The sequence below is a fragment of the Mauremys reevesii genome, linkage group 1, assembly GCF_016161935.1.
Source record: "Mauremys reevesii isolate NIE-2019 linkage group 1, ASM1616193v1, whole genome shotgun sequence".
Classification (NCBI taxonomy): domain Eukaryota; kingdom Metazoa; phylum Chordata; order Testudines; family Geoemydidae; genus Mauremys; species Mauremys reevesii.
The window spans coordinates 115214466-115358644 of record NC_052623.1 but is presented as its reverse complement, the minus strand read 5'-3'; the positions used below and the strand labels follow the sequence as shown (position 1 = coordinate 115358644).

The 144179-nt window shown below is 43.9% G+C and overlaps 4 protein-coding genes across 20 annotated transcripts; 1 reads left to right on the top strand and 3 right to left on the bottom strand.

Annotated features, from left to right (window-relative positions):
• Positions 1 to 3835: 3835 nt before the first annotated feature.
• Positions 3836 to 15640, bottom strand: LOC120393485. Of its 4 annotated transcripts, none has more exons than XM_039518095.1 (5): positions 15362 to 15640; positions 15177 to 15236; positions 13518 to 13637; positions 13221 to 13382; positions 3836 to 3921 (listed from the first exon to the last, which is right to left on the bottom strand). In XM_039518095.1, exons 1-5 carry the CDS (start codon positions 15414 to 15416, stop codon positions 3914 to 3916), a joined length of 405 nt encoding a protein of 134 aa, XP_039374029.1. In that variant the 5' UTR covers positions 15417 to 15640; the 3' UTR covers positions 3836 to 3913. The 4 variants fall into 4 exon arrangements, with proteins under 4 accessions (XP_039374029.1, XP_039374021.1, XP_039374016.1 ...); XM_039518087.1 differs by lacking the exon at positions 3836 to 3921 and adding an exon at positions 7478 to 7608; XM_039518082.1 differs by lacking the exon at positions 3836 to 3921 and having other exon boundaries at positions 12410 to 13382; positions 15362 to 15394; positions 15484 to 15640.
• A 25677-nt stretch (positions 15641 to 41317) lies between these two features.
• Positions 41318 to 51119, bottom strand: CHAMP1 (chromosome alignment maintaining phosphoprotein 1). 4 transcript variants are annotated; one of them, XM_039517993.1, is made up of 3 exons: positions 50836 to 51119; positions 46026 to 46104; positions 41318 to 44449 (listed from the first exon to the last, which is right to left on the bottom strand). In XM_039517993.1, the coding sequence occupies exon 3, from the start codon at positions 44383 to 44385 to the stop codon at positions 41545 to 41547; it is 2841 nt and encodes a 946-aa protein (XP_039373927.1). In that variant the 5' UTR covers positions 44386 to 44449; positions 46026 to 46104; positions 50836 to 51119; the 3' UTR covers positions 41318 to 41544. The 4 variants fall into 4 exon arrangements, with proteins under 4 accessions (XP_039373927.1, XP_039373907.1, XP_039373917.1 ...); XM_039517973.1 differs by lacking the exon at positions 46026 to 46104; XM_039517983.1 differs by lacking the exons at positions 46026 to 46104; positions 50836 to 51119 and adding an exon at positions 50339 to 50525.
• A 22319-nt stretch (positions 51120 to 73438) lies between these two features.
• Positions 73439 to 86722, top strand: LOC120375042 (F-box only protein 36-like). 2 transcript variants are annotated; one of them, XM_039495620.1, is made up of 4 exons: positions 73439 to 73534; positions 75447 to 75555; positions 81565 to 81737; positions 86315 to 86722. In XM_039495620.1, exons 1-4 carry the CDS (start codon positions 73439 to 73441, stop codon positions 86477 to 86479), a joined length of 543 nt encoding a protein of 180 aa, XP_039351554.1. In that variant the 3' UTR covers positions 86480 to 86722. The 2 variants fall into 2 exon arrangements, 1 of the variants encoding a protein (XP_039351554.1); XR_005586411.1 differs by lacking the exons at positions 73439 to 73534; positions 75447 to 75555; positions 81565 to 81737 and adding an exon at positions 81982 to 82251 and having other exon boundaries at positions 86315 to 86451.
• On the bottom strand, positions 75984 to 139367 carry UPF3A (UPF3A regulator of nonsense mediated mRNA decay). Of its 10 annotated transcripts, none has more exons than XM_039495562.1 (11): positions 139161 to 139367; positions 137711 to 137817; positions 122264 to 122370; positions 118268 to 118366; positions 118043 to 118153; positions 112801 to 112856; positions 112548 to 112706; positions 107862 to 108022; positions 102178 to 102472; positions 94481 to 94603; positions 75984 to 76260 (listed from the first exon to the last, which is right to left on the bottom strand). In XM_039495562.1, exons 1-11 carry the CDS (start codon positions 139359 to 139361, stop codon positions 76120 to 76122), a joined length of 1560 nt encoding a protein of 519 aa, XP_039351496.1. In that variant the 5' UTR covers positions 139362 to 139367; the 3' UTR covers positions 75984 to 76119. The 10 variants fall into 10 exon arrangements, 7 of the variants coding, with proteins under 7 accessions (XP_039351496.1, XP_039351478.1, XP_039351486.1 ...); XM_039495544.1 differs by lacking the exon at positions 75984 to 76260 and adding an exon at positions 79952 to 80299; XM_039495552.1 differs by lacking the exon at positions 75984 to 76260 and adding an exon at positions 79952 to 80290.
• Positions 139368 to 144179: the final 4812 nt, after the last annotated feature.

The following is a 144179-nucleotide window of genomic DNA, read 5'->3' as shown; positions in this document are numbered from 1 at the left end:
TAAATATATTTAATAGATCAAGTATGTCTATCAAATGTTAATATTCAAAAATATTGGAGAGGTATGCTGGGGGCGGGGGTTGAGGGTGAATGTCCTTTGTCTGAGTACTGAATAAAAGGTAACCAAATATCTAAGTATCTATCTTTCCTGTCTATTTTGCTGAGTACATAATTGGTGTGTTAATTTTTCCATAACTACAACCTGCCATATTTTTTGAATCATTCCTTAATGGTTGGGCTAATTTTCTTTTTACAAGTAGAGGCTACCAATAGCAGAGCAACTACTAGTAGATGAAAGATTAATTCTTCATTTCCTTGTGAGGTCACCTAATATTTTAATTGTACTATTTTTCACAAAGGATACAAAGGTTCTGTGAAATATTTACCTTTTATTTTTTTACTCTAAACAGAGCAGTAAAGTTCCATGTTCACCAAACCAAATCAATGTGCTCCTGTTTTACAATTTCAGCTCTAGCCACATAACATGTGAAGACCAAACAGGTCATATAACTCTCCAAAATTCATTTTTGTCTTGAATGAGCACAATGAGAAAATAATGGAGCAATCCCAAAAGTAGTATAAGGGCCCTACCATCAATCAAACCCTAACCCCGCCCCTAACCCCGCCCCTTGACCCCTGTAGCCCCTCCCACCTGTCACCGGAAATCCCACCCTCTGGGGGTATTACTTCCGGGGTCAAGATGGCCACATGACCGGAAGTGAGGTGGGTCATGTGACCCCTCTAAGAACTCCTCCCACCCCCCTCTACCAATCAGGAGGGGTTTCGTCCCGGAAGGACCACCCCGAGAAGAGATTTGCCCAATCAGGGTGACTTCCGGGGGTGGCCACGTGACCGGAAGCGAGGTGTGTCATGTGACCCCTCTAAGAACTCCTCCCACCCCCCTCTACCAATCAGGAGGGGTTTCGTCCCGGAAGGACCACCCCGAGAGGAAATTTTGCCCAATGAGGGTGACTTCTGGGTTGGGGTGAGCGGGCCGGAAGTGGGTCGTGTGACCTCTAAGAACTCCTCCCACCCGCTCCCACTCAGGAGGCGTTTTGTCCCGACAGGACCACCCCGAGAGGAGATTTTGACCAATCGGGGTGACCCCTCTAAGAGCTCCTCCCAAGGCCCTCCGCCAATCCGAGTGCAGCACCATTACCCCATAAGTCCCAGCGCCGGACAGAGGAGGCCATTTCTTACCAAGCACACGTGTTTTAGAAAAGCGTGGAAAGGCTGCCGAGAGGAAACATGGACTCCTTCACCACCCCCGTCAGAACTTCGGACTTTGTTTTAGACCCAAGCACCATACTTATGTGGCGCAGGCGCTACGTCAGCGACAGTTCTGAGGAGGAGGAGGGAGTGACCGAGGGGAGCCCTTTGGCCCAGCCGTTGATGGATACGTCGGAACCCAAACCCGACACCCTCGTGAGGCACCCCGAGGAGCCTGATGGCCTCTCTTTGTCCACCCCCTCAGAGCCTGATCGCCGCTCGGAGGAGTCACCGGTGGACAAGGCAAACGGAAAAGACAGCGCTCAGGTAAATGAATGATTAAGAAACGACAGTAGAAGAGGAGGTAATGAGGCTAGGAATGGGGTTTGTGTAAAAAATTAAAGAAAACCAACCAAGCAGTTGGTGTACTTATACTGTTTCTTTTTCTGAAAATCTCTCAACAGCTCGACGATGCCTTTCTAGACGCCTTAAAGAACCTGCGTATCAGTAACCCGGTGGGAGTAAATAGATCGAACATCAGCTGTTTTTGCTCATGTCCTTTTCACAGATTTTAAGCCAAAAAAAAAAAAAAAGGACAAAATGGAAGAATGAACCAGCTCAGACTTACCAGGGGTGATGGCGTCCATTTTACAGCCGTCTGTAAAAACAAAACAAAACAAAAAGATTATGTTAAACCAGGCAATTAATAAAATTTTTATTTAAATGTGTCAATATGAGCATGCGTGTCCATTTTTCATACTTGTGGTAGTAAAAGAATGAACCAGCTCAGACTTACCAGGGGGGTGATGGTGGCCATTTTACAGGCGTCTGTAAAAACAAAATGGAAGAATCAATCAGCTCAGACTTACCAGGGGTGATGGCGTCCATTTTACAGGCGTCTGTAAAAACAAAATGGAAGAATCAATCAGCTCAGACTTACCAGGGGTGATGGCGTCCATTTTACAGCCGTCTGTAAAAACAAAATGGAAGAATCAACTAGCTCAGACTTACCAGGGGGTGATGGCGTCCATTTTACAGCCGTCTGTAAAAACAAAATGGAAGAATCAACCAGCTCAGACTTACCGTGGGGGTTATGGCGTCCATTTTACAGCTGTCTGTAAAAACAAAACAAACAAACAAAAAAAAGATTATGTTAAACCAAGCAATTAATAAAATTTATTTAAATGTGTCAATATGAGCGTGTCCATTTCCATACTTGTGGTAGTAAAAGACGGTACCAGTAGCAGTCATGTCTACGCTGACGGCTCTTTTAAAGAAAATATATTACAATCCCAGGGAAGTTGGGAGCTTTGGCGGAGTGAACCCTCTTTTTCGAGAGGCTAGAAAGCATAGTAAAACTTTAAATAGAAGACAAGTAACAGCTTGGCTTTCAGACCAGGATGCTTACACTTTACACAAACCGGCTCGAATACATTTTAAAAGAAACAAGACCATTGTTTCAGATGTGGATGCGCAGTGGCAGGCAGATTTGGTGGATATGCACCGGTTCTCCAAACACAACGGCGGTTTTAAGTACATCTTAACAGTGATAGACATTCTATCCAAATATGCCTGGGCCTTAGGCCTAAAAGACAAGACTGGTGGTGAAGTATCCAAGGCCTTTAAAGCTATTTTCAGCGAAGGTCGCGTGCCTCAAAATTACAAACCGATCGGGGGAAAGAATTTTTAAACAAACCTTTAAGTGGATTGTTAAAGCGGCATGGGGTTCACCATTTTGTTACTAATAATGAAGTCAAAGCAGGGGTTGTGGAGCGATTTAACAGAACTTTAAAAACTAGGATGTGGAGATATTTTACAGCCCATAACACCTTTCGCTACATTGACGTCTTACCTGACTTTATAAAGAGTTACAACCAGAGCTTTCACAGAACTATACGCACCAGACCCCTTGATGTTAACCCTTCAAATTCTCTGAAGGTATGGAAAACGGTTTACGGAGATGGTTTTAAAATAAAACGGGTTGTTGCCCCTTTTAGAAAAGGTGACCACGTGAGACTATCTAAAACCAAAGGCGCTTTTGAAAAAGGTTATGAACAGATGTTTACCGATGAGATATTCATAGTGGATGAAGCCTTAACCAGGAGCCAAAGACCTGTCTACCGATTAAAAGATTATGAGGGTGAGGTAGTGACTGGATCTTTTTACCCTGAAGAATTACAAAAAGTAAACCCCAAACGAGACAGGATTTACAGGATTGAAAAAATTCTAGCGGAGAAAGGAAAAGGGAGAAAAAAACAGCTACTGGTGAAATGGTTGGGTTGGCCTGATAAGTTTAACAGCTGGGTGGAAGCTTCTCAGCTCTGTGACATTTAGACACGAAACAGAAAAAAAATCCTCCTGCAAAAGACAGAGAAGAAAAAAATTAATAATGAGCGATGGCGGGTTTTACATCACTTTGCCCAGCAATGCCAGCTCTGCAGTTTTTCCCCAAAACACCATCTCGAACTTTACAATACGGCTAATTAAGCCCTTGGATCTCCCTGGTGCCTGGGAGGTGGGGTTAGTGGAAATACAATACCACAGCTGGAATACTATCAATGAAGACACCCTTTTGAAATCACCTTTGGAGATACGACGTGGAATTTTATCCTCTGACGAGGTTATTACTCGACCATACCTGAATTACTGGAGCATATGAACAGCGCCGTGGCTCGTCACCCCGGACCACCTGAGGTGGTCATGAACTACGACCCTGTGGGCAGAAAAGTGAGACTTAAATCTACCAATGTTATGTACGGGTTTTCTACTGGCGGGGAGCTAGCTAACATTCTGGGTTTGGGCCCCAAACGCAACGTCCAAAAATTTTCCTTCTCGGCAGACATCACAGGGGGTTTTAACTCCTTGTATCTGTACACGGATATCGTAGAGTACCAGTTTGTGGGGGACTTTTCTGTTCCCCTGTTACGCTGCGTCCCTGTCCGAGGAAGGAACAATGAGTTTGTTACCATCACCTACGATAAACCTCATTACGTCCCTGTCAGTAAACACCACATCGACACCATTACCATTGAAATAAAGACAGATCAGAACAGAGGCGTTTCATTTCGCTTTGGCAAGGTGATCGTCAAGCTGCATTTGCGACCGCGGAGAGAGCGAGGTTTCTAAAAAGAAAAAAGCAAAACACTATTATGGCGATCGTAAAAAATTATGGTGACCCCACCATCTACAGGAACTATTACAAAGCCCAGGCTGGATATGCCCTTCCTGGATATCATGGGGCCCCCGTGATGTACGGGGCTGGTGTGGGTGGAATATTTCGTAGCCTCTTTCGAAAAGCTGTACCGCTTTTGAGGAGAGGGCTAGAGATTATTAAACCCCACGTAAAAACTGCCGCTCAAAACATAGCTAAAGACGTGGTAGGTCATGTCTCCCGGGCTGTTCTGGAGAAGGTGGGGAATACAGCTTCACAGGAAGGAGCGGGGCTGATGTACATTAAAAGGAGGAAGAGAAAGAGAAATACGTCATACCCGCGACGCACAGGTCCCCCGAAACCCTTTAAAAGAAGGGCTTTGACACGCAGGGCCAGCCATAAACGAAAGTCCAAGAGGAAGCCTGGGCAAAAGAGGAGACGCGCGCTGCCTGCTAAAAGAGACATATTTTAATCGATATGGCTTTTGTTCACTGCGGGTCTGAAGAGTGCGCCAAATCTGAACTAGACTTGTTTCAAATAGCCCCTACGCAGACCAGCATCGAAAAAAGCATTTACATTGAGGTGCCACCTCTATCGGCCGTTACGGAGTCTGCCCCCATTGACTTTTTTATAGCAGGGAATGGCATAGATTATATGGATTTAAACAACACGCTGCTTTACCTGTGTTGCAAGATTGTAAAAGGAGACGGAACCGAACTTGCCGCGGACGCCAAGTGGGCCTGGTGAATTACCCTGTGGCCTCTATTTTCAGCCAGTTGGATGTTACTCTGGGAGACCGCCTTGTAAGCCAAAGCAACAATTGTTATCCTTACAGGGCCTTTATAGAATCAGTGCTCAATTACAGCGATGACACCCTCGCCACGCAATTTTCTGCCGGTCTGTTTTACAAAGACACTGCTGGACAACATGAAAAAACAGAGTTGGATGGAAGGAATCTAGGGTTTGTGAGGCGTGCAAAGCTGACGGCTGAAAGCAGAACGGTAGAGCTGCTGGGCCATCTACACAGTGACCTGTTTTTTCAAGAAAAACTTTTGTTAAACGGAGTGGATGTGAAAATTAAACTGACGCGCAGTAAAGACGCTTTCTGTTTAATGGGCAGCGCGGCTGAAGGCTTTAAACTGCGCATTGTATCAGCGTCCCTTTTTGTGAAGAAAGTACGGGTGGCCCCGGGTGTCCGTCTGGGGCACGCGGAGGCCCTGCTTGCCTCTAATGCTAAATACCCCGTGGACCGTGTGGGAATGAAAGTGTTTAGCATCCCTGCGGGCAGCAGGGTCAGTAACCAGGAGAACCTGTTTTTGGGACAGTTACCCAAAATGCTCGTCCTAGGGTTTGTGGATAACGATGCCTTTAGCGGAAGTTACACTAAAAATCCCTTTCATTTTAAACATTACGATATAAATTTTGTGGCCTTGTATGTGGATGGTGAACAGGTACCGACCAAGCCTCTGCAACCGGACTTCGAGGCAGGACGCTGCGTGAGAGAATACATGAATCTGGTACAGACAGCTGGTAAACACATGAAAGATCGTTCTTTGTTAATTGACCGGGAGGAGTTTGCACAGGGTTACACCTTGTTTGCCTTTGACCTGTCTCCCGACCAGGAATGTGCAGATCATTATTCCCTAATTAAAACTGGGAACCTGAGAGCAGAAATACGTTTTGGAAAGGCTTTGACAGTCACCGTTAATATGATCGTGTATGGGGTTTTTGACAATGTCATAGAGATAAATCAGAGAAGAAACGTTCTGTTTGACTACATGTGAACATGGACACCGTGCAGCTCTCACGTGTCTTATCAACGGATCCTTACGAAAAAGAATTTCTTAGATGTGTTCCCTTGTGATTGGCTCCTGGAGGCAAGCTGTCTCAGAGACCCTAGGTTTGGTGGTGAACACGCATCCGCACAACCAACCGGGTGAACATTGGCTCGCCCTGTATCTGGCGGAGCGTAACCGTGGAGAGTTTTTGACTCATATGGGCAACCCCCGAACAGCGTGTTGTTTCCTAAAAGCATTATGAAATTTTTAAACAAAAATGCCACAGACCTGGTGTTTCACAATAGACAATTACAAGACCCCCGCTCCGTCGCCTGTGGCTATCACTGCGTGTTTTTCTTACATCATCGTAGCAAGGGTTTATCTTTTGAACGGCTTTTAAAATTGTATTCTAATGACTTAGTGCAAAATGACCGGATGGTAATGAATTTTGTAAAGAGTAAATTTAAATTCTTGGGCATGCCTAGCCTTGCTCAAAACATGTTTCAACAAGCCCAGACGTGTGTATCTTGTAATGATTTTTATAGCCGTGTTACCCAATAAAACACCCCAAGTGTGGGGTTTAAAAAAATTGATGTTTGGTGGGTTTTTTTTTTTGTTTTTTTAAATGACCAATTGAGAAAAATTACACAGATTTTTTTTAAAAAGTATAGAAATGTTTTATTTAAAGCAAAACATTACAAATTTTAAAAATTTTAGAATGTGAAAAAAACATTACACACTGAGCCACTGGGCTCTTTTAGCCAATTTTTTTTTTTTTTTATAGGGCAAAAAAGGGGTCACGGATTCTTGATCCGCCCCGGTGTCAGCGGTCGAGGCCTTGAGGCGTTCCAAAAGGTCTCTGTTGGCCGCATTGCCCATGACGGAAGAGGGTACGTTCAGTTCCGCCATGGCATTCATAAACACATCCCATCCTTTAGGTACACGTTTGCTAGGTACAGAGCGCGTTTGGGTGGCCCTGACTAAGTCAAGCATGTTAGAACCATTAACCACAGAGCCTTTGTACACAAAAGACCCTTTATCGTCCCATGAAGAGAGATTTTTATCCTGGCCCAGTTTATTTAGCAATACTATTGCATTTTTTTTAAAACGCTTATTCACGTTATCCAGCACCTCCTGAGCAACAGAGTCTGAGTTCTTTGGTGTTTCTGGGGGTTTGGCAGTTACGCTTTGTTCCTGTTCCGGTAGAAACAGACTTATTTTCCCTTTATCCGCATCGCTTTGCTTCACGTACGTTAGGTACCTTTGAAGCACGGCGCTGTAAAGTTTAGCCTTTTCAGATTCGGCCAGGTCAGTTCTTTGAAGAACAGACTTCATTTCAGCGTCCAGTAAGCGAGTCGCTGTTGTTCTGATATTTTCCTCTGCCGGAGGGGGAGCCCTTAATTGCTCCAACTGGTGGCTGGGCACCAGGTACATTTTTTCTGCATACTCCATTATCGATTAGTTAAAAGCCCTGTTATCAGAGGGATAGCAAAACTTAACAGAGGCCCGATAAACCCCCCAGACTGCTTTACCAGAAGCTTTTTTCTTTTAAGCGAAACGCTCTTATTACACAAAGTTTTTATAAGCGTGCGTTTCTTTTTTAACACACGCACTTGATTCTGTGTCAAAGGTACGTTTCCTTTTAAGGTATTGAGCGCTATTTCTGAAATGGCCGCTACTAGATCGTCAGAGGCCGAACACAGTATAGCCCTCCTTTGCTGCGGGGACGATTTGCTAAGTAATTTTAAAAGGCCCAGGTTTCTCTTCACGCAGCTAGACATGTTTTCAGTCAGCAGCCCCAGCTGTTAAAAAGGGGCCTGCCGATAAGTCATCTCTTTTTATACCCAGCTGCTGTTTTTTTTAAAGTATAAACCACCGGCCAGTCTGGAGGGAAAAGACCGGTTCTTAGTCTATAAGCTTCTGGTGTGGAAGCATTTAAATCCACCACCAGGTAGCCATAAGGTCTTTTGGTAGCATCCTCAAAAGCTTCTAGAAAGAATTGAGCTTTGCCGGGGTACATTTGCCGAGCGAGCGTGGTGATTTGTAATTTGTCCCTGGGGTTTTTGAACAGAACCATGTACTTTGTGTTTAGGTTAATCGTGCGACTCTTTTTTCCCTGACAAAATACGTTCTGAACTATATACATAATGCTCAGGTTTCTGTGATGCACGTACTTGGTAAAAGCTTTTTCAATTTCATCGCTTTCACAAGCAGAGTTCATCAGATCGTCTATGATAATCATATTTACTTTATTAGTAGGAAACAAACCATCATCATCCAAAGCATCAGGCAACCCCTCCACAAAATTGATAAAGGGATATTTACAGAGCAGTTCTTTATACAGAGGTTGCCAACAACTGTAACACCACACGATATTCTCAGGCATAACAGACAGTGTTTGTTTGGCATTATCCAACACATTTTTTATAAAGTAACTTTTTCCGCAGTTGCTAGGCCCCGCTAGAATTGCAGAAAAGGGGTGTTTCCACCTCGTATCCATTTTTTTTTCAAAAGCCGTAGGGTAGGGTTTTAAAATCTTTTCCTAGTACCCTCTTGTTATAAACCACTTTTTGAGTTTTTTTAAGGGTTTTTGTTTCTATTTGCCACTGTTTTTTGTTTCTTACAATAGAGGGCTGCTGCACCTCTATTTTTTTCGAGGTGTTTTCTTGCAGACCCGTGCAGTAGTCCAGAACTAGATCTTTCAAACTGCCAAAGTTGATCTTTTCACAATTTGCTACGTTTAGGGTAATACCTTTGACTTTCATACAGGCCTTTCCTCCAGACAGCTTATACCCGTATGTTTTTGGGCCTGCCGACACAAACTCGGTGATGTGTTGATCTGGTGGAATCTCGCCAGAGGTCCCTAAATAATCCCCAGAGGGATTCCAGGCACCCTCCCTTTTCACAAAAATCACCGAGTCTGTGTCGTGGTACAGGCACCGCTCTTGCAAACCGTCTAGGAGGCTGTATAATTCTAAGCGGGCATAAGCGGTGGTAAAACAGGCTATGAAAACATTGGTATTGCCAGAGACCGTGTACCGTTCTTTTGCATGCTTCCAAGACACGCACGCTGTTTCATCATCGATAAACTCGCAGGATGAAACCTCGTAATTGGGGGAAAATAGGTACTGCCAGAGTTCATCAGGGTCTCTCACGATGCTGGTGTTGGGTAGGTTGGTTCTTTGGCCGAATTTACCCCACAGAGAATTTAAAAACAGTTTAGCGATTTGGCGTTTAGCAGGGTTTGATCTGATTTCGTGTTGGCGTAAATGCACGCCTTCTTTCTGGTAGAAATCGCTAATGTACTTATTTTGTTTTTCCTCATTTGTGCACCAGCTGGGATACCCTGAAGCCTCTTGTTTCTGGCGGAGGTGTAATTTTATGTACTCTGAAAAGAGTTTATCAGATTTTTTATTAAAATGCCAGATTTCGTAGATTTTAGCCACCACGTACCCCTTTGCTATAGCCGCGTTCAATTCCACCGTGCACCAAGTCCCCAGGATGGCCCGCTCCTCGTCAGTATGGGTGCATGTCTCCCGTTGCTCGGTTTCAGCACAGGTTTGGCATAGCGGGAACATAAGCTTGCCACCCACTCTGACAGGTAACAATGGGAAAAAGAGGCCTCGTGGGGGGTAAACTTTAACTTTTGCAATTCCAAAATAATTTGCCAGGGGTCCAAATTTGTCATAAACTATATCGGGGTGTCCGATAGGGTATTCTTTGGTTTTGTTTACAAAAGGGTACAGGCTGGTAAAATCATAATAGTGAATTTCTTCTCCGGGGTTAGGCTTGTAATACAGACGGATAGCGTTTGTCCTCCCCCCAAAAAGAGCATCCCTAGGCACAAGAGGCTGTGGTAACTGGGCTCGGTTTAAAAAGTCTGCCAACTCCCTGTCTGTTTCTTTCATTACCTCCCACTCATGCTCCCAAAGAGTCCTCACTACAAAACCCTGTTGTTTTAGAAAGTCAGCCTTGAGCTGCGTCTTGTAATAAAGAAACCCAAAAGATGTCCCTGTCATAGGATTTTGTGTTTTTTCACAATAACAGGTGACACAGCCGTGGAAAAAACATCCATTAAACTCAAAGGCTGTGCGTACCCCATCAACATCGGCATAACCGTCTAAAAAGTAGGGGCCTACCTGTAGTTCCCCACCCTGTAAAGCATGCCGTATCTGTATATTTTCTTTGTGAGAGGTATACAACAGCCACTGAATAGATGGGGTTGAATATCTCTTTTTCTGCCTGTGATAGTTGTCTGGAGGGAGAAGAGCTACCGTCTTAGGCTCCAAAAACATAAACCTGTACATAGCCATGCAAACGGATGCCAGTGTTATGTACTGGAATGGATCTATGCACAGTTTTATCTCGGTGAATTTACCAGGTTCTCTCTCTACTACATTTCCCTTCTCCGTCATTTTCATAATCTCTCCTCTGTATAGGATACAAGCCTGTCTCAAAATTTTGACATCCTGCTGACAGTAATACGAGCTCTTTCTGCAAGTCAAACACCTCAGAACTGTGGTCCTGATACCAGTCGAGAAACTCTGCTTTTTCTCCGGGCATCATGCTTTCTACACCATAGTGTGCCACACCGGGCATAGGCCCCACATAATTTTGATTTTCTAAAGTGTTAAAAAAATGGGGAAAATACCCTTTGCACCCTTCAAACCCCATTGCCTGCGGTAGCTTGCTAAGCTTCATGGGCAAGAAGTTTAAAGAGTCTATAAAACGAATCCCCAGGGCCTTCACTTCCACGCACATTAGTTTACTACCCTGAGTAATCAGTTCTATGCACATCTTTTCCTTCAGTAACTGCCTAACGATGAAATACGCATCATAACCTTTGGAATTGTGCGCTAGGAACGTGTAGTCCCGAAACTCTTTGCCGATAAAGGTCTTAACAAAGACAGACAGACACTCATCGCCCTTAAATTCCCAGGATTTTTGGGCTTTAAGGACGTAGCAAAAATGTAATTGGGAGTGTGCACCCCAGTCTCCTGCATGCATTCGAAATCATAAAAGATATACTTTTCTGAGGATTCAGGCTTTCTAAGGCTATCCATAAAGCAAAAGTGACTGTCTACATCACCAACGATCGAACCCTGACACTGCTTACATCGTCTCCCTTTACACTTATGCCGCTTGTTCACGTAAGACTGACACTTATCACATAAAGTTTTAGACAGGCATTCAACTTGGTTTTTGGCACAGTCGACATGTCTGTCTAAACACTCTTTGGATCGACAATACAGTCTACAGCTAGGACACCGCAGCTGCACGCCCACGCTGTCTGAGCACGTTACACTCAAGCAGAGGCGCAACGATACCTGCAAGAGTGGTCGTGACTGTACACCGTATGGCAAAACTCACAATAATTTTTCGCTCCGAACAACTTTTTCACATCCAGAACTCCATAGTAATGCTCATCGTGCAACAGGATGAAATAAGTCTTGGGTACGCTAGGCCTCCTGTTTTGAAAAAGCCCCAGCCACCTTTTTCCGTATACAGCACCACCTGTATGTTCACTCCTAAATGCTGTTCAAACTTTGCTCGTCACTCAACAGAACCTTTTTTGATCTGACCACCCCAGTTGCTCATGCAACTTTCTCGCCTCCGCTAACAATTTCGCGTCCGTAGGTTTACGATCGGACATGACGGCCAAAGGCCACCCGCAAACACAGATTGGTACCGGCGTAAGTCAGGTCTACCAAACACTGTCTTTTTATGAATAATTTGACTACTCAGAATAGAATTTAAAACTCTACGAGCACCCCCACCCTGTTTTTACAACTGTCACAACAAGGCGCAATGTCCCATCGAGATGCAACTCTCTATTGCTCTGTAGCAGCTTTGAGGTGTGATTTAAGAAATCCTCAGCAGATAGCTCATCCCTAGTTCTTCTGACTGAAAACAAAGCGTTAGCTAAATTACGGCTCTCTAAACGTAACTGAACGTAATCATCAGGGCCTACCCTACCATTAATGTCATCGAGGACCGACTGTATTCCCCGGTGTATGGCTTCAACAACCTGCTGAGCTGAATTTATTTGCTCAAGGTTGACAAAACGAAATTCCTCACAATATACCGACCCCCCGAATCTAAGTAATTCACGTTGCCAACTTCTCACTCTTTCCATATACACCTCTGCATTTTCGGTTACTTGGGGTTCCTCTACAGGATCGTTAGCGACATCTTCTACATCAGATGCTATTTGAGGGTCATTGGGAGAGGCAGGGCCCATCTAGAGAGCCCTCTGGGAATTTACTAAACCAGAGTCTGATTCCATCTCCCCATTTTCAGAGAAGCCAGTCTGAGAGCCTCCAGTAGGAGGCATCTCTTTTTGTTTTTTTTTCCTCATGAACTCTTTAGCCCTTTTTAAAAGTTTTACAACCACCCTGGCCTGGAACTTTTTGGCAGCCATCTGTTTATCCCCCAAGCGCTGTCCCCCCTTTTGTTTACACATGAGCTGGTGTGAACCCTGGAGGGTGCCCCTTTTACCCAGGCCCCTTTCCACGACTAGTCATGCCTGCTTAGAGACACCCTTTCCAACCCTCCTGTCTTTCAGCATTGCTCTGAACAAAGAATCATATTTTTCCCAAGTCTTTCTAGAAGGCCGTTCTTTTAGACTCCCCAAGGATACAGCATCCATCACTTTTCTGATGGAAGCATCAAACTCTTCCCAAACACTAGAACTCGGGGGAGCTGCGGCGAGCTTATGGTTTTGGGAGAATGTTTTGTCAGTGCTCGGTGTTTTATTCACAACCCCTAGAGCGCATGCTCCGGGTTTGTGAACGTGGGCATTTTCACTCACAGTTTTCTCAGGGCTTGGTGTGGCTGTGGCCGCTGAGGAACTGGAATCGTGTTTGTGTGGTTGCAGCACCTCGGCATTGCAGAAGCTTCTAGTCCATGGTTTTTTATATGGAGCCCATACACTACATGCTCCAGGTCTGCGCACCTTCAGAACCCCTAGAGTGCGTGCTCTGGGGTTGTGAACGTGGGCATTTTCGCTCACAGTTTCCTCAGGGCTTGGTGTGGCGGTGACCGCTGAGGAACTGGAGTTGTGTTTGTGTGGTGGTTTTTTACCAGAGTCTTTTGTTTTGTCCTTGGGTTTCACGTATATGAGATCTGGGCTGTTTTGCGTTGTTAAAGGTCTCAAAGCAGATTCCTGGTTCTTTAGTGGTTCTGGAGGAGGTGTCCTTGTCCTTGTAGCGCTGACAACAGCATTTTCAGAAAGGTTGCCCCTGCCTATGAGGGAGAAAAAAACCATAACATTTTACAAAAAACTGAACTTTACCATCTACTCTCTCACCCATACCTATGTATTTACTTAAAATACAAAAGCTCATAGAACAACTAAACCAATAAGCAAAGTATATTTACAGGGCTTCATGCATCCTTCAGTCACTGATGCTGGTGAATTTTCCTTTTCAGCCGTCTCCTTCCTTTTTCTTTTGAGTTTGTTTTCCCTCTGGTCTAAGGATTTCTCATGTTTTGACTGTACTGTGAGCAAACACATAAAACCATCTTGTAAAACTTAAAAATTATATATTTCATTCAGTAGGGTGTTTTTCTATTTTAAAAAAATCATAGCTTTACCACAAAATAATCCATTTTTGGCCCTACAACAAACAATTTTTAAAAACATCTTATTTTGCAAAATAAAAACCAAAACTGCTTTTTAAAAAAAAATCCATTATGTACAGTAAAAAACCAAATACTTTTTTAAAAAACCTATGCCCCAGCTTTATAACACACACACCAAATCATGCTTGCAGCCACACACACTTTTTTCAAAAAGCCACATGTTACTTTTCAAACAAACAAGAAAAAAAAAAAACCATGCATTTAAAAACCCATGTGTGTTTGGGCCTTCCCCCTCCTCAAACCCCACATTATGTACAGTAAAAACCAAATACTTTTAAAAAAACCTATGCCCCAGCTTTATAACACACCAAATCATGCTTGCAGCCACACACACTTTTTCAAAAAGCCACATGTTACTTTTCAAACAAACAAGAAAAAAAAAACCATGCATTTAAAAACCCATGTGTGTTTGGGCCTTCCCCATAAACCCCCCACATTATGTACAGTAAAAACCAAATACTTTTAAAAAAACCTATGCCCCAGCTTTATAACACACACACACACCAAATCATGCTTGCAGCCACACACACTTTTTTCAAAAAGCCACATGTTACTTTTCAAACAAACAAGAAAAAAAAACAAACCATGCATTTAAAAACCCATGTGTGTTTGGGCCTTCCCCATAAACCCCCCACATTATGTACAGTAAAAAACCAAATACTTTTAAAAAAACCTATGCCCCAGCTTTATAACACACACACACACCAAATCATGCTTGCAGCCACACACACTTTTTCAAAAAGCCACATGTTACTTTTCAAACAAACAAGAAAAAAAAAAAACCATGCATTTAAAAACCCATGTGTGTTTGGGCCTTCCCCATAAACCCCCCACATTATGTACAGTAAAAAACCAAATACTTTTTAAAAAACCTATGCCCCAGCTTTATAACACACCAAATCATGCTTGCAGCCACACACACTTTTTTCAAAAAGCCACATGTTACTTTTCAAACAAACAAGAAAAAAAAAAAAACCATGCATTTAAAAACCCATGTGTGTTTGGGCCTTCCCATAAACCCCACATTATGTACAGTAAAACCAAATACTTTAAAAAACCTATGCCCCAGCTTTATAACACACCAAATCATGCTTGCAGCCACACACACTTTTTCAAAAAGCCACATGTTACTTTTCAAACAAACAAGAAAAAAAAAAAAACCATGCATTTAAAAACCCATGTGTGTTTGGGCCTTCCCCCCCACATTATGTACAGTAAAAACCAAATACTTTTAAAAAAACCTATGCCCCAGCTTTATAACACACACACACACACACCAAATCATGCTTGCAGCCACACACACTTTTTTCAAAAAGCCACATGTTACTTTTCAAACAAACAAGAAAAAAGCCCCAAACCATGCATTTAAAAGGCAGTTGCAAAAAAAAAAGTTACCTTTTACTATGGGATAAAGTGTTGCAGGGACATGATTGTTCTGTTCCCCCCCATGTGTGCCTTCAGGTTATAGAGCAAGCAGAAACATGTTAGTATTACCACCAAATCCCTATACAACCTGGGTAATACTTTTCTTTTTTTTTTTTAACAGTATTAAGCACAACTATAGTTAAAATGGTTTTTACCTTGGCCTGGTTCCATGCTAAACAGATCCACCCCTGAAATACATACAGGCACCATTATTTACTAAGACAGCCTGGGCAAAAAGTGGCTTTATAGTTTCAGAGTTAAAGGCACAAGGTCTTACCTCTTTTTGAGTCCAGCAGCTCTCCAAGAAGGTTTTCTGTTAAAAAGGACAAACTCCAGCACAGCTAAGATTTTTATAGCCTCTCATGCCCATTGTTTTTCAAATAGTTGCTAAAAGGTTAATTTAATCACCACAGGTAAACTGCAACACACCCTTTTGTGAGCTGGGTTGTGGGGGTGAGGGTTGTGTATGCTTAAATCCATTCATTTCAACAGAGCCTGGATAGCTCAGTGGTTTGAGTAATGGTTTGGTAAACCCAGGGTTGTAAGTTCAATCCTTGATCTGGGGTAAAAATGAATATTTGGTCCTGCTAGTAAAAAGGCAGGTCTTATGAGATAAGTATATCTCCATATTAACTGTATTATACTCAAACATGTCTGAACTAGTCCTGGCTCTATTTTTTTTTTTTATTGTAAGCACATTTTTTTTTTTTTTTTTTTTTAAGGATATTTCCCCCCCTCCCACAACATACATTTCACACACAAGCACAAAAACACAAAAGCTAATTCTCACAAACTATTTTATTTTAAAAAGACATACAACTCCTTCAAAACAAACCAAGATGCTTCATTAAAACTTAAGGGCAAAAGGCCTTCTAACAAAACACAATAATCACAACCCCCTTTTTTTTTAAATTTACAGCTACCAAGTTTTATATCGCATGTTTGCCTCCTCACCATTCTCTAACTTAAGCCTTTTAGATTTCTTACAAATAGTCTTTTTCTTAAGCAGGGTTCTGTAACTTTTTGTGCGAACTAGACGATCAATATAACGTTGTAAGCAGGCATCTTCCGGCTTGGTCATTTTCTTTAAAACACGGTCAGGGTCTTCACTGAATTGCACAGCATTTATCAAAGTCACCCCTTGTGCTAAATGTTCTTGGGTTAGGTACAGACATTGCATAGCATAACCTGTGGCAATAACAGTGTTTAATAAGCTTTCCAAACACAGCTCAGCACACAGGGCCCGGAGCTTGCAGTTTATATCCACTGAAGTCCAAGTCACACAGTCATGGTGTCGTTGGGCTGGCGCATCTATGACACAGCCCTCACAATCTTCAAAAAGCTTTTCCCTAAGGCAATGTTTAAGAACAGCATAAACAGCAACGCTGCATAATAGTCCGCATAACTTTTTTACGCTCATGACGTGGCACTGGCTCGGATAGTTCTATGCCAAGCCTCCTCCTAAATTCCTCAAACCCATCATCCTCGGAGCCCTCTTCAACAATTTGTATTGGTGTTGAGCAAAAACATGGTGGGCCCGGTTCATCTTCGCTGCTTGATGCAACGCTGTCCAGGGGCTCTGGGTCCTCTAGAAAGGCATCGTCGAGCTGCTAAAAATTTTCAAAAAAAAGAAGAAACAGTGTAAGTACTCCAGCTGCTTGGTTGGTTTTCTTTAATTTTTTACACAAACCCCATTCCTAGCCTCATTACCCCCTCTTCTACTGTCGTTTCTTAATCATTCATTTACCTGAGCGCTGTCTTTTCCGTTTGCCTTGTCCACCGGTGACTCTCCCGAGTGGCAATCTGAGGGGGTGGACAAAGAGAGACCATCAGGCTCCTCGGGGTGTCTCACGAGGGTTTTGGGGTCGGGGTCCGGCGTATCCAACAACGGCTGGGCCAAAGGGCTCCCCAAAGTCACACCCTCCTCCTCAGAACTGTCGCTGATGTAACGTCTTTTCCGTGGACGGTCAAAGACCCTCGGGGCTAAAACAAAGTCCGAAGTTCTGACGGGGGTGGTGAAGGAGTCCATGTTTCCTCTCGGCAGCCTTTCCACGCTTTTCTAAAACACGTGTGCTTGGTAAGAAATGGCCTCCTCTGTCCGGCGCTGGGACTTATGGGGTAATGGTGCTGCACTCGGATTGGCGGAGGGCCTTGGGAGGAGCTCTTAGAGGGGTCACCCCGATTGGTCAAAATCTCCTCTCGGGGTGGTCCTGTCGGGACAAAACGCCTCCTGATTGGTAGAGGGTGGTGGGAGGAGTTCTTAGAGGGGTCACACGACCCACTTCCGGCCCGCTCACCCCAACCCAGAAGTCACCCTCATTGGGCAAAATTTCCTCTCGGGGTGGTCCTTCCGGGACGAAACCCCTCCTGATTGGTAGAGGGGGGTGGGAGGAGTTCTTAGAGGGGTCACATGACACACCTCGCTTCCGGTCACGTGGCCACCCCCGGAAGTCACCCTGATTGGGCAAATCTCTTCTCGGGGTGGTCCTTCCGGGACGAAACCCCTCCTGATTGGTAGAGGGGGGTGGGAGGAGTTCTTAGAGGGGTCACATGACCCACTTCGCTTCCGGTCACCCGCCCCGGAAGTCACCCTGATTGGGCAAATCTCTTCTGGGGGGTGGTCCTTCCGGGACGAAACCCCTCCTGATTGGTAGAGGGGGTGGGAGTTCTTAGAGGGTCACATGACCCACCTCACTTCCGGTCATGTGGCCATCTTGACCCCGGAAGTAATACCCCCAGAGGGTGGGATTTCCGGTGACAGGTGGGAGGGGCTACAGGGGTCAAGGGGCGGGGTTAGGGGCGGGGTTAGGGTTTGATTGATGGTAGGGCCCTTATACTACTCCCAAACCACAGCTAAAATATGTAAAAGAATACAAGGGCAAAGCTTGCAGAGTTCATTACTATTGTATATCTGCACATAAACTTTCCTTTCAATAAGCCAAATTTTGAAATCCTTATTCAAACAAAACTCCCATTGATTTCAAAGGGAAATTTGCGAGAATAAGGACTAGGCCTTATACTTGTATAATACTTGGACTACCATAATTTCATTGCACTAATAACCACAAGGTCATTTAAGTGCAGTTTGCCTGTAACCAAGGAAAACACTGTTAAGTAATAGCAATGGGACCAAATCAGAACCTTGCCACAGCCCGGCAGGGCCGGTGCAACCATTTAGGCGGGGCGCTAGGATTTGGGGGGTGCCATTTTCTTTGGCAGTGACCACGGCGGCCGGATCTTCGGCCGCCCTGTTCGCTGCCGGCATTTAGGCGGAGGGAGCTGAGGCAGGGGAGTGTGGGGAGGGCTGCCTGCAGCAAGTAAGGGGGGGCAGCATGCAGGGGAACTCCCTGCCCCAGCTCACCCCTGCCCCACCTTCTCCCCGAGCACGCCGTGGCCGCTTCACTTCTCCCGCCTCCCAGGCTTGCGGTGCCTAAGCTGATTGGTAAGCTGCCGCAAGGGAGGTGCCTCAGGACGGAGGAGGGGAGCTGCCGCAGGGCGGGTGTGCCTCAGGGCGGAAGGGGGGAGCTGCCGCGGTGGGGGCGCCTCAGGGCAGGGGCGCGGGGAGGGGAGCGCGCAAGGTGGAAGTTTCACCTAGGGCGCGAAACATCCTTGCACCGGCCCTGCAGCCCAGACATTACTTAAGGGCCTGTTTCTCCATTGCCTTGCATCTTGTGTAGTTATTTACATTTGTGCAAATTATATATGTATTATATAAGTACAAAGGATCTGTACTTTGTGTCTGGTCTCACCTCTATATCATCATCTAATAATGGTCACAGTTTTGTCCCCCTCCCACCGAACTTTGAGGAAGTTTGGATATGGACCTGAACTTTGCCCTTCAGGCTCACCTCTAAAATATTATCTTCCCCAGATAAACTTCTGTGTGGTTCTGGATCCCTCATTAAACAACACTGGAAATACAAACAAGAAGTTCAGTACTGTCTCATTATGAAATATACACTTAAGTTAAATCCTGATCCTAGCTCTCTCCCTCAGACCAGAGCCACTCAACAGCCATGACAGAAGATCAGGGATGGAGTATCTTCTGTGGCATTTGCCCCTTCCACTGCACGGGTTGAAGAGTTTTGAATGGTGATGGAGTCGCTAAATAGTGAGTGCACCAACCTTACAGTGTTTCCTGCTTTGAGCCATACCAACATTTCTGATGCATATCCCAAATCTAGGGTGACCAGATGTCTCGATTTTATAGGGACAGTCCCGACTTTTGGGTCTTTTTCTTATATAAGCTCCTATTGCCCCCCTCCCCCGTCCCGATTTTTCACACTTGCTGTCTGGTCACCCTACCCAAAAATCCCACCCTGTCTATGCCACAGAGCTGCCCTAGTTTGGTTGCCGTCCCTGTCCACTCCATGCAAGCAGAGTAGAGGGCAGGATTTGTCCCTAATTGTTCAGCATTTTATTAATTTATTATTATAATGCAGGGGAGAGAAAAATTTAGGGAACATGAGCATGTGTATTTTTGAAAATTATTTCAAATGTTATTTAAAATGCTATTGTAATTAATAAACTCGTTATTTAAAGGAGATAGTAGTCCAAGAAAGAGAGCATCCCCAAATAAAATAAGCCGGAAATTCTGTAATACTGAGTTCTATGGAGTAGGTGGTAAAGAGTTCACAGTCTTACTGGGCTTCCTGCCCACAGCTAACTCCCCATAATTAAGGATCTAACTTTTGAACAAGCACAGAATGCATTTGTATGTAACTTGGATTCACAATTATCACAACTGCATGGTTTAAAAACTATGTTCTCATTTGAAATACCTTTACCATACTCTACCTGGCAACAAATTGCTCTCCAGCTCTCTCTAGTGGACAATTGCACTACATGGGGTGGGGGAGCTGCAAACAACAGAAATATTAATTAATACATAAATTTGGTTTAGAAATAATGAAGATACTTTTTAAGAAATTGTACAGGCTCAGGACCCTATTTTCCATTCCATGTTAACATGCAAAGGTGTCATGCATGAATATATCTGGAGCTGTGTATTGCAATAATGTCAGACTCCAACGAGAAACTGCTGAGCTGGAATTGATATGCAAACTAGATACAATCAATTTAGGCTTGAATAGGGACTGGAAATGACTGAGCCATTACAAACATTGAATCTATTTCCCCTTGTAAGTATTCTCACACTTCTTATCAAACTGTCTGTACTGGGCTATCTTGATTATCACTTCAAAAGTTTTTTTCTCTTACTTAATTGGCCTCTCAGAGTTGGTAAGACAACTCCCACCTTTTCATGCTCTCTGTATGTGTGTGTATATATATATATATATATATATGTTCCATTCTATGCATCCGAAGAAGTGGGCTGCAGCCCACGAAAGCTTATGCTCAAATAAATTTGTTAGTCTCTAAGGTGCCACAAGTACTCCTGTTCTTTTAATGATTATATTGGATAAACATTTGCTTATATATAAAATTATTTTAAAATATATACAAGTATTTTTCTTTGATCCAGAGCTAAATTTAAGATTTTAAACTCACAACATTCAAGTAAATAAAAATTATGACTTTTCCATTTTAATGCACGTTTTCATTATAAATATACATGTGCATTGTAAATGGTTTTAAAATGTTAATTGTTCATCATTTGTTTAATTTAATGCACAAAATAAAGATGGTGCATTTAAAAGAATATTCTCTGTATTATGAGATACACAATACAATCTTCACATAGTATCGACAATTGTTCTCTGCCTTTATCTCTGCAACTGTTATTACACTTCTTAAAGCTGTTAAAATAAAACAAAATAATATACAATAAAATAAAAAGGTTAAAGCACAGAGAAATGGGGTCTGATCCTGCAGTTCACACTTAGGGTGAAATTTGCTCAGGTTGCAGAAGGCCTCCAGTGCAATGGAACCACCAGGGTTATGCTGTGCAGGTGGTAGGCAGCTTCAGAGTGGGTACAAAGAGGTATGCAACATCTCATGTGCAAAGTGGAGCTAAATTCTACATAGGTTCTGTAAAGGACACACTGACATCAGGGGGTTTTGAAGCAAGATAAAGGAAGCCAGGTTGTAGCCATTAGGGCCACGATTATGTGGATTCAGGAAGAGTCCACAAAGCCCTCTATAAGGGATGAGAATGGTTTATGATCCCTACCCTAGCACTATCTGCAGTGAGGCTCCCTCCCATTCCCTGGCACGCTCCCCCATTCAAACTCATTTACTTGGCCTTCATGCAAGCTAGGTGATTAATTTCACCTCCAACTGAACTCTTATAATTTGCAGTGAGAGTATTGGCTACTTAAGAAATGTATAACTGAGCCCAGAGCAGGTAACAAAGGTAGGGTATTAAAATAGTAAAAATGTTAGTCACCTCAGACAGGGGTAAGGATTTATAAACATTTAACATAAAAACTGCATCCATACTGAACTGAAATGTAAAATAATTGTAACTTCCTTCCAGTGCAATTCTAAAAGGACCCATACATCTTCATGTAACAAAGTGAAATGGTGGGCTATAAATGGAATCATAGAGATTCCCCCACTAATCTTTTCTAACCTCTACATCTCTATAGTTGCAGCCAGCTCCACAGAACTTTGCACAATAATGATGCAGTGTGGTCTGTCTGACTGACAGTTTTGAAAATTATTTCTAGCTCATATGAGTTTATGGAAATTGAATAGGTGTGAGAAAGCTGTAGAGCGACAATTCTTCAGCTGTGAATAAATGATTACAAGGAATGCCAAGTTTTATTTTAATCCCACAAATTTAGCTATTTATTTTCATCAAGTTACACTTCTCTTATTTCCTGTATTTATACATTAGGAGCAAGTAATATGTATTATATTAAAGAGGTTTTGATATTAATCCCGAGACCTGGGATTGAACACAATGAAACTATTTTTGGAAGAATGTAATGTTTTGTCATGTAATTTAGTGTTAAAGCCGCTTTCAAAACCAAGATGCTGTTTTAAAAGTGGAGGAAGAAGACACTAACATGCATCCGTTCTGTGGCTGGAGTACTCATTGCCAAGGAGCCAGTGGAAGAGGAAAGCTGGGCTGTGGTACATGGTAATACAAGTAAATAATGATTATCTTTAGTTAGTGAATTGAACTTTCTGTTTCTGATCAACATCCATCAAGATTTTTTAGAATTGGTAGATCTCATCCTCTCACACCTAGTTTTTATTTAGATTGGAAGAGGAAAACAAGCTTTCCTACTTTTTAAACTCCCAATCAGTTTCTTCACTTTGATTGAACTAATTATTGAACTGAACTAACAGAATAAACTAAAATGAAGAAAATATTCTCTCTGTACCTACAGAAAAAGCTGCTACTGTGAAAAGCTGGTTTAGCACATCAACAAACTCTAGTTCCAGGTGCTTTGTCAGACTTCCACCAGTTCAGTGGCTTGACTTTAAAACTTTGCTGGCAAGCATGTACTGTTTGAATTTTTTTAATATAAATGATTTTAATAGATTATAGTTAAGGCTGCGAGTTTGTCACAGAGGTCATGGATTCTGTGACTTTCAGTGACTTCTGTGACTTTAGCAGCAGCCAGCTGTACCAGCTGCTGCTGGGGTAGTCTCAGGCCACTCCCCCCCCAGCAGCAGCAGGAGTTTGGGTGGGGGTTGGAGTTCAGGCATGGGAGAGGGTGAGGGCTATGGGCAGTGCTTACCTCAGGGGGAGTCCCCGGAAGTGGCAACATCCCTCAGGTCCTAGGGGGAGGTGCAGCCAGGGGTCTCTGCGCATGGCTTCCACCTGCAGGCATAGTACCTGCAGCTCCCATTGGCTGCAGTTCCCAGGCAATGGGAGCTGCGGAGCCAGCATTTGGAGAGGAGGCAGTGTGCAGGGCTGCGTGGCCACTCCTCCACCTTGGAGCTGAGAGATGCCACCACTTCTGGGGAGGCGCAGAGTGGGGTAGGGAGCCTGCCAGCCCCACCGATTTAGGTCATGATTATCTGGTGTTATACAGAAGACATGAAGTGACATTTGCTTATTTCTTAAGCTTTTTTTCACTTGTTAGGAGAGCACTTCTGTGACTGTGAACATGGCCTGTTACCAACTAGCTATACATAATGTGCATGCTCTTGCTAATGAATTATTAGCTTTATGAAAGCTCAGATTACTTGGGAAGAAATTCACTCTAAAAAGTAAATTTTCAGGTCAGTACCTGAATCTGTTTATTTCCAATAATATTTTATAGGGATTTAGTTTTCTTTTTAAAGTTGAAGGCAGAGCATTTAATTTAAATTTGAAAGTGACTTACTATGGAACGTTTTATTTCAGTATGTTTCAGATAATGCCACCATGCATGGGGGAGGAAAGGAGAATGGAGGTAACAGCTGAGTATCCATTCCCTCCCATGACCAGCAAGCATTGATTTCCACTCCCTTTACAAAGGAAAGAAAGAGAAATGCCTAAAGATATGTCTACACTACGAAATTAGTTTGATTTAATAGAAGTTGTAAAGATACTGTAAAAATAGATTTGATACTGTTGTTTGTGTGTGTCCCCACTAAGCGCATTAAGTCGGTGGTGTGCGTCCACAGTATCGAGGTTAGCGTCGACTTTCAGAGCGTTGCACTGTGGTAGCTATCCCACAGTTCCTGCAGTCTCCGCCTCCCATTGGACGTCTGGGTTGCATTCCCAACGTCTGATGGGGCAAAAACATTGTCGTGGGTGATTCTGGGTACATGTCATCAAGCCCCACCTCTGTGAAAGCAACGGCAAAAAATCGTTTCTCACCTTTTTTTCCTGGGCTACCCGTGCAGACGACATACCACGGCAAGCATGGAGCCCGCTCAGCTCACTGTCACCATATGTCTCCTAGGTGCTGCTGACAGATGCGGTACTGCAGTGCTACACAGAGCAGTTCCTTGCCTTTGCAAGTTGGCAAAGATCATACTGTACAATATGGTACAAAGGGCCCCTTAAGTGGTTTAACAAGAGCCATTGCCCTTCTCAAAGGGATGGCCACTTGTGCTAAGTGGGACCACTGCCCTGTTCAAAGGGTTAGTCCTGTTATCACCTTGTTAAAACCTGGGCTTGGTGTAGGGTGGGCACTGTCCAGAGCTGCAAGACGTATTGTGTTTTTAAGATCCTGGGCATGAGTCATACCTCTGGGCTCAGGGCTAGTCCAAACATGCCTCTGTGGCTGCCTGCAGTTTTTTCTCTGCCTTCTCTCCTCCCTGTAAGAGGGGGAGCCAATCAGAGTTACTGGCGGGAAGCTGCCAGGGTTTGCCTTTAAAAACAGACATTTTCTGAACAGACTTCAGAAAGGTTCTTGCATTGCTGCCTGGTCTGATCAACCAGGGATTCTGGGGGTTCTTTCTCCTCTCTCGTTTTATTTTTGAGCGTACCCCCATTTTTAACACCCCCCACCCCCCACAAAGAACGAATTGCTGCCTGAGAGATCTCCTGATTATCAAGACTGTACCGAGCCTTCTGATGTGCTTGCTGTTTCTGCCTCTGCTGCTGCCTTGGGGGATGGTAAGAATCCCTCTGTGAAACTTTCTATACTTTTATTTTATTATTTTAGCTGCTGGCTCTGTCTCCCCAGCACACAGACTCAAGCTAAACCTTAGTCTGTGTCTTAAAACCTCTCTTACAACCCCCCCCCCCGTCCTGGCTGCTGGCTCTGTCTCCCCAGCACACAGACTCAAGCTAAACCTTAGTCTGTGTCTTAAAACCTCTCTTAAACTCCCCGTCTTGGCTGCTGGCTTTCTTTCCCCAACAGACAGACCCAAGCTAACTCCTTGGTCTGTATCTGTAATCTGTTTCTAGTTCTGCAGTGCCTTTGCTGCTAGAAATGCCTGCTTGCAACCTCCCCACTGCTGCAGTCACCCCCACCCCCCTCTTTGGAGCTGTGTCCTGGACACACACCACTCAGCCCTCTGGAACTATCCTTAGCATAAGGTGCACCCATTAAGTTAAGTTTAGCATTATACTTTGTAAGTTAGGCTTAGAGAATTGTTGCATTGTGTTTTAATTTGTGTAGTCTTGGTTAAGTTAGCTCATAGATAAGATTTTGCTGTGTTCTGTATAACTGTAATTGTCTGTCTTCCCACTGCAACCCCCCCCCCCCCCAGCTTCTCTGTGTCTTTCTACCTTGTTACACTCTCTCTGCTGCTTAAGCTTGCAGCCTGTTTGTTCTGTCTCACTAAGTTTAAATCTCTAGCATAAAACCCCATTGATTACTTTCTTCCTTTCTGATACCCCTCACATTCTACATTTACACCACTGTGACACATTTTTACCTAAAACTGTTTGTTATTTAACACATTTTATCCATAACTGTTAGTTGGTTATATGCTGCTGTGACACACCTTTTTACATAGAAATCGCTAGCTACCTGTTACATTTATACCTCAGTGTTAACTGATTACCCACTGTATTGTATCCTACTGTGTTGTACCCCACTATTGAAACCCCCTTACTGTTCACCAAAAAGAAACCCCTCCCCAATTGTCTACCTTAACAACCCCATACCCCTCACTATTGAATTTTCCCTGTTTTTGTATTTTCTTAATAAAGTTTATTTTGCACCCCACCCGTGTGGTAATTGCTCCCCAAGATCCCATATACCTGCTGGCAGGGACAGGTTAGACCTCAGTGAAACCAATATTCCCATTGTTATTAGTGCTTGCTGTGTGCTCCACAATATCTGTGAGAGTAAGGGGGAAGATGTTTACGGCAGGGTGGGAGGTTGAGACAAATCGCCTGGCTGCTGATTACACGCAGCCAGACACCAGGGCGATTAGAAGAGCACAGCAGTGCGTGGTGCGCATCAGAGAAGCTTTGAAAACCAGTTTCATGACTGGTCAGGGGGCTACGGTGTGAAAGTTGTTTGTTTCTCCTTGATAAAAACCTGCCCCCTTGGTTCACTCTACTTCCCTTTAAATAAACCACCCTCCGCTCCTCCCTTTCATCACCGCTTGCAGAGGCAATAAAGTCACTGTTGTTCAAAATTTATGCATTCTTTATTACTTTGTCACACAAATGGGGGGTAAGTGCCAAGGTAGCCCGGGAGGGGTGGAGGAGGAGAGAAGGACAAGGCCACACTGCACTTCAAAACTGATTGAATGCCAGCTTTCTGCTGCTTGGGCAGTCCTTTGGGGTGGAGTGGTTGGGTGGCTGGAGGCCCCCACCGCGTTCTTGGGTGTCTGGGTGAGGAGAATATGGAACTTGGAGAGGAGGGCGGTTGGTCACACAGGGGCTGCAGCGGCGGTCTGTGTTCCTCCTGCTGCCTGTCCTGCTCAACAATACGCCAGAGAATATGTGTTTGATCCTGGAGTAGCCTGAGTATTGCTTCCTGCCTCCTTTCATCACTCTGATGCCACATCTCTCGCTGGTCCCTCCTGTGCTCGTGTTCATTTTGGGCTTTCCTGCATTCTGACATTGTCCGCCTCCATGCATTCCGCTGGGCTCTTTCACTGTGGGAGGACTTCATGAGCTCAGAGAACATGTCATTGAGAGTGCGTTTTTTTTCACCTTCTAATCTTCGCTAGCTTCTGGGATGGAGACGATACAGTGAGCGTTGAAACATTTGCAGCTGTGGGAGGAAAAAAAGAGAGAGTAGTATTTAAAAAGACACATTTTAGAGAACAATGGGTAGACTCTTCCACGGTGAGCCAAGCTGTTAACATTACATAGCACGTGTGCTTTCTTAACAAGGTAGCATTTTGACTCATATTGAGGGCCTGCCGGTTTGGTGTGAGAGATCACACATGCAGGCAACAGAATTCGGTTTGCAGGCAGCCATGGTAAGACACAGTCTTTTGGCTTCTTTAACCTTCATAACATGTGGGAATGGTGTCAAACAGCAGCGCCCTCATGTCCCATACCAAGCACCCGTTGGGTTGGCCATTTAAAATGGGTTGGCCATTTAAAAGGAGGGGCTGCAGTTTTGGGGTTAAAGCGCAGCACAAACACAACTAAAGCCCTCCACCCCACCCTATTCTCTGGGATGATCACTTCACCCCTTCCCTCACTGCGTGGTGCACAGCGGGGATGATTTCTGTTCAGCCACAGGCAAACAGCCCAGCAGGAACAGCCACCTCTGAATGTCCCCTTAATAAAATTCCCCTATTTCAACCAGGTGACCATGAACGATATCACTCTCCTGAGAATAACACAGAGAGATAAAGAACGGATGTTGCTTGAATGCCAGCAAACACTGGGACCATACGCTGCCATGCTTTGTTATACAATGATTCCAGACTATATGCTACTGGCTTAGCATGGTAATTGAGGACAGAATAAGGCTGCCCTCCCCAGAAACCTTTTGCAAAGGCTTTGGGAGTACATCCAGGAGAGCTTCACTGAGATGTCCCTGGAGGATTTCCACTCCATCCCCATACACGTTAACAGACTTTTCCAGTCGCTGTACTGGCCACGAATGCATCCCAAGTCTTCAGGGCAAATTAATCATTAAACACGCTTGCTTTTAAACCATGTAAAATATTTACAAAGGTAAACTCACCAGAGGTGCCTTCGCTGCCTTCAAGGTCCGTGAGCCCAACTTGGGTGGGTTGGGAGGGTACTGGGTCCAGGGTGTTCCTGGCTGTCGGGGACAACATTTTCTCTGCTTCCTTGCTGTGCACTAACTTCAATGTCCTCCTCCTCCTCCTCCTCTTCCTCATTCCCTAAATCCACATCTCTGTTGCATGAGAGTCCATTGACGGAATCAAAGCACGGGGTGTGGTAGTTGTAGGGGCACCCCCTAGAATGGCATGCAGCTCATAATAGAAGCGGTGTGTCTGGGGCTCTGCCCCAGAGTGGCCGTTTGCCTCTGGTTTTTTGGTAGGCTTGCCTCAGCTCCTTAAGTTTCATGCAGCACTGCTGCGGGTCCCTGTTATGGCCTCTGTCCTTCATGCCCTTTGAGATTTTTTTCAAATATTCCGGCATTTTGACTTTTGGAACGGAGTTCGGATAGCACGGATTCGTCTCCCCATATAGTGATCAGATCCAGTATCTCCCTTTCGGTCCATGCTGGAACTCTTTTGCGATTCTGGGACTCCATGGTCACCTGTGCTGATCAGTTCTCCACGCTGGGCAAACAAGAAATTAAATTCAAAAGTTTGCGGGGCTTTTCCTGTCTACCTCGCCAGTGCATCGGAGTTGAGAGTGCTGTCCAGGGCGGTCACAATGGAGCACTCTGGGATAGCTCCCGGAGGCTAATACCGTCAAATTGCATCCACACTATCCCAAATTCGACCCAGCAAGGTCAATTTCAGCGCTAATCCCCTCATCGGGTAGGAGTACCAAAATCGATTTTAAGAGCCCTTTAATTCGACAGAAATGGCTTCGTCATGTGGACGGGTGCAGGGTAAAATCGATCTAATGCTGCTAAATTTGACCTAAACTCGTAGTGTAGACCAAGGCTAAGAGAAATCTCTCCCTCCAGCGGTGGTGGAATTGAGTACAGACAGTCTCTCTACTAGATGCCATTACTGGAGTTCCACTGACATTCCCAATCACACTGGAGCTTTTCTGAGGTTTGGCTCCAGGGATTCAGAAGTATGAATAATCGGTATCAATGTAAGCACCTAGGGTGGGAACCACAAAAGTACTTAAGCGCCCAAACCCCAGACTTAGGTGCCTAAATCCCAGTTTTAGGCTCCATTGCAATCCTCAAAACTCCTGCTGGATCCAGTGCCTAAACTCACTCACTGCCTAAATTTTCAGGGTAAAAGTTCCCTCGACACCTATGTTTCTGCCTCTAGGCATATGCACTGCTGCCTCCATGTGACCAAATGCTTATCTCACGTGTAAGCCCCACAGCAATCTACGAACTGAGGGGAAGACAGGCATTTGCTCACCTATCTTGCACATGGGGCCTGATCCTGTAGGCATACTCAGAGGCCACCTATCCAGCGTGGGTCCCTTTCCAAATCAGGAGCAGGAGAGGAGGAGCAACCACTAACCACCTTATAACTTTTATCCCAGTGGTTAGAGCACTAGCCTGGGATGTGGGAGGCCCAGGTTCAATTTACTGCTCTCTGCCAGAGGAAGAGAAAGGATTTGAACAGCAGCAGCAGTTCTCGAACTGTGGGTTACGATCCCAACAGATGGACTGTGGGTCCAACAGGCTAGATTTGGCACATGAGATGATGTGGTCCACCCCTAATATGTCTGGATCTGCTCCACAAATGCTACGCCAGAAGACTGCCATTTTGATCTACAAAATGATGGCCTGCACCTGGTGTGACCTTTGCTTGAAAGGTCACATTGTGCAGAGGCCGCCTTCCTGGCTCAACACTTGTGGAGCAGGTCCAGACACTTTGGCTGTGTGGAGGGGGCTATGCAGACAATGCTTTGCCATTTGCACCCCCCAAATGTGCAAGCATCCAGCTGAGAGACTTGAATCTAGAAGATCCTTATTTGCTGGCAGTAGCCTTATCAACAGAGCATCCTCTCTGCTTGAGCTGGTATGAGCCTATAACATAAGAATGGCCCTACTGGGTCAGACCAAAGGTCCATCTAGCCCAGTATACCGTCTTCCGACAGTGGCCAGTGCCAGGTGCCCCAGAGGGAATGAACAGAACAGGTAATCATCAAGTGATGCATCCCCTAGTTGCTCATTCCCAGCTTCTGGCAAACAGAGGCTAGGGACACCATTCCTGCCCATATTGGCTAAAAGCCATTGATGGACCTATCCTCCATGAATTTATCTAGTTCTTTTTTTTTAACCCTGTTATGGTCTTGGCCTTCACAACATCCTCTGTCAAGGAGTTCCACAGATTGACTGTGTGTTGTATGAAGAAATACTTCCTTTTGTTTTAAACCTGCTGCCTATTAATTTCATTGGTGACACCTAGTTCTTGTGTTCTGAGAAGTAGTAAACAACACTTCCTTATCTACTTTCTCTACACCAATCATGATTTTATAGACCTCAACCATATCTCCCCTTAGCTGTCTCTTTTCCAAGTTAAAAAGTTCCAGTCTTATTAATCTCTCCTCATACGGAAGCCGTTCCATACTCCTAATAATTTTTGTTGCTCTTTTCTGAACCTTTTCCAATTCCAATATATATTTTTTGAGATGGGGCAACCACATCTGCACACAGTATTCAAGATGTGGGCATACCATGGATTTATATAGAGGCAACATGATATTTTCTGTCCTATTATCTATCCCTTTCTTAATTATTCCCAGCATTCTGTTCACTTTTTTCACTGCCACTGCACATATGCTAGCCTTTTCTGAGATAGAAATCTGCAGACACTTGTAATCACCTTATGGCAGAGCCTCTATCTTCTTTTATGCAACCCTGAATACCCTGTTGGCACGAGAGGATAAAGAATCATTGTAAGTCACTGTCTCTGTTCTGCCCTAGCATCACCACACAGAGCCTTCTTAAGTCCTGGCCTCATTTGCTTAACAGTGAATTCCTCCTTATTTGTGAGAAGAGGTGCAATGGATTTGGCCTGCTTTGAGCAAGGGGTTGGACTAGATGACCTCCTGAGGTCCCTTCCAACCCTGATATTCTATGATTCTATGATTTTTGCATCAACAAGTGCAATGCAAAGAGCCACGTCCATCTCTGACCACACTCACAAGGCATCATTTGAGGTGAATTACCACATCACATCACACAGGCCAAAAAGCCTCACACAATTGGAGAGGCTTTGATTTTGTCAGCTGCAAATATGATGAAGATAATGGGTGGGGAAACCAAGGCAAACAAATTCAAAGCCATACAACTCTCCAACAACACAGTGAAGCGAGGGATTGAGGTGATAGCAGCTGATCAGGAACACACACTGGTGGAGCATCTGAAAAACACAGATGCTTTTACTCTTCAAGTTGATGTGAGCACTGAGAGCTGTGATGCACATTTCTTGGCTTTTATGAAATACATATGGGAGAGTGCAATTCTTGAAGACCTTCTGTTCTGTCTCCCTCTTCCTGGACACAAGACAGCACGAGGAATGTTCAACGTGCTACATGTAAGATTACAATATCCTGTGTGATCGCATGGTGGGCTTTTGCACAAATTGAGCTCCATCTATGGAAGGCAACAAAGCAGGTCTGCATGCCTTGGTAAAGAAAGTTGCTCTGTCTGCTGTGTGGACTGAGAACTGGCCACTAAAGCTCTAAGTCTAGAGGTCGGTGAAGTTTTGCAGCAAGTATTGTCTACCGTGAACTACATCAAGTTTCAGCCTCTTCATGCACATCTGTTTGAAAAACCATGTGAAGACATGGGGTCCAATCATGATGTGGTGTTGTTCCACACTGAACCTCGTTGGCTCTTGAAAGGAAAAATACTGGGATGATTCTTAGAACTGAGACAAGCTGCGTGCCTATGGAATGGACTGCAAAGAGTGAATTTGATTTTCTGTGGCCAGAGGAAGATATGCCTTCTTACTTATGTCACAGACATATTTGGGAAACTGAACGAACTGAAAACAGGTCTGCAAGGAAAGAATACCTACCTCCTTCAACTGAGTGATCGAATGATAGGATTCATGAAGAAAATTGTTTTCTGGAAGAATAATCTATTGAAGACAAACTGTAAATCCTTCTTGCAGCTCTACAAGTTCCTGGCTGACAATGAAATTATTGAGCCACCCACTCAGATGACAAAGAGCATCTCAGCTAGAGGAAAGAACAGTCTGCATCCTTTCTTCCCCCAAGTTGGACATGACAAAGTATGATTGGGTGCGAACCCCCCTACAGTGCAAGCCAGATGCCATGAATTTGCCAGCAGCTGAAACTGAACAGCTCATCCAAATTTCCTGTGATTGATTCATGCAACCAACATATGCCTAACTTTCTCTTCCGGAGTTCTGGCTCACTGTCAAGAACGAATATCCTGCACTCTCAACATGCGCCTTGAAACTGATGGTGCCATTCACAAACACATATTTGTGTGAAGCTGGATTCAGCGCACTTGTGTCTGAAACATCTTGCCAACAATCTACCGTTGATGTCACACTGGAGATTAGATGTCCAGTTTCTACCATGCCACCAGATTATGAGAAGCTATATTATAACATGCAAGCCCATGTGTAACATTAGAGTGCATTAAATAATGTACTTAATGTGCAAATTACTTGGATTCCTCAGTGGCTGGGTTACTGTCTGGTGTCACAGGAAACAGTAAGTCTCAAAATGGGGTCATGCAGGCAAAAAGTTTGGGAACCTCTGGTCTACAGGATATTCTGATATGAGACTCCCCAATCTCTCCTGTCAAAGCTGTTCCACTGTGGATTATATAACAGAAGAGTGACTGGACCAGAGTTATAGCCCAGACCTGAAGACGAGCTCTATGTAGCTCAAAAGGTTGTACCTTCCAACAAGTTGGCCCAATAAAAGATATTACCTCACCTACCTTGTCTCACTTATACTGGGACCAACATGGCCACAACACTTCAAAAAACTATGGTTCCTTCCCATTATGTATGGTATGTAAAGAGCAAAAGACAGCTTAACTATTGGGACTTTGTGTATTACAGTTAGGGTGAGCCCAGCACCCAAACAGAAATTCACTGACTGCAACATCTTGGTGGGGACAAAGTGAGAACATGTGTATTCCCAAACACAGAAAGAGAAGACTGTCTTAAAAGAAAATTCAAAGGCACATTTCCCAAAGAGGGGTGTCAGATAGTACCCTCAAAACGTAGACATTAGACAAAATGTAGACATTAGATGCAGCAATGGCAGGCACTGGACTCTAGCTTCTGCTGTGTAGGGGGTAGGTAGCACAGAAATCCAGCTGGCAGCCACAGTTGGGGAGAGGGGCAAGGATGGTCAAGTGGCTAGGGTGTTGTGAGCTGGAAGATCCATGTTTGATTACCATCACAGATGCCTGTGTGACTTTAGACAAGTCATTTAGTCTCTCTATGCCTCAGTTCCCCATTTGTAAAATAGGGATAGTAGGACTTATCTACCTCCAGTGATGTTGTGAGGATAAATACATTAAAGACTATGAGGTATGCAAATACTATGGTAATGCAGCCCTTAGATGTACTCTCCTATAGCCTTCAGGTGATGGTGGCTATGCTTTCTGCCATAAAAAAATATTGATGAAAGAGTAGAAAATAAAATTGATACTCCGGCTCTAAAGCTAGGAAAAATGTCTGTTCAGTTGTCAAGAGAAAAAACACAAACTGAGCAGAGATTACTTTATGTAGAAACCTTTAATTCATTAAAAAAGATTTTTGAGTTTAAAGATATTTTCCCTGGGAACAGAAAGGAGAACTACATGTGGCTGCTAATTTAGAAAAAATATGAACTGCTGTTGACTCAAAGAGTTGTCAGGTTTTGATTTATTTTTACATTTTATGTGAATTAAATTAGAAGAAAGCATGGTTAAGATTACATAAGATTTCACTGTCTATGCTGAAATATTCCAGGCTTGATTTCTGCTTGAAGGTTAAATTTGTTTTTAAAGCTAGAGTAAGTGTGGTTTAAGATATTTTGGAGTATGGGGAACGTGGAAAAATACTTTCCTCATTATTAAAACAGCAATTTTAGCAACTTTTTTCTTCTATTAGAGGAGGGTAGAGAGTTGAAATCTGGCACAGAAGAGGTCCTCATCGATATGCCTTTGAGTGTTGCTCTTCTAGAATCCTTTCTAGATTGCTAAAGTATGGGTGGAACTTTGAAAGCAGAAACATTCCACAGCAGTCAGCAACTTATCCTTCACACTTAAGGTGAAGTGTCTCTGGGATGGTAAGCAGAATTCTGCTTTGCTGTTGAGACAGGAGGTAGAGAGACGGAGGTAGAGTATATGGCGCTTCTCCAGCCAGCTGCAGATCTGGACACCAGGCCACTTTGAGGTTATTATGGTTGCTCTGTTCAGCCTTATCTTCCTTATGAGCCTGGTTATCAAGGGAATGGGAGGGGGAAGGGACTTAGGTTACAGCTTTAGTCCAGCAGAAATGCAACTGAGAGAGCACTTCTGTGTACTCTTGTGCAAAACACTTGGCATTTGGTGTTTTGTTTGGAAGCAAAGAGGTCTAATATTACTGGGTGACTCATCTGTGAAATAGTCATCTGCCTGCTACTGGTTTCAAGGACTACTCATGTTGATCCTGAGACCTCCTGCTAAGCAAGTGCCCCGCTACATTCTTCTTCCCTGTAAGGTGAAGAGCTATTGGGAGGATTTGTTTTTGATGCACTACAGCCAAAGTTTTCTTGTCTCCAAAGACAAGATCTGGGAATGCATTCCTCTCTATTTATTGATGAAGTACATAGCCATGGTGGTGTTGGTAAGCACCTGTATTACACAATGCTGCAGGGAGGGTGAAAGGTCTTGAGGGACCATTGTATTACTATCAGAGAAAACTCTCCAGTCTCTACTTGAATAGAAGATTGTTGGGGGTGGAATAGATCTGGACAAGGAGAAGTCTGGAGATAAATGTGAGAAGGGAGGGACAGGCAGTAGAAACAAAAGTGAAACTGTTTGAACAGCATATTCCAGAAGTCTTGAGGTCTTTCTGAGTGTAGCCTTCATTGATTTGAGATCTACCATACCATTCTCTCACTAGAAGGGAAAACCTATCATGGCAGCAGGCCGTAAAAGAGACCCCGTTTGAGAATATCTTAATGAAGTTCCTCTACTTGTGGGTAAGAGAGGCATGCATGCAAAATGCAAAGAGCACAACAAAGAAATGCAAGGCCTGGTTGCCCTGAATGAAACAACATCATGAGAAGTGTTCCTTCTCAGGAGAAAGCTGCGTTGAAGATGATGAAAGGAATATGTCTGAACATGCAGGATCTTCAGGTTGGTAAACTTTTTTATTTCATACTTCTTTCTTAAGGACTGCCTGTCTTCCTTCTGGACTATTCTTGAATTCTCATGTTTGAGCAAAAAGTATAGTAGTTCTCTATGGTACTATCATTTTAGATGCAGTTATGATAAAAATAAATAGCTGAAATATGCATATCTTCCTTTTACAATTTCACCTTTAAAATAGTACTGAATGTCAATGAATGCAATAAGTTATACTAAATGAGCAGTGTGGTGGTAATAATTAAATAACTGCATTGACTTATTTTGTTTAGGAGAATCCATCCTCAACATACAGGATTCTGAAGACTATCCACCTTCAAGATCACCATCATTTTCTATAGTTTCAGAGTTATCTGCCAATGATAGTTTCAGTCACATCATGTATGTCACATAGCCACAGTATGTGACCTGTATCAAAAAGAAAAAAAAATCTCCATCATCCAGAAACATCCATAGATAAGTTTGTGCTAGGAACCACCAGATTACAAAAAGAGGTAATTAAAGAAAAAGTTGCCTAGTTTGTTTATGCAACAAACTCTCCTTTCCGTATGATTGAAAACCCACACTTCATTAACACGGTTCAGTCATTAAGACCAGGATACAGTCCACCCAACAGAGCAGATATCGCAGGCAATTGCTGGAGAAAGTATATGAAAGAGAAATTGAGCAGTGTGCAAAATGTCTAGAGGGTGAAATTGTTAATCTGTCTTGATAGGTGGAGCAATGTCCACAATGATCCTGTTGTATGTGCTTGTGTGACAACAGAAGAAAGGAATGTTTTCCTTACAGAAACAATTGATACATCAGGAATAATCACACGCAGCAGAATACTTACAAATAGCAGCAGTAAAAGCTGTAACAAACTGTGAAAAAAATTTCAAATGTCTAGTATGCAGCTTGGTCACAGACAATGCTGCAAATGTATCCAAGATGAGAAGAAATTTAGAAGAGTCCCAAGCTAATAACATACGATTGCAGTGCTTATTTGATGCACCTCCTAGCCAAAGACTTCAGTGTTCCAGAAATAAAGGCAAATGTTGTTGAAATTGCAAAATACTTCCATAACAACCACTTTGCAGCAGCTGCTCTGAAAAAAGTGGGAGGAACCAAGCTCACTCTCCCACAAGATGTGTGATGGAACTCAGTAGTGGACTGTTTTGAGCAATATATCAAGAACTGGCCTAATCTGATGACCATTTGGGAATAAAATCGTGAAAAAATAGATGGCACTGTGACAGTTCTCAACACTGGGCTTAAGAGAAATGTTGAACACATGCTGAGTACTCTGAAGCCTATTTCTGTAGCCTTGAACAAAATGCAGAGAAATAGCTGTTTTATTGCTGACACTGTTGAAATTTGGAAGGAAATGAGTGAGATCTTAAAAAGAGAAATATGCAATGACAGAGTTAAATTACATGCATTAAAAAAACAAATGGGACAAGCACCATCTCTAGCTCATTTTCTTGCAAATATTCTCAATACTCGGTACCAGGGTCAAACCTTAACTGCTGAAAAAGAGTTGGCTATGACATGGACATCCAGCAATCATACCTCCATAATGCCAATTATAAGAAACTTCAGAGCTAAGGGCAAACCATTCAAGAAATATATGTTTGCTGATGATGTTTTAAAGAAAGTCAGACCAGTGAACTGGTGGAAGTCACTTAAGCACTTAGATTCAGAGACTGTTGAAGTGATAGTCTCACTTTTAACAGCAGTAGCGTCTTCTGCCGGTACAGAAAGAATATTCTCTTCCTTTGGACTAATTCATTCCAAATTGAGAAATCGTTTGGACTCGAAAAAGCAGGAAAGCTTGTTTTTCTTTTCCAGGTTATGAACAAACAGGAAAATGAAGATGAAGACGACTTAATTAACTGCAGATGCCAATATTTTAAGTTTCTCACCTTGACCTGGCTGACCTAGTCAATTTAATTTTGGGTTGGTTTTTTTTTTTTAACTATTTCATTTAACTATTTTAGTGAAACAATTTTAACAAAAACAAACCTAATTTTAAAAAACTTGGAGTGTTTAAATTTAAAAATTCATATGCTTGTTTTGTTAAAATATTGTTTGCTGTTGAAGAAAAGATCCAGAATACATAACGTTGTTGTTTTAGTTAAATAAAACAATTTAAATATCTGTCTGGTGATGTTCTCCTTTTAATACAGCATGGCAAGAAAATCCTCCAAATATTAATGATTAACCTGTTGAACTGGAGATAATTTACCTTCCAATGACTTCATAAATATCTGCTTCAATTACCTTTGGTAAATGAAATAACCAATCATCCATTTTCTGATATAGCCGTAAAATTAATCTGAAAAGTTTTCAAAATAAATCACTTTAAAAATGTATAGTGTGTACCTTCTAAAAATGAAACCTATCTCTGAGTTGTGAATATGTATTAAGGTTATAACAACCAACAAGAATGCACTTTTATGTAGAAATCCATGATTAAATCAAGTCTTCCTGACTAACTATTTAAATGATAATTTAAATCAATTTGATTTAAATCAAATCCACCCTGACTAGAGACGTCATCCCTGCCCATCCTGGCTAATAGCCATTGATGGACCTATCCTCCATTAACTTATCTAGCTTTTTTTTTTTAATGCTGTTATAGTCTCGTCCTTCACAACATCCTCTGGCAAGGAATTCCACAGGTTGACACTGCATTGTGTGAAAAAATACTTCCTTTTGTTTGTTTTAAACCTGCTACCTATTAATTTCATTTGGTGACCCCTAGTTCTTGTGTTATGAGCCCATGAAAGTGAACTTAAAAACCTCATGTGATTATGAGAAAACTAGAAGCATATTGCCCTCCTTGCAATGCAGGACTATTGTCTACAGTACAGCCTAGAGCAGGGGTAGGCAACCTATGGCACGCGTGCCAAAGGTGGCATGTGAGCTGATTTTCAGTGGCACTCACTGCCTGGGTCCTGGCCACCAGTCCAAGGAGCTCTGCATTTTAATTTAATTTTAAATGCTTCTTAAACATTTTAAAAACCTTATTTACTTTACATATAACAATAGTTTAGTTATATATTATAGACTTATAGAAAGAGACCTTCTAAAAATGTTAAAATGTATTACTGGGACGCAAAACCTTAAATTAGAGTGAATAAATGCAGACTCAGCACACTTCTGAAAGGTTGCCGACCCCTGGGCCTAGAGTATATTGCTTTCATTGGAAGTAACAGGTTGACTTCCCACCATTGAAAAGTGCAATGAAAATACACAGTCCGTTACTAATATTTATTCCAGTGTAAGTGCATTAATATATGGCCAAAGCAGATAAGCATAACTTACTGTATCTGTTGGAAAACAGCAATGTTAAGTAACATCCAAAAATAATTAAAACAAAAGGATCCTGACAAAAGGAAGAAAGGAGAGTAGCAAAATACAGATCCTGGACTTCAGAAAAGCAGACAGACTCTCTTAGGGAACTGATGGGCAGGAGCCCCTGGGAGGCTAATATGACGGGGAAAGCAGTCCAGGAGAGCTCGCTGTATTTTAAAGAAGCCTTATTGAGGGCGCAGGAACAAACCATCCCGATGTGCAGAAAGAATAGCAAATATGGCAGGCGACCAGCTTGGCTTAACAGTGAAATCTTCAGTGAGCTTAAACTCAAAAAGGGAGCTTACAAAAAATGGAAATTTGAACAGACGACTAGGGAGGAGTATAAAAATATTGCTAGAGCATGCAGGGGTGTAATTAGGAAGGCCCAGGCACAACTGGAGTTGCAGCAAGGTATGTGAAGGGTAACAGGAAGGGCTTCTACAGGTATGTTAGCAACAAGGTGGTGGTCAGGGAAAGTGTGAGAACCTTACTTAATGGGGGAGGCAACATAGTGACAGATGATGTGGAAAAAGCTGAAGTACTAAATGCTTTTTTTTGCCTTCGTCTTCACAAACATCAGCTCCCAGGCTGCTGCACTGGGCAACACAGTTTGGGGAGGAGGTGAGCAGCCCTCAGGGGTGAAAGAACAGGTTAAGGACTATTTAGAAAAGCTGAACATGCACAAGTCCATGGGGCTGGATCTAATGCATCCAAGGGTGCTGAGGGAGTTGGTTGATGTGATTTCAAAGATAATGGCCAATGGCTCTGCAAACTCGTGGCGATCGGGGGAGGTCCTGGACAATGGGGAAAAGGCAAATATAGTGCCCATATTTTAAAAAGGGAAGAAAGAGAACTTGGGGAACTACAGACCATTCAGCCTCACTTCAGTCCTTGGCAAAATCATGGAGCTGTAACTCAAGGAATCCATTTTGAAGCACTTGGAGGAGAAGGTGGTGATAAGGGACAGTCAACATGGATTCACCAAGGGCAAGTCATGCTTGACCAACCTGATTGCCTTCTGTGATGAGATAACTGGCTCTCTGGATATGGGGAAAGCGGTGGACATCATATATCTTGACGTTAAAGCTTTTGATATGGTCTCCCACAGTATTCTTGCCAGCAAGTTAAAGTAGTATGGGCTGAATGAAGGGACTATAAGGTGGATAGAAAGCTGGCTAGATCATCAGGTAGTGATCAACGGCTCCATGTCTAGTTGACAGCCGGTATCAAGCGGAGTGCCTCAGGGGTTGGTCCTGGGGCCGATTTTGTTCAACATTTTAATTAATGATCTGGATGATGGGATGAATTGCACCCTCAGCAAGTTTTCAGATGACACTAAGCTGGGGAGAGAGGTAAATATGCTGGAGGGTAGTGATAGGGTCCAGAGTGACCTAGACAAATTGGAGGATTGGGCCAAAAGAAATCTGATGAGGTTCAACAAGGACAAGTGCAGAGTCCTGCACTTAGGAAGGAAGAATCCCATGCACAGCTACAGGCTGGGGACCAACTGGCTAAGCAGCAGTTCTGCAGAAAAGGACCTGAGGATTACAGTGGATGAGAAGCTGGATATGAATAAGCAGTGTGCCCTTGTTGCCAAGAAGGTAACGGTATATTGGGCTGTATTAGTAGGAGCATTGCCAGCAGATCGAGGGAAGTGATTATTCCCCTCTATTCAGCACTGGTGACACCACACCTGGAGTACTGTGTCCAGTTTTGGTCCCCCACTACAGAAGGGATGTGGACAAATTGGAAAGAGTCCAGTGGAGGGCAATAAAAATGATTAGGGGGCTGGGGCACATGATTTACGAGGAGAGGCTGAGGGAACTGGGGTTATTTAGTCTGCAGAAGAGAAGAGTGAGGGGGGATTTGATAGCACCTTCAACTACCTGAAGGGGGGTTCCAAAGAGTATGGAGCTAGGCTGTTCTCAGTGGTGGCAGATGACAGAACAAGAAACAGTGGTCTCAAGTTGCAGTTGGGGGAGGTCTAGGTTGGATATTAGGAAACAGTTTCACTAGGAGGGTGGTGAAGCACTGGAATGGAATAGAGAGGTGGTGGAATCTCCATCCTTAGAGGTTTTTAAGGCCCAGCTTGACCAAGGCCTGGCTGGGATGATTTAGTCGGGGTTGGTCCTGCTTTGAGTAGGCGATTGGACTGGATGACATCCTGAGATCTCTTCCAATCCTAATATTCTATGATTCTATGAAAGGGATTGGAAATGGAAAATAGTGTATGCGTTCCCTACCATGGTATATTACAAGTATTTTCTTCCTCTTGTATTTAATGCTCCTTTCCAAAGTACAGACATGGGAGTTTAAACTATTTTTGCTTCCATGAGCAGAAAGCTATAATACCTACAGAAAAACTTCAGATTTATTCTGCACTGAATGCTGCTATTCAAACGTATTTGAGACTACAACATAGTGGACTACCACAGGCTTTTCTTTTAAAGACTAGCCAAAAACAATGCCCAGTGTTCAAGTTAGCCTTTTATTAAAAGATTGAAGCATAACATTTTACCAGATACAAGAAATTCAGTTTTCTCTGGCATATCAAAACATCAGCGCCAACAAGAGAAAATTCTGGTTGCTGTATATATATATATATATATATATAGTAAATCTGAGATTACTCCATCAATTTAATGTATATTAGCACATGCTTAAAACATAGTCAAAATACAATGTCACAAAATAAGTACCTTGACATTTTTATAGTCAGACAAATAATTCAAAGAGGTGAGAGCAGTGAATTTCCAACAAATGCTACATACTCAATCACAAGCTCATGGAATAATTATTCCAGAAAACCAACATGATTCTCTCATGCCTGATCAATCATTTTCAGTTTCATGGGCTACTAATTTTGAGGCTTTGCTTCACATTTTAAAAAATAAGACATTTGAGAGATGTGAAAAACAAAGTTCAGTCTTCACAGTAATATGATTTGGGTTGTTTGCCACACACACCTCTACCTTATTACCTGCATGTTTTACAACAATCTTTACAAAACTAGTTTTCATCCCTGTTTTGGTTTCAGAAATATAGCATCTCTGACGAATAAAGTATGAATTTATTGATGAATAAAACTGGGACATGAACGTGTATTTAGAACAACTTTTGAATAATAAATCCTTTCAGTAATACAGCTATAAGACAAGTTAAACACAGTACAATAAACCATGCATTTTTGACTTGTCAGATCAGCTAAACTACTTAGCTAACGTACAGCAATACTTACATATTTTAGTAAATTAAACTCATTGAGTATAAGAAAAAAATCACATTTGTTCAAGTGGTTCAAGGCTGTCCAATTGCTTTTTATTTGTATCTTCACTATGACGGCTTTGGCAATGGGTTAAATGTTTCTTAAAGCCTCTGGGAAAATTTGATTCAAAATTACAGCGTGGACATTTAAGCAAACTTTGACCATGAGCAGCAACGTGGTTTTTAAGAAGGGACTCCAAAAGAAAAGCCTTTCCACATATTTTACATTTGTAGGGGCTTTGAACATTATGCTTGTTAACTAAATGATGCAAAACAGCACCTTTTTTCATTGCACGACAGCAACAAATTTTGCAATAATACTTTCCCTTTCCACGCTTCATGTATTTTGCAATCTCTTCTTCTGAGATGAAAGCCTCTTTCTCTTCTGTAAACTGCAGTACACACTGTGGCTGAATGGGAGTAGTTGCATCTATTTTGCTCTCTTTGTTGTAATCGGATGATTCCATATCAAACTGTTCTTGATCACTATTTGATTCTTGTTCCTTTACCTTGACAGAATCCACCTCCGTTTTTCCACATTCGCTGTTATTTACTTCACTATCAGAGGTCTCCTGGTTTTCCTTCTTAGGCTTCTTTGGGGGGCATGAATACAACATATCTTCTAAAGGCTCCTTCACTAAGATTGACTGCTCTTCCTGAGACAATAGATCATCCAGTGTTTTTTGGTCTTCTAAACTCTGAGCTAGGATATCACTCTCATCGGACTCAACAGGCATCTGGGGCTCAGCAGAAACAACTGAAGCAGGTTTGAGACACTCAGGAAAAAGAACATTTTTCTGGACCTCAGAGGAAACAGCAGGAGCAGGTTTCTGGGTCTCAGAAAACAGAGCATGCTTCTGGACATCAGGGGAAACACCACCACATTTCTGCGGCTCAGTAAAGGCTTGTTTTTGTGACTCGGGAGAAACAGCAGGAGCAGGTTTCTGGGACTCAGTGAAGAGGGCATGTTTCTGTGCCTCAGGAGAAACAGCAGGAGCAGGTTTCTGGGACTCAGTGAAGAGGGCATGTTTCTGTGCCTCAGGAGAAACAGCAGGAGCAGGTTTCTGGGACTCAGTGAAGGGGACAGGTTTCTGGATCTCAGGGGAGGCAGCAGGAGAAGCTTTCTGAGACTCTGGGAAGCAAGTATGTTCCTGGACTTCAGGAGAAACAGCCGCAAGTCTCTGGGGCTCTGGGAAAAAGGCCTGTTTCTGGACTTCAGGAGAGAAAGGAACAGGTTTCTGGGACTCAGTAAAGATGATATGTTTCTGGACTTCAGGGGAAACAGTAGGAGCAGACACCTGAGGCTCAGGGAAGAAAGCACGTTTCTGGACCTCAGACAAAGGAGCAGGTGTAGATTTTCGTGGCTCAAAGAGGGCTCTTTTCCGGGATTCAGGGAAGAGGGCCCGTTTCTGTCCCTCAGGGGAAATGGTGGGGGCAGACTTCTGAGTCTCAGAGAAGAAGGTTGACTTCCGGGACTCTGAAGTAAGTTTCCAAGACTCAGGAGACATTGAGGGAGCAGGTTTACGAAGATCAGAAAACAAAGGAGATTTCCAAACTTCAGAGGAAACAGTGTGACTAGGTTTTCGGAGTTCAGGTGAAACAGGGGGAGCAGACATCCAAGTATCAGGAGAAAGAACAGGTTTCCAGCCTTCAGGGTATACAGAGGAGATGGGTTTCCATGGCTCAGACGAAACAAGATTAGATTTCTGGGGTTCAGAGAAGGATGCAGATTTCCAAGGGTCAGGAGCAGGCCTCCGTGGCTCGGGGGAGACCAGCGGGGCAGGTCTCCGCGGCTCGGGGGAGACCACCGGGGCAGGCCTCCGCGGCTCGGGGGAGACCACCGGGGCAGGTTTTGGGGGCCAGGGAGAGACAGCAGTGGGAGATTTCTGTAGCTCATGAGAAATAGCAGCGGCAGGCCTCCAGGGCTCAGGAGAAGCAGAGGGAGCAGGCCTCCACGATTCTGGGGAAATTGCAGAAGCAGGCCTGCGGGGCTCAGGAGACAAAGCAGGAGCAGGCCTCCGCGTCTGAGTCATATGCCTGCGGGGCTCCGGAGACACTGCCGGGGAACGTCTGCGGGGTTCAGGGGACACCGCCGGGGAACGCCTGCGGGGTTCAGGGGACACTGCTGGAGCAGGCTTCTGGGGCTCCGGGGACACCACTGGTGAACGCCTTCGAGGCTCAGGGGACACTGCTGGGGCAGGCTTCTGGGGCTCAGGAGAGACTGCTGGGGCAGGCTTCTGGGGCTCAGGAGACATGGCTGGGGAATGCCTGAGCGGCTCAGGGGACACTGCTGGGGCAGGCTTCTCGGGTTCAGGGGACACTACCGGGACAGGCTTCTCAGGTTCAGGGGACACTACCGGGACAGGCTTCTCAGGTTCAGGGGACACCGCTGGTTTCTGAAGCTTGGGGGAAATAACTAGGTCAGGTTTTGGGGGTTCAGGGGAAAGGGCAGGTTTGTGTGGTTCAGGGGAAAGGGCAGGTTTGTGTGGTTCAGGGGAAAGGGCAGGTTTGTGAGACTCCCGAATGAGTGTTGTTTTCAGGGATTCAGTCTCAGCTTCTAACTGATTTTTCTGGTCTTCATTCCACTTTTCAGGTACTGCATGTTGTGATGTGATGTGATAATAAACGTTGCAATACATCTTGCTGGTAAAGAAACATTTGTGACAATGGAACAGTTTTGCACTTTTCTGATAAAATATAAGTTTACCTAAACCAGCAGCATCCATTTCATCACAATACTCTGGGTGGATGGTACCCATATGAATTTGTATGTTTTCATAATCTGTCCCTCTGAAACTGCAGTGATCACATTCTAAACGCTCTGATGTTTTACGCAGTATCTGGAACATGTCCATTTTTCTCTGGTCCGTTGGAGCTTGCACAGCACAACAAGTCTAAAAACAGCAAGCTTCCGTATTCCTGCAATAGAGGTAAAACAGTGCATATTTAGCTCATATAATACAAAATTTACTTTTTAAGTTTTATTCATTTTGAATTAGCTTGATGCACTTCTCCATTTCTAGAATAAAAATTAATCCCTGCTAGATCAAGCCAATCCAGACATTTACAAACCCTCAAGATAGTTACGAAAAGCGTCATCACCATCTGATTCTTTCTTTACACAAAATCCACCTACTTCTCTTACACAGGAAATTGATATCTGAATTTAATAAATTATTTTTCTGTGGGGGGAATAACTTTTGCATGGCTATAACCTCCTGCATGAAGACATACAAATACAATTTCCCCTAGGCCTGCAAGTCACTGCACAAAGTGGAGTTTGTGCAAGTAATTTAAATTCTATTTCTGTTTACCAGGTGGGTCTGGTTGGTATATATTTATCAGCAGAGGGACTTTGCAAATAAACCACATGCAAGGGACCAATGTAACAAATATTTAGCTCATGGCACCATGTTCATCTGACAAACATTTCTTTGCTTGATATGAAAATACTTATACTACACATTTCATCTGAAAAGTAGACAGCACTTTACAAAAAGTTAATCTTTGCAAAACCACTGTAGGACCATTATCTTCATTTTACAGATTAATAAACTATAATGAGAAATTAACCATCTGGGACAAGGCCACATAAGCATTTCATAAAGCTGTAAACAGAATCATGAGGTCCTGACTCTCAGTCAACTGCTCTATTCACTAAACCCTCCTTTCCATACAGTAATTATTTTCATGAAAAAACACATTTGTGGCACACAGAATGACTGTAAATTACAAAACCATGCTGCTGTCTGAAGTCTGTCTACCTGATGTTGTTACATTTAGGATTACCAACATTGAAAAAGCAGAGAAAAAATATTTCTTTTTCATTTTTTGTGCATTTGACAGCCCTCTTTATAGGTGGTTTCTCCAGTATGTATGGGTCTTTCACACAATGGAAGGGAATAAAAATGTTTATAAAATAAAAAACTGACTGTAAACCCAAAACAAACTCACAAAGAGATTAAGACAGATGCAGCAGAATGGGTGACAGGGGCTGGATCACTTGATTACATGATCAATTCATTCCCTCTGGGGCACCTGGCATTGGCCACTGTCAGAAGACAGAATACTAGGCTAGATGGATCTTTGGTCTGACCAGTGGCCAGTATGGCTGTTCTTATGTAACTCATTAAAAAAAAAACTGACTAGATTTCAACTGATAGTATCTCCAACAGTGAAAAGTGATAGTGTGATAACAAGCTGTCCAGATAAATTATTGCTGTAAATAGGAGACTCAGTCTAACCACACCCCATCAACAATTTTCACCTGTTTTCATCAGTGCCCTTGTACTGGGAGAGGAATATGTGTGTGGTAGTAAATTATTAATATTATTGTTAATATTATTATTTATTTGTATTGAGGTAGTGTCTAGGAGATCCAGTCTGGAAGTAAGGTTGAGTCTCTGCTCTAGGGCTGAGAAAAAAATCCTTCACATATGCACAGAAAAATGGTCACCCAACTGTACACTTCCATATTGAGAAATAATTAATCTACCTAAAAGGTTGAAGCTTTTTCTTTTTTCCTGGAAGACATGGCTTTGATTTCCACACATCTTGAAACCACAGAATCTGAACTGGAAACATGGGTTAAAAAAACCTTTGAGATTTTATTATTTATTTTAATCCTTACTATAACTCTGGATAGTCTCACTACCCATACTAAATGTACAATCCTTTTATGAATCCTGCTAAACTGCTGGTTTCAATTATATCTTGTGGCAACAAGTTCCACAGGCTAAATGTACATTATGTTGCTTTTTAATTTTATTGAATACCTTATCCTTTTATTGCAAGAAAGGGCGGATAAGATGGGTCCATTTACTCTTTCCATACCACTTATTATACATACCTTTATTATATCCCCCTCTATACTAAACCATCCCAAATCTCTTCAACATCTTTTCATATGGAAGCTCTTCCATACCTCTAATTATTTTGTTGTCTGTCTCTGAGCCTCTCTCTTCCTCCCTTCATGTCCAATCATTTTCAGAATTTCTTGATACATGGCATATTACTAACCATTCTTGGGAGGCTGAATTATTTTATACTTCAATGCATTTTATATTTATAGGAATTTCTGTGGTTTGACACTAGCCTTTGGCTTTCATTGTCTCCCAAATAAAGCATAAAAATAAGGTGAGTCTGTAACAGACTGGGATCAGAATGCATCAAATTGTGAGCTCCATTTTTTATTGTAACCACCACACTGTGCTACATGCTAAACACGTGCAATGTTGACTAAGTCTATGTCTACATTACAGACATTAGAGTGGCACAACTGTACCACTGTAGCTATGCTGCTGTAAGGTCTCCCATGTAGCCACTCTACACCAATGGCAGAGATCGCTCCCATCAGCATAATTAAACCATACCCAAGGAGCAGCAGTGGACGCAGTGCTATCCACACCAGCGCTTTTGTCAGTGAAACTTATGTAAGGTGTAGTTTTTTCACACCTGACTGACAAAAGTTTTACCAACAAAGGTGCTAGTATAGCCATAGCCTCTAAGATAAGTCTATTGTAACATATTCTGAGCCACTATCCTGCCCAGGAGATATCACCTCACTGAAGGACTACCACTGAAGGTATCAGAGCAATCTAGGCCAGTGGTTCTCAAATTTTTGTATTGGTGACCCCTTTCACACAGCAAGCCTGTGAGTGCAACCCCCCTTCTAAATTAAAACCACTTTTTAAAAATATTTAACACTATTTTAAATGCTGGATTTGGGATAGAAGATGACAGTTCTCGACCCTCCACATAATAACTTTGGGACCCCTCTATTTGAAAACCCATGATCGAGGCCCATTAACTTTAACTGTTCTCATCTGCTGATTACTCCCATGGATTTTCTACACAGGATCATCAGCATAGTTAGTAGATCTGCAGCTTTTCAGCCTGGATACATGACAAAAACAAAGGGGAGTTTGCGTCTTTGAGAAGGGGACCATCCATCGCTATATATAAGAACAACCAGCTAGAGAGAAGGCAAGAGGGACTCTGACTAGCCTAAAACACTGATAAAACCTCACTTACAGCGTGACTAGAAGGATGTGCATCTCAAGACATCTGTTACTTTGCAAAGATCTGTAACTTTACTGTTTTCTTAAGAATAAAGTGACGCTAAGAAATTCCTTTGCTAAGCCTGTGATTCTGGCATCCCTGCCATGTTGTCCCCGATGGGGTTAAACTAGAAGCCAGAGTGCCAACGTGTAAAGGACTGGGGGGCTCAGAAGGTCAGAGGCACTGGTCCCAGGGTCTGGGGTGGCTACACTATGGAGTCCACGCAGGGTGGATTGATTTAAATTACCCATTTTAATCATGATTTAAATCAGCAAGCAAGAAACCTTGTACAAACAACACTAAAATTGATGATATAAAACAAATACATATACTTTTTATTTTCCTAAAGAAAAGTTATCATCATTGGTTGGTAAGTATTAAAACATGTTCATGTCCAACTCAATATAGCCTGAACACTAAATTCAGTATTTCTTTTTCCTAACTAGGAGAATATGCTGTATTTATACATATTTATTTAAGCAATTAGATAGCTTAACACATGGTAATTCACAGGTTTTTTTATTTTATGGTAGAAATTGGTGAATGATGCATTTCTTATTTACTACGTGATCAATTTTTTACTTTATATCATATTCTAGATAGATAGAAATTGGAATTCAATTAAAAAGGTACAAAATATCATTTTAAATTTGTTTTTATTAAATAAAACTATCTTAGAGTTACTGACTACAAAAGAAAAATATTTATCAAGACATGTTTTGCCTTTAAAATTGATTATTTTAGAAAGAAAGTATTATATCATGGAAATAATCAGGGCTTCTAGGCACTACGGTAATACAAATAAATATCTGTAGTTAGTGAACTGATTATTTCTGATCAATGTGTCTTTCAAAATTTTAGAACTAGTAGATCTCATCTTCTCATCTAGTTTTTAGTCAAGAGCGGAAGAGGAAAACAAGCTGTTGGGTTTTTGTTTTGTTTTTTGAAACTCTTAATGAGTTTCTTAACTTTGAATGAACTAGTTATTGAACTGAACTAACTGAATAAAGTGAAATGAAGGAAATATTCCTGCTTCACCTACAAAAGAGGCTACTGTTGTCAAAAGCTGGTTTATCATCTCAATATACTCTGGTTCCAGGTTCTTCACCGGGGGCTTCCACTAGTTCAGTGGTTTGACTTTAAAATTTTGCCACCAAACGTATTGTTTGATTTTTTTTTTAATTTAAACAATTTTAATAGATTATAGTAAATTTAGGCTTAGCATAGATAGACAATTTCAAATTTAATTATATTTATTTTAAAGAGAAAAATATATTTAACAAATAAAAATATGATTTAAATAAAAAAACAGTCCCTGTGATGCTCTTTTTCAAGTATATTACATGAGGATATTGAATTGGCTGAAAATTCATCCCAAGCCAGACAATTAGTTTTCAGAAACATTTATAATATAATTAACAACAACATTTTCTTGGTAATATAAGGCTTAGAATCTAAGTTTAGCAAAAAATCAGATTCATTTAGCTGTAAAGATAGTTAAATTGGAAAGAAAAATTAAATTGGCAAAATCCATCTATAATCACATCTGAACATATTCTCCTGAACTCTTATCTCTCTTACTTTATTGCATCTTAATTTATTTCCTTACTGACTTTTCTAACTCTTTTCCTTAAGATCTCCCAAAGTCACTGCTACACAGGCACCTGCACCAACTACTATATGGTACTGCTACCCACCTTCATAGATGTATCAAAAAGTGTGCACAAATCACACACAAACCATTTCAGGATCTACTTCTAAAATACCATTCAATAGACTTGCTCGCACCTTCCTCATATACCTAAAAAAAATTCCAGACATGGCCAAACAGTGGCTCATGAGCCATATGTGGCTTTTTTGCAGTTAAAGTGAGTCTCTCACAGCCCATGCCACCTCCAATCCTTCACTTACCAGACTGTGTGGGGTATGGGGAAGAGGGGCCTCAGGGCATCTGCCCTACAGCAGGGTGGTTGGATTATCATTAGGGGCTTCTGCCCTCTGGAGAGGGGGGAACTAAGGGCTTTAGCTCCACAAGGTGATGTCAGGGCAGAAGCGCAGCAGTCACTGCCCCGCAGGGCAGGTTGTGTGTTTCTTGCAGCTCTTGAACTTCTGAAGATTATTGTATGTGGCTTGGAAGGTCAGTAAATTTGGCCTCCCTGACACAAAAAAAAACAATTACCACTCTGAATAGGTTAATTTGCACCCCTCCATATGGAACTCATGGGATTATATAGCCCAGTGGTCAGCAATGAGCTAATTTACTGTGGCACGCTGCTGCCGGCCAGGGGTCCCCGCCTCTGGCCCCGCTCAACCCGCTGCTGGCCTGGATGCACGGCACCTCGGGCCGGCAGCAGGCAGAGCAGGGCTGGCGGCCAAGACCCCAACTGGCAGGGGCCAGCAGAAGAACCCCAGATTGCCAGCCTGGGGTCCCAGCCACCAGCCCCGCTCAGCCTGCGGTTCCATCCGCCAGCCCATGTAAATATAAAAACAATTACTGGCACGCAAAACCTTAAATTACCAGGAATAAATGAAGATTTGGCACACCACTACTGAAAGGTTGCTGACACCTGAGACAGCCCATCAAGTTGATTCTAATAACAAGTGACAGGGACAGTCCCTTAAAAATTGCATGCTGTAGAAAAACTCCTTTATTTGAGAAAACATTATCCTATATTATTAAAAAATGAACGAAAGTTTGCAATTCAGTTAACCTGTCTCTATTTCTGGCAGCTATTTTTGTTTGCTTACTTTTCTAACCACTGGGGCAATGAAATCGGCTGCACGCCCAGGTCTCAGTACCGCGCGGCGCGGGTTTCAAAGGCTGCTGGTTCCAGTAACTACAGCTTTCACCATTTGTTTTCTTTAGTATTTTGATTCCGTGTTTTCTATTGCCGTAAACCTCAATATAAACCTGGGGGCGGGGTTTACACATATAAAGGCCGGGACCAAAATCGCACTGGGGGGAGGGGGGAGGAGTTCACGCCCCCACACGGGGGCAGCCCCCTCGCACTTCCGGCTGGGGCCCGACCAGGGGCGTGGGGGGGAGGGGATCCCGCAGCCCCGAAGAGCGGGGGAGGGGCCTGAGCGCGAGTCTGACCGGCAGCGACCGGCCCCGAGCACTTTACCGGGAGGGGGTCTCCAGCGGGAACGGCCCCAGCACTGGGGGGGGATGCGGAGGCCTCGGTCCCGCTCCCGCCCGGAGATGGTTCCCCCCCACACACCCGCCCTGTCCCGGCCGGACTCACCGCGGCGGCGGCGCCGCAAGGGGCGGGAGCGTCTCTCGATATCGTTGTTCCCGCCGCTCCGGTCGGGCGGGGGCTCCGCGCGCGGGCAGACCCCGGGGTGGGCGCGGCCCCTCCAATGGCGGCGGCGGCTGCCGGCCGGGCTGAGGGGGCGGGGGGAAGAACAGGGGGGCGCGCGGCCAAACGGCGGAGGCTTTATCGGGTCTCCGGCCCTTCCCGCTGCCCCACCGGAAACGCCGCCGCTGTCTCTGCCCCGCCCCCCTCCGCGCGAGACCGCAGGCGCCCCCCGAGAACGTGCCGCTGCCTTGTGGTGTTGTGCGCGCGCGCGCACGGCGGGGGGCGGGGCGATGAGACCGTTGCGGCTGGAGCGCGGAGCGGGGGCAGTTCGGGTGGGGAGAGAACGGGGCGGGGGGGCTGTTGCGGGAGGGAGGCCCCGTGCGGGGGAGCGCGTGCAAGGCGGGGGCAGGTGCCGCGCGTGCCGCAGCCAGGCAGGGCCCGATCCAGCGCCTCTTGGCGCCAAAGGCCCCGGCTGGGGTGGGAACCGGCTTGTGCCTAGTGAGGGGCCCTGGTGATGTGATTCGCGGGAAGGTGGCCCCTGTCATGGGTGGGAAAGGAGCATCTGTTACACACCCCCAGGCGGTGCCAGTGCCCCACTCACTGCTCCCCTCTCCCCGCACCCATCCTTCACATTCTGGGGTTTTTGCGCCCTCCCCAAAAGCTCCCCGAGGCACTGGCTACATTGGGAGTTTCCCCTGGTTTCCAACTGGGCTACACACTACGGTTGCATCCGAAGAAGTGGGTATTCACCCACGAAAGCTCATGCTGCAAAACGTCTGTTAGTCTATAAGGTGCCACAGGATTCTTTGCTGCTTTTACAGATCCAGACTAACACAGCTACCCCTCTGATACTTGACACTACGGTTGCAACTCCAGGCTTTGCTCGCCTACGGGTGGTGTTTGCACAATCTGATATGCCAATGGCTAGAACTGGTGCAAACTCCCAAAGCAGACAAGGCTGGAGACCCAGCGTGAGACTTAACTGGCTAATGTGGGTTTGGCTTTTGTTTTTGACAGAGGACTTGAAAACAAAACTTAGAATGTGTGATACTGGCCAACCAGTTGCCAGCTCAGGCCAAGGTCCCCAGGTCTCAACTGAACACTGACTAAATAGCTGGCATTAATCTGGCTCACCTTTGTGTTAGTATTGTTAAAATAGGTGTTTGTGTTTAGTCTTTATTGAATGCACGTGAGTTGCTGCAAGAGACATTAAGGGTACAAGAGCAAACTATCCCACTGCATAGGAAAGATAGAAAGTATGGCACGAGACCACCCTGGCTTAACCAGAAGATCTTCAATGAGCTAGCAACCAAAAAAGAATACTACGAAGAGTGGAAACTAGGTGAAATTACAAGGGATGAATATAAACAAATAACATAAGTATATAGGGACAAAATTAGAAAGGCCAAGGCACAAAAGGAGATAAAACTAGCTAGAGACATAAAGGGTAACAAGAAAACATTCTACAAATACATTAGATGCAAGGGGGAGACCAAAGACAGGCTAGGCCCATTACTCAATGGGGGTGGGGGGGAAATAATAACAGAAAATGGCAGACGTGCTTACTGATGTCTTTGTTTTGGTTCTTACCAAGAAGGTAGGTGGGGTTTAGACCATAGTGAATGCCAGTAAAGTGCCACTTCTCTCCAGCCAGCTTTGAAGGGGAAAGTGCCACTTCTCTCCAGCCGCTGGCTGCGTGGCTGCCCCTGCTCCTCCTGAGTCCTCCGGTCCGTGCTCGCAGGGCCGCATACCAAAAGTGGCTTTAGAGCTGCAGGCCCTAAAGCCCTGCCTGCCAAGGGGGGGAGCTTCCTCCCAGAAAGTCCTAAGCACTGCCAAACAGCTGTTTGGCGGCAGGGGAAGCGCTGGGAGGAAGGGAGGGGAGGAGGTGGAGAAGAGGAACTTGTGCAGTGCTCCCTTGTAAAATCAGCCAAACGACATTATAAGGGCGCATTGCACAACTTTAAACAAGTATGTTCCCTAATGGGGCAGTGATGCAACTTCGAAACAATATTAAGCGGGAGGATGGTAAGTGAGGAGTTACTGTATATTGCTGTGATTCTTGGTGTAAGGGACCATCTAACATCTGGATGGTGAGATAGATCAGAGTACCTAAGGGTACTGCCTGTGACTCCATGTTTAGGCTGTTATAGTGCCCAGGGAGTTTACACTTGAAAATTGGTGGGCAAAATCTAAATATAGATCTCAAAACCAATTTGGGCTTTGTTTCCTGGGTCTTAACAGTCTGCCCTGAGATTGGTACTCATGCTTATGAGTCACTGCAGGCAGCTTTACAAAATGAAAGGCTGGTTTTCAGCTCTAACTGGAGTCTTCATGACATTACTGGATATGAACTAGTCTGCCAGGGATGTCTGTCACAACAAAATGGTTCCCACGGCATTGGAATATCATTGTGATTAAGAAGGCAAATGTTCATGAAGAGAGGTCAGAAAACCTGCAGTTGAGTGTATACCTGTTGCTTGTCTGCTTTCTTTCCTGACCTCTCTAGATCCCAACAAAGCTTGTCCATCACACACTTTAGTCTTCTAGTGGGCTGTCATGATGGGATGACAGGCAGTAAGCTTGGATTGTACAGTGGCTTTTAGTTTAAACAGAAATTGTATTTGCGTTAATTCTTTGCTTTTTGCTAGGGAATGCAATGTTGGAAACATATGAGCATATAAGCATAAAAGGGAAAGTAATGGAACAGTAACAAGACAAATTCCATCTCTGATTATCATTTGATCTTGAATCTCTATCCCTCTCCTTTTCTTCTTGAGCATCTTTTCAACAGAATGCTCTGACCTCTCAAGGTTCACCAGCTTCCCTTCTTTCTTCACCAAGGAGTAGATCGGGGGTTCTCAAAATGGGGGTTGTGACCCCTCAGGGGGTTGCAAAGCTATTACGTCAGCCTCCACCCCCAAAACCTGCTTCGCCTCCAGCATTTATTATAGAGTTAAATATAAAAAATGTGTTTTTAATTTATAAAGGGGGGTTTCACACTCTGAGGCTTGTTGTGTGAAAGGGGTCACCAGTACAAAAGCTTGAGAACCACTGGGGTAGATGTTATTTAGTCACCCATGGCCCAGGCTGGGAGTTAGCTGGTACAGGCTGGTTCAGCATACCAGTCTGTTTGGGGCTGCCTTTTTATTCTCCAGAATTTAAGCTTTCATTAAAAAAAAAAAACAAGGAAATCTCTACCTGTTATGGTTTCTACACTTGGTCATATTCTCAAATCTAACTGATTTAATGACATCTGCCTGCTTTTTCAGAGCCTTTACCAATAATTCAGAAGGATGTAATCTGCCCTCTACATCTTAATAGGCATTAACTCTGATACCAATTGATGACAATGTTGGCATTTAAAATATTGTAAGGGGCTTCCTTTTCCCCACGGGCTGGGTTGCAGGTTGAGAGGGGCTGGGCGACTGGGAAATTGGAACAAACTGTTCTTGTGGGTGGTTCTGCTGGTCACTAGTTCTAGGGGTAGTAAACACTGCTGTGTTAGGGCTCTGACAGTATTAAAGTTTGTTGGATTTTTAGATAAAGTGGTCTCAGTTAATTCCTTTGGTACTCAGACATTACAGTATTAACTATTTCACTGGTCATCAAAAGAGCTAAGAGTGGAGATATAGGATTATACTGTAATATGAAGATCTGCACTCTCTATTGTGAGTGCTAGGCACTCATTTCGTTGCCTCAAGAGAGTAGGCTTGGGAGAATACCAACACTTTTTCCCACCTGCCAATCAAGACGGAGCCAAATTGAAAGAGCCTGGCAGAGTCCACCAGGATGTCAGTGGAACATGCCTCACTGGGAGTCTCACCACACACACCCTCCCCCTTTGCCCCCCTCAAAAAAAAAAAAAGAGAACCAAGCTAAAGAAGCCCAATGGAATATACGAGCCTCCCTGAGGTGAAGCCAAGCCCAAGAAGACCTGAGAGCATGTACGGTCATATTTTCAAACTAAACTACTTTGAGTGGCATCTCATGTAGGTGGATCTTGGAAGAGTACCACCATCTCTTCTTCATCCCCAAATCTGACCCAGGGCCGGCTCTAGACCCCAGCGCGCCAAGCGCGCGCTTGGGGTGGCATGCCAGCGGGAGGGCGGCAGGCGGCTCTAGTGGACCTCCCACAGGCACGCCTGCGGAGGGTCCGGTCGTCCGCGGCTCCGGTAGACCTGCCGCAGGCGTGCCTGCGGAGGGTCCGCTCTGGTCCCGCGGCTCGGATGGAGCATCCGCAGGCACGTCTGCAGGAGGTCCACCGGAGCCGCGGGACCGGTGACAGCCAGAGCGCCCCCCGCGGCGTGCCGCCCTGCTTGGGGCGGCGCAATTGCTAGAGCCGCCCCTGATCTGACCTCCTTCCCATTACTACTGTTGAATTTTTTAGGGTCCTTTCTCATGGCTTCTGCTTAACTGCTTAATACATGATGTTAAGCCTTCTATCTTTATTAGCTGAAACATGCAGGAAAACTGCAAGTTACAAAACCTGTTTAAATCCTTTGTTTATATATTTAAAATATTAACAGGGTTAGTAAAGAAGTGAAAAACAAAGATAGTCCCAGAGAGTGGGAATCAATTTATAAATCAAAGGAAAAGAGAAAATAATGGAGGCCAATTTTTCCCAGATTTCATCAAAAAGGCAGTCTTTTATCTGAACTTCAACATACGGTCTAGGCATAAGATAAGCAAAACTAATTTGCATCTTACAACAGAAAATGCTTTTTCTAACATACACTGCTTGACATGTAAAATCATAGAAGATTAGGGTTGGAAGAGACCTCAGGAGGTCATCTAGTCCAACCCCCTCCTCAAAGCAGGATCAATCCCAACTAAATCATTACAGCAAGGGCTTTGTCAAGCCAGGCCTTAAAAACCTCTAAGGATGGAGATTCCACCACCTCCCTAGGTAACCCATTCCAGTGCTTCACTATCCTCCCAGTGAAATAGTTTTTCCTAATATCCAACCTAGACCTCCCACACTGCAACTTGAGATCATTGCTCCTTGTTCTGTCATCTGCCACCACTGAGAACAGCCTAGCTCCATCCTCTTTGGAATCCCCCTTCAGGTAGTTGAAGGCTGCTATCAAATCCCGCCTCATTCTTCTCTTCTGCAGACTAAACAATCCCAGTTCCCTCAGCCTCTCCTCATAAGTCATGTGCCCCAGCACCCTAATCATTTCCATTGCCCTCCACGGAACTATCTCCAATTTGTCCACATCCTTTCTGTTGTGAGGGCCCCAAAACTGGATGCTTCCCATACTGTGCTGTCCCCTGTAGCAGTCTGGGAGCTGACCTTGTCTGTGACGATTGAGGCAAAAAATGTTTTATATGGCTTCATTTAATTACAACAGGTTCTTGTCATAGTCTTAAAATCCTCCCTCTCTGGTCCAACATCTTTAGGAGTCCCTTTCTCTTCCTGGACCATCAGTATTTTTTTGACTGTGGCTATTAAACCCCATTAGTCATTTGCGGGACTACTTGAAAAGACCACAGTGTTCAGCACAAAAAAGCTGTGACTCCCTTTTAGGTACAAGTATGCTATTGTGATGATAGTGAAACCTAGTCCTGCTTCCTCTGTTAACATAATATGGATAACAAAAGGAACATATAATGTGCTAGCTAGTGTGCATGTTTATGCCACCCATTCTGCTACATGGAAAGTCAGAACTGTTCAAAACGGTGATAGTCTCCCTCTAGTGGTTGGTCACTCAAAAGCCGCAGCCTAAACATGACATCTACCTTTATCATGATGAGTGAAGACAATGGTTTAAAAAATATGTTAGTAGTTACTTGTCTGTAATATTAAAAGAAAAATTGTCTTTATTCAGAAAGTCTCATATTTTTCTATAGAGGGTTTATTGGTGAGCCTTAATACACATTAATACTACTACAGCTAAGTAGTGGAGTGTCTGGTTTCTCCTTCGAGTGATTCTGCACATATACTGTAGGCATATATCATATACTGTAGTGCTCCCAAAGCACTCATATCAGACTTTTGCCAGCAGTATCGCTAGGCAGCACATGCACCCCTACTCTCCTCATGCATTGAGACAAGACCATGAAAGGGGCATGTCTGGCACCTCTTTCTATGCACTGCTATAGACTAGGGACCGAATGGCTGGGCAGCAGTTCTGCAGAAAGGGACCTAGGGGTTACAGTGGATGAAAAGCTGAATATGAGTCAACAGTGTGCCCTTGTTGCCAAGAAGGCTAATGGCATTTTGGGCTGTGTAAGTAGGGGGCATTTCCAGCATATTGAGGGATGTGATCATTCCCCTCTATTCAGCACTGGTGAGGCCTCATTTGGAGTATTGTGTCCAGTTTTGGGCCCCACACTACAAGAAGGTTGTGGATAAATTGGAGAGAGTCCAGCGGAAGGCAACAAAAATGATTAGGGGGCTGGAGCACATGACTTATGAGGAGAGGCTGAGGGAACTGAGATTGTTTAGCCTGCAGAAGAGAAGAATGAGGGGGGATTTGATAGCTGCTTTCAACTACCTGAAAGGGGGTTCCAAAGAGGATGGATCTAGACTGTTCTCAGTGGTAGAAGATGACAGAACAAGGAGTAATGGTCTCAAGTTGCAGAGGGGGAGGTTTAGGTTGGACATTAGGAAAAACTTTTTCACTAGTAGGGTGGTGAAGCACTGGAATGGGTTACCTAGGGAGGTGGTGGAATCTCCTTCCTTAGAGGTTTTTAAGGTCAGGCTTGACAAAGCCCTGGCTGGGATGATTTAGTTGGGTTTGGTCCTGCTTTAAGCAGGGGGTTGGACTAGATGACTTCCTGAGGTCCCTTCCAACCCTATGATTCTATGATTCTCAGTTCCTTCTGGCTTCCCATGACAAAAGCCAGAGCTGTCCATAACTGTTTGCTTCAGTTACCCAGTATTTTCTAAAAAGCTTCTTCAATATAGTATCATAGACAGGCACTCTAAGTGTCCTGTTACTAAGATCTTTGCAGTACCGACGGATCCTGCTGCTTCTTAGCCTTACCATCCAGCTGGGGGGCCTTCGGTATCAGTTCCATGGGATCTGCTCATGACATCTTACCTGACCTGGTGTGGCTTAGGGAAGGATCGTGTCTCTTATGAGCAGCCCTCTGCAGGGATCTGCTCTTGTGCCCAAGAAAGTGTGTCTTACTCTTGGGGTGAGGCTTGTCCTTAGGCTTCTGTGGCTCATGCTCAGAGGGGCACTGCCTGTCTGTGGAGGCCGTTGTACAGAGCTGACTCCTTGGCCAGGATCAGAGTGTCTCTGGGGTGTCATTTCCATCAAGAATTTGTGGAGATGGAGTTCATGGGCCTCTCTGGTTCTAGGGGGAAAAGGACTTACACTTCACCGAGATGTGTGTTTCTCCCAGACAGTATAGGCACCATTGATGCTCATTACTGACAGAAAAGGAACAAGGGCAGGAGATGCAGTTCTTGAAGCCTGGGATCCTGGGCATAGTCCCCAGGTGATGAGGGGTTGAGTCACCCAACTGGGAAGGGACTATACTACAACTGCATTAACTATTCTAAACTATAAATGAAGTATAAAACTATTTACAATAGTGTAAGGCAACTCTTTTATCTAGGTAAGAGTGAAGGAGGAATACGGGTTCCAACTCAGGCCATGTGGCGGTAAGAGGGAACTGGAGAGGCATTGACCCGCACTTCCTCTTATCCCTTGATCGGGAGAATGAGGAGACATACCGCACACATGTGGTCATTGGACACTGCTTGAAGACAACTTCTGGATACTTGTAAGAGAACTGATATAAAGTCACCTGCCATGCAATGTATATGTGCACAATCACATGAAGGAGAACAAACAGTTACTTACCTACAATAACTGTTGTTTTTCAAGATGTATCATGCACACATAAGTCCATAAATGGCTATTAGCCAGGATGGGTAAGAATGGTGTCCCTAGCCTCTGTTCGGCAGAGGATGGAGATGGATGGCAGGAGAGAGATCACTTGATCATTGCCTGTTAGATTCACTCCCTCTGGGGCACCTGGCATTGGCCACTGTCGGTAGACAGATACTGGGCTAGATGGACCTTTGGTCTGACCCGGTACGACCTTTCTTATGTTCTTATGTTCTTATTCCATGACCCTCCCACCTTCCCTGGCAATTGGGGCAGTAATTTTACTAGCAGCGAGAAGGAACAGAGAGGGATGTGATAGACACCGGACACACCCCTTTTATGGCCTCAGCTCAATGCATGAGAAGAGCTGAGGCCCATCTGCTTCCTAATGGCACTGCTGGCTGTGGTATTCCAATAATGTGAAAAGCACTCCGGTTTAAATGCAAACAAGAACAAACTTTTATTCCAGGGGTCTGATGGGCACTCTAGGTGTCTCCATGATCCTCTCAGGGCTCCTCCTCCTCCTCCCCTTCTCGGCTCCAATTCCTGATTTCTTAAAAGAGCCATGCCTCATAAACAGACATTCCCAAATACTACATTTCCCCCTCCAAATGCTTTTGTTTGTATACAACCATACAATAACACATTATACAATTTAAACCTTCAAAAAAGACGGTTACTCACCTGTAGTAACTGGTGTTCTTCGAGATGTGTTGCTCCAATCCATTCCAGTTAGGTGTGCGCGCCGCGCGTGCACGGCTTCTCCGGAACTTTTTCCCCTAGCAACCCCGGCGGGCCAGCTGGGCGCCCCCTGGAGTGGCGCCGCTATGGCGCTAAATATATACCCCAGCCAGCCCGTCCGCTCCTCGGTTCCTTCTTGCCGGCTACTCCGACAGTGGGGAAGGAGGGCGGGTCTGGAATGGATTGGAGCAACACATCTCGAAGAACACCAGTTACTACAGGTGAGTAACCGTCTTTTCTTCTTCGAGTGATTGCTCCAATGCATTCCAGTTAGGTGAATCCCAAGCCTTACCTTAGGCGGTGGGGTCGGAGTGAGACGTGGCGGAGTGTAGAACCGCAGAGCCGAAGGCTGCGTCGTCTCTAGACTGCTGCACCAACGCGTAGTGGGAGGCGAAGGTGTGGACCGAAGACCAGGTAGCCGCTCTGCAGATGTCCTGGATGGGGACATGGCTCAGGAAGGCGGCGGACGAGGCTTGCGCTCTCGTAGAGTGAGCGGTGAGTCGGCATGGAGTCACATGAGCTAGCTCGTAGCACGACCGGATGCATTGGGTCACCCAGGAGGCAATGCGTTGGGTAGAAACTGGCTCGCCTTTCATGCGATCAGCGACTGCGATGAAGAGCTGGGTGGAACGCCGAAAAGGCCTTGTCCGGTCGATGTAAAACGCCAGTGCCCTACGGACGTCGAGGGTGTGGAGCTGTTGCTCCCGGGGCGAAGCGTGGGGCTTCGGGAAGAAGACCGGGAGGAAGATGTCCTGATTAAGGTGGAAGGCCGAGACCACCTTTGGTAGGAAGGCCGGGTGAGGGCGAAGCTGCACCTTATCCGCGTGGAAGACGGTATAGGGAGGGCCCACCGTCAATGCTCGTAGCTCCGAGACTCTCCTTGCCGATGTTATGGCAACCAGGAAGGCCGTCTTATAGGAGAGGTAGAGGAGAGAACACGTGGCCATAGGCTCGAATGGAGGACCCGTGAGTCTGGCCAGGACGAGGTTCAGGTCCCAGGTCGGGGCAGGGCGACGCACCGGCGGGTACAAGCGGTCGAGGCCCTTCAGGAAGCGGGAGACCATCGGATTGGCAAAGATGGTCCGACCCTCCGCCGACGGACGAAAGGCGGACACCGCGGCGAGGTGGACTCTCAAAGAGGAAACCGCCAGACCCTGCTCCTTAAGGTACCATAGGTAGTCCAGGATGGTAGTGATGGGTACCACGAATGGGTTGAGCCCCTGCTGGTCACACCAGAGCGCGAACCTCTTCCATTTCGCCATGTATGTAGTACGGGTGGAAGGCTTTCTACTTTCAAGCAGGACCTGCTGTACGGCTGCCGAACAGCCCCTCTCTGCGTGGGTCAACCACGCAGGAACCAGGCTGTAAGATGGAGAGATTGCAGATTGGGGTGGAGGAGTCTGCCGAAGTCCTGTGTGATGAGGTCCGGCCACAATGGGAGGGTGATGGGCTCCCGAACGGAGAGCTCGAGCAGCAGGGTGTACCAATGTTGCCGCGGCCAGGCCGGAGCCACGAGTATCATGGTGGCTCGATCCCTCCGAAGCTTCTGGAGCACTCTGTGCACTAGCGGAAACGGAGGGAAGGCATAGAGGAGGTGAGTCTGCCACGGATAGAGGAAGGCGTCGGACAGAGATCCCGGCGAGTGCCCTCGGAACGAGCAGAACTGGAGACACTTCCTGTTCGCCCTGGAGGCGAAGAGGTCGACCCGGGGAAACCCCCACCTCTGGAAAATCGTGTGTACCACGTCGGGACGGAGGGACCACTCGTGGGAGAGAAACGACCTGCTGAGGCGGTCGGCTAGCGTGTTCTGCACTCCCGGAAGAAAGGACGCTTCCAGGTGAATGGAGTGGGTCACGCAGAAGTCCCAGAGGAGGATCGCCTCCTTGCAGAGGGGGGACGAGCGAGCTCCGCCCTGCTTGTTCACGTAGGCTAGTGCTGTTGTGTTGTCCGTGAATACTGTCACCCAGCGGCCTTGCAGGTTGGACCGAAAGGCGTGACATGCAAAACGGATCGCCCGGAGCTCGCGGACATTGATGTGGAGAGCGAGCTCCTGGGGCGACCAGAGGCCTTGAGTGTGAAGGCCCCCCAGGTGAGCCCCCCAACCGAGTGCCGAGGCGTCCGTGGTCAGCGTCGCGGACGGACGAGGAGGGTGGAACGGCACTCCAGCGCAGACGATCTCTGGGTCGAGCCACCAGCGGAGGGACTCGAGGGTCGGTCTCGTGACCGTGACCACCATGTCGATGTGGTCGCGGTGCGGGCGGTACACCGACGCCAGCCACGACTGGAACGGACGGAGGTGGAGTCGCGCGTACGCGGTGACATATGTACACGATGCCATGTGACCGAGGAGGCGGAGGCATGACCGCACCGTCGTGGTCGGAAAGTTGACCAGCTCCCTGATGAGGGAGACCATTGTCAGGTGCCGAGACCGCGGCAGGCAGGCGCGGCCCACCGAGGAGTCGAGGATCGCGCCAATGAATTCCACCCGCTGTGCTGGGAGCAAGGTAGACTTCTCGGCATTGACAAGCAGTCCGAGGTGTTGAAAGAGGGACAGGATTTCCGCCACCTGTCGCTGTACTAGCCCCTGCGACTGCCCCCGAATCAACCAGTCGTCCAGATAGGGGTAGACGTGGATCTGGCGCCTGCGGAGGGCTGCTGCTACCACTGCCATGCACTTTGTAAACACCCTCGGTGCCGTGGCAAGTCCGAAAGGTAACACGGCGAACTGGTAGTGGTCTTTGTTGACTAGAAACCGCAGGAAGCGCCTGTGAGGGGGGTAAATTGCGACATGGAAGTAAGCGTCCTTCATGTCGAGGGCGGCAAACCAATCTCCCGGATCCAGAGAGGGAATGATGGTCCCCAAGGTGACCATGCGAAACTTGGGCTTGAGCAGGTATTTGTTCAGCTCGCGAAGGTCCAGAATAGGACGCAACCCTCCTTTCGCCTTGGGGATAAGGAAATAACGGGAATAGAATCCCCTGCCCCGTCTGTCTGGAGGCACTACCTCTATGGCACCCACGCTCAGTAGAGTCTGGACCTCTTGCAGGAGGACTTGCTCGTGAGATGGGTCCCTGAAGAGGGACAGGGAGGGTGGGTGGGACGGAGGGGGCGAAACAAACTGTAGACGGTATCCCGACTGGACAGTCTGAAGAACCCAGCTGTCCGATGTTATTCGGGACCACGCAGGACGAAAATAGGAGAGGCGGTTGGAAAACAAACGGGGAGGATCCGAGGTGGAGAGTGATGGGCCGCCCTCGGGCGTCCCATCAAAAGGCCTGCTTGGACCCTTGCGGGCCCTTGGAAGAGGCCTGGGACTGGTTGCGACGGTTACCCGAAGGCCGCCGGTGATTTTGTCCCTGACGTCTAGACGTGTACGGACGGTAACGCTGCTGCGGGAAGGACCGAGGGGCCTGTTGCCGGAAAGACCTGCGTTGCGGAGCCGGCGTGTGCATGCCAAGAGTTCGTATGGCGATACGCCCATCTTTCAAGGTCTGTATCCGCGAATCGGTCTTTTCGGAGAATAGGCCTTTCGTGTCAAACGGCAGGTCCTGCAGCGTGTACTGCACCTCTTGTGGGAGCGTAGAGGATTGCAGCCATGAGATGCGACGCATCGTCACCCCTGTCGCTATTGTCCGCGCCCCCGAGTCCGCCGCGTCGAGGGCCGCCGTAATGGACGAACGTGAGGACGTCTTTCCCTCCTCGAGCATCGCTGAGAACTCCTGGCGGGAAGTTGTCGGCAGAAGTTCGGTGTATTTTGCCAGGGATGTCATGATGTCAAACACATACCTGGCCAGGAGGACCATTTGGTTGGCTATGCGCATCTGCAGGCCGCCCGCGGCGTAGACTTTACGGCCTAGCAGGTCCATCCTCCGGCGTCCTTGGATTTGGGCGCGGGGCGGTTGACCCGTTCGTTCACGGCCATTCACCGACTGCACGACAAGCGAGTCCGGGTTGGAGTGCGGTATAAGTACTCATAGCCCGTGGGGGCTGAGTACTTCGCTCTACCCCGCGCAGTGGGGATGGACGCGGGTGTTTGCCAGAGCGTGGCCGCGTTCTTTTGTATGGTCTTCACAAAAGGCAGTGCCACGCGCACTGGAGTGTCCGAACCGACCACATTAGTTATGGGGTCCTCATCCTCCTGGACCTCTGCCACCGGAAGGCCCATGGCCGTCGCCACCCGACGGAGTAGTTCCTGGTGGGCCTTGAGGTCAATGGGGGGCGGGTCTTTAGCAGAAGTCCCAGCCACCGCTTCGTCCGGGGACGATGACGAGGACATTGCTTGTCCGATGGCCTCCACTGGAGGGGCCGTTAGAGGCGCCTCAGCCAGGTCAGGCTGGACGGGGGCCTGGTGGTCCCGCGGCATCGAGGGCTCACGGGGAGGTGACCCCGGAGGGCGACTGATCGACGCTTCGGGCACCCTGCGCTCCGCGGCGATGTCTCGTGGGGGAAGCGGAATGCCTTGCGCTTCGTGATGACCCCAGGGCACCCAGAATCCCCACTGCTGAGCACCTTGCGGATGGTCGTGTGGGGTTGGCGGCAATGAGCCGGTGCCGTCCGCGCCAGAGGCGACCGATGCCGGACGAGACGGCCAGGGTGGGGCGGAGCCCGAAACCGAGGCTTGCGGAATACTGCCGGATGGTCTGGAGGCCCGGTGTCCGTCCGTCCGGTACCGGGAGGGAGACCTCGACCAACGGCCACCGCGGTGCCGGGAGCTCGACCGGTTCCGGGAGCTCGACCGGGAGCCGGACCTGCGGTGCCGGGAGCGGCTGCGGCGCAGGCGGCACAAGCACTTTAGCTGAGTCCTCAGCACGGGACTTAGCTACGGCTTTGGCGAGTCTACGCTTCCTTGCCGGCGAGAGCGAGCGGTGCCGGGTCTTCGGCGCCGGGGGTGGGGCCTGCGGGACCTCGGTACCGGGGCGGCCCGGTGCCGCTGGTGCGCTCTGAACCGAGGAGGTTCTCGGTGCCGGCGTCGCTGGGGGCTTTTGGCACACAGCGCAGGGCTTGAAGCCCGGTGCCCTGGGCATGAGCCCGCACCGGGGAGGGAAAAGGGGGGGGAAACCCCCCTTAACCAACTACTACCTAGAACAACTACACTAAGATAACTATAATAACTGAAACACTAACTATACAACTAACTATATATATACAAAAAACGAAGAGTGAAGGCTAGGGTGGTGGAGGGCAGAGAGCACTCCACAGTTCCGACCGGCCGTCACGGGCGGTAAGAAGGAACTGAGGAGCGGACGGGCCGGCTGGGGTATATATTTAGCGCCATAGCGGCGCCACTCCAGGGGGCGCCCAGCCGGCCCGCCGGGGTTGCTAGGGGAAAAAGTTCCGGAGAAGCCGTGCACGCGCGGCGCGCACACCTAACTGGAATGCATTGGAGCAATCACTCGAAGAAGAATTCCAGTAATTCCTCTGTATATTACACCACAAAGTCCTTCAACCAACTTGGTGGCCCACAGGACCGTAAAGGTCTATGCATCACCCTTGGGACACCTGCAGCTGGCAGAAGTGGCAGTGGAAGCAAAATTAGAGCCTCTACCAGAACAGGCAAAACTTTCTGTTGGGAAAGGCAGTACCACTTCAGCTACTGATGAAGCAACAGGTGTTTCCAGACCCATCTCACCTGTGATGGGCTCCCGTCATGGACTAAATTACTGATATGCCAATGGGACCCATCATGCAATTCATATGTTACCACGCCCAGACGCTGGGAAACCTACATTGAAATTGAAAGCTGTCACCCCAACTTGACTCCCCTGCGTGGCCTGCATACATGTACCCATTACCCCACTGCCAGGGTCTTCACCCTAGCCCTCCCCTTGTCATCGGTGCAACCTTTGGAGTATGCCCGATACTTCTGTACATGGTTATGAACCTCCCATGGACCTATATTCTTGGGATCCTTAAGAAAGGGGTGTAATAAGTCTAATGATAAGCATTTCTCTCACCTCAGCAGCAGCAAAGCTCTCTCAAGAACAGCCCATTAATGCTGTAATACTGAGCAGAGAGCATGCAGAAGGGGCAAACCCTGGAACAGATGGGCCTGAAGTGCGGTCTTCAATGTAAGATTAAATCTTTCTACATCTCTTTTAGCCTAAGGGTGGTATCTGGGAGTAAAACTATGAATATGAAGGGGTCAGTACCCTGACCCAAACGGTGTCAACACTGTGGTTAATGCCTGGTGGACAGTGCGTAATGTGAAAGTGTGGCCATACAAATAAGGATGCCAACTTTCACTGTCCATATGCAGGCTAGGGCCTCCTGCTCTCCAGCTGAGTAGTTCTACTCAGCTGAAGAGAGAGCTTGGGAGGCAAATGCCACTGGGGTGTTCCACCCCCTGGTGGATCTGGGAGAGCACAGTACTGAGATCTACAGTGGTGGCATCACACATGACTAGGGCCTTACCAAATTCATGGTCCATTTGGGTCAATGTCATGGCCATAGAATTTTAAAAATTGTAAATTTCATGATTTCATGACCCCTACAGAACTTCTTTCTTTTTTACAACAACAAGATGTGACACCCACAGAAAAGAGTCAATTGCTTCTATAATGTCCTCCTTGAGCAACAGAGAAACCTCTGTGGCTACAGTAAGATCTGCAGAATGTTGTATAATTGGGATGTCCAGTGGATTCACCCATGGACGATGCTCAGAGGTATGGCAACAGAGAGACCAGAGGAGACCTCATGGAATACATCTCTCCAATCATTCCCCACAAGGTGGATTTCTGTTTACTGTGTATTTAATACTTGAAAGTCCAGTGCCTGGAACTATAGATGCCGACTCCATGGGTGTGCCGGGGCTGGAGAACCCGTGGAGAAAAATTAGTGGATGCTGAGCACCCACCGGCAGCTCCCCATGGCCCCGCCCCCCTGCTCCAGCCTCACCTCCGCCTCCTCTGCGAGTGTGCCACTGCATCCTGCTTCCCCTCCCCCAGCGCTTGCGCCACAAAACAGCTGTTTCGCAGGGCAGGGAGGGAGTGGGGAGGAGGAGGAATGTGGCGCGCTGGGGGAAGAGGCTGGGCTGGGGTGGGGATTTGGGGAAGGGATCCAATTTGTGGAAGGGGTTGGAATGGGGGCAGGGCCAGGGGCGGGGAAACTGTGGAGTTGGGGCAGGGCCAGGGGCAGGGGGAGCGAGCACCCACCGGCGCCGGAGAAAGTTGGCACCTATGCCCGGAACAGATCCAGCCTGAGAATGTTGGCTCCAGAACAGGCCACATAAAGTGGGAACATTCCCTCTTCTCACTGATGATACATCACGGGGAGATCCATCATCCTCAGCAAAGCAATTTTCACATTGCCATATCTAGAGAGTGTGGACTGCACTGGCTCCAAGGTGAAATAGGCAAAATATATATGGTACATGGGTGTAGTTTACTAGTGATACTCACCAGCAGCAGCATCTCTCCACCAACTAAATGGCAAGGGCAAATTTTAAAACTCTCTCAGTCCCATGTAACCAAGTTGATCCCCCCAGGGATGGAATCTTCCTCCATCTCCTGGTCATCCATATAGGTGATGGCTGGGGCACAGCGACATCATTTGGCACATTGGCAGCACATTTGTCCCTCAGCTGGACACTCCCAGAGCCCCTGACAGTGCCAGTTTCAGCAAGACTTGCTTCAGTGAGGACCCGTGTCAACACTCTGCTCATGCATCCGCCAATGATTAGAGTGATTCCCCTCATTAACCCACACAGTTATCTGACCCTCTGTCAATATGCTGTACCAGGGTGGCTTCAGTGATGGATGGTGTGAATGAGGATCCTGGAGAGGTCTGGGTCTGGGAAAGGATCTGAGCCTCTTGAGTTGCAAGTACAAATTGACAGCCAATCTCCACCACCCTGTAGTGTCAGGGAATCCGGTCCATCAGGAGGACCTGCAAATGTGGGAATGAAATCTGCTCCATAAATTGATCCTGAATTATCTGATCAGTTAGGGGTGCAAATTTGCACAGAGCTGCCAGTTCCCAGAGGCTGGCTGCAAACTGCCAGACTGACTCCCCAGGGAGTTGCCTTGCTGCTGAAACTTAATGCATTCGAACATAGCATTGGGTGTAGATGAAAGTGAGCTGCTAGTGCCCTCACTGCCTCCTGATACAATATGTTGGTCTCCAGAGTGGAGAAGATCCAAAAGCCTTCAGCACCTGGAGTAGAAGTGCGTGCTGATGAGCTTCAGGTGCCACTTCCAGACCAGTTGCCTTCAAGTACACATCTAATGCTGCAGTTCACCTGGTCCATGACAAACATGGGTCTCCTGGTAGCAACAGGAATGGGACAGGTGTGGTCACAGAAACTGGGAATTGCCTGGTAGCCGGGGCCACCCCTGGGTCCAACATCTTGTTGCCACTGTGGTATTCCAATAACTTAAAGACCGCTCAGGTTTAAATGCAAACAAGAACAAACTGTTATTTCAGGAGTCTTATGGGCAGCCCCTCTCTATGTTTCTCCAGGACCACCCAGGGCTCCTCATCCTCCAGGCTCCACTTCCTGGTTTCTTAAAGGAGCCACACCCCATGAGCAGCCATTCCCAAATATTACACTGGCGAAAGTCTCAAACTCAAGTGCATTGGGAGCACATACACCTGCAGTGGAATGTATATGTGCACAACACATCTTGAAGAACAACAGTTACTGTAGGTAAGTAGCCATTTTTTCTTGAAGGTCCTGAATATTATCCTGAGTGCCACACTTGTACATAAGAACATAAGAATGGCCCTACTGGGTCAGATCAAAGGTCCATCTAGCCCAGTATCCCGTCTTCCAACAGTGGCCAATGCCAGGTTCTCCAGAGGCAATGAACAGAACAGGTAATCATCAAGTGATCCACCCCTATCGCTCATTCCCAGCTCCTGGCAAACAGAGGCTAGGGACACCATTCCTGCCCATTCTGGCTAATAGCCATTGATGGAACTATCCTCCATGAATTTATCTAGTTCTTTTTGAACGCTGTTATGGTCTTGGCCTTCACAACATCCTCTGGCAAGGAGTTTCAAAGCTTGACTGTACGTTGTGTGAAGAAATACTTCCTTTTGTTTGTTTTAAACCTGCTACCTATTACATTCATTTAACAAGAACTAGGGGTCAGTTCTTGTGTTATGAGAGGTAGTAAACAACACTTCCTTATCTACTTTCGCTATACCAGTCATGATTTCATAGACCCCAATCATATCTCCCCTTAGCCGTCTCTTTTTCAAGCTGAAAAGTCCCAGTCTTATTAATCGCTCCTCATATGGAAGCCATTCCATACCTCTTTCATTTTTGTTGCCCTTTTCTGAACCTTTTCCAATTTCAATTAGAACCCAAACCTTCAAATAAAACAGAAGGGGTTGATCTAGCACTAATCCTTGTGTGCAGAGTTTGCCTGGCCCTATTCTATTTTCTAAATGGAATGGAGTATTAAAGCTTCTCTGATGGAGATGGGATATGTTACTCCTTTTTGTTTTTATTCCTTTTGAAGAGAGTATTAGTAATTAGCTCTAGAAATAAGATGTAAACAGGAGGGTTAGATTTGCTTGTTATCCATGTTGCCTTGGGAGAGAGAAAGTTTTGTGCACCAAACACTTGAAACTGTATATCTGTTGGCTTGCATATTGTTTACTTGTTGATGCTAGCCAATAATGCTAGTCTTGCCTCATCAATAAGGTAGTCTTAAAAGTACAATGTTGTTTGGCATTCTACTTCATAGCACTGATCTGCTGGAAAAGCTCCAAGACCCAGGCAGAGAGTGGACAGAAGAGATAAATTGTAAATTGAGTGTAAGGATATTGCATATACATTACCTGGATTCATTTTATACTAATGCCCAAATTGGAAAAGAAGTGATGCTATTCCCCCCACAAGTTATGGTAAATTCCAACTTGTTTCATTTTTGCATCCAGTAATGTTTAGAAGCTGGGGAATATCGTACCCACCCATTCCCTCTAAATTACCATGGATAGGTACATGAATCCAGCCTTTTCAGGGTTATGGAGCTGTAACAGTGCTTCTTGTAATGAATCTCAGATGTCACCTGATTACTATTTGTTGCATCAGTCCTGCTAGATGTATGCCCTGTTCAGTGAGTCAGTGTTTACTACCTGCCACTTTCTGGCAGAATAGTGCTAAACTAGACTTCAGTGGAGTTGCACTGATTTACACTAGCTGAGAGTCCATCCTTCAGCATTCAAGTCTGAGGACAAATAAGTATTTAAAAGAGAAGCACTATATGAGTTATTTCCAAATAACTCAGTCATTTTGCTTTGACTATAAGGCAGACATTGCTCAAGGAAATGCATGTCTGGAAAACTAAACAAAAGCTATGGAAAAAGATATTGAAGCCAAGCATGCAGAAGCATAGAAAAGTGTCAAAGAAGAGTTTTCAAGGGGCCATGCACAGAATTATAGAGGTGTATGCATCCCAGAGTAGGCCATGGAGATAGATTCTCTGGAACCCAATTAGATTTCTATTGGCCTCCTAAAAATTATGGCGGTATGTGAGCAATTAAAAGTGGTTTGCCCACACCCCGCAACTTTGTATAAATGGTAATTCATTAAAACAGGCCTTTATGAGGGACATGCACTGCAGCGGAGAGTGGTAAAGGAGTTGGTGGATGTGATTGCAGAGGCATTGGCCATTGTCTTTGAAAACTCATGGTGATTGGGGGAGGTCCCGGATGACTGGAAAAAGGCTAATGTAGTGCCCATCTTTAAAAAAGGGAAGAAGGAGAATCTGGGGAACTACAGGCCAGTCAGCCTCACCTCAGTCCCTGGAAAAATCATGGAGCAGGTCCTCAAGTAATCCATTTTGAAGCACTTTGAGGAGAGGAAAGTGATCAGGAACAGTCAGCATGGATTCACTAAGGGCAAGTCATGCCTGACTAACCTAATTGCCTTCTATGATGAGATAACTGGCTCTGAGGATGCGGGGAAAGCAGTGGACATGTTATTCCTTGACTTTAGCAAAGCTTTTGATACGGTCTCCCACAGTATTCTTGCCAGCAAGTTAAAGAAGTATGGGTTGGATGAATGGACTATAAGGTGGATAGAAAGCTGGCTAGATCATCAGGTTCAATGGGTAGTGATCAATGGCTCCATGTCTAATTGACAGCCGGTATCAGGCGGAGTGCCCCAAGGGTCGGTCATGGGGCCGGTTTTGTTCAATATCTTCATTAATGAACTGGAGGATGACATGGATTGCACCCTCAGCAAGTTTGCAGGTGACACTAAACTGAGAGGAGTGGTAGATACGCTGGAGGGTAGGGATAGGATACAGAGAGACCTAGACAAATTAGAGAATTGGGCCAAAAGAAATCTGATGAGGATCAACAAGGATGGAAGAATCCCATGCATTGCTACAGAGTAGGGACCGAGTGGCTAGGCAGCAGTTCTGCAGAAAAGGACCTAGGGGTTACAGTGGACAAGAAGCTGGATATGTCAACAGTGTGCCCTTGTTGCCAAGAAGGCCAACAGCATTTTGGGCAGTATAAGTAGGGGCATTGCCAGTAGATTGAGGGACGTGATCATTCCCCTCTATTCGGCATTGGTGAGGCCTCATCTGGAGTACTGTGTCCAGTTTTGGGCCCAACACTACAAGAAGGATGTGGAAAAATTCAAAAGAGTCCAGCGAAGGGCAACAAAAATGATTAGGGGGCTGGAGCACATGATTTATGAGGAGAGGCTGAGGGAACTGGGATTATTTATTCTGCAGAAGAGAAAAATGAGGGGGGATTTGATAGCTGCTTTCAAGTACCTGAAAGGGGGTTCCAAAGAGGATGAATCTTTTAGTTTGGAAAAGAGAAGACTGAGAGGGGACATGATAGCAGTTTTCAGGTATCTAAAAGGGTGTCATAAGGAGGAGGGAGTAAACTTGTTCACCTTAGCCTCTAAGGATAGAACAAGAAGCAATGGGCTTAAACTGCAGCAAGGGAGGTTTAGGTTGGACATTAGGAAAAAGTTCCTAACTGTCAGGGTGGTTAAACACTGGAATAAATTGCCTAGGGAGGTTGTGGAATCTCCATCTCTGGAGATATTTAAGAGTAGGTTAGATAAATGTCTATCAGGGATGGTCTAGACAGTATTTGGTCCTGCCATGAGGTCAGGGAACTGGACTCAATGACCTCTCAAGGTCCCTTCCAGTCCTAGAATCTATGAATCTATATGAATCCAGGCTATTCTCTGTAGTAGCAGATGACAGAACAAGGAGTAATAGTCTCAAGTTGCAGTGGGGGAGGTTTAGGTTGGATATTAGGAAAAACTTTTTTCACTAGGAGGGTGGTAAAGCACTGGAATGGGTTACCTTGGGAGGTGGTGGAATCTCCTTCCTTAGAGGTTTTTAAAGTCAGGCTTGACAAAGCCCTGGCTGGGATGATTTAGTTGGGGATTGGTCCTGCTTTGAGCAGGGGGTTGGCCTAGATGACCTCCTGAGGTCCCTTTGAGCAGGGGGTTGGCCTAGATGACCTCCTGAGGTCCCTTCCAACCCAGATATTCTATGATTCTATGACATGCTGTTAGACAACAGGAAGGTGGTTGGCCATTCCTCTACTGCTTTTTTGAACTTTACAAGTGGAAATGGGGCTCCCCAGTGTGAAATGTATGAGTGTAAAAAGGAACATGTCACAAATAAGTTAAATTGTTGAGCACCAAGTAATTTTATGCTATAAAAATTATAATCTAGAGAAAAAAATTCAGGTAGACCAAATTCTTAATAAGCTTTTTATGATAAAAGTTTAAGGATGTGCCTCCCCATTTGTCACACAAAGGTTCTTACCATGGTTTAGGAGACACCATGCCTTACAGCCACATTCCCAAGCATCTGGCTCAAAATGTGTTGCTGGAGTCATAATGTAACAAGCGTAACTTTTAATTTTGTATTAATGCATTTTTGTTCACACTCCAGAAAATGCATTATTGCAAAATTAAAAAGGCATTGAACTACACAAAATATTTTTAAAAAACCCTATGAATTTGAAAACTTATATTTAAAGCTTTACATATAAGTATCTGATCCCATGGAGACTTTTGGGGCCAGATTCTTTGATTCAACATGGTCACCTTGTACACTCCCAGCAGAGAATTCACCCTATGTGGTGGGAATCTCCTCAGAGTATGCCAGATCAGGATGGTGACCTGTCGGGGTGAGGGAAGGGTGAGAAAAAGCATAGCGAAGCTGAGGTCTTCCATGCCCAGTCCTATGCTGGCATAAAGAGACTTTATGCAAAGCTGGACAGCCCTGAATCAGGGAGCCATAACTGGCACCTTCTGGCTGCCACTCTCAGCTCACATCATTAAGCTTGAAGTAGATTCTACTACACCTACCTTTCTATTAGCAGGTTAAAAATGAAGTGAATGATGGTTCCTGCTCCAAACCGCTTTCCATAGGCAGAAAGTTCCACCTGCGTCAGCAATAGGTGATTAAGGCTGTGATCCTGCAAGTGGATCTGGGTGGGCAGATCCCAATACTTGCATAGGTTCAGTTGCAGGATCAGGGACTTAGTTGTCTGGATACAAACCTGATTGTGTGATACTGATATCAGGCTTAGAACCAGCTCTCTCTCCCAACTTTTTTCCTTTTACTAACTTCATAGACTTATTTTCTCTCTCTCATTTATGTGAATGTCCTGTGGGATTAGTTCTGGTCTTTAATGGCTAAAAAAGTGTGCCATGAATACAAACTAACCTATGCTGAGAAGGTTGGACATTGTCTGCAATTTTGTAACTTTCACTTCTAATAGAGCACTCTAATAATTTTTGACAGCTCCTGAGTAATAGTCAATACTGTGAACATAGTACTCCTGAGGAGAGATTTGCCCAGCACTTAGCCCTCCCCTCAAGTAGGCTGGAATGTGGATGCTGATTATGCTTTTTGTTATAAGACAAGGTAGAAAGAGTTGAGTTCAACCACTCACTGCACAGAGTCCATAGAAACAATCTAGTGAGGCTGTGATCTGTCTTGCAGTCCAGGCAAGTAGGAAAAGCCAGCATGACTTCCCTCCTGCAGGATAAACTTTATGAGATCCAGAGTCAGGCTCCTTCTCCCAGCAAAGACTTCCATCACTTTACCATCACAAAGACAGAGGTAAAAAGTGTTCATTGACTTTCAATTAGCATTGTAAAAAAATCATCAGCTCATAATTGTGTTTCTAAAAATGTTACGCTTTGTATTCAAAGCATATAGAGCATCACACAATGTTTTCAACCTTTTTTTGCTTCACAGTAATGTCAGAAGATGTCTTTTGTGGAAGAAGTTTAGTCCTATAATTTGTATTGACTGATCTTTAATGCTTTGCTAAACAAGATGCTTAAAACAAAGTGAATTTGAATTTCTTTTTCAAACTTGCAGTAAATTATCTGACATTCACTGTGCTGTTGGTAGTGACACTTTGACTCCTTGCTTTGTTAGTTTTGATAGTTCAATAGCAACCTAATATTATATCATCATAGCAATACATGCAAAAAATTGTCTTAATATGACAGTAAGCTTGCAGAGTTAAAATCACTTATTCAAGAAATGCAAAAGCTAGGTTCCAGCAGCAGTGCAAACTTGGCTGTTTTTCACATGTATGCCCTGTAGTATATGGATAAAATTTTCAAAAGCAAAGTGACTTAGGTAGCACAGCTGAACTCTTATACACAATTTTACCCTATATTTAGAAAATGTCTAATCCAATAGTTCTCATTCTTTTTCATTCTGGGACACCAGGCATATGCACCAAGTGTCTAATGTGCCGGGAGGTGCTTGCCCTGACTCTGCCCCAGGTCCTACCCCGACTCCATCCGTTCCCCCAAGGCCCCACCCCCACCCTGCCTCTTCCCACCTCAGCTCTGCCTCTGCCCCCCTTCTTCCTTCCTCCAAGTGCACCAGGCCCTCGCTCCTCCCCCTAGCACCTCCTGCACTCCGCGGAACAGCTCATCTTGATTGGTGGGAGGCTCTGAGGGGATAGGGAGGCACTGATAGGGGGTCGCCAGTGAGTGCTAAGCACCCACCATTTTTTTTCCATTGGTGCTTCAGCCCTGGAGCACCCACGGAGTTGGCACCTATGACCCCAGGTAACAATAGGAATAAAAAGCACCTTTAATTCTACTGTCTCTCAAATAGGTCGGTTGGAAATTTTAACAAAACTGATATTTTGACCACTTTTTTTCCCCCAAAAAATGTTTTTTTTCCTGATCAGCTTATAATATGAGATCGGATTTCTTGATAAACTAACATTTATCTGTCACATCTTCCAGAAAATTGTTTTAGAGGGAATTTTGTCAGTAGTCAGGCTAAATTTTCAAAGAATCAAGCTTATACTCACTGTAAGAGTACAATGAAGGGCTTTTGGATTTCTTTGTATAGTTGATGAAGTAAGATTTAGTATTGACAGAGAATTTTTCCTTCCTTATATCTGGAAATAAGACTCTCTGGCCTCTACAGAAGAATACTATGGGATAGCATGATGGACTGCATGTATGTCTTGTTTCATATAGTATTGTCCTATGTTCCTTTCCTTTTGTTTTCATGTATGGTATAAGAGTTGTGCTTAACAAATCTTGTCATAATTGAGAAAAATAATGTTAATAAAGAGACAAACAAGTGCAAGACTGTATGTGATGTTGATTCAAGTTTTTTAGGCTGGTGAATTTAAAAACAACAACAAAGAAACAAAATCTTGTAGATAATTTCAGAGAGGCTGTGTGGTTTTGTTTTACACTGATTTACAAATGAGCGTGTTTAATTGATGCATACATCTACAGTTTTGTGACCCCCAAAAGCAGTATTGGAAGAGTGATATACTGTACAATGTTTTGGTAAGCATTTATAAAAAGCATCTTTGTGATTCTAGTCCTAAATTTGTATCTTTTCTTGAACATTTCTTTGATCTCATTACAGTATGAGATCAAAGACCTTGACATAGCTGTTTTTTGTTTGAATTTATTTTTGGCTAAATTAAATTGAATTTAGTCTCTGTATCCACACTCATTCTTCTTGGTGCTGGTTGTTGTAGGTGATCTGGAGATCATGGAGGATTTCCTTTCGGCCTAATCAAGAAAAGCTTTTCCCAAAGGAAGTGAGGAAACCCCACAGTGATTTTTTGCTGAATGAACAGTTACACAGCAAGTATTGAGTTAGCAAACAAAGAACAAACAGTATGACTAATGTTGTCTCTCTCCTCTGTGATATATAGATGTCCTAATACCACTGCTGGTTTTGGGTTATATGTTGTTGTGGTGTATGCACACTCTGTCCCCATTTTGGGATGAGTCGTGGGTGTGGGGGCACTGCGGTTACAGTCTACCAGACTGTCCTCATGCTTAAGAGAGTATGGGTCACAAGTTAGAGTGAATATGGCAGCTCTTGAGTTTGGGGCTGCGTGGCCTAATGGCCAGAAACAATATGGCTGCCCTCGGGCACAAGGCAATATGGCCTAATGGCCAGAGTCAATATGGCTGCCCTTGAGCTCAGGGCTGCAGGGCCTATTGGCTGAAGTCAGGGGCCACCACCTAGGGGGGTGACAGCTGGGGTAGAGGTACCTGGGCCCTCCCTGCTCCACCGGCTCCCAGCCCAGGGCCCTGTCAATGGCAAGTGTGGTCACCATCCAGTCAGCGGGGCTCCTACCGCAACACTCTGACCTTCCTTGGGTGGGAGATACCAGTCACACCGCCTCCCTGGGCAACTTCCTACTGTGTCTCCTGAAGCCAGGATCTGTACTCTGTCAGGGTCTCTGAGCTCCTCAGTGCAGGTAGTTTCCCGGGATTCCGACTCCGGTTGGCCAGCCATAGGCAACAGGTCTCCAGTCTGGTCCTCGGGATCGCTGGTTCCTGCAATCAAGTGCTGAAGTGGTTCCTGGGCTGGAGCCTCCACCAAGCATCCTCTCTCTTCGGCGGTCAGCCTAGAATGAGCTGGGCTGCTCCCTTTTATACTGAGGCAGCAATCAGAGCATACCCAGCAGGGTCTGATGGGGCGGGACTTCCGTGGCCCATAATGTGAGGTTAACCCTTTCTTGTCTAGTGTGGGGTATGCACACCCTGTCACATATACCCTTCTTTTTACCTGGTTAAAAAACTTTATCCTCAAATCCACAACTCATTCCTGAAATCATTTTATACTATTTCATGGATTCCAATCTATGGAATATCTATCATGTGTCTGTCTCTTCCCCCCCACCCCCAACAATGTTAGTTATATAGAAGATCCTTGGACATAATTTGCAGACCAGATTTATCCTTCGTGCCCATGTAGTAGCAATACAATTATCTATATTAACAAATTAAGTTTTTCTCATAGTGAGACGCTTGACAGTAACAAAGCTAAATGTAGTGGTGTGCAATATAGTCACTGCATAGGACTATTTTAATTTATTTCAATCCCTTTTTGGATCAGTCAGTTATTTTAGAATTATCTGTTTGTTTTTGTTACATGGTGATGGTTGTAATGAACAGGGCAATAAACACATAACCCCATATGGTACTGTAGCTATGGAGAAATCCATTAATTATTGTACATGTCTTAAACACACATTGAAAACCCTTATGCCTTTTGTGACAAATGTGATACTTACATTTCAAAGTGTTTTCTTCGGAGGTAGTTGGTGTTTATATAAGGAACTGACAAGCTTTCAGTATGCAATGGTCTATGGCATTTCTATTGCAGCATGGTGTTCTAAGACAAGGAAATGGCCTGTGTTCGTTCTGCTGAAGAAAACTACATCTTTCATTTGACATGCCTGGGCAATTCACTCTTATTATTCCACTTTTAATTATTATGGAAGCTTGCCCTAGTGCTAAATTATCTTTCCTGGGTGGTAGTTAATATTCTTTTAGTGGATTATCTTTAATTGAAATTTTCCTGGGGGTAGAACACTCAGTTCTGAAATAAATAATATTACTGTCAGTAAAGGGAATTTAACATCTCTTATTAGCACCTGTGATTTTGTTACACCTTGCCCAAGTTTAGCTACAATGCAGTGATCAGTCCTTGCTGACACCTCCCCATTTTGTACCACATGAGCTCTCTTCTAGTCCTTTTTAGTGGCAGCAGATAATCCCTTCTTCATCAGCGTGGGGTGACTTCCATTTGGTTTTAACCAGTGAGAGTTGATTTGTCTTCAGTATCATTAGCTTTACATATGTATTTTAAAAGTTCATTACACATGTGTGACATTTTGGGGATCACCCAGAGCAGGCAGGGGTTCTGTCATCACCTTACTTGTAACTTAGTGCTATGCTGCAATGGCTGAGAGTTCTGACACCAGTAGCCAGCCTACATGAATAAAGGTCTCAGCCCTGGCTTCTAGCAGCCTAGTTACTTCTTGCACGGTAACCTCAACAACCTGCTCCAGTTCAGAGTTCCCCAAATCCATCTCCCCAAGTTCTTAGCTACCAGACACTTGGGCTTTTCCTCTCTGGCTTGTTGCTCCCAAAGCCATGAAACCTGCCCTCAGTCATCAGTTCTCTTTGGGACACATTGAAAGCCCAGTTATCAGTTCTCTTTAGGACTCTGTTTGCTCATCAGAGACCTGGTTGGGGTAAAAATAAGCAAAATGTTTGATTAATAGAAAAATCATAGTTCAAGTGATTGCCCATGTCCATTTCACTGTAGGTGCATGCGTGTGCTTCAGTGCACAGCTGTCAAGAGAGGTTTTCCCTTAGCCGTATGTATTGGGGGCGGCATGAGCACCTTCTGCTGCCTTGCGCACTGCACACAGGCATAAAGGGTGGAGCCACCCACCCTGACCCCCTTCAGTTCCTTCCTACTGCTTGTGATGGTTTTCAAAGCTTCCATCCTTGCTTCTGAAAATCTTTTTGTCTAGTGTATAAATAGTGCTGGTATAGGATATATATAGTTAGTTCAATTTAGTGTCATTTAAAAAAAATGTTTTTGTGGCTCCAGTGCCCAATCAGTGTACCTGCCCTGATACTGGACATATGCCGTGCTCTTTGGGTTTCAAGCCCTGCCACTCTTGTGGTAAGGCAATACCTAACAGTGACCCTCACCCCACCTGCCCTAAGTGCTTGCGGGAGGCTAACAAAAGTGACAGATGTAACATCTGTAAAGGTTATAAGCCCTGCTCCAAGAAAGACAGGGCAGCCAAACTTAAATTAATCAGCACTCCATCCTCCATCAGAACCATCTACCAAGCACCTCTGTGTTAGTTAGTAGTTCACCTTCGGCATTACTGGTACTGAGAGGCAAATTGGTGTTGCTGGCATCATAAAATAGACTGGTACTAGGGTCATCAAGAGAGGCAAAGAGGTTGAGTTCATCTAAGGACTTGGGACTGAGCTCAAAGAGGAGGCACTCTCCGGAGCATACCACCAAGCAGGGAAGTTTGTTGATTCCAAAGACTAGTATGGGCCTGTTGAGACCAACTTCTGAAGTACCATCATCAGGATCGCCTCACACGCCGGTACAGCAGAGCACTTTCCTGATACCATCTAATCCTGAGGCAGATGAGGCTGCAAGAGAGTTATTGAACCTCTCAGTAGTGCCATCATTGGCAGTTCAGGAGTCTTGCCCAGCACCAGTGCCCAAGGAACCAAGATTGGTGGCTTCACTTCCACACTATGCAGGTTCAGCAGATTTGGCCATTACTGTAGCAATGAAGACAGTACTGTCTAGGGAAAAGCTGCAGATCAGCTCCCCTGCTCCCCTTTCTTCAGAGTCTGAACCTACCTCACCGGTACCAATTGGTACAGAACCATAATGCTCACAAGAAGAGGATTCTTCTTTGTCAGATTTTGAAGTGGGCTCCCATGTGTCCCACCCAAGCCATTCTCACCATCAGGAGCATATTACCTGTCCACCTTGGTTTCAGCACAATATCACCATGGGACATAGCAAAGAGATCCTTAGGCCACACATAGTTGGGGATTGAGATTACACCACTGACCCTTTGGGAACCTGTGGAGGTTTCCCCCTCAATCTAGAGTGTCCTCACATCCCCTCCAGCTGGCTCTGCCTACTGGCTGTCAGGAGCATTGACACTGCAAACACCTTGTGTCAGTATCAGGCCCACCACCGAGCAGGTTCAGAGCCCTTCTTACAGGCAAGCCTGAGAAGAATGGGAACTAGACCAGCCCCCAGAACCAATGCCACCCTCTTCCTCATTCCCTGATGAGGCAATTGTGGCAGACCCTATTTCTCTGACTCCTGATGATTTCAGGACACATCAGGAGTTGAAGACAATGACTTTGGCTCTGGACATCCACCCAGAGGAGGTCCAGGAAAAGTCCCACGGGCTTGTGGACATCTTGACATCGGTGGCCCCGGCTAGTATAGCTCTGCCTATTAATGAGACTATTTTAGAGCCCAACTAGATTCTTTGGCAGACCCCAGTTCCCTTACTGCCTACTGCAAAAAAGGTGGAGAGGAAGTACTATATCCCCTCTCAGGGGTTCGAACATCTATATCACCATCCCCCTCGGGGCTCCCTGGTAGTTTCAGCAGCCAATAAAAGAAAGAAAGGGACACCAGTAATCAATCCTGAAGAACAAAGAGGCCAAGAAGTTGGACTTGCAAGGAAGCTTTATTCCACAGGTGGGTTACAGCTTGGTATTACAAGTGAGAACGTTTTGCTTTGGTGATACAATTTTTCATGTGGGATACAGTGTTAAAGTTCAAGGACAAGCTCCCAAACGATGCAAAACAGGATTTCCACATTGATTGAGGAGGGCAAGTTGGTTGCCAGAGCAGCTCTGCGGGCTGGTCTGGATGCAGCAGATTCTGCAACAGATGGAATAGCCTCTTCCATCGCTCTGAGATGCTTGTCATGGTTGCAATCTTCTGGCCTCCCTCCAGAAGTTCAGCAAACAGTCCAGGACCTCCCATTAGAAAAGTAACTGTTCTTCTCTGTAAAAACTGACAAGACACTGCATCATCTCCAGGACTCTAGAGCAACCCTAGAGTCCCTGGGCATTTACATCCCAGCAGTAAAGCAGAAGGTCTTCTGTCCTCACCAGTCCCAGGGATTTCAGGGGTTTGCCCCTCAAGCCCAGCAATTGCCAAGGAAGACGAGCAGAGGTCACTAAAGACACCCACCAGCATCCTCTGCCCCTGCAGCTTCTGGTTCATCAAGGCATCATCCTCCAATACCTCATTTTGATGAGCTGGTCAGGAACAGACTGCCAGTTCTTAGAACCTTTTTCTTCCCTGATTTTTGCAAACGACCTATCCCACTTTCGTAGTGCTTGGGCCCACAACACAACAGATCAGTAGGTTCTAAGCATGGTGGAAGGGGATATACACTCCAATTTATTTCTAACCTCCCTTCCCATGTCCCTGTCCCTCTTCAGTGGCCTCTCTCATGAGACTGTGTTGCTGCACGAAATACAGTCACTTCCCCTTGCAGGAGCTATAGAGGTCCCTCCATTGTTCAGGGGGAAGGGGTTTTACTCCCAATATTTCTTGATCCCAAAAGCAAAAGAGGGGTCTCAGGCCTATTTTAGATCTAAGGGAGTTAAACAAGTTTGTGGGGGAGAAGTTCAGGTGGGTTGGGGAGAAGATCCACAGACCCCAAAACAGGCCAGAACATTGAGCTGCAATGCAGCTCCCTATGGTCACTTCTCCAGTCCATGGGCTAGAGTGGTGGCTGCAGCCCTCCTTTCCCATTGCATGTGGTGTTGAGGCTACTGGATCAATATAAATAGTGATCCTGTGGCTCCCTTCCCAGGCCAGTCCCCATAATAACTAGCCATCCCAGCCTGTGTGCGACTGGTGCAGAGACTTCTGTGGTACAGACAGCCCTTTTTTATTCTCCTCTTCGTTACAGCTGTCTTATCCACCACATAGCCATGAGTTGAAGAAGGTGAGCATGAGTTATCTCCTCCCCCGTCCGCCCCATCCAGACTCTCAGCAAATCCTGTTGCTTCTTCCCCTATAACATCTCTAAAAACTGCCCCCTTTTGTCCCCTACTGTTAATTGTAATCTTTTCCCTGCTAGATCACAGTCTCTTTCCTCCTAACACAAGGGTGTGTGCACATGCTCCTAGTGCTGGATCCTTCATCTAATTACAGTGTCACACTCGGGACCTGGCATTCATGAACATGGCTTAAAATTACTCATTTCCAGAGAGATGTTTATCTGCAGTTTATTTAGTATCTATTCTTTTCTTCCTTTTACACAGAGCAAGTGCAGAATATCTTTGGCTACAAGATGCTGGAATACACGCTGAATTTGTGTCAGGGATGTTACGATTTCCTAACTCGAATGCCTGATAACCTGATTATGCACATCCTGTCCTTTCTTAATGCAGATGACATCAGACAGCTGTCAAAAACTTGCAAGAAGTTTCAGCAGGTAATTGTATAAGTACTCACATTACTACTGATGTTGCAATGAATTTGAAGCAATAGGGGTCTTAAGGTTTTGAAGGCTGGAGCTTTACATTATCATTTTTGACACAGGGGCACTGTGATCAGTGGATCCATCACCACTGATTTCTATGGTAACTAGAGATGGAACTAGGTAGGAGAATGCAGATCTGAATTTTGAATAGTTTAGGGGTATCAGGATCTTCCCTCTCTAGTGGGAATTAGAATCTTGCTATGGAAACAAATAATCTAAAACCATATTCCACTTGGCCAGTTGAACCTTTATGTCACAGCCATGCCTCCAAACACAAGAACTGATGACTTGAATCCTAATCATCAAAAAGAAAATTCCTACAATTGTGATTTAAAAACATATGGACTTGGGGGTGGCGGGGGGAAAGAAAAGATGAAAACTGCTAGCTCTTTCTGTTTCTTTTCTACCCTCATCTAATATGTGTTTTGTATCTGAACCCCTCTGAGGAAGCTTGATAACAGCAAAGGTAAGGTTTCTTCCCCTCACTTTTTCACAGAACCCATTCTTCATTTCCCTTTCCCTCTGCACTTTCACCTCTCCCTCTCTCTCCCCTGGTGCATCCTGGGAATTGTAGTACCTGAACTCAAAGCTACTAGAATCACCTGGGAACAAACTTACAAACACAAACTGGGGTAGCTATCGGCGCCAGGCTAGATACAACAATGAGCTAAGAGTTTCACTTTTAAAATGTAGCTGCATTCTCTCCCTGCACCTTTCCTGCCAACCCTTTCCCGTCTTTGTTTTTTCACCTCTCATAAGCTCTTTAGCAACTGAATGGGGAGCCTTAAACCAGTTCACCACTCAGGTTATTAACTTAAACTTTACCATGAAAGCTGCCTAGCCAAGCTGGAGAGCAGCAATTGGGTTGACAGAAGTTATGGTTTCTTTTGAAGTTCTTCTATGGGAAGCATGGGACAGGATCTCTATGTGCAGTAGAAACCTATTTCATGCTACAGAAATCTTTGAAAGTCAGTTACCCAGAGGCAGTTCCAGCACATTGCCAGAACTGAATGCTTGCCAGCCGGTCAAAGGGTCAAGATGTTTCAGGTTTTTTTCCTATAGTATCTCATTGGACCTGCACTTTGGACTTCTAACACCACTTGGCCTGGGATTTGCTAGCTATATACACTGTACCTTTGTGTAGACGTTAGCAGAACATCCTACTTTCTCAAACAAATCAAGGGCTGTTGACAGAGTGCACGTAGGCCAAATAATATCCCTTTCCTTTATCTAGGTCCTTATGTGACTCCTCCTCACCCTGACAAGCCATCATAGCTAAGCACCATGCCACAATATCTGCTAGGTCTTGGGTCTGTGAAATTCTATCTCCCCCACTAATCAGCCTCACTGTCATGAAAGGTAGTGGTCATGGGAGGGAGAGGTGATCTCTCAGGTAGCTAGGGCCAGCCCTAAGATCTTTAGTTGCACCCTATATTCAATGGGGAGCCAATGCAGAGAGTAGAACACCAAGGTAGCGTGTTCACAGCAATCCATGTTGTTAAGCAGATGGCGGGCTGAGTGTTACTTCTTCTGAATCCCAGTCAGTTTACGTCTCTCTTCAGCATTGGCTCTTTCATCTAAAATTATCAACTGCATTAACCAATGTATGAGAGAAGTTACAACACACAAACAACTTTTATTATTCTGGTGCAGCTCTGGCTTTGACACTGGGTAGCAGAAGAATAAAATAAGCTATAGCTCTCAAATAGAACTTGCATAAAACCTTCTTCTAATACGACAGCTGGCACTTCATCTTTGTGGTAGCAGCCAGACATATTCAGGAATCAAATTACCAGCAATTTTTTTGTTTTTGCAATGAATATTTTACAGTACCCTGAGCAAGCCCAATGAACACAGTGCCTTCATTTAGTCCCTATAATCATCATTTCTCACTTTAATGATTTTAATTACTGAGAGACCAAGTCATTCAAACAGAACACGTTCAAAGGAGAAGGTAGTGGGCCTGATTGTGCTCTCAGGTACAAGAGTTTTGCAGAAATGTTACTTCATTGACTTCAGTCTGAGTTACTCGAGATTACAGCGAGAGAGGAGAATCAGACCTAGGTGACCCAGATTTTCAAGTGTCCACTAGTATTTTGTGGTTAACTTAAGATATAATCAGCCTGTTTGTTAGAACTGGGTGCACGGAGGCCATCTGGCAAACATGAGACCCTCCCCCACATCAGTGAATGGCCCTCTGTGCTGGGTGCATTTTTTGCAAGGCTCCAAGCTGAATGCCAACACTGTGCACACCCACATAGGGACCCCTAGCAAAGGGGGAGTGTTGGGGCACTGTGGGTGGGAGGAGGCATGACCAGACATCCCTTTGGCCTACTGATTTTTCTGCTACCACAAGGCCCATAAGGACTATGGAAATGGGAGGTGCAAATATAGATAATCCTCAGGGCTGCCTTAGTCTGTGCCAGGCGCCAAGACAGCACCAACCAGCTCCCAAATAGGGAAGGCATAAGCTACATCTCCTCAGTCCCCGTGCTGGCACTGGACCGGGGCATTTCCCCTTCCTTTGGGTACATTTTGTAGAATAAGATATTGGGGGGGGGCAAGGGCTCCCTCAACCCCCTCCAGATCCCACTGTCCATCATTTATACTGTCCCCCCGACCCAGTTCATAACACAAGGGGTTATCTGAGTCACACAAATAAGCAAGAGTAAGGTTCTTTCCCCTTTCCCTTAGGAGAGAGGGCAATCTGGGTGACACCAAGACAGGCAGAGGTAGCCTGTCTCTCAGGTGGTCTTTCTAGACTCAGCTCGATGTGCTTGGTCTATCAGGATCTATTGCCTGTTAGTGGGGCTACCTTCAGCCCCTCCTCTTGGGACATACTGCTTTACAGCTGGCCTGTGCAGCTCTGGGAGCAGCACAGTCTGTGACTGGCTCCTTCTCAGCTGACCTGTCTCTATTATCAGCCGTCTCTAAAGCTATGCAGCCTTCTTCCTGTTCACCCCTTCCTGTGGCAGGTTTTCCTTTTTAAGCTCCTCCCCTCCAGGCAGAAGTAGTCTTGCAGGTGTGCCTCATTAGGGCTGAATAGGCCCAGAAGAGCTTGTTAATCTTGTCTCCCGTAGAGCAAGGGCATGTCCCTTCACAGATGTAAATAATTTCATTCAATAAAACTGGCATAAGTGGCAATTGCACCGTTTGGCATTCAGCAGATGTGCAAACCAGAAACATACACACCAAGGAGACGAAGGTATAGGGAACTGTAGGAACCGGAACTAACAGAGGATGCAAGATAAAGCCGCTTCCCACAACAAGTTTAAACTTACATCGACCACATCACTCCCACAGGACAAATTCAGCTCTAAGATAAGGAAGTTCATCTTCTACTGATATGATTCTTATCTCACCCTGTTTTTACTAAGGAATTCCATTTACTTAAGTGGAGTTACTCTTGTTTCATCAGGATGGGAGATTAGAACCAGGCCAACTGGCTTCAGTAGGCATTGCAATCACGTATGGCAGGGTTGGTATGCACAGAGTACCAAATCAGTGCAAATTCATTTGGTCTGCACACCCAGTGTCCCACACTGTCCCCTTACGAGCTGCACACAGAACACATGTGGAAGGAGGGCCAGTTGCCTCCTCTGGACCCAGTGGAGGCCTCTCCCTGGGATCTGGAACATGCATGGGGAATGGAAATGGGACAGGCTGCGGGGAAAACACACATCAGCCCCCTTACAGCCAGAACAAAATTCCCTGGAGAAGATAATACAGGCTGTATTTTCTGCAGAGCCTTCTCCCAGTGGTTGCCAAAAGCAGTCAGCCATTGGTGTGTGCTGCCAGGGTCTGGAGCTAGTGCAGCAGCACAGGGCCTCTGCATGAATGGCCTGACCTCCTCTTACTTATCCCCCAGGCTTAGAAGTGGGCCCAAATGCCTTTCCCATGGTGGGCCAAGCTCCTGTCTTCTTTCCCCCAAGGGATGATGTAGCGGAGAAGAGGGGATCACTGCAAGGGGATCCTCATGGAGGTTTCCTTCCTGGGCCTCCCTCCGACAGGTTTATCTTTGGGAGGGGGTTGACCCGGGACACTGAACCAAATTACATTACTTTGTTGCTTATGTTCATCTTCTTATACTTATACCATCTTTTAAGACACCACTGAAATTAGTCCCTGGTCTTGCTGTGAAATATTTTGCCAAACAAGGGTATTATTTAGCTTGACATTTTGGAAAAGGTAGAATTTGTATTGATATTAGCAGTCAAATCTCTTCTAAACTTGTGCCACTTTTAACCAAAGTTTTTTTCCCCATTGGCTTCAATAAAATAATATAAAGGAAAAACAAGCAAAAACAACTAACCACCCCCTATCTCCCCCCCCCACACACACACACACACCCTGCAAAAAACCCCAACAACTAGCTATGAGGGAGTCAGATTTTGAGGTCATTTACAATACTTTAAATCTGGAGTAACTCCTGTGACTTGAGATTTACACCAGTATGTTCTAAAATGAGATCAGACTATGGCCTAATGAAGTGTATATTGAGTAATAACCATTGCAAATATTTATTTTAGTTATGTAGCAGTGAAGAACTTTGGGAAAGAATTAGACTGCTACAAGATAAACACACTCATGATCTGAAGATTATGAGGTTCCCAGTTTACAAGAAGCTAATGTACTTCAATCAAAAGCCCAGTCATCAGAAACAGATGCAAAGACGACAGACCACATTCTTCTAAAACTGTTTGGCAATTATCAGACTAGACTGACAGACCACACATCTTTTTTCATATTATGTTGATATTGTTATTAAAAGTCTATTGTGAAGATCAAGAGAATTATAATAAGTAAATATGAATTGTCTCTAGAAGTTTAAGAGATCACAGAGCTTTCCTTTCATAAATTAAAACTGAAAGGAGTGGATTTAAAAATCTTTATTACAAATAATTCATCAGAAAAAGATTAGTGATTTTTATACCTTTCTCTTTGTGTATGTGTGTTTTCTTTGTGCACGTAACATCATTTTTGTGTATAGTCAGTTTCACTGTTTTGTTGATGATTCACAGCTCTATTGGGGCACTATTTAGCCAAATCTGAAAGCGAACCCGTGGTGTAGCTCAGATGCCTGCCTAAAGGAGTCTTTGAAAAAAATAAAGACATGAAGGAATGACTTACAGCAATTTATTTTATTTTATTATGTAGAAAACTTAGGGTGTTTTCTACATAATAGTGCTATTTAAAGGGTGCTGTATCAGAAAACTGAGTTGTTGAAGTTGCCAGTGTGAAGTTTTTGAAATGTAGTCAGTATGCATTTAAAAATGCTTCAGGCCATGAATATATTTTACTTTATGATCCTTTGCAGCCCACTTCATTCTGCCTTACAAAAAGTAGCTCCTAAGATGCACACATTCTTACTGTGGTTCACTACATACAGAAGGACTTACCCACTATAAAATATTGATGACTTGACCCATAATTAATGTCTTCAGTGAAGAAAGGGTGCAACAGACAGAGATGGCTGTTGGTCATTAAAATGCTGAAAGTTCTTATTAAACACAGAGTATAACCTCTTGCAGCCAACATATTGAACTAAATTCAGCTGTAGTGTCAGTGGATGCATTTCCATCATCCTCAATGAAATTGCAAGAATGAGTTTGGGTCATTGTCCAAAGCGAGTTAATATGGTAGAAATAAAAATTTTCACACCATTTGTACTCTGCATGAAGGCTGGCTGCACATCTGCATTTATTTGTGTGCTACCAGATTGCCTCATTGGGGAAGTGCAGCAGGTTGCTAGGCAGATACAGTCATTTTCAGCCGAAGTCAGCTGGTGTAGTGAGCCTACTGCTGTTGCTTGGCAACAGGCAAGCAGCTGGTTTTTCCAGCTAGTCTGGGGCAGAGGCAAGTTCAGCCAGTAGAGTCTTTGCATAGCAATGGGGATGCACCTGAAGATTTTAACAAGGACCTACCAGGGGAAAAATAATAAATAATAATAATAATAAAAACCCTTGGGGAGCATATGCTTAAGAGAGGAGTGGATCAAGGACTGGGAAACCTATTTCATTTATTCTGCCATCTAAAGAAAAACAGTTTTTCATAAATATAACCAAGGGGGGAGGCAAAATTTCTCAGAAAAAATTAAGTCCATTTACTGTAGATATGTAGATTAAAAAACAAACAGAGCATATTGACACTGTAAGAGCATGCTCATCTTGTGTCCTTTGAACAAAGGCGGAGGTGGGATGGGATGAAGCCTTTTCAGAAAGCCTTGGGCTGTCCTTTCTCGTGAACATCTTTTGAAAATATCTGTGATTTTGGTGCAATCTGTTTCATTCCAATGCAAAAACCTTGGCACCATAAAGCAGGCGGATCTGGCCAGCTGATAGTTCCCCTGGTGTTGGAGTCTTCAGTCTTCTGAGTGTCCTTGTTGCTTGCAGCGTACGAGGGGAGAGGAGAAAAGGCCAAGCATGGGGTCACAGTATTCTGTTTTATACCATTAGTGCCATGTGCCTGGAGAACACAAGTCAGGCATGTCTGGTGGACATTGCTGAGTCTCCAGGCAAGGTTGACCAATTCCCCTGGTGTGGCCTTGTGCAAGTGAGTCATTGTATTGTAGCTTCCTTGCTGGACCATGGCTGTTGATGGTTGTTCGAAACCCACCCGGGCGTTGGTTACTTTCCTTGCTGTTGTCTCTGGGGAGCTAATATCTGGCCGATTCCCCAACTTACAGCATGTTTTAGTGACAACCATACTACACGATCTCATAACTTCATATGCACTAATGATATACATATTTAGATAGAATAGTGATTTTCAGCAGATCATAACCTTTTCCCTGATACCTTACATGGCATGCTTTATATGCAAGATCACAATTATATATAAATGAGGGGCTTACAGGGTGCTCCTCTGAGGTATAGAGTGTCACAGTGAGATTGGTCCACACAGCCTGAAAATAAATGATCCTCAAATGGAGCAGGGAATGGGTTAAGATAACCTGGATATGGTTTCAAGAAGTTCTTGACTAAAGCATCAAACCATCTGTCTGGATGTCGGTATTGATCTCGCTGTTGCAGAGGAAGAGAAAGTGGAAGGTTGTCTCCTGTATAATCTTTGTTTCTTCCTGAGTGGTTCCCATGGCCTGTGGTCTGGAGGATAGAAAGAGGCTGAAGAAGGCTGCATTGGGTAGTGTTGTTTAAGCTGTTTTCTTCTGGGTTGTGGCATATTAAGACCCAGGTACCTTAGGGTAGCTTGTGAATCCTATAAAAATGTCATGCATCATCTGTCTTACTGATGAAGAGATCACAACCCTCAAAAGGGATCTCCTCTATAGCAGTTTGTACTTCCTTCCGGATCCCCAAGGATTGCAACCACGATGCCCGGCTCACGGTCTCTGCTGTTGCCATTGATCTTGCTGCAGTATCTGATACGTCAATCGCTGTTTGCAAGGAGGCCCAAGATATTAACTGACCCTCTTCAATTAGGGATTTTAATTCCTCCCTCAGATCCTGTGGTAATTTGTCTATGAACTCCAACACCTTATGCCAATTTATGTAGGTGAATTTGGCAAAGAGTGGTTGTTAATTGGCAACCCTAAACTGGACAGAGGAGTCTCTCTTTCTTCAAAGAAGATCCAAATATTGGGCTCTTTCTCTTTAGGGGTTGCCCTAGAGCTTTGCTGTTTTGTTCTCTCCTGAGCTGTGGTTGAAACAAGAGATCCGGACATGGGATGAGTATACACACGCTCATATCATGGAGATGGCACCTGGTTCCTTCTGTCTGCTTTTTTCGATGCTAGATGATTAGATGTGTCTACCAGAGAAGCTGAAGAGGTTCTAAGAGTCCCTCATTTACTGGTTGTATGCAAGATGTCTTAACAATTTGTGTGAGACTTCTCCTGCACAACCTCAGTTGGAACTGCTATGTCTCTGCCATTCGACAGAGGTCTTAAAAAATCTGGTCGTTGTCTGAGTGTTATGGAGCAGGTAGGACCACAGCTTTGTCAGATGAAGATGACAAAATGGCAGCAGGAGGAATATCAGTTGGCTGGTGGAGTTCCTTAGCGACTTGCAACTTTTGAGGATCCACAGTTGCTACCTGGGATGGCTGTTGCTGTTGGTCTCTCACAGATGCTACTTGGATAGGGGATTTAGGACTAAAGGACACCTGATGAAAGCCCCATAGTGCCCAATATGGCCATGAATAAGGGCTGTAAGCAACATGAGTTGGGGGGCAAGGGGAGGGTATCAGGATGATGTCTCACTCTATCTACCCTATATTTGCTATAGTGACCATGAACCCTGGATCCTCTGTTGGGTATATACAGATCATAGCAGATGGGAGGGCCTCAGGGAGACAGAAGGTGAATCTCCCCCACAGAGATCTACTGCTCCTCCAGTGGAGGTGCCAATTTAGTTGGAGTCCTGACTTGATCTGGGAAATTCTTTCATCAGTACCACAGCTACACTCGGTGCTGAAGAAATATCCACAGCTGGTACTGCCGTGGGGATGTTTACTGTTGATGATAACTAAGGCTACAATTTAGTCATGGGTATTTTTAGTAACAATTTTTAGTAATTTTTAGTCATAAACAAAAATTCACAGCCTGGCTATGACCTGTCCTGACTTTTACCCCTGACTAAATCTTAGCTGAGGGAGGCACTGCTGTGGGGGAGCCCAGGAGGGCAGGAGCCCTGGGGGGCTGCTGCTGCTGCTTGGGAGGTAAGCCCCAGAGGCTGCTGCTCGTGGGGGGGCCCAGGGCCAGCAGCACCAGCTGTGGGGGCTGCCAAGCAGCGGCTGCTCCAGCTGCCCCCGGGGCCACCCACCCGCCACTGCTGCAGGCAGCCACTCAGCAATGGCTGCTCCAGCCGCCTGGGACCACTGACCAGGTGGTCCCCAGGGCCAGCCGCACCGGCTACTGCTTGGAGCTGCCCGAGCAGCGGCTGGTGCAGCTGGCTGCAGAGCTGCTCCAGCAGTGGCCAGTGGCAGTCCCCGGGGCCAGCTGCTTGGGCGGCCCTGGGGTCAGCCACACTGGCAGCTTCAGAAGTCACTGAGGTTATGGAAAGTCACGAAATCCGTGACTTTCGTGACCTCTGTGACAGACACAGAGCCCTAATGATAACAGCACTGACTCAGGGAACATGGTTACCACTAGATCTCCTTGTGCTGTGAATGTCAGCATTGAGACTGTTGGTACCCTGAGCAGATTTCTTTGAGGTAGTCAGTACCAGAATAGATTATGCCAACAAGGTTGGTACCAAGGTTATTGGTACCAAAGCAGGAAGCCACAGCATCAGTACTGAGTGCCCTGGAGACAGCATTTCTGAAACAGTAGTGGAGACTGCGTGAAGGTTCTCCCTGTCTGGTACTGGTGTACAGAGACCAGAATATTTATGAGTGCCAGAGAGACTTAAGTCAGACCTTGTTCTACCCTTGTGAGAGGAGGCATGAGATCTATGGCCCTGTCTACACTACAGACCTTACAGCGGCACAGTTGTACTGATGCAGTTGAGCCACTGTAAGATCTCCCATGTAGCCACACTATGCCAATGGGAGAAAGCTCTCCCGTCGACCTAATTAAACCACCACCACTGAGCGTCAGTAGCTATGTCTCCTGCCAACAGCGCTGTCCACATCGGTGTTTCTGTCAGTGTAACTTATGTCGCTCGGGGGAGGTCACACCCCTGAGTGACATAAGTGATACCGAAAAAAGTGTTAGTGTAGACATAGCATAAGTCTCTTCCTTTTTACAGGTTCCTCAGATGGCGCCTGTCCTACTCTTTAAAAGAGTGGTGCTGTGTTCTTCCCCACATGGCTGAGAGGACTTAGAAGTGGCAGCAGAGGTGTGCTTCACAGGAGCTGGGGCTGTGGAGGAGCTTGCGGCATTCACCATCACCAGAGCACTTCTGGGAACAGAGTGTTCAGACACAGGCAGATCTTGTTCACCCTGGTCTGAGGTTGGCCTTATATATTTGTCTAAGAGTAAAGCTTTAAATGAGCCTCCCTCGCTTTTCGGGTTCTTTTAGAAAAAGACAGATAAATGGAGCGTTTGTCGGTAATATGCTCCCATCCAAACAGAATCTAATATGCCTGTTGTTGAGGGGTGTAGCCACCTCGCCCAAAAGGCAATATTTGAACCCTGGTGATTTTTGCTCAGCCATAAGGACTGAAGCCTAGCTAAAAGACAGAGAAAAAACTATCTGGAACAGAAACCTAATAAAAAACTGTTTCTAAATTATGCTACATCTACACTGAATAGCTAACTATGTATGGCAATATCAGTTTTATAATCACAAGTGAACAACAGACAGGTACACTGCTCTCGGTTCTGTCTTGCAGTCACAGGCAGTAAGAAGGAACTGAGGTTTGGTCAGCCCCACTCTAACCTATATGACCTCAGGAGGGGGAGCACAAGCACATTCAGGGTGCATGTGTGGCCCCAACAGATGCTGTTGGCCAAAAGATTCTGAACACGGCTGCATGGGACACATGAGCATCAAGTCTGGATTGTATATGGACAAAATATCTTGAAGAAGAATCAGCTACATTCTGGATCTTGTGGCCCCTCCCACATCCAATGGGGGGGGGGAGGGGTGGCCTTTAGGCTGATGGGCTCTGGTCACTACCTCCTATAATTCAAAGAGGCTGGAAATATTTGGTCTCATTTGGACCCTGATCCTACAAAGACTTGCGGTTTACCTACACATAAAGATGCACCTAAATAACTAATTTGGTTTGAATGGACACCTCTCCTTATTTTGGTGTAAATCTGTGGGTGGACAGTTATGACAAGATCACTTTACCTCCCTTGGCTTCCAGGCACCCGTTTGCCTCAGTTTCCCTACCCTGGTCAACTCACTGTCTCCCTCATACAGTCCAGCAACCCAGAGCTATTGGGTCACCAAGGTGATAAGCCCTCTGGCTAAGTCATTACAGTTCATCCTTTTCAGAGTTAACAAAGAGTCCAGCAAAACTGTAGAGAACCGCCTAGCATTTTCTGTCACTGATCTGACTCTACTGTAGCCAGCATTCCTGCTCCCTGCAAGTCTCTCCCTTCATTCTACATAGGCTCCCATAATAGGAAGCTCCACTCTTGAGATACTGTCACATGATCCTGACCCAAACACTAGCCCAAGCCCAGCACAGGTGAGATAGAGCCCAACTCAGCCCATCCTGTGATGACAGTCTTATTTAATATTAAGAGTGTCTTACTTCAAAGTAGTTTAAGTTGGTAAAAAATGTTTAATCCTCTTGCCTATAAAACATCTTATATGTAAAGTTAATATTAAAACTCTTCAATTATATTTTTAATCTGCCTTTTAATACTAGTAAGTGGCATACTATCTTTCTTAATACCTTTGGTGTACTAGGCAAAATAATTGTGGAAGATCATTTCTCAGTTCATCATCAACATGTTTTTACTTTTTATTATATTTAATGTTTAATGTCTGGGAAAATACAATGAATTTTTCTTTGAGTTTAGAACAATCAGATGTTACACTTAACAAAATGTTCAAAGTAGAATGTCAAAAATAAACAAACATCTTAATATTAAACTTCATTGACAAAGCAGATCTTGGTTTCAGATGACTGAAAAGTGCATCAGTCGTAAAAGACAACTATCAAAGAGCCATATTTTGCCCTTGGATGGACATGTAGCTGTCTCTGAAGACACTGGGAGCCATATGCATGCATCAGAGGGTGGAATTTGGCCTAGGTCTGCAAAATGAAATGTTGGAGCTGCTATGTGTGTGTTTTTTTCAAACAAATTATATTTTATAACATATATATCATACATGTTCCAAATCCTGCAAATGCAACTTATGTGAAACATTTAACATATAAAAAGTCATCACTGTACAATCACTTTTAAAAAAGTCAATGCCAAAACAAACAAAAAATAAAAATGCAATATTAGTAAAACTAGAGACAGTATTTAAGTGCTGAGGTTTGCGTTAGCTTTTTCTGTTTTAAACACAGGAATATTAGAACATAAAAGGCAAAAGTGGTTAAGAAAAAGACCGATTTTATAACAACATATAGTAGCTTTTATTCACACTTACCTGACACTATAGTTAATTGAAAAACAATGTAAACACAATGAGGTACAGATACCAATAAACGTTTGCAAACTATGGACCTGATCCTGTTAACGCTACTGGCGACAGTGCTTCTGCTGGGTGTAGTCCCTTTGACTTCAATAGTACTACTCTCTGTAGTAAGCATTATGCCTGATGGTGTTTGCAGGATTGGGTCCTATGTAGTTAATACCATTCACAGAACACATTTAAAGTGCCTCAGATTTCAAACTGATGCAAATATACATTTCTTTATTTCTCTAAATTTAATAGGCTAGACTAAGTGAAATATTTTCTGACAAGTTTTATATAAATACTAGTTGAAAACTAATAGAGGTTTTCTAGCTAAAGGTAAATTTACTAAAATACTGAACCACTACTAAACTAGTCAAACAGTGCTTGCTTCTGTTTTTTGTAGAAAAGCAACTGAATTTCTTTTACGTGATATTTTATCTGCCTCCGATCACCATTTTCTTCATTTTAAAGAAAGAAAGAGACAGATGTATTATAGTTTTGTTGGTCCAATCTATGGAATTCTGAAGTGGTCTGATATATTTTGTGCAGAAATTAAATCTTAAATTCATTTTTTTCACAAGTTTTCTACCCCAATGTTTATTCTGCCTCTTCACCCTTCTCAGAACCACCTCCAGTTGAATTATCTACCTCATACTTTCTATCGCAGGCGTCTTCAGAGGACTTCCCACTGCAGTCATAGATCTTACTTGTAGATCCCGTATGTGTTCGAATGCGAGCTCCTGGCTGGTATAACTGCATGGCTGGACGATCCTAGAAAGAAGTGCATAAGGTTAACTTTTGGAGAAAACTATCATTTATTCACATATGTGAGATTTAGGCCTTGTCTATACTACAGAGTTATGTCAACAAAAGGCAGCTTTTGTCGACAAAATAGTGAATGCATACACACTGCGATGTGACTTTTGGGGGCAAAAATGCCGTTTTGACGACAATATAAAACCATCCCGACCAGAGACATGTCTTTTTCTGCAAAATTTTTGTCGACAAAGTGACAGTGTAGACACCATGCTTGATTTTATCACTTTAATTGGCCTCCAGGAGGTATCCCACAACACCCATCCTGATTGCTCTGATCAGCAGTTTGAACTCCACTGCCCTGCAGTCAATAAACAACCATCCTCCCCTCCCCCTTAGATGCTCCAGGAATTTTTGAAATTCCATTTCCTGTTTACTTGGTGTGGAGAGGTCTCATTGCATCTTCCCAGGTGACCATGGTGGCTTATCGCAGCAAATGCTCTCCCACTTGGACCACTGTGGAGCTGCTGGATCTGCCTAGTATATGGGGAGAGGAGGCTATGTAGTTCCAGCTGCACTTGAGCCATAGGAATTTTGATACCTACGGGCAGATTTCTCGAGACTTTTTTCTTGTGTGAAAAGGGCTATGATCGGGACATGCTGCAGTGCAGAGCGAAGATAAAGGAGCTGAGGCAGGCATAAGGCAAGGGAGGCAAACCGTCGCTCTAGTGCTGCATCTAAGTCCTGCCAGTTCTTAAGGAGCTGGATGCTATTCTCGTTATCCCACCTCCATCACCAAGAGCCCTGTGGATACTTCGGTGGGCCTGGAGGTGGTGGAAAGAGGACCTAACCCGGACGACAAAGTCACTGATGATGAGGTGGAGTCAGATGACAATGTGGAGCTCCTGGCAGCGTCTCCTAGTGGGGCGGGCAGCCAGGAACTGTTCACCACGTCAGAGGTGTCTAGCCAGATTCAGCAGTTGCTCTCCAGCAAGCAAGAAGCAGGAGAGGAGATGCTTGGTAAGTGGCTGTGGTTTGCGTAATGCAGAGGTGAGTTCAGGGTATAGAAATGTACAAGGCTGGCTGTGTTTCTGTGTTCTGGACACTTCCCTGTGCAACTAATCAGTATGGCAGAACAGGGTGTTGATGTACACTGAGATCTCACAGCAATCCTCCAGAGAGATTTCTAGGAAAGTTTCCTGGAGGTACTCGGCAATCCTCTGCTGAAGGTTCCTTGGCAGAGCTGCTTTGTTCCTTCCTCCACTGTAGGGAACTTTCCTAAGCCATTCAGCAATCACTTGTTCAGCGACCAAAGCGGCACGCAGGCATGCAGCATAGGGACCATGGTGGAAGCCACAAGCATGTAGCAGATGTACCCTCGCTTCCCTGCTTACCCTCAGCAGTGAGCTATCTACCACAATGACCCCGGCCTGTGGGAAAGTATGGGAGAATTTTAGAATTTTTTCCCTAGTTGGCTGCACTGCAATCCTTACAGAGTGTTTTTTTCCCCATGTAGAGCGCCCCTCCCCCCAGCCAACACTCACCATGCTTTGAGTGTTCACCAAGATGTGTGCTTGCCAAGGGTCAGTGAGAAAGTGATTGTTATGTTACCAGAGGTGTATTTTACTGAAATGTTTCAATACTGTGCGTGAACTTAACAATCATACTTCTGTGCATTGTTCCTTGTGCTTCAGCAGATGTGGCCTTGAGGAAGAGCCCACAAACACTGGCCGAGCATCTCTGCCAGATAAGAAAGTGCCCAAGATGGTACAAAGAAGACATGTTCCAGGAGGTACAGCACTTCTCCAATGCAGAGAAAAGGGAGTGCAAGGAGTGGAGGGAAGCCGAAAGGCAGGACAGAAAAGAAAATCAGGAGTTTGGATAAGGATTCTACTGAGCGGATGATTAAAGTAATGGATGAGCAAACATAGATGCTGAAGTCTTTAATAATGCTGCAGACTGAGCAGATGCATGCCCGCCCTCCCCTGCAGTACATTCAGAGCTCTTTTCTGTGCCCCCCGCAACTCCGCCCGCACACTCCTTTCTGCTTTCTGGGACTTCTCTGTTTCCCCTTCACTCCACCCCCTCGGACAACTTTCAAAATGATAGCTGGACCTACACACAGCTCTGAAAGTCTGCCCTTACCTGGTGCCTCCTTTCCCACCAAGTGTCTTTGTGTGTGTGTTTTGTTTCTTGTGCAATAAAAGCAAAGTATTTGAATAGTTGCTCATCTTTAGTCTTTAAGGTGCCACTGGACTCCTTGTTGTTTTTGAGGATATAGACTAACACGGCTACCCCGATACTTGACATCTTTATCTGTTTCCTACAAATTGAAATAGCAGGCTCTACCAATACATACACAGGCATTTTAATCATTTGCTTACTGGAATGTACGGCCCCAAATTTCACCATTGCTTCCTAGGAAAACTACATATAATGTAACATTGCAGCACCAATCACAGAGATATACATTACTGGTTCTCATTTTCAAATTTTTGCCTCAAAACCTCCCTGATTCAAATTGTTCCCCTCCTGGCCCCTCTGATAACCCAGATATCTGGCTGCTCAAAATCAGCAGCCAAGCAGTCTGCCTCAATACTCCACCCAAGCAAACCTTTCACCCTCACAAAGATTAAGCAATGTACAACACGAGGCTATGACCATGGGAATATTATCCTCACTGAGGTCTAACCTGCCATAAAGACATCGCCTGCATGCCTTTAATCTGCCAAAGGCACATTCCACTCTCATCTGGCATCTATCCAGCCTGTTGTTGAACCACTCCTTACTGCTGTTCGGGTTTCCCGTTTAAGGTTTCATGAGCCATGGCTGTAAGGGGTATGACAGATCTCCCAGGATCACTATGGACATTTCAACATCCCCCACTATAATCTTCTGGTCTGGAAAGAAAGTCCCCACTTGTAACTTTCTATACAAGCGTCATGCACCTTCCTGGACCATCTCATGTTGATGTCAGTGAAATGCCCATGGTGATCTAGAAGTGCCTGCAACACCATGGAGAAGTACCCCTTCCTATTGATGTACTCCGTCACAAGGTGGTCTGGTGCCAAAATCGAATATGTGTGCCATCTATCGCCCCTACACTGTTAGGGAAACCCATTTCTGCAAAGCTGTCCACTATTTCACACACATTTCCCAGAGTCACAGTCCTTCGTAGCAGGATGTGATTAACTGCCCTGCACACTTGCATTAATGCAGCCCCAACAGTCGACTTCATGACTCCAAATTGATTCGTGACCGATCAGTAGCAGTCTGGAGTCGCCAGCTTCTACAGAGTGATTGCCATGCACTTCTCTACCGATAGGGCAGCTCTCATTCTGGTGTCCTTGTGCCGTAGTGCTGGGCAAGCTCCGCACACAGTTCCAGGAAGGTGGATTTATGGATCCGAAAATTCGGTAGCCACCGCTCGTCATTCAGTGCTTGTTTCACAAGCCCAAAAGCGATGTCCCACCGTCTGCAGCTGTTTTGTGAATGTCAAAAGCAATCTAAAGATGCTCCTATTCATATCACACAGCACATCTGGCAACTGGGAGTCTTCTTCAGTTAGGAACTTTGTGATTAACTGCACTACCATCTGCAATGTCTTAATGACAGTTATCAGAGCATAGGAGAGCAGTGTGGGATCCATCCCTTCTCACAAAGATGCCGGGGTGCACAGCAAACAAGGGCCATTCAAAAATGCCATGAAAGAAAACCAGAAGCCCATGGAATGCTGGGACAGAAAACAATGCATCATGGGACATTTCGCCCGGTCCCAAAATGTGCAGCGATCTGCTCCACCTTCCCACCTAGCGACAGAAGGTGTCGAGCTGGATTGTGGGATAGGTACTCACAATGCATTGCTCACACTGTCGATGATAGTGCCCCAACTGTGGACATGCTCTGATGACAGAGGGAGCAAGTGTGAACATGAAATACTGATTTTTATTATAGTGCTTTTTAAGTGTCGACGTGACTTTTGTCGACAAATCTCTGTACTGTAGACAAGGCCTTAAAATGACTAACCTGAGTTTATTTGGATAGTGGATTTTGGGCTAAATCATTTTGTATTTAATGAGAACTAGGAAAAAGATGGAGTGTAATGAAAACAGATTTTGCATTTATTATCCACGTCTTTTATAACACTCTTCTTGGGAGCCAAGAATTTTGAGTAAAATAAAACTGCTGTAAAACAGGATGATTATATTACATTTAATTTAAACTGTGAGCAAAAATATTATCTAATACAAGGATTGGCAATGTTTGCACATGGCCTGCCAGGGTAAGTCCCCTGGCGGGCTGGGCCAGTTTGTTTACCTGCCGCATCCGCGGGTTCGGCCGATCGCAGCTCCCACTGGCTGTGGTTCGCCACTCCAGACCAATGGGGGCTGCGGGAAGTGGAGTGGGCCGAGGGATGTGCTGGCCACCGCTTCCCGCAGCCCACATTGATCTGTAGCGGTGAACCGCAGCCAGTGGGAGCTGCCATCGGCCGAACCTGCAGACACGGCAAGTAAACAAACCGGCCCGGCCTGCCAGAGGGCTTACCCTGGCAGGCCATGTGCCAAGCGTTGCTGATCCCTGATCTAACAGAATGTTATAACACAGGCCAAGAGAATTCTGTGGTAAATTTTGATACAATCTATAGTATAAGCTGGGAAGGTCAATAACTGGTGCCACGCACACTTATGGCTCTATACAAGAATGTCAGATAATAAGTACAAATATAATAAAATAATACTAATCAGTGGGAAACCAGGACAACCAGTGCTTGATAAAATTAGAACAGTGAACTGCAAATTAAATTTGGCATTCCATATTCATACAGAAGATATTCATGTTCTATATGGGTAGAGTGGATACCACCCAATGTGAATCAGGAAACAAAATGAGTACAAAGGAAGAATGGCTAACTGTATAGGCATAGTGACTAAAATCATCAAAAACTTGCTGATCTGAATATCAAATAGCAGCAAGTTTATAAGAAAAAAAGCACCTCAAACTCCCAAAAAGGAGAATGCTGATAATTCTTGGATAGATAGATAGATAGATAGATAGGCTAAAGACTTTCTAGGACAATAAAATATTGTGAATGATTACTGTTTAAAAGCCTCTGCCTAATGAGGCTATTTATTTTAACTATCACAAACATTAGACTTTGATGCTATGGAGAGATCATATTTGACATCTGTTTTAAAGTGTAGAGTTTAGTCCAGAAAGTGGCATGGAATAGCCCATTTTAAGAAAACTGCAGAGCACTGAATTTTGTTCCATCTCAATCCTTATTTCCTTTCATCTGTCCCTCACAATTTTCAGTCCCTTTGGTCTTGTTTTTTTCCTTCATTATTTTTTCCCCTTCACTGATACAGCCTTCATTATCAGCTCTTCTCTTCCCCCTTCTTTGCTTGAACTTCAGCCTTGTTTAACCCTGCTTTCCCTTTATTTTCCATTTCTTTAGATTAGATACCAGATTTTTATTTAGGAGGTTTAAGAACAAATTGTTGTAGGAAGTGTTTTGTGGTGCTATAAGCAGCCACATCAGCATGCTACTTATCTCTCTTCATCACATCCAGCCAATCAACACCAGTCATGCAGTCCTAAACCCTGTGATGAACAATGAACATAGAACCCACCAGAACCATTATAATAAAGGATCAGTCAGCTTTTATATATCACAGACCCTCTTTATCCATCACAGTTTCTATGTTCATCAGACTGAAACTTGGCATAAACAGTGTAAGCTCAACTGGACGTTTAATTTTTTATAAAATGGTTTAAATCAATTTAATATTTTTTAATATTTTTAGACAGAGATTCAGACAGCTGCTAGAGGTGGCAGAGAAAAAAGAGCATGGCTACTCCTTGCCTGTCCTATCTCTAGCAAAAGCACAGCTCCCTCAGGAGGCACACTGTCATGGGGACCTTGCCTGTGCCTGGTTTGAAAACCCCCTTCAGAAGAGGTGCACATTACAGAGGGGAATTCCATACAAGACAGTGTCAACCATCTTGAATGAAAAACTTACATGATTAGAATAGGGAGAGGATGAGGCCACCAATAGCAGACATCTCTTGGAAACGCTATGACACATCCTCTGAAATCACAAAGCCCCAAGCCCTCAGAAAGGGAATCCACAGGTTTCAAGGTGAAGATAGGAAAATGGTTTTCTGCATGTAGTTCCCATTCAAGAAGCTGCCCAATTGTGGCTGGTTTTTGAACAGGTTATTTCCCTAGATTTGGCACTTCTCAATGGGGTGATTTTCCCTCAGCCAGGGAGAACCTTTACCTGAGGGCAGAATGGATGAAGATTCCAAGATCTACCTTCCTATCTTCTGTATTGAAGATTTCTAAATATGCTCATTTCTGGATAAATTGTTTATTTATTCACTTTTACTTTAAAAACTGAATAACTGTAAGCTAGCCAGTAATCTGCCTGACTAGTAAAGATTCTGCTTAGAATAAATTCACTTTTAAAAGTATAATGAGCCAAAGTTTTCAAACTCTATTATTAGGGCTCTACCTAATTCATGGTCCATTTTGGTCAATTTCATGGTCATAGGGATTTAAAAATCGTAAATTTAATGATTTCAGCTATTTAAATCTGAAATTTCAGGTGTAATTGTAGGGGTCCTGACCCAAAAAGGAGTTGTGTGGGGGTCACAAGGTTATTGTATGTAGGGGGTGCTGCAATACTGCTATCTTTACTTCTGCGCTGCTGCTGGCAGCAGCGCTGCCTTCAAAGCTGGGCAGCTGGAGAGCAGCGGCTGCTGGCCAGAAGCCCAGCTCTGAAAGCAGAGCTGCTGCCAGCAGCAGCGCAGAAGTAAGGAAGGCATGGTATGGTATTGCCACCATAACTTCTGCACTGCTGCCTGCAGCACTAGGCCCTCTGTAAGCTGCCGCCATTCTCTGGCCGCCCACCTCTGAAGGCAGCAGAGCAGGAGTAACGATGGCATGGTATAGTATTGCCACTCTTACTTCTGCACTGCTGCTGGCAGGGTGCTGCCTTCAGAGCTGGGCGCCCAACCAACAGCCACCGCTCTCTGACCACCCAGCTCTGAAGGCAGCGCAGAAGTATGGGTGGCAATACCGTGACCCCTCTGAAATAACCTTGCAACCCCTCTGCAGCTCCCTTTTGGGTCAGGACCCCCAATTTGAGAAATGCTTGTCTCCCCCGTGAAATCTGTATAGTATAGAGTAAAAGCACACAAAAGACCAGTTTAACGGAGGGAGACCAGATTTCATGGTCCATAATGCATTTTTCATGGCTGTGAATTTGGTAGGGCCCTATCTATTATAGTGCACCCGTGATATAATTTTTAAAACACTCAAAAAAAATGCTAGGCTTCCAAGACTAACATTCTAAAGAAGATTCCAAATATTGTATGTATATATGACCAGAGAAGACAAATCCTATCGCCTTAAATCATTTTAACTGTTATTTTTAAAAATACAGAAATCTGGGTTTTACTGAAAATCAAACAAAGAATTGCTTTTCTTGAAAAAAAGCATCTTTATGCTGAGATTGCAAAGGTAAAACCTGTGGCCTTGAGGTATATTTTACTAATGAAAGATTATCCTAAATGAATAAAAGAACCTTATTTCTTATGCGCTCCTTTTTGGATGCCATGTCATCACACTTGTCCTCTTTACCCAGTTTGTCTACGGCCTCCACAGTGAAGCTGTAGTTGTGGTTCCCTTTCTTCCCTCTGTCTTGGCTGTATCCTTTCCCCCATTTCAGCTCTTCTTCATTCCTTCTCACAAACTTGTCAAATTCATAGTGAGCTCTGTGCTTTCTGCCATCATCCAACCGATATCTTTGTCTTTCAAGGTCTTTTTCTCGAAATCTTCTCTCCAAATCCATTTGCTCTTTATCACTATCATTTTGTGACCTGTGTGTGTTTAAAGAAGAAAAAAACCCGAACAATTAACTTAGACAAAATCTTTGCTCACAGGACTTGATTCAAAGGCCACTGAAGCCAACAAAAAGACTCCCACTGACTTCAGCAGGCTTTAGATCAGGCCCCCAATCAGGCTATATTTTTAATTTAAAAAAGAGATGCATTGCAATATTGCTACAGGTTTTGTACATCATAAATTCAGCTCCCCATTGTGCATTCAGTTCAATTGGAAGCAGAACATTTTTCCACTGGCTTGAAAAGAAAATCAGATTTACTTCAGAACTGCTTTGAAGATCATCCTGCAACCCTTACTTATATTTGAAATCATCACATAAATAATGCTCTTGATGGTAATGATACACATAAGTAAAGGTTACACAATCAGGCCGTAAGAGCCTGATCCTGCAAAGACTTAAGCATGTGAGTAATCTCACAGACTTCAGTGGGAGCACTAATGGCATAAAGTAACTTGCAAGCTCAAGGCCTTAATTTTATGGCTCCATTTAACAGAAATTATTCACAGCCCTTGCAACAGATGGAAGGTATTAAACAAGCCAGAGTTAATGCTGCTGTTCCAGCCTTCGCTTACAATTGTGTGCCTAGATGATGTAGCCCACCACTGCATTTTTATTTAGGTGAAAAAACATTATCTTTTCACAACATGGTACTTAATTTATATTATGTACTAAGTAATTTATATTATAAATAAACTGTTTGCAACATTTTGCTGTTAAGATGATACAGTTCTCTGCACTTTTAGTCATCTCATTGCTCTTGTTCAGTAATCAGCTAGCTCCCTCATAAAATAAAACAGTAAATTATGGAAAAGATTGCAGAATAATGTCATTGGATTATTAAAAAAGAGTAAATAGATAGTAGTTATTTCAAACTTTTATTATATGAAATAAAAAGTAAGTAATTCAAATTAAAACAGGAACATATAATTTTGCCAGCCTCTGGCATTTTAGCTTGTGACAAAGGAAATGCAAATCAGCAGACAAAATGGATGAAAGGGTCTGGAGATTTGTCACTTTTTTATTATTGTTTATTAGCACCTGTTTGTTCATTAACTTTGTTTGTTGAATATGAATAATTCTTCTGTTTTCCACACCATTTTTTCCTTGTAAGTCATGGAACAATGAAAGTCTTCAGCCTCTGCCATGTAGTTATCTGCTGATTGGCACTTCCTTTATTAAAAAACAGGGGGAGCCACACCTGCAAATTGCTGAGTACCAGCAATAGAAAGTCAATGTTAATTGAGGTTGCTCAGCAGTTCGCAGGACTGCCCTGTAACAGCATATTACACTTCCAGAGTGGAAAGAAAATGGCAGCTCTCACTGAGTCATACCAGAACCTTTCACAATTACAGAAATATTAAAACAGTGGCATATACTTCTAAATATGTATATTACCAGGAAGTTTTACTTTAGCTCTCCAGGGTTTGACTAGCCATGCCTATTTTGCTTTCCTCTATCTTTTCAGCTTTTAAATGTAAACATGTAACTGCAGACACTGACTCCATGAAGGGCCTGAACTCCCAACGAAGTTTGGGAGAACACTCAATCTGCATGACCCTTACCATAAGATGGAAGAATATTTTTAGGTTAGCTCCTGCAGAATCTGCTTGGCACCCTGCTTCCTACTCAGCCCGTTACCAAGCACAGAGAAAGCCTCAATTAGAAGTGCTGCAGGAATTAAGTTGGCAGGGTGGATTTGCCTAAAGATGGCTCAGAGGATGGCAGCTGACGGGGACAGCAAATTCAAGCTCAGTAGTGGCTTTAGCTTTGTAAAGAATCCATTGTAAGGAACGGTTAGGTAAAGGTGACATAACAATAAAATAGTTAAAAAGCTAGAGAGAAGGAGAGGAGGAAGAGGTTGGGCTATCAGGGAAGGAGAAAGCAGAAAATTAGAGGAAATAAAGAGGGAGGAGACTTATGAGCAGCTAGTCAAAGTTCAGGGCCTGGTGCATTGTTGCAATTGGGAAGAGAAATGGAAGATGGAGCCTGGTACTTTTCATGCAATATTGTTTATCAGTGTTTATTGCAAAAATTTACAAAACAGGTGAAAATTAGTGCAAAAAATCTGAGCACAGTTTTCTGGGTAAATATCAGGGTTAATATTCGGGGATGGGAAGACAGAAAAAAAAAAGAGAAAAATAAGAGTACTTCTGATCTGGCTCCTACTTCAGAAAAAGAGATGGCTTCCCAGGTTACTGAGCCACCAGCTCTTCTTCCAAAGCAGGGAGCCAGATGTAGGGAGTTCCAGCACTTCCTTTTTTAGGACTAGAGTATGGACATACGCGTGCACATACATGAGTGTGTGTATCATTCACTACACTGCCTTACTTTAATAGACACCCTCGCATTTAGATTAATTTATTATTAACATAAACACATCTACCTAATGTAAAGTATTGGATTTTCTTAACGGTCAGTATTTTAATGTACTTGAGTGGTACAAAAGTCAGGTGAAAATTGGTAAAAAAATAAATAATAGCTTTAGTGAAACCAGAGGATTTTTCAATAAAAATTGGTAAAAACCAAAAATGAAGGGCCTTGTTGATAGAGCACGAGACTGGGAGTTCTATTTCTGCTGAGTAGCCTGATGCAAATAACTTTAATCTCTCTGAGCCTTTGTTTCCCCATCTATAAAACAAGGATAATGATCTTTACCTACTTTGTAAAAGCTTTGAGATCAATGGATGAAAAGTGCTACATAAGAGCTAGGTATTAATACATGTAGATGTTAAATGTAGCATTTCTTAAGCTAGTTAGTTCAACATTTGTATTTTATAGTCATTGAACAAATTCTCTTTACTTTTCTATTTGCCATTACAAGACCATGTCTTGCTCGGCATCTCTATCTCCCTAAAAATACAAGTGGTAATGTTACATTTGCATTTCCCTGCATACTGCTTGATAGAAAACTTTAGAAGACCCCCATGTGGGACAGAGTAATACATATGTTATTAGTCTACAGCAGGGAAGTGAGAGTCAAGACTTCTAGAATTTAATTCTCACTCTGCTGATTCACTACCTTAAGCACTCTGTGCTCCAGTTTTTCCATCTGTAAAATAGATGTAATAGTAGCTTACCTACATAGGAATGTTCTGGGACTCATTTTTTCATGCTTCCAAAGCACTCTGAGATCCTTCATTGAAAAGCACTGCAGAAGTGTAAAATTTTAATGATCTCTCCTAGCACATAAACCTTACCAATATGTCTGTTTTAGGGGGTCAATCCTGCCCTGTAACCTGCTTGCAATGAAACACAAAATGCTGGAAATATTTGTAAAAGATGCAGCATTGCCAACCTCAAGAGATCAAAATATCATGAGTCAGACCCCTCAAAAAATCCTGTTTTTTTTTTAAAAAGATTATATTGTGGTTTTTTTTGGTCTGTCTTTTGATGGCTGAGCTTTCCCTACCCGTTCCTGGTATGTGTATGTGACATTTGGTGTTGCTCACTCTCCCAAATTTTTCAGTAAGGTGATTTTGGCCCCTACGCCTTCCAGTCCCCTGCCCAGAAATTAATTCTGTCCCCCAATCTTTCCATTAGTTCTGTCCTCACCCAGCCCTAACCCCCAATAGTTCAGTTCCTGCATCAGCCCCTCCCCCACGAGGTCAGCCCCCATCAGTTCTCACCCCCTCAGTTCAGTCCCCCAGCCTCCACAATCAGTTCAGAACTAGCCCCAGATCACACCTCCCCAGCCTCCACCATCAGTTCAGCCTCTCCCAGTTCACTTCCCTCCCACCACCAGCCTCACCTCTGCTCCTCTTAAGTTCTTCACCCCCTTCTTTCAGGCCTGGGGTGGGGGCTGACACAGGGTCCCCTCTCCCCCTTCCAGGCTGGAGGAGCAGCTCCAGGGGCTCCTCACCCTTCTCTGCCCCTTCCCAGGCTAGGTGTTGCAGGGGGAGCATGGATGAGATCCCCATTGCTTACAGTAGGGGAAGGGAGAGGAGGTGGTGGAGCTGCAATGGGCTGCTGAGCTTTTTGCTCACTCCTCTCCTCTCCACTCCTGCAAAAACAGCAAGCAGAGAGGGGAGCTTCTGCAGAGCTGCATTTTGTGAGGGGACTGGAGCTTTTTGCATCATCATAAGACAAGCTGCACCCCCATCTGAAATCCCATCATTCATGAAAAAAAAAAACAAGAGTTGACAACACTGGAAGGTGCTCATCCCCTCTACATGCTGTGAAGCCCATCTTCACAGCCGCTCCTTCTGGGCTGCTGCAGAGATTGGGGTGAGAGAGGTCACTGAAATGTCACAGATCCACTGACCATTCTCAAGAGACGTTGTAGCTGGAGTTCAAGCACCTGCAGCTCTGAATTTGCAGAACTAGCCATGGAGGACCTCTGTGGTTTTTGCAGAAGTTGGAAGTTAATCATCATTAAAGAGGAATCACAAAATATTAATTCTTTCTGTTGAATGGTGCATGAAGAAACATATTTCTAAAGCTATTAAATACATACAAAAATGCCCATTGTCAGATAAAAACATAATAAATATATCTGTCAAATTGTTACAATGACATGAGGTTAGCTTGTCCTGCCAAACATTACATTTTCCTTTGATTCAAATTGGATCAGAGGAATTTGCACTCTATCTTTAATTTCAGCTTAAGTTTCTATGTAAATATTTCAGAAGGCTTAAAAGCAGATCTTTATAATAGTAAAATACCTAACAGCTGGTATGAAAGATTGTTTGCAGTTTACCCTGTAGAATGCCCTCATTCATTTCAGAACTATGAAGAAGTCAAAACTGCAAATTTGTCAGTGAATTGCTAAGATGTTTTGAAGTACATTCTCCTTTGAATGAATGCACATAACTCTTATTAAGGTTGAATATGTGATTGTTTCATAGCACTAAAATGATAGGAAGACATGAAGTTGTAGACGTTTATGCAACAAAATGAAATGGAGACTATTATTGTGTCATTAATATTATTGCTATTATATAACAAGCAAACCATCCTGTCTATCCATTTCAGTGGAACTAAAAATATTCTGCTGTGTGAAGATGGAGCTGAGCCTGCCTTTTAGGACTTTCCAGCAATACTGACAAGCACTTGAACACTTTAGAAATGGACTATCAATGATGTTTCACACTTACATAGCACCTTTCAACAAGGGATCTCAAAAGCACTGTACAGACATTCATTACTTATGCCTTGCAATACCTCTTTCATGGAGGTAAGTTGTTACTACATCCATTTTACACATTGGAAAACTGAGAGAAAAAGATGTAGATGGCCACATTCACAGAGCAAAATCCATCCCTGTGTTGAGAACCAGCACAAGGACAATTTACCACTTAAGTACCACTTAAGATCTCAAAATCCAAGGATCCAAGTTGCAACCTTATAAGATAAACATTACTAACTTTTCCTTAAGTTCCTTTGGTGAGCCCTCCAATGGCTTGGATTTTATACTCCCGGATCCAGGTGATTTTTCCCATTTGCTTTCTTCAATATCAGCTTCTTCTCCTTTTTCCTTGTTCGTTTCACTGGGCAGGTCATCTCCCTTTTCAGGCTTTTTAAGAAGCTATGAAATAATGTTTATATTAAGGTATACGTTTTATGCACTTCAGACATTTCAACAACTTCTTATTGTAATATACCAATGTATACCAGGTGATGCTAATTTGTAAAACCTATTTTATTCAGATTTTATTTTAGTGATTTAATTCTTTTGCAAAGCACAATATTAAAATAGACATTTAAAAGGCAGTTTATTTATATTAATGGTTAACTAGAGTACATTACAAATCATGCAGCTGCAACCTTTAAAATATGACTTCATAAAAAAACTCTGGAAAATGCATGCTTACCTACTTTCTTCTCCTAGGTATTAGCTATAAATAATTACAGCATAGCTCAGAGACAGGCAAAATATTTTATGTGTTGAAATCATACCATAAGGGGGCCCGATCTTACTACCATTGAAATCAATGGCAAAACTGCCATAATACTTCAAAGAAAACAGGATCACCCTTCACTTCTCTAGGTAATTTACAAAATCTGGCAACAAAAGAACAGCTTGAGACATACTAGTTAGTATATATTGCCCCCAATAACAACTACGTGGGTGAAACCAGACAATCACTATGCTCTCAGATGAACTCACACAGGAAAATGATAAAAGATGAAAACACCATATCATCTGTAAGTGAGCACTCTTCACAAAGCAATCACGCTATATTGGGCCTACCAACTGTCATCCTCAAAGGAAACCTGCACAACACTTTCAGAAGACGAGCCTTGGAGCTTAAAATTCATAACTTTGCTAGACACTAAAAATCATTGCTGGAATAAAGACATTGGATTTATGGCTTATTACAACAATCTATAACTCACTAACAACCTCCCCCTCCATCCCATCCTTTCCCCCATATGACTCAGGGGAGTAAACGGGACACTTCACCTTGAATGGTCCCTTGAAATACATGTTAATTACTTATGCTATACAATCTGTTCCACCTTATATTTAACTGTAACACTCTGAGTATGTTTCCCAGACATGAAGAAGAGCTGTGTGTAAACTAAAAAGGGTGTCTCTTTCACCTAGAGAAGTTGGTCCAATAAAAGATATTACCTCACCCACCTACCTTGTCTATCTAATATCCAACAGAGCGACATTCCTCTTATGACATCCCAAGTTACTTGTAAAATAGAGAATATTTTCCTGGTCTTTTGATGGTGAAACTACCTTTCAAAACTCTTATTGTCATAGATATATGAGTAATATTTAATGATTTTTGCACAACACATTTTGGAGTGGATAGTGATGTTCCTTTTCTTGGCATGTGACAATGCAGAATGTGTTTCTTGTCTTGTTGCACAAACATGCATAATTACAATACTGGTACACTGCATATTATTAATTATATACCAAGTTATGTCTTCAAAGCACCCTATAAATTTTGGGGCCAATCCTGCAAACCTTAGTCATGTGAATCGTTCTATTACCTTTAATTCTTAGAAATAAGGCTTTGCATGACTGGACTGATTAATAGCATAAAATATGGATGTAGCCACTATCTATTAATCTTAGACATATATTAGAAAGAACAGTGCAATTTGATAACCACACCTTTGGTGTTACAGTTTTAGGTCCTACTTGTTGTAATGTATGTTTCTTAACACTTTTTTTTATTTTTATCTTAAAGAAAAATAAAAAATACTGGTATAATCTTAATAAGTTACTTTTATACTTATGTTACATCAGAATATTGTACTGCTATGGAGAGCTGTAAATCAGCATATGTAAATTCATACAATTCAATTTAAATATATCTTTTCAGTACATGTAAAGTCTACTGTATGTCCCTAATTACTCTGCTTACAACTGGAATCTAATCTCAATGGCGTTAGTCATATTGGATGGAATATTTCATTCATTCTTTTTGCTGAATACCATGCAGTTAATGAGACCATAGCGTCATGTTGAGAGTTATGTGAAAATAAACTCAGATTAAAATAAATTTTTTAGAAAGAGACCCAATATAATAAAATATAACAATATTGATTTTATATAGGAAATAGGTAGGGCTGTCGACTCATCACAGTTAAATCATGAGATTAACTCAAAAAAATTAATCACGATTAAAAAAATTAATTGTGATTAATCACAGTTTTAATCACACCATTAAACAATAGAATACCAATCAATTTATTAAATATTTTGGATGTTTTTCTACATTTTCATATATATTGTATTCTGTGTTGTAACTGAAATCAAAGTGTATATTATTTTTTATTACAAATATTTGCACTGTAAAAATGATAAAATAGTATTTTTCAATTCACCTCATTCAAGTACTGTAGTGCAATCTCTGTTGTGAAAGTGCAACTTACAAATCTAGTTATTTTGTTTGTTACATAACTGCACTCAAAAACAAAACAATGTAAAACTTTAGAGTCCACTCAGTCCTACTTCTGGTTCAGCCAATCGCTAAGACAAACAAGTTTGTTTTCATTTACAGGCAATAATACTGCCCTCTTTTTATTTACAATGTCACCAGAAAGTGAGAACAGGCATTTGAATTACACTTTTGTACCCGGCATTGCAAGGTATTTACGTGCCAGATATACTAAACATTCATATGCCCCTTCATGCTTTGGCCATCATTCCAGAGGACATGTTTCCATGCTGATGACTGATGACGCTTGTTAAAAAAATAATGCATTAATTAAATTTGTGACTGAACTCCTTGGGGGATAACTATATGTCCCCTGCTCTGTTGTACTCGCATTCCACCATATATTTCATGTTATAGCATCTCAGATGATGACCCAGCACATGTTGTTTATTTTAAGAACACTTTCACTGCAGATTTCACAAAACCAAAGAAGGTATCAATGTGATATTTCTAAAGATAGCTATAGCACCCAACCAAAGGTTTAAGAATCTGAAGTGACTTCCAAAATCTGAGAGGGATGAGGTGTGAAGCATCCTTTCAGAAGTCTTAAAGAGCAACACTCTGATGTGGAAACTACAGAACCCGAACCACCATAGAAGAAAATGCTGGTGGTATTTGACTCAGATAATGAAAATGAACGTGTTGGTCTGCACTGCTTTGGATTGCTATCGAGCAGAACCCATCATCTCTAGCACATCTGGCACTTAAATATCTTGCAACGCCGGCTATAACAGTGTTATGCGAACGCCTGTTCTCACTTTCAGATGACATTATAAACAAGAAGTGGGCAGCATTATCTCCTGCAAATTGTAACCAAACTTGTTTGCGTGAGCGACTGGCTGAACAAGAAGTAGGACTGAGTGGACTTGCAGGCTCTAAAATTTTACATTGTTTTATTTTTGAATGCAGGTTTTTTTGTACATAATTCTACATTTGTAAGATCAATTTTCATGAGAGATTGTACTACTGTACTTGTGTAAGATGAATTGAAATATACTATTTATTTTGTTTCTTTACAGTGCAAATACTTGTAATTAAATAAATATAAAATATTTATATTATATATAAAAATATATATTCTATATGTAAATATATATAAATATATATAATATAAAAATAAAGTGAGCACTGTACATTTCGTATTCTGTGTTGTAATTCAAATCAATATATTTGAATTATGCAGAAAACATCAAAACTATTTAAATAAATGGGATTCCATTGTTTAACAGTGAGATTAATCGTGGTTAATTTTTTAATCGCTTGACAGCCCTAGAAATAAGGTACTTTTCCATGAGTCTAAAGAGTGGTTCATAGGGCAAAGCTAATGGATCCACAAACGGATCATTCTGCTGTCAAGGGGGAGACTCAGATTTTAGATTAGTGGGGGTTCTGGCCAAACTCATTAAAGGTGTAACTCCACTGAGGCCAATGGAGTTACACCACAGATTAATCTGGCCCCTGGTCAACAAGAGGTGGTAAAAAACTCTGAGCTCATGGATAACAGAAAAAATGTAGACGCCCTACAGTAATCCAGAAGTTTTTCAACCTTTATGCTGGGGTTCCACAACATGGCTACAATATGAGCAAAAAGAAAAGTCAGAGGAACAACATCAGAAAAATAGTAGTTCAAAAAAGGGATATTAAAAAATCCTATAATCCCAATTGTCCCTGCCTTGACAAACTTCTAATCATGGGACCTGAGTTAGATCTTCCTTTATTCTGCCCAATTAATATGAGTTCTTAGTCTGCAGAAGAGAAGAATGAGGGGGGATTTGATAGCTGCTTTGAACTACCTGAAAGGGGGTTCCAAAGAGGATGGATCTAGACTGTTCTCAGTGGTTTAATTTGGATAATAGGAAAAACTTTTTCACTAGGAGGGTGGTGAAGCACTGGAATGGGTTACCTTGGGAGGTGGTGGAATCTCCTTCCTTAGAGGTTTTTAAGGTCAGGCTTGATGAAGCCCTGGCTGAGATGATTTAGTTGGGGATTGGTCCTGCTTTGAGGAGGGGGTTGGACTAGATGATCTCCTGAGGTCCTTTCCAACCCTGTTATTCTATGATTCTATACTTTGGAAGTTAGGGGGAGACAGAAAAATAAATTCTGTATTGTTTCAAATGAAGATTAATTTTATTTTTTCCTTAAAAGTACCTTGATCCTTATTTCTTTTTCAGCAATTTTCTTTTGCTTCTCTGCTTCTTTTCTTTTACGTCTTTCTTCTTCTCTGCGCTTTCTTTTCTCTTCCTCTCGCAGACGTTTCTTTTCTAATTCTCTCCTCCTTCGTTCTTCCCTTTTTTCTTCTCGTATCCTCTGAAGAATTGCAAAAAATGTTATATAACATTTTTCAAATGCAAAACATACTTGAAACATAGAAGTTGAGCTTCAGTCAAAAGTCTGGACCTACCTGCTTTTCTAATTTTCTATTTTTAATATATTCCAAAAGAGGTGTTGTTCTTCTAGCTAAAATACAAAAAATTTGTCATGTAGTGTTCAACTCCTAAAATATGAACTTGTTTCTTTACTATAAGTACTTGCCCTTTACTTTAAGCTTTAACTGTAAGGGAGCTAGGTGATATATAACATTTTATTTCAAGCGGTGTATATATGTTGGAAAGTGCCCCCATCTTTCCATTCAGAAAAGATCCCTGGCTCTTCATCATTAAGGACCCTAGAAGTAAGAGAGCCAGAGATATTTTCTGTGATTATTTAATGTTTGAATTATAATCATATACTTTAATTTTCAGGAAAGACATTTTTACTGCTATTCACCAAAATATTATTTACGAAAAGGAAACAAATATGTTAAAAAATTATTCCTAAATTTTAACACTGGTACACCAGCACCTGGCTGTCCAGCTATTCTTATACCACGATCACCATGGTCATATATAGCACTTTTCATCCACAGATCTCAAAGCATTTACAAAGGTAGTATCACTACCCTCATTTTCCCGAGAGGAAAATGAGTCACATAGAGGTGAAACGACTAGTCTAAGGGAACACAGCAAGCAATAGCAGAACCAGGAAAAGAACGCAGGTCTCCTGAGTCCCAGTAAGTACTACGTCAAACTCTTTCTTATTATATGGATTTGACACTTTGTCCATTTTAAGTAGAGATAAACCCAAATTAAAACCCCACACTGAAACATTCCCAAACTTCACAAAAATTTGGAGCCAGATCCAAACTTTGCAGCTTGCTTGCCATCTCCAATTTTCACACAGTCATAAAATTAATTGTGGGTTGAAACTTGAAACTTATAGGTGTAAGTAGCTATAAAAATGTTCGAGCTCCTCTGTCAGTTTTAGATGTGCAGGAACAGAATTATAATACTGGACAATATTTAGGGCTAAAGACTGCTCTTGGATTCATGTATGGGGCTCTCACTAAATCCAAAGGACGACAAGCAAACACAAAAGGGAAAGGAGGGAGGGATGGAATGGCCATTAGTGTGCATGGTATAATTTTGAAGCCACAATATAACAAAGTTGGAAAAGGACATTTCCTTGAAGCTGTGATTTCATTTATCCAACCTTTAAAATTTAAAACAACATAGCCTAAACCTGACCTAAATTTATATCCTGAAAATATCTGAATGTAGACATTACTAAGTTATTATGGTGTAACTGTTACGAAATTATTTATTTACAAAATCGTGAGTGCAATTTAGAGGCCTTTTTAAAATCATGAATGAACCCTTAAAAGAGGGGTGGCCAACTTGAGCCTGAGAAGGAGCCAGAATTTACCAATATACATTGCCAAAGAGCCACAGTAATGTCAGCAGCCCCACACCAGCTCCCAGCGCCTCCCACCCACTGGCAGCCCTGCTGATTAGCGCCTCCCCCTCCCTCCCCACACCTCCTGATCAGCTGTTTTGTGGCATGCAGGCGGTTCTTGTGGGGGAGGGGGGAGGAGTGAGGGCATGGCAGGCTCAGGGGAGGGGGCGGGAAGAGGTGGAATGGGGGCAGGGCCTGTGGCAGAGCCAGGGGTTGAGCTGTGAGCACCCCTCGACACATTGGAAAGTTGGTGCTTGTAGCTCCAGCCCCAGAGTCGGTGCCTATGCAAGGAGCCGCATATTAGCTTCTAAAGAGCTGCATGTGGCTCCGGAGTCACAGATTGGCCACCCCTGCCTTAAAAAGAAATCAGCTGAAAAATTAAGAGAAAAAAGGGATCATTATGCAAGCAACAGCTTTTAATTTTTTTTCTTCCCTAAAAACATGAACATGAACCTTAATTTTGTTAAAGAAATTCTGCTTTTGAATTCTGTATTACATTACTCTGTCACACTGAAACTGATGAGCTACAGCATCTGAGCTGAGACATCAAACATGCTCATTTGATCTAACATGACCTAGAGGCACACAAGAGCCCCTTGAGAATTTGAGGCCCAGTTCTGCTCTCTGATACATGGGCATATCTTTCATGGGTGAGAGTTACACCCTTGTTTCTGAAGGCATAGCTGGGCACTTGTACAATTCAACTAGAGCTATGGTACTCACTGAATAAGTTTTTTCTTGGTTTTGACATTAATAAAACAATGGTTGCAATTTCAAACAATAATACAGTATTTGAAAAAAATAGAGCAAAATAAACATAGGACAATTTAATTTGATCTACTGTGAACTGATTTCATGAAAACAAAACATTAAAAAGCCATTCTGTAGAACCTCCCTCAGCTGAGATACTGTCAACACTGCACTTGCAACTCTAAGGCTATCCCTTTTTCATTAATAGCTGAATAATTTGAAGTTAGACAGTCTTTATTAAGATACTCGGAAGCTCATTTTCACATTGCTGTGAAATATCCAGGGAAAGCTTCTGGCCAAGTAAGGATACATATTCTTGAGGAGCTTCCACATCTATAACAGTCACACGCTTTCAAGCTTTGTTGATGACAGATTTATTTAGTGTCCTTAGTAATATTCTTCCCACCTCTCCTCTAATTTACCCTTACCCTTTGCTGAGCTCCAAATATCCCTTTGCCAACTGTTAACTCACACACGTACTACACAAGCAAGTATCAATGCCAATGCTGCAGTGTGAGAGTGCCGGGGGGGGATACATGGGGTGGAGGGGGAAGTATGGGCAATTTAAGAAACAGTAGTGATCAAAATAGATTGGTTAGTTTTATATATCCAAATAAGGGAACGGTGTACCACTAAATTTCTCCTAATCAATCATAACAGCTAGTGGACAAGTATATGTTCTGTATGCAGTCCCTTGGAGATGTTGACACATATATCATGTCATCCTGCAAAGGCTTTATTTGGCTGGCCATCTGAAAAATGCTAGTATTGTCAAGATTAAAATATATTTTGAAATAGCTCCAGTATGCAGCATAAAATAACAATATTACTAGAGGGTTTGTGAAAAAAATAAAACTTATTTTTAATCAGAACTGAAAGTTTTAAATAAAAATGGTCCTTTCCTGCCCCAGGTCCTCTCTCTATGTCAGTGTCCTGGGGGTTTAGCTTCCCATTTTTATTGAGCCTCAGTCAAGGCAAGGGTTGTCATCAGTCACTCTCCTTTCAGCTGAGGACTAAAGAGGATTGGTTCTCTTTGAGTCTGTCAATAATACTTCTTAATCACTAGAGGCCAAAGCCTGCAACACTTTTACTTAAAATTTGTGCTTATGCCTTTTACTGCTCCTCTATACTCTGTAAAAACAGCTTCATTTTTCCTTTGGCAGTTCACCTATCAAAAAAACCAACATGCCCCCCCTCCAAACAACCAAAAAAACACTTGGCCTGACTCTAGCAACTAGCTAAATGGTTAGTGCCATGTAGGCGATCCGGATTTGATCCCCTCTCTTGGTTTTTCATGTCCTGTAGTGCTAAGGCAGAGGTGGGAAAACTATGGCCCGGGGGTCAAATCCAGCCCTTCAGACATTTTAATCCAGCCCTTGAGCTCCCACCAGGGAGCGGAGTCTGGGGCTTGTCCCACTCCAGCCAGGGAGCAGGGTTGGGGGCTTACCCTGCTCCGGGCATGCCGTCAGGGCTGCCCAGAGGATTCAGGGGGCCTGGGGCAAAGCAATTTCGGGGGCCCCTTCCATAAAAAAAAGTTGCAATACTATAGAATACTAGATTCTCGTGGGGGCCCCTGTGGGGCCCGGGGCAAATTGCCTCACTTGCCCCCCCTCTGGGCAGCCCTGCGTGCCGTGGCTCCACATGGCTTCTGGAAGCAGCGGCATGTCCCCCCTCCAGCTCCACATGCTGCCCCCACCCCAAGCATTGCCCCAGAAGCTCCCATCAGCCAGGAACAGTGGCAACACCTACAGACAGGGCAGCGTGCAGAGCCGCCTGACCGTGCCGCCGTGTAGGAGCTGGAGAGGGGACATGCCACTGCTTCCGGGAGCTGCTTGAGGTAAGCTCCGCCAGGAGCCTGCACCCCTGACCCTCTCCCGTGCCCCAACCCCCTGCCCTATCCCTAATCCCCCTCGGTCCCAGCCTGGAGTACCCTCCTGCACCCCCAACCCCTCATCCACAGCCCCACGCCACAGCCCGCACCCCCAGCAGGACCCCTCACTCCCTCCCGCACCCCAACCCCCAATTTCATGAGCATTCATGGCCTGCCAAACAATTTCCATACCCAGATGTGGCCCTTGGGCCAAAAAGTTTGCCTACCCCTGTGCTAAGGATTATGAATACCTCACATTACTTAACTACCCCTTACTAGGACCAGAAACTAAGGGTGAGAATTAAATCTAGGTTTTCAGCATCGCAGTGAAAAGAACTAATCAAAAGGCTAATCTCTAGGGTCAGTCCAACAGCTGTTTTGCTTTCTTTTAAAAAGCTGACTTGCCAATGGGAAAAAATTAAACTGTTTTTATACAGTAAAATGGAAAGGGCATAAATACAATTTGTTTTGTTTTGAACAAGATTTAGTTCAAGGTTTGATTTTTTTTTCAGGCTGCCCTCAGATGATCCTGACAGGGTATTTCACCTTTCACCAGGCAGGCACCCAGGATCATGAACAAGTTTGAGTGCAATATTGAAGCTCTTACCCATTCTTTCATTTTGGGTTATCATTTTTTGCTCTTCTACCATCTTTCAACAATAAACTCATAGACTATTCTTTTATAAATACTAAGGACCAGTTTCTGAAGCCACTGTATATACAGAACGTGTGAGTTCCATGCATGAAGAAGCAGCAGAAGTGCGCCACATGAGGTGGCTGTAGGCCAGGGGTAGGCAACCTATGGCACACGTGCCGAAGGCAGCACGCGAGCTGATTTTCAGTGGCACTCACACTGCCCGGGTCCTGGCCACTGGTCCGGGGGGGCTCTGCATTTTAATTTAATTTTAAATTAAACTTCTTAAACATTTTATAAACCTTATTTACTTTACATACAACAATAGTTTAGTTATATATTATAAATGTATAGAAAGAGACCTTCTAAAAACGTTAAAATGTATTACTGGCATGCAAAACCTTATATTAGAGAGACTAAATGAAGATTCGGCACACCACTCCTGAAAGGTTGCCAACCCCTGCTGTAGGCATTACTCCAGTGGAGACTGACAACATAAATACACTCTCAATCACTGCCAGACTGAATAGGGGAGATCCTGCTGGTAGTATCCCAAAAATATGAAAAAGCATATTTTTAAAATTATCAATAATGAGGAAAAAAATCAACAAAACAGACCAATAAGTTCCCTTGTTTTTGCCTCAATCTCTCCCAACAGAGTCTCAGGATTAGCACAGATTTTCTCTTCATCGGCACAGTAACTTTCTAAAAATTTTCTATATTCTGGATCTGTGAAAACATTTTTTGAAAAAAACGTTAATAAACTATTTATACAGAAATTAGTATCTTATTAACAATAAACAGAGTAGCTTTTCCACCGTGAGATCAAGAAAATGTGTTTACCATCCTCAATGCTCCCAGATTTTGCATCTTTTTTCTTAAGCTTCTTTTTTGAAATCTTTTGGAATGGAGCAAACTCTACCACAGCAGGATATTCCAAACCTTAAGAGAGAGACCAAATGCTCAATTTTTAGATAGGGAAATATTTGTAATTTAACAGTGAGATTTTCAACAGTCTACAGCACCGGCCTAACTCTGTTTCCATTGAAGTCAGTGATAAGCACTTTTGAAAACCCATGCTAAATTGCTAATTAAATGACTCCAGTGATAGAGATGAATAACATGTAGTACCATGAAAATTCTACAGAGTAAAATAAATAAATATGCATTTGAATTATGCACTTTGATTTCAGATACTGTTGTCACAAGTATCAGAACAGAAATTGCCCCTTAATTTATTTTGATATCCCTACTAGGACTGTCATAATTAAAATAGATCAGTAGTTGCACTATCAACCCATTCTTTTATCATTCACAGCTTGACTATAAATCTATAGAGATTTTCACTGAGTTAACAAACTGACATATGAGAGCTCAGCCCAACGGATATAGCACACTAATCACTTTTGTTATTCTGGAAATAAATATAAAACAATTGAGAGACAAGGTGGGTGAGGTAATATCTTTGACTGGACAAACTTCTGTTGGTGAGGAAGTTGGCTAGGCCTGAAAAAGGGCTCCGTGTAGCTCCAGAGATCATCTCTTTCAGTAACAGAAATTGGTCCAATAAAAGATATTACCTCACCCGCCCTTGTCTGTTTAATATCCTGAGACCAATATGGCTACAACACTGCATAAAACAATTGAGATATTTCTATAAAGTTTTGTTACAAGGAGGGGATAACAAAGGGGGTGACATCTCCATTTAAATGTAGCAACATGTAAAGTTGTGTGAAATTCAGTCATTTTAATTTACATGGGTTTGTGCAAGCCTCCTTCTTGTTTTCACCTGTATAGGTTCTCAGTCCATAAATTCTGCTCTAACTCTGGAGTTAGAATAATAAAAAACTTAAAGAAAAAATGAGATGAAACAGATGGAATTTCTTTGGAGTCAAAACAATGTGAAACTTTTGAGTTTTGCCTGTTTTTCACTCAAAACGATAAATCAGCACAAGTTCACCCAGAAGTTGCACACGTTCACTCAAAAGTTGCCCAACTTCACTGGAAACTAGATGGAGGCTTGCCAAAAAGTTTTGGAAAACCCAGCTTGAGGGAAAAATACAATTTTTGTCATGTTTAAAATATTCTTACAACTGTTTTGTTGAGAAGCCCTAACACCTCCCAACTTTGGAGAAGGGACTTGAAATTTGGCAGGGGGGTTAACTTTGTGCCAGGGATGTGCTTTTTGCTATCCTTGTGAAAATTCCAAATTTGGCAAAATAGTCTCTAAAATATATCAATTGGTATGTGCTCAGTAGAGAACTGTCAGAGTTTGGCAGCTAAATTCTGCAAAGATTCTGTCTCCACTGAGCATGCTCTATCCCTGACAGCTCCTATGTGCCAACCTGACTGCACGTGTGCCACTGCACCAAGTAAGTGAGCATGCTCTATCCCAAGGCTGCAGGGGTTGAGCAGGACTTTCCCTGCAATTGTTCTCCCAGGGCCACTGTGTCACCCAGCACCAGAACTGAGAGCATAGAGATGGTCTCTCTAGTGTTCTCAGTGCTACACCTGATGACATGCAGGCAGCAAAGATGAGGAGGAAACAACTTCACTCTAATGCAGCAGGGTGGGTAGGGAGAAGAAACCAGGATGGGGCAAGGGCAGGAACAGAGAGTGTATGGGGGACAATGGGAGCAGGGGAGATAGTGGCAATAGCCGGAGAGGTGGGACAGGACTATGGGGTGAGACAAGGACAAGAATTGGAGAATGGAGGGGTAACAGTTGGGGGGGGAGAGAAGCACAGGTGAGGACAGGGACAAGAGCCATAGAGAAGGTGGAAAAAGAGAAGGAGATTAGGAGCAGAGGGAGGGATGGGGCAGGAACTAGGAGAGGCAGGGCAGATAGGAAAGAGGAAGGAAAGTAAACAGAAGCACAGGGAAAAGGGATAGGAACTCAAGAGGGGAATAAGAGCAGAGAGTGGAAACAGGGGCAGTAGGATCAGAGCACCAGAATAAAAGGGACAGTCTGAGGGCAAAGGTATATGAAGGGTCTTTAACCACTAGAAGACACTCCTCTCCAGACCCTGGAATTGAACCCAGGATTTCAGTATCTCAAAATTCCTTTGCTGTCCAGCAAATAGCATGAAAACCAATGGCAAATTAAGTGTCTCATCCCTCTCTACTGGCTGATCCATACACAGGATAACAGCCTACTATTACTACCAGTTACTCAGACAGATCAAGTGGTAGAAGTCTGTGCTGTGGATCTAAAGGTCCCACTCTTGCTGATGACCCATGTGGAGGTCAATATGGTTTCCACATAATGGATATTTGTTTTTTTCAGTTTGTTTTTTTTTAAAACCTAGAAAACTACATTAAAAAATGAAGGGTATGTCTACCCCACAGCTAAGAGTGTGCTTCCCAGCTTGAGAAGACAGACACACTAGCTCACCTCGAGCTAGTTCACTAAAAATAGTAGTGTAGCCAGGGGTAGCATGGGTGGCAGCTGGGGCTAGCTGCCTGAATATAAACTGATCTGGACCCCCTGAGTACTGTACTTGGACAGCTTCCCAAGCTGCCACCCATGCTTCCCCTGGATACACTGCTATTTTTAGAGCACTAGCTCAAGCACAGCTAGCACATCTGTCTACTCAAGCTGGGATGCACACTCCCAGCTGCAGCATAGATGTACCTTAAATTACAAGATCATTAAGGTTGCAGTCAAGCATGCAAAAGTTAGGAAATGCCAGAATCAATGTTATCTGTACCACCTTAATTTGACCCCCTTATACCAATCTTCAATAACAGGATCACATACTGTTATATACACAGGCCCCCAGCCTCATTCAGTGTGCAGGATGGATGGAATGAATGAATGAATGAATGAATGAATGAAGGGATGTGCAGTGACTGAGGTTGTTGTCTGTAGGACCCATCTTATTTGTAGCTGAATTTGGAAGGAGTGTACTGAAAGAGGCAGGGGACTGCAGGAAGAGAAAGGATGGTTTGATAGTTAAGGCAGTTGTAGAAATAAATTCTATCCCTGCCTCTACCACAAAGTTCCTAAGTGATACTGGGCAAGTCACCTAAACCAAGCTTTTCACAGGTGTCCACTAATTGTGTGCCCTTCATTTTCTTGGTACCCACCTTGAGACACTGAGGTCTGATTTGCAAAAGTGCTGGGCAGTCACAACTGCAACTGAAGCCAATAGGAACTGTGCTCTGAACATACGAAGTGCAATAAAATCTAAGTACTCTGAAAAATCAGGCCATAGGCATCTCCAATTGGGCATCCAAAAGTAGTAGAGACTTGGCCTCCATTCCCTATGCGTAAAATGGGATAAATAATATTATCTTATCTCCCAGGCACAGCATAAAGATCAATTCATTCATGTTTGTGAAACACTCAGATACTATGGTGATGAGCTTCATAGACAAGCCCAAGAGGAAATTAATAGAGTTTGGATGATGTGATAAATAAGGAATGTGATCACACGCTGAATGATGAGGATTAAAAAAAAATATTGAGTAGCTACGCACTCAGAGAGCACCACTATCTTAAGCACCAAATGGGACAGGATTCCTATGGAAAAAACAGTATGTGACCCTGTAAATAAAGACAATATCATATGCACAAAGGGGCCAAATTAAGACTGACAGGCAAATTTCAATCTGGCATTTCTTAATTTTTGAGTGCTTGACTTTGCAATCTTGATGCTCCTTTAACTATTTGTTTTAGTATGTAGTTAGCTACTTATATTGAGTAAACATTTCCAAAATACTTACTGTCCTGAAGTGCTACAAAGGCTACAGGTTTATATATGTTAATTCCAGAAAAAAATCAAATATGTAATAAACAGGTTGCACTGAGATTTTTAAAAAATGTAAATAGTCCAACCTTTATTATCAATGAAGACATAGCCATCAAAGCGATCTCTAAAAAGAAGGATGTCATCAGGATTTCTAAAATTAATGTATGCTCTTGAGTAGAGATGAGGATAAAGACTGCAACAAGAAACAATTTTATTTTCTGTTATTTATTGTCATGTTCAGGAATGAAGAAAGAAGCAAAATTAGAAAGATGCTGTCATAATTCTCATCTGCCTTGTGAAATGATTTCATTAAACTTGCATATCACAGAATGCAACTTTTACACACACACTTACAAAATCACAGGATCCAAGCAAAATGGAATTGATTTCCAGGATATTCCTCATCCGGGGAACTGTGGAGTTTAATTCTGAATTAGGAGACAAATGTCTCTTTTTTCAAACCTTGGAGTGTGTAATGCCCCCTTATAGTCATTAGGCCCACTTTCCTATGATGGTGACATAAGAGCTACGGATATTGGCAATGCCACTGGGTACTTCTTGAGCATGCTCAGGAAGTCTTTTGCTGATGATATTGGGGAGGGGGAGATTAGACTGACTGGCAGCTGCCAAACTGTCACTTTGAGTCTTTACAGACATCCATCTTTTAAAAAAGATTAAACTTTTTCATAAACAGGAAGAATATATCCTGGGACATATAAAAATAAGAACAAAATGATATATTTTTGACAGACTTGTATACAAATCCAGCAGGTAATTTACAGTTATTGCCAACACCCGAACATTTCCACTAGAAGAATGAACGGTTACTGACCTGATAATAGCTGTGTTCTTTGAGATGTTGTCATCTCTGGGGATCCCACATGATCCCCATCCACGTGACAGCAGAATCTTTTAAAAAGAGTGTGTGCTGGGGCTGGGGCTGTGCCTGCGCCCTACATGTGCTCATGCCTCCCCAGCCCTCTGCCATGGGCATAATGAGCAGAGCTGTTGCAACCATCCCACAGTTCTGCCGCCAATTCAGAATCCCAACTATGGAGGACTATGAAAAAGCGGGGATGAAGGGCAGGCTGTAATATCCATATCATCACTGGAGAGTAAAGCAGCAACTAACAATTACTGGAGGTTTAGGCATCACAGGAAGTACCGCCCCAAGTTTGATCCTGGTATTCCGTCTCCTGACTTGGCTTGGTGACTAGTCTTGTTTCCTGCCTTCAACCCCAGCCCAGCGGACACTACTGGCCCAGCAGCCTACACCCTGACCATTACAATTAGACAGACTTGTCTTCGCCAATATGGAGCTATCAGGATCAGTGCAACTGCACTTTGCCTGATTGTACTCAAGCAAATCAGTGGAAATGTGTACATACATGAGTCCTTGACCCCACAGTATGAGGAAGGTGTTTTGCAGTGATCCCAGGTTCATGCCTCCTCGGAAGAAAAGGCTGGGCATTTTGTATTATCTTTGGTGCCAAACAATTCTATAGATTTCCCCACCACAGAAATATTGGCTTGATGATGGAGCTCTTCAGATATCACTTGTGGGCGGTGATAAAACTGTCTGCTTAGGAAGTCTACTGGGTTATTTCTGACTCCTGGCAGATAAAAAGCAACTGGGGTAATACCATGTTGTTGGCACCATGTCTATAACTTGATTGCCTCCTGACATAGAGGTGATTAAAAGGCACCTTCTTGCTTCTTTATATAGTGCATTGCAGTTGTGTTGACTGCGAGGAACTATACTGTGGAATTATGTAGAACAGGCAGGAATGCCATGCAAGTTATTCTGAATGTTCATAATTTTAGAACATTTATGTGAAGAGTCATGTCCTTTTAAAACCAAGTCCCTTGTATCTGGAGGTGATCCAGGTGTGTGCCTCAACCTGTACCTGATGCATCTGTGATCAATGTCTGTGTAGGAGGGGCAGAGAAGAGCACCCTGCTCTGAACATTCTTAGGGTCACCAGTTCAGTGCTGATAAAATGTGTATAGGGACAACAACATGTTCATTTGATGTCTTGCAAGGTGATACATCAACCTTAACCACCCTTGTCATAGATGCAGGTGAAGTCTGGCTAGCATCATCATCTGTGCAAGCTGACACATGGCCGAAAAGTCTGAGGAAGTTTCTTACTGTAGTTGATGGAGTCAATTTGATACTGGTAATTGTCATCTGAAGATAAATAAATCTGTCTTTTGAAACATATGCTTTAGCTGATTTGGAGTCAATTAAGGCTTCTATAAACTTTATTGTTTCTGGTTGGTTGAGAGATGATTTTTCATAACTGACCAAGAGGCCCAGCTGTTTGAATAAAAGAAGGACATAATTCAGAGCTGAGCTGTGGCAACTTCCTGATGGGCCCTACCTTGGATCAGCCAATCATCTACATATGGGTACATATGAATACCCTGTCTCCTCAGACATGCTGCCAGTGCAGCTAGGCATTTTGTGAAGACTCTTGGTAATATGGAGAGACCTACCGGTAGAACTTTGTATTGATAGTGATGGGGCCCTACTGTGAATTGCAGATACTTCCTGTGGGCTGGGTGGATGGCAATACTGAAGCATGTATCTTGTAAGGTGAGCCAGGAACCAATGTTGAACCCAAAGGGAAGGGACAATGCAGGCAAGCATTACCATCCTAAATCTGAAACAGTTCATGTATTTGTTCAATCTTCTTAGGTCTATGTTAGGATCCCTTTTTGAGGGGTGATAAAGATATATTGGGAGTAGAAGCTTCTCCCCTCCACTCCAGCAGAAACTCCTCTGGGGTCCTACAAAAGCAGAGAAGTCACTTTCCTTTAGCTGATTTTCATGAGAAAGGTCCCTGAAGAGAGATGGGGAATGGAGGGTAAGGACTGAAATTGGATTGAACAGCCATGGTAGCTGTGGCCATCTTGCATGCATCAGAGGAAGGAGACAATCAATCAATAAATCAATCAATAAATGAGATACAATTCACTTGGGGGAAAATCCTTTTCTGAGCCCTGCCGGTAATCAGCTGGAGCTCTGAAGTTTATACCCAATATTCTTGTGCCAACACCTTTAGCTTAAATAGCTGTTCATCCTCCCTGCTGTTTACCTCCTCCCCAATGTATTTATATAGAGCAACCATATCCCCACTCAGCCTTCTTCTTGCTAGGCTAAACAATCCAAGCTCTTTCAGTCTCCTCACATAAGACAGGCCTTCCATTCCTCTGATCATCCTAGTAGTTTTTCTCTGCACCTGTTCTAGTCTGAATTCATATTTCTTGAACAAAGATGACCAGAACTGTAAACTGTATTCCAAAGGAGCTCTTAACAGTGCCCTGTACAATGGAATTAACACTTCTCTATCTCTACTGGAAATGCCTTGCCTCATATGTCCTAGGACCACATTTGCCTTTTTCACAGCTGCATCACATTGGTGGCTCATAATTATCCTGTGATTGACCCACAAACCCAGGTCTTTCTCCTCCTCTGTCACTTCCAAGTGATAAGCCCCCAGCTTATACCAGAAATTCTTATAGACCCTAAGTGCATGACCCTTGCACTTTGTACTATTAAATTTCATCCCTTTTCTGTTGCTCCAAGCTTCAAGGTCATCCAGATCTTCCCGTATGATATTCCAATGGTTTGTGACTCTTCTTATGGAAAGAAAGAGATAAGTGCTTATCCCAGTGTTTGGGCCTTTGTTGCCTTGTTGAAGAGGCAGTATCAGTCTTTGGTGCTGAGCTGATAATCAGTACTGAGGTAGTATTTGATGCCAGTTCCTTGCCTGATGGTACCAAGCATGTATGCCGGTTCCAACCTTAGATGCTGCACACCAGCTGGCAGAGATATTGGCTGACAGAGACTTAGAAGAGGTTGGATTCATCCTGGAAGATGATCCTTGCTCTTCAGGATCTGAATTTCCTCTCATGGATTATTCAGACCCATGGCCCTGAACTTTGTTCTTGTTGAGAATGAACAACACATTGGGAACCAGTCTGACATATGGATCTCGGTGACACAAAATAGAGAATGACAGTGGCTATCTGTGAGTGGAATTAGACTATCACAGGACGGACACGGTTTGAAGCTTGAGCGCTTTGATGCCACCATTTTGTATTGCATAGAGGGAAAAATTAAATTCAGGGGTTTTTACATTTTTTGTTGTTATGATGGAACTAAAATAATAATGCAGAAAATTTAAAGTTGAGTGCTAATCCTAATCAGCCAGCTAATTCATGACTGAAGCAGATTCCAGTAATGGTAGCGGGACACCTCTTGTTCTGTTTCACTGCCCCACACAGTAAGGGGGAAAGGAAGGACAGGTGCAGTTACTCTGCCCTTTATGTCTCGGGTTGGGGCACAAGGGCATGCACAGTGCAGGTGTGGTCCAACAGACACTGTTTTTTAAAGATTCCAATCTTATGTATGTGGGGAACACATACAGCTAGAGTGGGATTCATGAGGACACAAACTCGAAGGAGAATTTGTCTGATCCTTCTGAATTAGACAAAGCTAATGGGATGGATACTCATTTACTGTATATCATTATCTAGCATTTCTAAAGGGCACTAATTCCAATGGGATCTTAAACTGAGAAATTTCTCAATTTATATATAAATTTAAAAATAAAAATGTTATATTTATAACTCAATGAAAGACATCAGTCTAAAGGAAACAGTGTTAATGACATATAGATTTATATCTGTAAAATGTATTTTATCTATAAAAATAAATATGAATTGAATTATATTGATTAAAGATTCAACATTTCTATGCAAGTGGATAGTACTGAGTGTACTATACGGAGGTAGCCATGACCATGTGAAAAGGCTGTACTATGATAGAATGAGTTTCTCTCCCATTGATTTCAATGAGAAACAGTCAATGCTTTTTTAGATATATTTCAATATGCATACAGAATAGAGTAAGAAACAATATTGTTAAATTAACTTGGGTTTGTTTACTTTATAAGTAGAAAGGATTTGTGATTTGACATTAGAGGAACATTTAAGTTGAGATCACACAGGCACCATGTGTATGCTGCTAATGGCTGGAGCAACCAGCAAGACTTTTGGATAACTGTCACCTCCCAGGAAGCAGAGGGCTCTCTCCTCTGTGCTTGGTCATCTCAGTGGGAGTACTCATGTGTTTCATGTTAAACACATGCTTAGGTGCTTGACTGAACTGAGGCCTAAATTATTTTAGTATTTATTAGAGATTAACTTGGATTGCATAGTTAAACTGCTCATATCAAGTACTTTTCCTTGTTGCTCTTTGCTGCCAAAGCAGAAATGCTGGAATTAAAGACAATGTTAGTCTAAGAAAAATGAATCTGTTAATAAAATTCCTAACTAAATAAATGAAGTTGTTTGGTAGACATGCCAAAAATTAATTGTGCATCCAAGAAAAATTACTGCCTGGCAAAACTGAAAAACATATTTAATGTATTTTTATAAACAATTTCAACTATTAAAGAAATAAACTAGGACAGATGAAGCAGAAACAGGCTTCTTTGAATACACCAGATGTGGAAAAAATTAGAGCAATTTCATGCTTATTTCCTTATCCCTTAAATTCTTGCAATTTCATATTGTCAAAAAAAAATTAGGAGTGTAACTGAAGGGAGAACTATAGATCTTTCTCTGTCCATTAAGGAAACTGCTGTGCCTCTGATTTGCATGCATTTGGACCAACTGCCAGATATCTCTGGAAGTAGAGGATGGTTACAACTCCTATTAATACAGGTTTTGTGTATGAATTTAGGACTAGTACTCCACTGTTTGCAGAAAAGAAAAATATTTTTTGCCATGTTTAGGTCCTGATCCTGTAAAGTTGCAGAGCATCCTCAATTTCCACTTTCCATGGGAGTTGAAGGTGCTCAGCACTTTATAGGATCAGGCAATTATTACCTATAAAATATCAGGAATCTTGACCCGGAACAGTAACCATTGTAAAAGGGAATAGAAAACCAAAAAATATTTATTCTCTCAGAAACATTTCTAGCAGATGTTTTCCACCCGCTTTTGTACCACAATCTATTTCCCGCCCCCGACACATGAAACAGCAATATTTTTCTGTCCTTTTACACTTATATTTGTTATATTGAATACACTTCACAATTGAGTCAAACATTTAAAACAGTGAATTTTATTTTACATTAAGCATTTATTATTGCTGTTAGCAGAGGTTAAATATATGACTACCAGAGTGGATAGAATTTTGTACTCTGGAAAGTACAGACATCAAAAATTATCTTGCTTGTTTTGAAGGGATCCAGTTAGCCACAAGATTTACAGTAATAAAAGCTTTTAAATATTATGGACCAAAATCACCACTCACAGCACACAAAAATGCAAAAACGTGTGCAAGGTTGCACTATCAAAGTGGGATTCTCCCCTAGCTATAGTTGATTTATTACAATAAATAAGCATGGCTATGAGAGTACTTAGCAATTGTGGGTTCATTCCTCAAATGAAGCCATTTCCACAGACAAACTCAAGATATTTAATTTCTAGGAGGTGAATCAGAGAGGTAGGGCCAGCCAGTTTGGGGCTCACTGTTGTACTCTGGGAAATGTGAGAGGTGTGAAAGCTATCAAGCTTTCCACTTTATACTCTCCTTGTGAGGTGCCTAATAGTTACTCCCGGGGAAATTCTGCGTCATTGTGCACAAGCAGAATTTATGTGCTACGCAGAATTTTTTTCCCTGCAGAGTATCAGAGGGGTAGCCGTGTTAGTCTGGATCTGTAAAAGCAGCAAAGAGTCTTGTGGCACCTTATAGACTAACAGACGTTTTGGAGCATGAGCTTTCATGGGTGAATACCCACTTCGTCGGATGCATGTGGGTATTCATATTGACATGCATCCGACAAAGTGGGTATTCACCCATGAAAGCTCATGCTCCAAAACGTCTGTTAGTCTATAAGGTGCCACAAGACTCTTTGCTGCTTTCCCTGCAGAAAGGTGCTGCAATTATGCCTTTTGCCCATCAGGGGCCACTGTGGCAACAGGGAAGAGAAGAGGCTGTGTTACTCCCATCACCCTCTACGTAGGGCCAGGTCAGGAGGCACAGGGTATGTGGGGACAGACACTGTGGGGCACATGGGGCTGCTGTGGGGGTCACAGACTGGGGTTCAGAAGGGCTGGGGTGGAACAGAAACATTTGGTTTGTATATTTTACAAAAAAAACCTCCACAACCTACAGTGAAATAACACAAGACCACAAAAGTGAGAAGACTCACAGCCAAGATTCCTACAACAATTTTACCTCAGATATTAGTCAGAAAATGAAGGGATTCCTCCTTGTGCCCTGATGTGACAGGAACATTAACTGTCAATTTTCTTGCATTTCTACTCTTGTAAACCCCTTTCCCCACACATTATGGAGTCTGAAATAAATTCCCTCATCCATGTACATACTAAAATATAGTTGAGGAACAACATTTGACAATTGTGCACATACACTGTGATGTCAAGCTAAAATACACTGGACCAGATTATGTGCTGCTTTGCACTTTGTGTGGTCATTTATAATATGTAAAGTGTATGAGTGAAAAGGAGCTATAAATTTAGAATTGGTAAGTCTGAATTGATAGCATTATATATCTATAAGACCTTCACTTTGCATGTGTATAAATGACCACATACGGTGCAAGGCAGTGGAAATTAGGGATATTATGAACTTCTGGATGATCAAAAGTATACTAACCCTATCAACCCCAAAATAGCCATTGTCCTTTGGAAGCTCTGCAAAATGTGCTCTACTCTAAGGGTCTTAGGTGCTTTTCAAGAGGCACTCAAAAAATGCACAGGATTGGGCCCTTGGGCCTTGTCTACAGGGGATACTTTTTCAACATAGCTTTCTTCACTATAATTATAGTTATAACTAAACTAAAAGAGTGCATCAACACCGTTTTGTGTGAAGTGGTTTAAGCTACTTCTCTTGTGAATTGTAGCATTCACACAGTATCACGCTTTTTTGAAAAAAGTGAACAGCATTTTGGGCAGGTATCCCAGGATTCCCTGTTCTACACTCAGTGCAGTATGGCTTGCTTATCGTGTTGGATTGCGGGATATCTACTGGGCTTCTGGGACTTGGTGTCAAATTCCAATGATTCCTTCCACAGTATCCCAAAACTGGTCTGGTTTTCACTAGCTAGTCATTTTCAACTGTTTTAGTTGCAAACAAATTTTCAAACTGCTATCAGGCAGCATGGAACACCATGATGCAGACACTCATTAATACAAACAGAGTACCAGAGGTACTGTTAATCATGCAGGCAGGTGCTTTTGAGGAGAAGGAAGAATGCCATCACTATAACCACTAAGATTTCACATGGATACTGCTAGAGGAGGAGGAGAATGAAACCAAGCAGTTACTTCTGCATGACATTTCACTGGACTGGCTTCACTTGGTGGAGCACTGTCTCTGGGCCTGGCCAGCCAGCACTGACTGTAGTCCTGGTATAACCAGCAGTGGAAGTGGAAGGCCAGTTCCCTGGAATCTACACAGAACTTACCTCAGAACTCCAGTGCCAAATCACTAATATGACAGTTCCTCTCAGTGTGGAGAAGTATGCGGCCATTGTCATCTGGAAATCTGCCTTATCCAATTGCTACTGGTCACTAACTAACCAGTTTGGTGTTGGTCAATCAACTCTTGGGGCTGCTGTCATGGAAGTGTATGCTCCCCTCCAATCTTTTGGGTTTTTTGCTTTGTGCTGGGACCCACTCATGAGGTCAGCAAACATCTCCTCCCTCATCCTCTTTCTCTTCCCTTGGTGATTGACCAGGCACTCAGCTACTGATAACGCTCCTCTCCATGTGGGCCATGCCATGCCAGTTGCTAGGAGAACAGAGAAACAATAAAGCAGTTACTGTACCAATATTAGCCATCATGCCAACAATGATAGAATGTTACTTCTATTATTTACCATCAAATTATCAATTTTGGAATTCCATTGTCTGGCCTGGCGTGCTAGAAGATGGTAAGACAATTTAAGTTATTTTGCCTCAGATCAGGTCAGATCTCTACACCATGGTGTAAAGATACCCTTTAAATGACCCCTTATACAATTTTTAGGGGGTGAGAAGAATGGAGAGTGTGGTTCCCCAAGGAATAGGCTAATAATTGCATGTACACCCCAGAGGGCTGTCCTTAAATGGGGAATATTATCCTGAGGTGTATTCTTAAGAGGCAGAGATGGGTCCTGTGCAGAAAGGTAAAGGGACAACTTAGAAAATATGCAGCATGCTACATGCCTGGATGGTGCCCCCTCAAACTGTTGCCTAATGGAAGGGAAACACTACCTAGATGGGTGGCCCTAAGAAGCAAGCAGCAACTTGTCAAATGCTTGCCAAACTAGATTGCTATCTTTGCCTACAATTCTCATTTATCATACCAATGGATGAGAGCAAAGTGTGCTATAAAAATATAGAATTTTGCAGCTGTGAGGCATATCCTGTTAACAATGAAATGGGTTTAGCAATGTAATATACTGCAATAAATGAGTGTAATAAAGCTGATGAAAAGATCCTTTTGTCACACCTGCAAATCACAAATACTTTACAGAGTCTATGCAACATAAAAGACTTAAAACAGCCTCTGTAATCTCAAATAGCCAATTTAACATGTTTAACTTTACATGTATGAAAATCTTAAGATCTAAAAAAGCTCAGGGCAACGACAAAACTGAGGGCTTACATGTATTTTCTACTGGTGTATTTCTTGCTTTTTGTTTTGCTATAATAAAACAGACTAAGATGCAATATATTTGTCTTTTTAATTTTTTTTTTCACAGCTGCAGGGCCACTATCTTTTTCAGCACCACAAGAATGACAAGCAGGGAGAGGAGGCAGAAGTGGTTGAGGAGCAAGAAACATCAAGCAGCATGGGAAAGAAGGGGAATACATGTTTTGGTCTATGGGCATGGGATTAAATATTTTGGGGATTAAAAAATCCACTTTTAACTGTTGAATTTTCTGTCTTAGGTGCCATTTTGAGCATACTGCGGGGACTGGAGAAAAGCCAAGCAAGTGGAGGCCAAAGGGTGCTGCGTAGGGGCAGACATGTCTATGCTCTGCTGTGACAATATCTGCCAGACATGACAGGGCACAGCCAGTATCCAGACGAAAGTTTTCCAAATCCCTCTAAACAGGCATTAATGGGACTGACAACTGCTTAATACTTACTGGATGAGGTCCACTCTGCCATATTGTCTCTGGCTGGGCACTGGGGAGGCATCTCTGACTGAGTCTCTGGCTGGCTGGAAGGAGTGCTGAGGAAATCTTGGTTGTCTAGAGGAATCGTCTCCTGCCTGGGAGTTCAAGGCTTCCTGTGGGGTTTCTGAAGGCATGCCTGGCTCACTGCGGATTGTGGCCAAACGGTCCAACATATACTGGGGTTTTGTGGTGGCCTCTATGGCAAAAATTGGATTCAGTTCTTCATAGCAGGAGTATGCACTGGGATTTTGATTTTGTCTTTGGTGTTTTTGTAATTCTGCTGCAGCACTTTGGTGTGGCACTGGCATGTGTCCTGAGAGTGCTCCTTTTCCTGTTTTTGATCTGCTAGCCACTTATAGATCTTTGCATTTCAATGACTGCTGGAAAGATGAAACTGAATTTGCTCCTTTTAGATGGGCTTGGGGCGTGTCAGCAATGAAACCATTGGGGGATAGCTAATCAAGATGACCCGTGTGCATTCGAGAATGCACAGGTAACCAGACAAACCAGTCCAATGTGAAGCAATGAGTGTGGGATATCAGTGGGATGACTACCTGAAGTAGTACAGTTAATTCAAATGGGGATGTATCCACATGAACTTTATAGCAGTATAACTCATTCAGAAATTGTGTTATGTTGTTACCAAAGCAGATTAACCATAGAAGGATAAGAAGCAAAATAAAGGAAAAAAAGATTGTTTATGTGTGGACACAAGGCAGCTCATGTCAAAAAACTCAGATATACCAAAAACAATTTCCATGTAGATAAGGCCTAACTCTCTGTGGAGACATCAGATTGATGACTGAGCACAGAATCTGAGTACAAATCATAGAGGGAAAAAGTGTCTCTCAGTCCAACCCTACAGACCATTAGTTTACTAAAGGGTCAAAGAAGCATTAAAAAAAGTCTGACATCCCAAGAAACAGATGTCAGAGTCTTCAATGTTAATTTCTTTATTTTCTAAAAATTATGTATTCACAGATTTCAACACCTCAAAATGTAGTAACCAAATAACATTTGAAAATGCAGCTTTATTTTCCTTGTACTTTTTGCTTTACTTAATTGTCAAAAGTAATTTTTAAAGCAGATGAATTTTACAAAGTGATTTAAGTGTGCCCTCATCTTTCTCCCACCAATACAGAATAATCTGCCTCTTCAGAGATACATGAATGGGGACAGCAGTATCAGCAAGTCATGAGGGTATTGCAAGCCCTACAGCTGAGAAGAAAGTTCACGCTAAATAATTTACTCAATCTATTTAGTCCCTTTTTCAACATGTGCAACATCCATGAGCAAAATGCAACTTTTTCCTCTTTAAGTGCTGTTCGCGTTTACTTGACAATTTTGATGGTCTGGTGCTCAATACTCAAAATTAAAGCTGTGTTGGTCACGTAAACCACATGGCAGTGTTTCTGTTATACATTGCTACCTCGATATAACGCCACCCAATATAACATAAATTCGATATAACGCGGTAAAGCAGTGCTCTGGGGGGCCGGGACTGCGCACTCCGGTGGATCAAAGCAAGTTCAATATAACATGGTTTCACCTATAACACAATAAGATTTTTTGGCTCCCAAGGACAGAGTTATATCAAGGTAGAGGTGTATATGTTCTGTTATTTTCTATATTGGAGAGGACAATGATTGACACAGAATATGACAGAGTTTGCAAAACCCTCACCAGAGTCCTGGCACACAGGCAGTTAAATAAGCCAGACAAAGATCAGATGGTAGCCTTCACAATTAGGTCTTTCTGCATGAAAAATATGTATTTGCAGGAATGCGAGGAGAGACAAATAAACTTTAAATCTATGACCTGCTTTGAGTTGCCTAATCTTTCTAGGAAAGATGGCTCTCTATGGACTTGTGCCCCAGACAGCTTGGAACATTTCCTGGCAGATAGCCAAACAAATCCATTGAAAACAGAGAAACTCTTTTAGGAGAAGAAGTTTCAATCTGCCTTTGTTATTTTTCCATTATCTACTGGAAAGGGCAGCACAGGCTGAACGGGAGCCCACAGAACATCCCACTTCGACACATGGAGGCACTTAAGAGTGCTGATCCATTACAGATAGAGTGTCCTTGAATCCTTGTTTTTTTCAGTATCTGCCAAACTCCAGGTTGGTGTATGAGCAGCCTAGACTGACAGACTAAATAACTGAACATAACAAAACTACTCTACATTAACTTACAGTAAAACTATCACTTAACTAATTAAAACTGTCTTAAACTGATACAAATAAAAATTACAAGTCTGGAGCAACCAGACAAGTGAGATTATGGAAAGGAAATTTGGCAGTTGAGAACTATGTAGCCTCTTTGTAGCCTCAGCTGGTGGTTCAATGTCTGAGGGGCTCAGCGCTCCAACAGTCATTGCCAATAAACAGTTCGAGGGTTATAACCAGAGGTGCACACATGCCATTAGTTTGGATCTGCTAGAGACAATTCTCTAAGAAGAAAATGTCAGATATGCACAGCTATACACTGCACACTCTATTAATTTAGGATACATATCCATGTACAATTGCTTCATGACAATTTTAAGGGTGTTTGGGTTGCATTAAGTGTACATTTCCTCCCTTTCTGAAATTTGTTTTGTTAGCCAGTGAATGCTGTCTTAACATTTATGGCACCATGCATATTAAATACATGTATTAGCAACCTCAATTTATATTCTTTGTTAGTTAACTTTCTTATTTTGTTTAACTGTTTTTGAAATTGCTAATGAAATAATTAGTAATATATTGGATGTTAGCGTAGATTTTCAATGAGTCTTGGAGCACTGGGGAGATTCCAGAAGACTGGAAGAACACAAATGTGCCAATTTTTAAAAAGAGTAAATGGGATGACCCAGGTAATTATAGGCCTGTCAGCCTGACATCAATCCTGGGTAAGATAATGAAGTGGGTGATAGTGGATTTGATTAATAAAGGATTAAAGGAGAATAATATTATTAATGCAAATCAACATGGATTTATCGAAAATAGATCCTGCCAAACTAACTTGATACATTTTTGATGAGATTCCAAGTTTGGTTAATAAAGATAATAGAGTTGATGTAATGTAATGTAAACTTCTATAGGGCATTTGACTTGGTATCACACAACATTTTGATTAAATAAATAGAACAATATAAAATTAACATGGCACATATTAAATGGATTAAAAACTAGCTAACTGATTACTCTCAATATGCAACTGTAAATGGGGAATCATCATTGAGAGGGTATGTTTCCAGTGGGGTCCCACAGGGATCAGTTCTTGGCTGTATGCTATTTAACAATTTTATCAATGATCTGGAAGAAAACATAAAATCATCATTGATAAAGTTTGCAGATGACACAAAAATTAGGGGAGTGATAAACAATGAAGAGGACAGGTCACTGATTCAGAGAGCTCTGGATCATTTGGTAAACTGGGTGCAAACAAACAATATGTGTTTTAATCACATCTAAATGTAAACATATATATCTAGGAACAAAGAATGTAGACCACGGATCAGTAACCTTTGGCATGCGGCCCGTCAGAGAACTCCGCTGGCAGGCTGGGTCAGTTTGTTTACCTGAAGTGTCTGCAGGTTTGGCCGATCGCAGCTCCCACTGTCTGTGATTCGCTGTTCCAGGCCAATGGGGGCTGCAGGAAGTGGTGGCCAGCACATACCTTGGCCCGCGCTGCTTTCCGCAGCCCCCATTGGTCTGGAACAGCGAACCGCAGCCAGTGAGAGCTGCAATCGGCCGACCCTGTGGACGCTGCAGGTAAACAAACCGACCCGGCCCGCCAGCAGATTTCCCTGACAGGCCGTGTGCCAAAGGTTGCCGATCCCTGATGTAGACCATACTTACAGGATGGGGGACTCTACCTTGGGAAGCAATGACTCTGAAAAAGATTTTGGGTCATGGTGGTTAATCAACTGAACATGAGTTCCCAATGTGACACTGGCCAAAAGAGCTAATGCAGTCCTGGGAGGCATAAATAAGGGAATCCCAAGTAGCAGCAAAGCAGTTATTTTACCTCTATATTTGGTACTGGTGCAACTGCTACTGGAATACTGTGTCCAGTTCTGGTGCACAAAATTCAAGAAGGATATTGATAAACTGAAGAGGGTTCAGAAAAGAGCCACAAAAATTAGTAAAGGTCTAGAACACATGCCTTATAGTGAAAGACTCAAAGAGCTCAAACAATTTAACAAAGAGAAGGTTAAGGGTTGGCTTGATTACAATCTAGAAGCATCTACATGGGGAACAAATATTTAATAATGGACTCTTCAAAAGGTATAACATGATCCAATGGCTGGAAGCTGAAGCTAGACAAATTAAGACTGCAAATAAGGTGTAAATTCCTAAAGGTGAGAATAATTAACTACTGGAACAATTTAACCACGGTCATAGTGGGATTCTTTATCACTGACAATTTTTAAATCAAGATTGGATGTTTCTCTAAATGTTCTAGGAATTATTTTGTGGCCTGTGTTATACAGGAGTCACGATACAGGAAGTATTATTCAGGAAGTCATTTCTGGCCTTGGAATCTATAAATGAAATAGGATGCTATCCTTGAGTGCCCAGGTGTGTAAATTTAAAATTAGCTTTTTGTGAACATCCATGTGAATAAAACTTGATTGCGTGAAAGCCTGTAGAAAGCAACAAGATGTGAACAATGAAGAAGTTAATTCATTTTAAATTCAAATGAACACTTGTGGAAAAATGGCTGTAGTATTTGCCCAGCTCAACACCAAGAAAGAGAATAAGTCACACAAGGTGTACAAGAAGTTTAGGAAGGCATCTGTTCTACTTCACCAGTGAAAATAGTTTATAATATATATATAAATATATACATATATATATATATATATATATAAATACTACCTACCTAACTAAAACAAAAAAGATAAAGGCTTCATAGACACAAAATGTAAATTTGTTATGTGACTATGCCCAGGGTTCCTGAGGCCTTGTCTACACTACAGGGAAAAGTCGATCTAAGCTACGCACTTTGAGTTACATGAATAGCGTAACTCAAGTCGACGTAGCTTAGATCTACTTACCGCAGGATCCACACTACACAGTGCCAACAGGAGACCCTCTCCCGTCAACTCCCCTTACTTTTCTAGATCTGGTGGAGTACAGGAGTCGACGGAAGAGCGAGCTGCGGTCGATTTAGTGGGTCTTCACTGGACCCACTAAACTGACCGCTGATGCATCGATCACTGTGCATCGATCCGCCACTAAGTGTAGACAAGCCCTTAGTGAAATAGGTTGCTTACAAACTCATAGAAAGTACCTCTTTCCTTCTTAGTGCTGACAAACAGCTCTTCCTCACCTGGGATCAGCAGTGCAAAATTCAAAATAATCGTGGGCAGGTAGCGGATGTAGCTGCTCTTCCAGTTGCTCCTTGGTTAGACTAGGAGGAAGCCGGCGAATAACTACCTATAAAGTAATATAGTTAAAAGTGAAGACTCATTTAGTACTAATCTAAATATTTAAATATTGTCAAAACAGTAAACAAACTACATTGAATCTTTCTGAAAACTCTCCCTAGAACTACGAATTTCAATGGGATCCAGTCTTACCATATACTCCTGCACTAGGATGCAGTTTCTGTCACATACAGATGAGGGAATGATAGCTAACACATGTAATACAATTGTAGGACAACTGAAATCTTTCATCAGAGAGTTTAGAAGCAACTATAGTTGAGCTGAGTATAAAATATATTAACAAATTATGTAAAATCAAATTAAGTCACTAAATATATAAAATACATAATTCTCTCTGTATAAAATGATTTAACATGAAGTAACCTTCTCAAAACACTTTTGTTGCAAGAATAATACATACTATATGTGACCTAATGTCTTGTACCATTTAATTCCATAAAACAGTTAGGGACACAATTTGCATGAAAAACACACGTCTGGAGTGCTGTCAAATGTGTAGAGCAGGGAAATGAGAGGTCAGGATTCATGTGTTCTGTTCCCAGCTCTCATTCACTGTCTCACTTTAAGCAAGTCACACGGCCTTTCTGTGCCGCAGTTTCCCTATTTGTAAGGAATTTTGTAAGAATTGCTTGTAAAGTGTTTAGATGAAAATTGTTTTATTAAAAAAATAACAAAGTTGATGTTGTGGTGCTTCAGAGACTCCTTCCCTGGGGCAAATTCCCTACTCCTCTGCTACAGCATTTGTCATCTTGATTTTTAACTCACAAAATGTGACCAGGCAAGCAGATTTGCAGTGATAGTGCTTGTAACTCAAATCATGTTACAAAAGTGGATCAATATCCTTATTCTTGTTTTGCAGATGGGCAAATTGAGGCACCGAGACTGCTCCAACCACAAACCACGCTGCCTGCTAAACACTATGCGAAATCTTTGGAATAGAAAACCTACCCCCCATTCCGGGTAGAATCTCACAAGACGTCCTAGAACCTCTGCCAACCATTCAGTAAGGTGCCACCGTGGTACCCCTGCACCACCCCAAGCCCCTGTCATCCCTGTCCCCGCCCCTTCCCTGCTCTCCCACCCCACGCAAATCCCCCTCGCGCCTCCCCCGCTCAGGCAAGTCCCCGCCCTCCATTCCCATGGGCAAATCCCACCCCGGGCAACCCCCTCCCCAGGCAAATCTCCCGCCCTCCCACGCCCCTCCCTCAGGCAAATCCTCCCATCCCATCCCCTCCCCAGGCAAATCTCCCGCCCTCCCTCCCGCCGGCAAACCCCGCCGGCAAACCCCGCCCGCCGCGCGCTGTCCCTGGTGCTGACGCGCCGGCCGCGCACCTTGCTCAGCGCCGCTCTCTTCTCCTCCCGCTGCCTGCCCAGGGCCGGGTGAGGCGGCGGCGGCGGCGGCGGGCCCGGGGGCGGCGGGGGGGTCTCGGGGTCCCGGCGCGGTGACTCCCGCCGGAGCGGGGTCTCCATGGGCCGCTTCTCCCGGCCGCCCCCGCGCGCCAGCCCCGGCCCGGCCTCCCGCTCCGACCTCATGCAACCGCCGCCGCCGCGACACCTCGCGAGACCCGCCCCCCCCACACGTGCCGCTCAGAATCTCGCGAGATTTCAGCCCGGGCGGCAAAGGTGGGGGGCAACTAGCGCGAAGGGCGGAGCTTCGGGGGCCGCTGGAGCCGCGCCGAGCCCTGGGCAGGGGGTGGCGGCTGCAGTCCCGGGCTCCCAGGCTCTTTGCAGCCCCCGAAGCCGCGCTTCTGCCGTGTGCACCGGCCGCGCCGGGCTGGGCCCGAAGCGCTGCGGCAGAGCCGGGCTGCGAAGGGCGCTAGAGGCTGAATTTGCCTCTTTACCCCGCGCCTTTGCCTTTACCCGGCGCCTTGCGAGGTCTCTCCCCCGCCTTGCCCAGCAAGCCCCTGGCTGGAGAAATCCTCACAGTCACAGCACTCGTTTTTCTGAGTTTTTCTTTGTAATAGTTCATGTATTAATAGCTCTATGAGAAAGCAGGGCCGTCATTTCGTGATCCCTGGCCTGTTTGTCTCGTTTCCATGTAATGGTTAGACTTCAAAACTGCATCGCCCCTGAGGGATGACCAAAAAAAAAACCTTTAAAATTGTCTCATCATGCATGACTGACAGAAGTCTCACTGTCAGAAGAGTATCAGAGGGGTAGCCGTGTTAGTCTGGAGCTGTCAAAGCAACAAAGAGTCTTGTGGCACCTTATAGACTAATAGACGTATTGGAGCATGAGCTTTCGTGCATCTGACAAAGTGGGTATTCACCCACGAAAGCTGATGCTCCAATACATCTGTTAGTCTATAAGGTGCCACAGGACTCTTTGTTGCTTTTCCTGTCAGAAGAGTCACTGCCCTTGCCATCAGGCTGGAGGAGGGCATTGGGCTTGGTTGGTGAGAGAGCTTTCAGTGAATCAGACATGCCAAACCTGCCAAAAAAAAAAAAAAACCCCGCAGAAATTGGGCTTGTTTTTGGCTTAATTGGCTTGTGAGTTGTTGGCTAGTTTTTGGCTTGTGTCTTGATGCTTGCTGGGCTTTTTTTGTTTGTTTGTTTTTTTAATCAGCTCCTGGCAAGCAGGGGCAAGGGTGGGGGGGAGAGAGTCAGGGGTGTACAGTGGGCCCATCACAGTCTCAGATTACACGCCAGGGGGGATCTAGTCACATAGTGTTGGGGTTCTTAGGGATTGGCTTGTTTTGAAATGGGATTAGCTCGATTGGTTTATTGTGAAAGTCGGGGTGCTTATTTACTGGGTGAAAGTTGGCAACTGTGCAAATGTGATCTACGTGTTCAGGTTGCACGTTTGGTTTAAACTCCTGCCATGGCAGTCACATGAAGGAACTGTGAAGAAAAGAAAGAATTTATTGAGCACTAACAATTTATTTTTAAATGGTTTTCAAACATAAGGAACCACCTCATCCAAAGAGACATTCCTGACATGTGGCATTTGCCACACAGGTTATAAACCTTGTTACATAAAAGGAGGATGTGATTTAGGAGACGGGCACCCAAACAACCTCAACTCTGGCTTGTAGTGACATCATGAGGGCAAATATGTGGGAAAAGCCATCTACAATTAGTTTAATTTAATCTGGGACCACAAATAATAAACTCCTTTAATCATAATCATATGGTTATTGCATGGCATCACACAGGGCTGAGTTAAGGTTTGTGGTGCCTTAACTGAACTGTACCATGCTTTAACATATTTACCATGCTTCAACCCATGTTAAGGTTGAAGTGTAACCTTAACTCTGAATTTCCTGGGTTTGTAATGTTTGGTTTGGGGATAAGTACAACATACCTGTAATGTTTTTTTACCCTTAAGTTACTGATACGTACTCTCAACCTTCACTCCATCTTAAAATAGTTTGTGATTCAGAATTTATAATAGGATGGGATTTTAACCATATTGTGAGACCTTCTCCAATTTTCATAGACATTAAGTGAAAATTACTTAAATGAGTCATCTCTGACAATAGATTTGAATATACCAGCCAGTACAGAGAAAAGAGGCTCAAATGGGATCACCTTGCTTTCTTTCATCCCCCGTCCCACTTCTCCCATGAGTAATTTGGTACAAAACTAGTGAAATCTAGGGAGAGTTATCATTAACATATTAGGTGTTAAAAGCACCTCTAATACGTATTTTTGTATAGGACTTGATAGCTTAGTTCCTTTACACAATGAAATCAGAAATCTGTGTGAACACCACAGTCAAATGCACAGGTAAGTGTACTTGTATTATAATTAAGGCTACGTTTTAGTCACGGGTATTTTTAGTAAAAGTAATGGACAGGTCATGGGCAGTAAACAAAAATTCACGACCCGTGACCTGCCCATGACTTGTACTATATACCCCTGACTAAAACAGGGGCAGCTTGGTGAGGGGTGCTGTGAGTGCTGGAGGGCACCACAGGTGCTGGGGGTGGGCACAGCCTGGGGAAGTGCCATGGGTGCTCGGGGTGGTGCAGCCCAGGGGGTTGCCATGAGTGCTGGGGAGGGGAAGCACAGCCTGAGGGCGGGGGACACGGTGGGACTCGGGGGGGGGAGTTGCAGCCCAGGGGGCACCACTGCTGCTGGGGTGGGGGGTTGATGGGGGTGGGGCAAGCTTCCTAACTAGTTCATAGGAAGCAGCGACCTCAGTTCCTAGCTCCATGTGCTGCTTCTGCTCTGCTCCAAACCCCAGTTCTGCAGCCCCCATTGGCTGGTAACCGTGGCCAATGGGAGCTGTGGGGGTGGTGCTGGCGGGTGGAGACAACACATAGAGCTAGGAGCTGAGAGAGGGGAGTTCCTATCACCCTTCCGGGGAGCTCCCTCCCAGGTAAGCACTGCCCCACACCCCAATCACCAGCCTTGAGCCCCTACCACACACACCCAAACTCCTGCTGCTGGGAGCAGGGGAACCATGGCCAACCGGCGCTGCAGGGGCAGCACCTGCAGATGGGGCAGCACACACCTCTGCATAGAACCTGGAGGGGGGACATGCTGCTGCTTCTGGAAGCCTTATGGAGCGGGACAAGTCCCCGACCCTGCTCCCCGGCTGGAGCAGGGCAAGCCCCTGACCCTGCACCCTCACAGGAGCTTGAGGGCCAGATTAAAACATCTGATGGGCTGGATGCCTTTTTGAAACTGTGATATACCATAAACTGATAATGGTTGGTGTTGACCACAAACTGGAGAAACCATCTGTGGGACGGGAGTATGAACACGTGAAAGTACGTGTCCTTCAAGTCAAGGGTGAATCCAGGGAAGGGATGATGGAAGCCAGGGAGACCATGCGGAACTTCAGCTTCTTCATGAATCTGTTGAGGTTTCGCTGGTCTAAAATAAGTCTGAGCCCACCCTTGGCTTTTGGGATTAGGAAATACCAGGAGTAAAACCCCTTGCCCTTGAGCTACTGAGGAACCTGCTTTATGGCTCAAGTTTCTAGGAGCATTTGCATCTCCTGTATGAGAAGTTGCTCGTGAGAGGGGTCCCTGAAGAGGGAGGGAACAGAACTGGAGAGAATATCCCAATTCTACCATGCGTAAGACTGAGTGGTCTGGGTAGAGAGCCCGTCCTTTGTTCTGTGAGAGGAGGTCCGCTCTCAAGGGGAGAGCTCGTGGAGCACACACTGCCAAGCGCATCAGGTAAGGGAACCAAGTCTGCCTGGGCCACATTGGAATGATCAGTATGTTATGGGCCTTGTCGGGATTAGAGGTATCGGTGGGAATGCGTACATGAGTGCTGTGTCCCATGTGATGAGGAAGGCATCCCCCTGGGGACTGGGGTGCTAGGCCCGCCCTGGAGAAGAAAAGTGGGCACTTGTGGTTTGTTGCTGATGCAAAAGGTCTACAGATGGAAAGCCCCATTCCTGGAATATCGATTGGAAGACACTGTCTTGTATTTCCCATTCATGCTGGGGTGAATGCACCAGTTCCAAAATTTCATGGCCTCGGTGCAGAGTGAATAGGAACGAGCTCCTCCTTGGCAATTGATATAGAACATACATGCTATGTTATTTGCCAGTATGATGATTGATTTGTTTCATCTGACCAGGACTTATTGCCTGTACGCATTCTATACCACTCAGAGCTCCAGGAGACTGATGTGAAGCCGGGTTTCCATTGCTGACAACTTGCCTTGTATGGTGTGCTGATCCAAGTGAGTGCCGCAGCCTATCAACGACACATCGGTCATGATTATTAGTGATGGTGGATCCTGTTGGAAGGGGATCCCTGTGCAGATGTTTTCTGGTTTCGTCCACCACTGTAGTGATCCAATGACTTTTGGGGGTACTGTCACCCTTTTGTTTAGATTGTGTTTGCTAGGAGTGTATGCTGTGCTCAGCCAGCCCTGTAGGCAACGCATATGCAATCTTGCGTGTCTCACAACGAACATCGTAGCTGCAGTATGACCTAATAATTGTAGGCAGGTCCTGGCAGACGTTTGAGGGCTGCTGGTGACTGTTGAAATGAGGTTGATTATTGTTCTGAACTTGTGATTGGGTAACAGTGCTCTGGGTTGTGTGGAATCGAGGTAGAGCTGATGAATTCCAGTTGTTGAACTGGGTCAGTGTAGATTTCTGTATGTTTATTCACAATCCCAGTGACTGGAACAGCGTGATGGTGGTCTGCACCATGTGTGTCATTTCTTCCTGAGTTGTACCTTTCAGTAGACAGTTGTCTAGGTACAGGAAGATCACCACTCTTTTTCTTCATAAGTGGGCCACCACTACTGCGAGGGTTTTGGAAAAAACTCAAGGGGCAGTGGAAAGGCCAAAAGGTAGTACTTTGTAGTGACAGTGATTGAGACCCACCATGAATCTTAGAAATTGTCTGAGAGACGGGTGTATGGTAATATAAAAATA

Bases quoted from the DNA above. Each gene is read 5' to 3' on its own strand.
- UPF3A (XM_039495544.1), bottom strand. From the start codon at position 139,361: ATGAGGTCGGAGCGGGAGGCCGGGCCGGGGCTGGCGCGCGGGGGCGGC. The intron at 118,367-122,263 runs GTTGGACTATTT...CTCTCTCTTAAG, and splicing joins TGTCTTCATTGATAATAAAG to GTTTGGAATATCCTGCTGTG. The intron at 102,473-107,861 runs GTTAGTAATGTT...AAACACACACAG, and splicing joins CCAAAGGAACTTAAGGAAAA to GTCACAAAATGATAGTGATA.
- CHAMP1 (XM_039517993.1), bottom strand. From the start codon at position 44,385: ATGGACATGTTCCAGATACTGCGTAAAACATCAGAGCGTTTAGAATGT.
- LOC120375042 (XM_039495620.1), top strand. From the start codon at position 73,439: ATGACTTCCCTCCTGCAGGATAAACTTTATGAGATCCAGAGTCAGGCT. The intron at 73,535-75,446 runs GTAAAAAGTGTT...TGGTTGTTGTAG, and splicing joins TTACCATCACAAAGACAGAG to GTGATCTGGAGATCATGGAG. The intron at 81,738-86,314 runs GTAATTGTATAA...TATTTATTTTAG, and splicing joins CTTGCAAGAAGTTTCAGCAG to TTATGTAGCAGTGAAGAACT.
- LOC120393485 (XM_039518076.1), bottom strand. From the start codon at position 15,416: ATGGTGCCTGTATGTATTTCAGGGGTGGATCTGTTTAGCATGGAACCA. The intron at 15,237-15,361 runs GTAAAAACCATT...TATAACCTGAAG, and splicing joins TAGCATGGAACCAGGCCAAG to GCACACATGGGGGGGAACAG. The intron at 13,383-13,517 runs GTAAATATACTT...TCTCCCTCATAG, and splicing joins TGAAGGATGCATGAAGCCCT to GCAGGGGCAACCTTTCTGAA.